Consider the following 103,818-nt stretch of genomic DNA (forward strand, 5'->3'; position numbering starts at 1 on the left):
GAAAGTTGAAGAGCTTAGAAGGAAATGGAGGCAAAAAACAGGCACTGGGAATTTTTATTGTAGAGCCTGAGAAAAGGAAAAGACAACAGCTAACAGCGTCAGGATGGCAACTCCAGGATGGGTTTATAATAAAGTAGAGAAAACAGATTTTATTTGGGTGTGTTTTGTGTAGGCTTGCTACAAGTGTGTGAAGGATATAGTGGAAAAGGTCACTTCAACAGGGGTGAGAAAGACCTAGTGCATGGGCAGCGCTTCTTAGCAGCGAGGATGAATTGGGAAGGAGACTGCCTTTGAAAAGATTAAAGTGGCTTGGGGGTGAGTGGCTGAGCAGGTGGGAGTCTTACCAGAGAATTGCAGGTGTTTGCACGTGTATCTGAGAGGAAGATAATACTCATGGTGCTGGAGAACGGCATGAGGGGCCTGTGAAAGAAAGGAGGGGTGATTCATCACTGTGGCTGGGTGCATGCAGAAGGCTGTGGGGGCACAGAGCAGCGAGCAACATGAGAATTTCCCAGGAGCTACTTGTTACAGTTCATCACTAGAGCAATTCCAAAGTTATTCTGTAGGAAATGTAATTGTTTGAGGGGTGCCTGGTTTTCTCCCATTAAAGAAAAGGTAGAATTTCTCAAGGGTGGGTGTTTTGATGCATCTGGTTTCATCTAAGGTCAGACAGCTAAAAGCTGAAAGTAAATTGTGCATCTGTATTTTTGGGGCCACTACCCCAGAGAAAATTCTTCTGGAATGTTGGCTGCCTTGGGATAGCAGACTCTCACCTTTCAGGAAGAAAAATAGGTGTAATGGCAGATTTTATTTCCAGGAAACACGTAGTAGGAGATAGTAGTGAAGGGAGAATGAATATTAATAAGGCTAAGGGCTGTTGTTAGAAGAGAATTTGTCAAGAAAATAAATGTTTCAGTAGAAATGGTTCCCTGAGTTACCTCAGAGGTTAACACAAATATTCATAAGACTTTTTTTCTTCAAATGTTTAGCAGCCATGGCTGATGAACATATTCCTTCCAGGTTATAACATGAAAGAAAATTAAAGCAAATCTATTTTACTTTTTTGATAGCCACTTGATGCTCAAAGCATTAACAGATTCATGTGTACTTGGTTTATTTGCCTTAATACTTGTACGTGCCCAGTGTGAAAATAAGGCCGCAGATAACCAAGTAGTTTAATCCCCCATCAGAACTTCCTCTCATGGAAGACTACTCTCAGGGTTGTCAGTGCAATAAATTTATTTGCTGCAATTTCACCAGTTCCCATGTAACTCATCGTAAATAGCTTAGTTGATTTCTGGTGGGGAAAAAACAAGCTACAGGCAGAAACCAATCCATAATTTCTTGTGAATTGTTAGCCAATGCTTGTAACCTATTAGTCTAGGCCAACCTGAAAATACTATGAAATAATAGAATTTCAAGTAATAAGATAGCAGTTGTTTCTTTGTTTGTACTTTTGTGTTCTGTGCAAAACTTCCAGGTTTCCATTCCAGGAATGCTTTTTTTTTTTTTTTCACCAAAGTAGTCAAGATAATGAGTCTCTTTGATAAGCTTGGAGATAAATGTACTGTGGTTCCTTTTGAATTAAAGCTGTTCCTAAAATAAAACACATTTTCCAATGCACTGTGCTGTGTGGATGACCAATATGTGAGAGAGAGGGGAAAAACCTAAGTTATGCATACTGATGTGTCTGTTCAGGCCACTTACTCCTCGGCTGTGTGGTTCAAGAGCAGGCTTATATCGCAGCAGTCATTGGTGTGGTGGGCAGTGCTGTGGAACTTGGTTGAAATCCAGATTAAACCAGGACTTATTAGTGAATGACTGATTGCTTGTGTATTGATACTACAATTGTAATTTTAGTAGAGAAGGATGCAGGAAGTAGGCATGCGATTTCTGTGAACACCAACAGCACAAGCGTATGTGACCCTAGGAATCCACAGGAAAACCTTTGATCTAGCCTACTGGTCTCATAGTGGCTTCCCAAAGGATGAGACTGGTATCTGCTCGCCACAGCAGGATCCAACAGTTACGCAGGCCAGGTAAGACTTTATACAAAGAACCCACTAAAAGCAGTTTTAGCTAACATACAGTTGTAGACTGGTCAGTTAATTTCTCTCCCATTATTAATGTTCATGTAAGTGTAATGCAGGTGACTGGCATTTATCAGTTTACTTGTTTGAAGCATTATCTAGATTTTGTCTACATTTCTGTCATTCTGGAACTCGTTACTTTCAAGTCTGCTTGTAAATCTTGATTCATAATTTAAACTATTAGTGGGGGTGCTCCTACTGGACAGTAGTGCTTATGTATGCTTTTGCTTGCTCACCAATGAAGAGGGTGCACTTTATCCTTTTATAGAGCTATTCAATGATGGGATACAGTGCAAACAGGCCTGGTGCCCGTCACATGTGAAGAGCTCTTCAAAGCCACCTGGAATAGGGAAAAGAGCAAGCAGGGCCAGGTGGGATTAGGGCAATGTGTCATTTATTTCCAAGATGTTTCCAGGCTGTCCTTTAAGAGAATCAGTTAATTTCAAATTAGCAAAAATAGGCACTGTGATTATATGGAGCAACTTCCAGTACAAGCCCTAGTGGATCCTATAAAATAGTGTTGGAAAAAAAAGTTGATGTAGTACAGCTAGATGTACAGATAAACCCTAAAATGGTAATTTGTCACAGGTGTAATTTAATTGATCCCTAACATGAGAAAGAAAAATGTTAGGTTTTAGTAAATCTTTTTTTTTAACAGCTTTTCAAACACTGATCATCTTTTACCTATCATAAAGTGAGCTGATCTTTAATAGCTGTTACGCTTCCTAACTTCAGTCCTGCACAGAGTATTGATGAGAAAGTCTTTCCAGTACCTCAGTAAAGAAAATTAATGCTCTCTTTTGTACACCTTTATAGTGTACAGAAGCTTTATAGTGCCATACATCTCCTATACAGCAGGAGTGATGTTTTCAGCCTTGCAGCACAGCTTGTAGTCCAGTGGATTCTAGCACTGCTGTAAGCAGCAAGCTTCCCTCCCGTGCAGTAGTGCCTTCTGGCTATAGAAATACCACCCTGATTACTGAAGGCTGTTTGTGATCTACTCCTGTGTTGTTTCCCTTAAGAAAGAGCACTTTGTTTTCCCTAACCAGCCGCCCCAGCTCTGCCGACAGAAATGACGCAGGAATGCCATTTGTGAATGTTTCTGTTGGACATTATCCACTGTGTGCCCCTGCAATAAACACAACAGTGAAAACTCGTTCCTCTCCATCTTGCTTGCCCTGTCTGTGTGGAAACGCAAAACCCTAGCTGAAGTCGAGTTACTCCTATTATAGGTAGTTCTTGGGCAGAGGAAAAAAAAAAAAAAAAAGACATGTCCTGGATCTTTATTTTTACTTTTAACCTGTTAGAAAACAGGTTTCTTTTTGAAGTTAGTGGGTTTATTATTGTGAAGCTTAGCGTTTGATACTAGTGCCTGCCACGTAGCAAAGGGACGTTACAAATCTGCTCATCCAGGGCTTCTACCTTCCGGGCTGCAGGCGCCCAGCCTGACGCCCCCCAGCCGTGGGGTGTCTCTGTCCCAGACCTGCGGACGTGGCTGCTGCTTTCCCGGCTGCAGGCTCAGCCAGTACTGACGCTGAGCATGCACTACGCATGCGCACGACAACACGACGGCTGCCTGCGCAGGCAGCCAGAGACCGGCCCCTGCCGTTAACAGCCGCCGTCTGGCGCGATGGCAGCTCACCGGAAGCCTCCTCCGGCTTGTTGCAACTGAAGCTCACGTGTGACACCAGAGGCATGCTGTCACTGTTGGTTGCCACGCACACCCGCGCTTACAGAGCCTCAGCAGATCAGCACAGCTGCAAGCCCAGCTGTGGTCTCCGCCCCCACCCTGGGCTCCCTTGCTTGCCTCCAGCTGAGACAAGACGGGTTTTCCTCCTCCTTGCCCTGAAGTCTGCTAGCAATGCACGCGTGCACTTATGGCTGGGGAAAATACACCCACCTGCTCCCTCCCCTTGCCAGCACCTTGGACACACACACCCCAGGCCTGTGGTCCCCAGCCCAGCTGCTGGCACTGAGACCCTCACTGCCCTGCTTCCTGACACATGGGCCTCTGTCACCTGTGACCTGACTTTGGTTGCTGATGGTTAACTCACCCCCTGACCTGTGCTCCCACCCGTTGCTGGCACTGGGACCCTCACATGATCTGATCCCCATAATGTAGCAAATGCTGTCATGTTACATGTACCCTGTGGCAGGTAATATATATGGCCACAGCTGTTCCTGCAGCAATCAGAAATACAGGCTTTGTCTTATTTTAAAATAGCCTTGAAAATAAATACTGGTTGAACCACCATGCCCAGCTATCAAATATTAACATTTGTTAACTTCTTGAATTTCCTACAATGCTGCCTAGGTGCTTAATATAACTTAATATTTAACTAAAATGACTAATTGAAACATAGCTTATGAGGGAGTCTACCTAGACAGCAGTAAAAGTTATGCACATGAGGGTAGAAGAAACACTGGGGAAGAAAGTTGTGATGGAACAGTGTGGATCTGACAGCTAACTGCATGAATTAAGCTTATGTAATGGTTTGTGACGAAGGGAAGTTTTGATCCCTGTACCCTGTGTTATTTTTACAGCGGGATAATGATCCATTAACTTTGTGAGGGGGTTTTTTCAAACACACTTTACCCTTTCGTTACTACTTGTCTTTACAGATTATTTCCAGTATACTGGAAATTTAGAACGAACAGGTAATGAACTTGCTTTGTTTCAGTATTAACAAATCTTAGTTTTTCTATGTAGATTTTTGGTTTGTTTGTTTAGTGCAATTTGAAAATCATCCTTTATGCTCTCTTAACATGACCCTTCTGGGCACATTGGCTGAAGCATGGGAGTGCTATGTGGACCTAACAGCATGTCTTTACTGCTTGAGCTACCTGGCTGCTCTGCCATTACCCCTGACCAAGCCGTTCCATCTCTTGTACTTTTCTTCTTTCTGTATTCTGCTCCTTTTTGAAAAAAAAAAAAAAAAAAAGGGACAAGAAGAAAGTTAGCATTTTCATTTACTTTTTTTTTTTTCCCCCTCCTATGCTCCTCTTGTGGGCTGTCTCTTATATTGGCAGACACGGGACTCATTACTAAGTGAAAATGGGTAATCTCTTGAGTTGGGAGGGAATTTTGAAGGTGGTATGTCTCAGGATTGAATTTTTACCTTTCCCTCTAAAGTTTATATAATTTGCCACTTGTTCGTGAACTACATCCCCCTGTACCTTCCTCTTCATTAGTTTTGAGCCAATGTGGCCGATTTCAGACAAATTTGATGCAATGGGCAGGGGAGGTAGGAAAAAAATGGATACACAGGGAAACAAACATCATTAGTTTTAGCAGTTCCTGGAATAAGGTTGTCTAAACTCATCTAATAATGATAACAAGCAGAGGGAAACAATGCCTTTATTCTGAATTTTGCAAACATCTTAAGTCTATAGATGTGAGCTCTCATTGTAGATTAAATTTACCTGGAAAGTAGAACTCTCTGGGAACATGGTAAAGCCAGAATAACTATGCTGTGCTCGGCTCTAGTCTGTCTTAATTTTTGTTCTATCTTTACTAAGTGTAACAATCTTTTTGCTTATTTTAGTAACAAATTTTGACTAACTCTCTCTCCTCAGCCAATAGACTTACTACCTAAAACCAGGAAGCCTGGTGAGCTCAACATTAGAGAAGACCCACAGCAAGGTTTTTAAGTGGATGGTTTGAAGCTGGTGCCCATGATATTTATGCACAGAGTGAGAGGTTAATGGAACAAGGGAATGAGAACATCAACTCCGCCTACGATGCATGCCACCAGCAGTTGGTCTCACAGTCACCTTTTCAAAGAGGTGTGGTGTCCAGGCACCATTTCCCCTGCCCAGGACCGCTGTTTAGCACCCTTCATGAGCTGCATCACCCACCTTGTACAGCAGCACACCAGCCTCTGCCCCAAGCTTCACCTTCGCGGTGCACTGCAGACTGCCCTCACCAACACCGCCCGCCCATGAGTGCATCTCCCCTCTCCCTGGGCCAAGCTGCCAACATGCTGGCACAGACTTGACACCCACCGGCCAGTGCCGTCCCCAGACAAGAGCGCTGCACCACAGGGCCCTCAGCCATGGCCAGTACCCAGCCTCTCGGCCACCCCCTCCAGCGCTGCCCACAGCCTCTCCCCACCGCCCACACCACCACAAACTGGCCAGTGAAGCCCAAGGCTCTGAACACCACCAGCTCGCAGGGCCACTCAGATGCCCAGGCCCCATGGGGAGAGGAACCACTGTGCTGCTGGCTGTGGCCATATTGCCAAACCCTACTCTTGGTGCTTTCTCCTCTCACCTTTTCTAGCACAGCTCACTCCAGGCAAGTGAGTAAGGATGGAAGTCAACATACCTTAAGGCAACAGTACAGAGTCAGCTGATCTTTATTATAGCCCAGGGAAAAAAAAAAAAAGGACAAAAATATTCCTTAAACTCTGAGAAACAACAACTACTCTTCTATTTTGCTATGGGCACTATGGCTTTGAGAGTGAGAACACCACAAAGTAATAGCATGTATCCCAAACCGCACTGGTTTCACCTGCTAAGGCACTTGTTATCCAGGGCCTGCCTGCTTTTAGCAGTTATGGAATGGGGCAAAGCAAGAAGGCTGTGGTTAATTGTGAAGCAGATGCTATAGTGGTTCCACTAAGCAGTTAACTTCAAAATTAGATGAAATAGATTAAACAAACCTCAGAAGTAGTACCCAGTAAGTCACCGATTTAATATGCTTGTGAGTTATAACTCAATATCCTTTATGGGTATCTCACTATAGCAAACAGTATTGTAATTTTTAACTCAATTTTTCTTCTGTTTCTGCTGTAAACGATAGCACAGTGAAACTATTTTATGATTAGGCTTTTACAGCCAAAGGAGTTTTATTGGAATTAGACCCAGGAAAGGTGTTAGTTCATACAGTTACATTTGACTTCAGACTTCAGGCTTGCTAATAACAGAGAACTCAACACCACATTTGCTCAGGCGATCAATCAGTTTTGTTTTGGAGAAGGCAGCTCCTGGAGAATAGACACCACCTCTGTTAATGAAAATCAAAAGAGAAAAGCATTAGTGCTACAGTGATTGAGTGACATCTTTTTTTGAAGTCAAAGATGCATTTCCCTGCCCAAGGAAGAAAAAGCCACTCTGTCCCACAGGAGAGCAGATGAGGAATCTGGCAAGCTGGTTATATTCATAGGTTCATTTCAGCATCCAGTGAACTCAATAGAAACCATTCCATTAACTGAAAATATAGACACTGATGCAATAGATGTTGCAAAAGCATTACTGACTACATCCTTTCAAATTGAAAGGCAGATGGAGAACAAGTGGCTTTGTCAGCTTGTGGTGAAGGATGTCCCTTGCACAGCCATTTGAGTAACACAGAGATCCACAAGGTTACAAGAGCTGTATTTTCAAAGAGAAACTTGCACACAGTAGCTTGAAGGGAGGTCAAGCTGTTCCACATGGGAAAGTACTTACTGTTTAGGCAGACAAGCTGCATCTTCCAGAAGAGAGACAGCTGCTTGAACCATTGCAATTGGTGTAGCAACATAGCCAGGCTCTGACAAAAAAAAAAACAATCAAACGAATGATGTACAGTGTGTTGAACTGCAGAACATAATCTTGCCCTTACCTACAGCATGCTGAAGAATAATCTCTTTGGCAATGCAACAGCCTTCCCCATTTGAGAACTGCTTTTTTTACCTGTTAATCATCCCCAGTAGCTGGTGAAGTCCTTGAGATCTAATCTGGACAAATACTGCTTCAAATACAATAACCACAGAACAACAATAACCTTACGGTGACAGCGGGCTCTCTATTACAGAAGAGCCTTCCCCACCCTGTGCTTAAATTCAGACTTTTGCAGTGAGGCTATTGCATTCAGCTGCCTCTCTAGTTATTTAAAGAAGCTATGCTTCACCAACTCCTTTCTGAATATATATTCTTGCTGTCTCCAAACTTTACTTCAGGTGTCATCTCTCCTCAAGGAATGATCCAAACACAAGTATGTTGTAGCTAGAAATGACACCATGCCAGATCTGTTTAAGTTCACTCACAGAGGACTGGAAATAAACAAGTAGTAAGTCCAGGCTGGAACAACTGAAAGCTACCCTTAAAGCACGCTCCGTTTAACTCAACTTCAAAATGAAAATTGTCTCTGGGACAGTCAGAAGGAAAGAGGATGGACAAGAACACAAATGAACTGGCTGTTTCAAAAAAACAGGTCACAACAAATGCTAGTATCCAAGGCAATACTCTGTAAAGGCTGTTGGCTTTGTCTCTGTGGGAAGAGCTCCTTGAGGGTGAAAGGAACAGCAGTGGAACCATAAACCTATTTCAGAGTAGGGAGTGTGAGGCAAAAGCAGTTACCTGCTCCTAACGTACATACCTGGCCCCTTCACTTCGGTGCAGATCTTTACATTTGGTTTGCCATTCTGCGGATCTTGCCCCTCACTGTAACCCTCACCAAAAAAAGTCATTGTGAAAGAGGTTCCATCCAACTGTAGTGGACAAGACAAGCAGTCACCAAAACAGTAACTCACATCAGGCAAGCACAAGTAGTAAATGTAGGTATCTATTATGCCACATACTATGATCCATCAAAACATGAGAGTAGTTATTCTGAGTTACTGCTGAAAAGGTATGATCTCATCTAAATTTTTAATCATTTCCACTTTGTGAGAACTGTTATTATTCTAAAGTCCATTTATTCTCTTTGTGCTTTCAGTCCTGGGTTTTTGCTACACAGTCGCCCTCTGCCAGTGCTGTGAGCCATCCGTGTAACTATGTCAGATCCAGCAACATGGTCCATTTTTTCCTCATGAGTTCCACATACTTTGATGTCTAATAGCAGAAGGCACGATTATTTAAATATTCAAAGCTATGAACAGGCACATACAATGTGCATTTAGAAATTATTTTGCTGAGACTAAGCAGTTGACTCTAGATTACTATTCCACCATTACTATAACAAATTTATTCAATAACTGTGATGGAAAACAGCCAGTTACCTGTTTCTGGGTTGGTCCTTTCTTTGTGAAGCGTCCAGCAGAGAAAAATTCTGGGTACTATATAAAAAGAGAGGAGGAAAAAAAAAACACAAAAAAGACAAAACAACAACAACAACAAAAAAAACCCAGTAAACGGGGGGGGGGCGTGTGTGGGAAATCTCCAAACACTTAATTATTTTGTGTTTTGAACACTTACTTTTGTCAGAAGGTTTCTTCCAAAGCTAAACTTCACAAGAAGAAGAAATAAAATGCCAGCAAACATGAGCTTGATAACAGAGCCAAGACCACCTATGTTCACGTAAGCGCCATACTGCACCTGAGGCAAAACCATATTTTCATCAATTAATTTGTAAAAATAAATCTACCCCCAAATTAGAATGCAATTTGTTTGATACAATAGGTAGCTGTTTAAATAAGGCCTTAAACAATTGTCTTAACAACTCTTGAATAATGCTTCACTTTATAATTCATTAAGAGAAGACAACATTAACTACTGAATGGCGAGGGAGCAAGCATGGTAATCAAGAGTGTTTAAAGAAAGATTTCAGGCTTCTTTCCCAAGCCTCCATCTTTATGGCAGCAAGAGCATATCACAGTTCACGACTTTACCTAACTACAGAAACCCTGCTACACAGATCTGCACTGAGAACAGTTATGACATAAAGGAAAGATTTGTTGAAAATGGCAATACGGACATAGTATACTAGTAACAGTAACTTACAGGTGTTTCCTGCAACTCTGTGTGCAAGTAACGCTGAGACCGTTTCACAACAGAAACATCAGATCCCATGAATGGAATGGCATACCCTTTGAATTCCTGAGTGTAAAACACAAGTCCTCTGCAAATGGGGAAGAAAAAAAAAAAAGTTTAAATGTTCACGCAAGCTGAAAGAAACTGATCATAACAGCCCTACCAATACTGGCTTTTTCTCAGGCATTTTTATGACATTGTCTCTTTTCACTGAAAAGAAAACATCCAATTTTATCCCTCACTCAACTCAAAATTGCATGCACTACAGCAAGGATGAATTTAATAAGCAAAATAATATTCTCCTCACATTTCTTTTTTCCATTCTGAAATCAAACTCAGAAAGTTTGCCACATCACTACAAGTCTCTTAGAATGAGTTAACTTTGAGACCCAGTAAATGCTGGAACGTTATTTTTTCAGTGAAATATGAACAAATCAGTAAAACTGAACTTATCTTCAATTCTACTAGATAAGCATCTATGTGTTCATATTATACTAAAGTCCTAAATGCATCTTTATAGCCTTTAATAATAGGTTAACAATCTATACAATAAATATTGGAACTGTTAGAAGACAGTATATTTTACATCTTACGCTTCTTATACCTTCTTTTAAGTTTTGCACCAACTACTGGAACAGGGGCATATCCTATCTTTTTTCGAATCTTCTTCAGGTTGTCTTGATCCGCAAGGCCATAAACAGCTGACTTCCAAGTCCCATCATGTATACAAGAACCCTGACATACCATGAAACAGTAATTAATTCAGTATTTAAAGGTTTCATGTATTATTTTAATAATGACCTTACAACTACTACAAACATTACACATTATGACAATTCTTACACATACGTATCATGATCATATGCATTAAAATATATTGAAATATATTTTTTTATATTTTGCGAGGTGCCCACCAAGCCACTCTATCACTCCCCTCCTCTCTACAACAGGGAAGTGAGAAAATAAGATGGAAAAAACCCCCTCATGGGTCGAGATAAAGGCAGTTTAATAAAGCAAAAACAAAGGCCACACGTGGAAGCAAAGGAAAACAAGACTTATTCTTTACTTCCCATCAGCAGGAGACGTCCAGCCACTTCCTGGGAAGCAGAGCTTCAGCACACACAGCAGTTGCTCCAGAACACAAACATCCTAATAACGAATGCCCCCCCCCCCCCCCCACTCTGGCTTTCTCTTCCCTTTTATTGCTGAGCAGACATCATATGGTATGGAACAGCCCTTTGGTCAGTTTGGGTCAACTGTCCTAGCTGTGTCCGCTCCTAGGACCTTGTCCGCCCCCAGCTCACTGGCTGAGGTGGGGGGATGCTGGAGAGACAGCCCTGATGCTGTGTGAGCCCTGCTCGGCAGCAGCCAAAACACTGGTGTGTTATCAGCACCTTTCTAGCTACCATTACAAAGCATAGCATTAGAGCGCTGCCATGGGAAAAATTAACTCCACCTCAGCCAGACCCAATACAAGCCCCACCCCTTATTCCATGCCATTTGCATTGTGCTCAGGTCCCACATAATTTAATCCATCCATCCATACACCCTAACCATCCCATTGTATTTAATTCTCATTACTGAAATGCATTCTTACCAACACTTACAACTGGTACTACATACTTAAACCATCTTTATACCCAACACATAGATACATACATTCTCATTAACTACTATCCCCTGTCCTTTAACAGACAGATACTACTGGCCCATTCCATAGGCCTCCTCCACTCCTCTGTATGTTCGTAACAACAGGCTATGACTTGGGCCCCATCTGTCAACGTGGGTGCTCAGGACAGGAAAAGCAGTATGTTCTATTGTTGGGCACCAACACTGGCTCAGTTTGAGTCATCATTGCATTATTTTAACAACGACCTTAGCATTATTACATATTTTACACATTATTACAATTATTACATACATGTATTATGATTACATGCATGGAAGTCCACTGAAACATCCCTCCAAACAAAAAAAAAAAAACCAAACAGCCAAACATTAGGATTACTAGCAGCACACTAGGTACCCGTTACAATTTACTTGTGTATTAATCGTTCCCACATCTTTGCAAAAACTGTATTTCTTGAAAGAGCTTAACACAACAAACTGTAGGCAGTCAGCCTATGCAAATTAATCTTACAAAAGGGTGTTGGCTTGCGATACTTTTACTAGCTCCTAGAGAACCCATTTCTTAGACTCAAAGAACCACCAGCTTGTTCCTTGGTCTGAACTAATGCAACGACAGTTATTCTAACAGGCTGCGGTGAGGTTATCACAAATATCTCTGAGTTTCCAAGAAGGTATAAACCAACTAACCTCAGGCCCAGTTTTCACCGTCAGGAAACTTTCAACAGCAGTTAAGGTACCTTTAAGGGAGGAGAAAACATTACTTCGCATATAAACTCATTATTTCAGAAATCCAGAGTATGCTCTGGCAGACACAAATAGCAGGCCACTGACACTACTAGTTGAAAAGGCAGTCACATCTTTATCTCAAAGTAAAATAAACTAAGATTAAGTTTCACAGCTATTTTAGTTAGCATATATCAAATTTCTTATGTGAAGTACTGCAATAAGGGTCACTGCTATCTTTGTTCATTAGATTTTTCATTTGTCTTCTCTAGTTAATGAGATAATATAAGTAATCAATGAAAAAGAGGAAAAGAATATTAAAAGCCATATTTAGTTCTCCTCCAAGCTTCAAAATAAAAGATGACATAGGCTGTGAAAACTGAGATGGACTCATGGATTTTGGTAGATGTGAACTACAAAAAAAAACAACCCACCAACCAAAAACCAAACCAAACCCATAAAATATCCAAAACCATTTAATTTTAGCACAGCCTGTGTTTTGCAAAGAATACTTAGTTGTGATGAACAGCAAAACAACTCTTCCAAGTTCTGCTTGGTTTTGCTTTACTCAGTTTCTTCTGAGATTGCAAAACTGTACTTGTATGGACAAATTTAAATATAGCGAGCAACCGGATAGACAACCGGTAATACCATGAAGTCAATACAGGAAGAGATAAAAGACAGCTTTATTCAAAGCAAGGATCAGACATCAAATTATAAGACCATGAACAACCAGTTACTCCTTTCCATGCATCTCCTCTCCCTCCAATCAGATTCAGGTTGAGTTTTCTTCAACTGAAAGTTGATGCTACACTCCAATGTAAAGCAATCCTACTTAATAGCAGTTTTAATAGTACATAAAAGCAAAAACATTTGGATGCTTTTATCGGCCCTTGCAATTGGAAGTCAGACCTGATGAACAAAGTATTCTCATTTGAGATTAGGATCAAGTACTGTTTGCACAGAATTAAATCCTCTCCAATCTTTTCTCAAATACATTTATCCTCTTGCAGTTACTGTCCAGATGCTCTCAAAGAAAAATGCATTCTATGGCACTGCCTAACTACTTACACTCATACAACAGCTTCTCAGTGCTTGTGGTAGACAAAGAAAACTCCAGACACCTGATTAACCACTACGTTGAGCTCCCTTTCCCGCAGCCTTCCTGCCCCCACTGTCTCTTCCCTACAAGGCTCTCACTGCACAAGAGGCAGCTGCTGAGGCTTGCCTAGAGGCGTCCACACGCTGGCTCAACACCCTGCTGCTGACAACTGAAGGTTCTGTTCTCTCGGTGAGCAACATTACCTTGAATCCCTCCTCAACCTAACGACCCATTTTCTCCAACCTAATGGGAATATGATTCACTTTAAAATTTTTACCTGCCAGATTTGGCTGAAACTGGTCAGCTGGTAAAGGCGGGCAAAAAGAGAGACTGAAAGAGTTTCCACATAAGCATTAATGCTTTGGGAAACTAAGTGAAAGCATAATCTGCATTTCTTTTTCAGTATAAGGTCATACTTGAATAAGTCACCTTTCAACTTGTCTCTGGTGTACAGTACTCCCATATCGGCTGGTATCGAGTCAAAGCCACAGCTTCCAATGACATATACTCCCTTTTCTGCAGCTTTTTTGTTGTATTTCAGGTACATTCCTTCCAGGAACTAAAACACAGTCAGAACAAATATTTTAAGGAGAACTCTGTATTTGGCCATACTCAATATGAGCCATCAGCACTTTACTGTCATATCATAGCCGCCTACATACTTCAAACCACTTACAAGCATTTTTAAGGCAGATACATATTATTCTTTATTTATGGTACGGAAGTGTCACAGCAGTGCAAAGAAATATGATCTACACAAAATTCCTATGCAGAATCACAACTGAGACTTGAAGCAAAATTCAAAAAATTCAGAATTCCCAGACAGAACCTAAGAGGCTCTCGTCTAAAAGTGAAAAAACTATACAGCTAATACACATTAATGCACTTTAAAATAATCAATACATCTTAAAATTGTAGATCAGGAGGCAGAATTTGTCTTCAAGTTGAAAAACATTAGTGGAAACGTGAAACAAACATTCTTTTAACAGATCCTGAATATAAGGTAGCATTTTTCTACAGTCACATACCTGGGGCTCTCCACTGATGTCAATGTAGCTTGCACCATTTTCAACACAAGCTTCTACCACAGGCTCTCCAAAGAATCTATACTGCAGAAGGAAAGAACACCACACATAGAATAAAACCCACACACCACAACTCACCTAACGTACTTTATCTATATGAATCTACAATAAAAGTAAACGCCCGGTGACTAGCGATTTTGCTAAGTGGAGCAAAAATGTAATAGTAGCTGTATTTTTTTTGAAGTGGGGAGAAGGAAACAGCATAACAAACTTCATCACTGGTAACAGTTTGCTGCACAGACTACGACACCCTACTTCTCTCGTAAGATAAGATCACCAAGGCCAATTTAACATATCTAATCTCAATTTATGCTTTTTGAACTCATCAGCATATTTACTTAATTTCAAAGACGTTGTCATGACCCAGCTTCTAGCTCTCATCCTTTGACCCCCTCTGAATGCGCTGGAAATATTGCCACTGGCAGTTTTAAAGGCGCCAAGAACTTAAACCAGCAAGACTGCGGACTTCTTTTCCAGCTCTATTTTCAACCCTAGCACCACTTAAAACCTTTTGGCCCAACCCAAAACTCCTCCCCACTTTACAATCAGTTTCTTCTACTGCCTGTGAAAGGCTTAAATAAAACCCAAACCAACAGAGAACGCTGCTGTATTTCAGTGAGAACTGGCCATGAGTTACACCACCAGAAATCGTGGTGGGAAATCTTCAGCCGACTATAGTACACGGCTGTACTTTTGGTTCAATTTCAAAAAGTTACGTTTCATCTGGACGGCTGCCTACATTCCGGAGCCCAGAGGCAGGTCTCCCTGTGCCGCCGCGGCTCCCCCGGCCCCGCGGAGCAGAAGCCCAGCCGCAGGCAGCCCAGCAGCGCCGGCGGACCGGCAGTACTCCGGCTCAGGCTCTGCCGGGAGCCGCGCCCGGCGGACGCCGCGAGAGCCCCGCCCGCATCACGACACTCACCGGGCCCACGCAGCTCAGCACCAGCCGGGTCTGCCTCGCCATGGCGGCCAGCGAGGCCGCGTCACCCACATCGCACAGGAGCACGCCGACCTCCTCCCCGAGCTTCGCCTTCCCTGCGCACCGGACATCGCCATCACCGCACCGCCCAGCCGCGCCCACCGCCGCGCCTCCTCCCTCCCCGGGCCAAGCCGCCACGGCCCCTCTTCGCCCCTCAGCCTTTCCCCTCACGCCCGCCCCTGGGCGGCTCCCACCAGCCAGCGCCGTCCTCGGACAAGGGCGCTGCGCCACAAGGCCCCCAGCCGCTGCCGGTACCCAGCCTCTCGGCCGCCCGCTCCAGCGCCGCCCGCAGCTTCTCCCGGCTCCGCCCGGCCACGGCCCAGCGCAGGGGGCCGCTCAGCTCCCCGCCGGCCGCCGCGCGCGCCACCTCCTCCACCACGAACTGGCCGGTGAAGCCCGAAGCCCCGAACACCACCAGCTCATAAGGCCGCTCGGCCCCGCCGCCGCCCGCCATGGGGAGAATCACCGCCGCACTGCCGGGCGGCGCCAGGCACTCGCCGGTAACCCGCGGCCCCGCCCAGGCCCCGCCCCTCGCCGGCGGGGGCGGTGCGCGAGGCCCGCCCGCGGGGCGGCCGTTGGCGGCGCGCGGCGCTGTGGGCCTGCCGGGCGGTAGCCGTGCCCCGCCCCAGGCACCCCTACGCGGGGCCTGAGGCCCGGGGGACCCGGAACCGCCCGTGCCCTCGTTCCGGCGTCTGGAGGGCGGGAGGGGTCGCTCTCGGGGAATTTTCGGCATTCCGTGAACACATGGAACGAACCAGGATACGGCCAAGAGGCGTTGGAGCCCAGGAGTTGGAGCAACAGCATTTGTAGGTAGAGGCCATCACTGTTGGCCCCACAGTGGGTATCATTAGTGTGAGTTGTTGCCATCAGCATTTCAGCACAGGTAACATAGATGAACTGAGGACTGTTACTAATCAAAAATCAAAAATCAAATTACCTAGAAGTAAAATTAATACTGGTTCCCCCACAACTACAGCAAATGCTTACATTACGCTCAACAACAAAAGCAGAACAAAGCAAAATTTGAAGTTCCCGTTGCCGTGGGGAGCAGCAGTGAGCTTGAAAAGCCACAACAGTAAGAAGCGTTCACGACCGCACAGCGCAGTGAGGTACGGTCGTGTTTTCTGGGCTTTTCATGGCCAGGCTGCTCACCTGGGTTCCAGAGGCTCACAGCAAGTCAAAGCAGTGTCATCCTGCTCGCTGGCCCTTTCTCTCAGGGAGCATCTGCCATATTGAAACCGCTCCTGACAGATGCCTAACCTGTTTTAAAACCTCAAGTGACAGATGCTTTCACACTGTTCCCCCAGACAATCTCCTCCTGCACTTTGTTACACATACAGCTGGAGACAAGAAGCTAGCTCTCCATATCTTGCAGTTTCAGGCCCATACTGTTTCTCCTGTTTCTAGAGGACATTGGCAAAAGATGTAATGCTTGAGGAGCATACAAAAAAAAATGCTGCAAAGCTGAAACTTCCGTGCATCTCCTCAGTCCTCCCTATATTAAAAAGCACTAATTCTTTTGATCTTTCCACACAGGCCACTTCGTACATACATTTTTCCTGTTTTGTTCTGAACTCTCCAGGTGGTTTACATTTTTCTTGAAATATGGTGTCCACTGCTAGGCCCCACATGCACATTGTCAGTGCTAAATCAATTGGGAAGGTTCTGTGATGAGCCAGAATTTACCCCTGCTTCTACATGCCCCAAACATTTGCCCTTTTTTTTTTTTTTCTGCAAGTGTCACATTGTTGATGTACCTGCAGCTCATGATCTGTTCCACCTCAGAGGCTTTTGCAGGTCACTGCTGTCTTTCCCCATCTCAAGTTTGTACTGAAGACTGATGGCCTTCCTGAATACATTCTAAACATCTCATCTCCAAGGCAGTAGGAGAGCCTCACTTCTAAGCATCAGCATGAACTCCTTCAGCAGCGCTGATGCAGCTGTTGTAGGCCTACGCTATCAGCTGGATCAGTGCAACAACTCAGTCTAACAAAAAACAAAGAGTGGGGGAGGGAAGGACAAAGATGGGTTTTGTGTTCTTTTTTAATCCAGATCATTTTGTTGATCTGATTTACAGAGCAACCCTACAAAACCAGTTTCTTGCGTTTGAGGTCACCGAAAATCACATTAGTCAAGCTCGTCTCTTACTACCTTCCTACACACTGGGATAAATCCCAGCTGTGCTCATAGTACTGTTGAACTCCTCTGAGCTACCTTCCTCTTACACTCGGTTTTTCTCTTCTGCCACCAATTCTTAAAGTCTTTTCTTTGAGGCCACTGTCTGGTCTTCCACTCTCCTTTCTGCTTTGCAAAAACTTTGAAACCCCCCCCCATTGCAATAAGCAATAGATATTTTCCCCTCAATTTGAAGTTAACAAAGATCATTGTTTCTTCAGCCTTGGCATTAACATTTAAAAATGTTCAGTGACAGGAGACAGTAAGGAGCCTGCAAATTGCAGAGGGATTCTGATATAACTTGCAGGGCTGGCTGGGTTCCTCAGCCTGCTTTCTTCATCCTTTTGCTCCAGAAGCTTGCCTCTCTTACCTTCTCACTCTTCCATATTGTCCCCTTTTCACATCTAATCCCCTGTCGCTCCCAGAGAACAAGGCAATTTATAAACCTGTGACTGTGACTCAACCATCAGGACTGCAGAAGCTTTCTTGGGCCATATGTATTTGGCAAGCCTTGCATTGTGGTATTGGGCAGTGGCTTGGCAAGGACAAGCTTGTATGCGGTGCTGAGAACCCTGTTTCCTCTCAGTGACTGAAAGTGTACACCAAATTGGGCAGACTTATCCTGTTTGTCAATCCACAGCTCTCAAGATTTCATCTACTCTTTCAGTGTCAGCTATATTTCTTTAAAACACACATACTGGAGCAAGATAATCCATGTAAATTGCAGCACAGGCAAGAAATCAGGCTTTCAGAGCTGCAGAGGGACAGCTGAAAACCAGCTAGAGGGGCATCAAAACACATGGCAAACCTGTTTGGGTTTTTTTCCACTTACATGAAATATCATTATGGTAGTTCCAACTCATTTTTTCTTGAGAGACCTGTGATTGGAACGATTCTGTTTGCAGACATTCCAGTTTCACTCCAGCTCACTGGGTTAAAAAAAAAAAGAACAAAAAAAAAAAAAATCAAAGTCTCTCAGTCAGTTTACATTCCTGCCTGTGAAACTAACACGTAGACAGGTAGGTTTCAAAATAGCAAACATGGAGGCAATGCCAAGGCTCTGATTTTAAACGGAAGGCTTGCAGTGCTCTTCACTAAAGGCAAAGGTTAACCTGCCTCCTTAGTTAGTGTCGCCAACGCAGGATTGTTCTGTGGGAAAGCAGTAGGATGATTTACAATTTTTCCTTGTCCAGTAAGAAGACAAGAAATGCCAGATCTGCTGCCAAGTGCGGTTCTGCAAAGAAGGTTCCTGCCTAAATCATCTTTAGAAGCTCACAAAAAAAGATATTGCTGTTTCTGTCAAAATCTTGTTTTTCAGATTTGAAGGCACTTATTTTTTTCTGTGTATATCAGCATACAGATACTTAAAGGTTTCCGTACTTCGGTTAAACCCTCATTTATTTTAGACTGAGGCAGTCTGGCTAACTGCAGTTACTAGAAATCTGTGCCAATTTCTTTGGGACAGAGAAGCACAAAAGCACATGTGTGCACCCACACATGCTGTATCTTTTCAAATTCCTTATATAAAGGGGTGTGCCTCCCTTCACTAGCTTCTTCTGTTCCACCTGGAGCCTCTGGCAGGATCTGAGGAATCTGTGTAAGCATTTATAAAAGCACTTATATGTCCCTTCATTTCATACAGTAGGAGTTCTGATAAAATCATTCCTATCAATTTTTATACATTTCTTGGACACCAGTCTTTGCAGTCAAGGTTTTTATACTCATCTATAACTTCAGGGTACCTTTTGTTTATTAGAGTGGAAATGCAGATATTGTTCCATGACTACTTTTAATTAAGATAATAATAAGGTAGCAGAAAGAGTGCAATGTGATATCAATTGCACAATGCTGTATGAAGGCAATTTTTTTTTTTTTTTTTTAAACACATGGTAATTGTCTTGTACCCCAAAGGATGATATAAGATCACTGGCTTGCATCATTGCAAACATTACTATAGAGCACAAGAAAAATCGAGCATAAGAGTAGGCAGAGGTGTTGGGAAGTAAGGTTGATGAACAATGCATGGATAATTCACTGCAGGGTATGAAGAATTATGTGGGTGAATACATAAGGGATAAAAAAAAAAACGCAGGCACCTATGTACCTGCTACAGTTACTCAGTACTGTAAGACCGTGAGAACAAACATTTCTGGAACAAAGCCCACAGTTCTCAGTGCCATGGTGTATCTTATCCTTAATTTATGCAGAATATTACTTTATAGTCAAGAGGCAACAGGCTCCAAAAAGCCACCCCATACAGAACTTAAGAAATTGTAATAAACCAAACCATTTGGACTGGGACAAACAAGAGGAGCTTGAAATTAAAAACTGCAGAGAATCCAACAGAGTTGCTTGAGACATGTGGCTGTTCATTAATGCTTCATCTTATTTTTATTTTAAAATTAAAATATCACCTAACCTTTCTGAAAAAAAAATTAAATCATAGAATTGTTTGGGTTGGAAAAGACCTTTAAGATCATCTGAGTCCAACCATTAACCTAGCACTGCCAAGTCCACCACTAAACTGCATCCCTGAGGACCACATCTACACGTGCTTTAAATACCTCCAGGGATGGGGACTCCACCACTTCCCTGGGCAGCCTGTTCCAGTGCTTGACAACATTTTCAGTGAAGAAATTATTCGTAACAGCCAATCTAAACCTCCCCTGGTGCAACTTGAGGCCCTTTCCTCTTGTCCTATCACTTGTTACTTGGGAGAAGAGACCAACACCCACCTCACTACAACCTCCTTTCAGGTAGTTGTAGAGCGCGACAAGGTCTCCCCTCAGCCTCCTCTTCTCCAGCTAAACAACCACAGTTCCCTCAGCCGCTCCTCACAAGACCTGTTTTTCAGACCCTTCACCAGCTTCTTTGCCCTTCTCTGGACACGCTCCAGCACCTCAATGTCTTTCTTGCAGTGAGGGGCCCAGAACTGCCCACAGTATTCGAGGGGCAGCCTCACCAGTGCCGAGTACAGGGGCATGATCACCTCCCTGCTCCTGCTGGCCACACTAGTTCTGACACAGGCCAGGATGCTGTTGGCCTTCTTGGCCACCTGGGCACACGGCTGGCTCATGTTCAGCCAGCTGTTGACCAGCACCCCCAGGTCCTTTTCCGCCGGGCAGCTTTCCAGCCGCTCTTCCCCCAACCTGTAGCGCTGCATGGGGTTGTTGTGACCTAAAGTGGAGGATCATCTTAATATGTATGTATACATACATATATGTAATGTGTGTATTGTAATGTGGCGGATTAAGGCGCACGGACTCTGATTGGGGATAAACCGAAGAACTTTATTGTTTGTTACGGCGTCATTATATACTTTTCTCTACTAGTACATGCGCCACTAAGTAAGCTATGATTGGTGTACAGGCATTGTCCACAAGCCACTACCGCTAACCCCATTGGCTGCTGTCCTGCAGGCTTGCATTCTTCTCGTGTCTAACAGTCTGCACCTGTTTACTTCCCTGTTATCTTCCTTTACTCTTGTTCAAGGCTCAGGGCAGGAGCTGCCTCAATCCTGTTAATTCTTTCCATCCCTTCTCTCCTTGTTCCTCCTCATTGTAAACATATATATACACTCAGCCGAATAAAAATAATAAGTGAACAAAGTTATTTCCATTTATTTTGCTTATTTCTAAATTGGGAGATTACAAAACAACAAATGGTAGCCTATGACACCTGCAGATCCCACCCTTTTATTATTTAATAAGCTATATACACATTCCCATTCATACACAACTGTAAGTGATCTCTTAAAAGAAGAAATGGAGGCACCACTGGCCCGCAGAAGTACAGCAGAGGTCAGTGATTGCCCCCGGAGTTCAGGCTCTTCATTCAATATTTACTGCAGTTGTCACTTTTCACACTGAACTTGAAACACAGTTATGAAGGGACTGATAGATGGACAATTTTTTCAGTAGATGGAGACCAAACAAGAGAATGTAGGGGAAGAGCACATTTTTCTGATGACACTAAATAATAACCAGTGTAACATTCTAATAGAAGTGGGGACACAGTAAATTAAGACTTAAGGAGTTAAATGCCAGAATGCTTTTTCTGGGTACTGCAGGGCTCTGCCCTACCTCACAGCTCATTTTGATGACAACAATTAAAAATTTGAAACTTTCTCCTGTAATTGCAGAGAAATAATTTAAAGGCAGCTAAGAAGTTAAAACTGAAAGGATTCAGAAAATGCAAACTGATTTATACTGGAGAAGTTAAAACTTGGAACACAGCTATGCTAAAAGAAATGGGGATACATGTTTTGCCCAGTGGATGGCAAGTGTGGGAGGTATTAGCTATGTAGAAGCACCAGATTGCATAGAAGGAAATAAAAATCTGTCTCCAGTTTAAAGTCTCATTTAAAACATTGCAATCCAGCTCAGTCACTCCAGTACAATGACTAGACTGACAAATTGCATACGGTTTCAAGAAAATCATCCAGGATATAATGAATTATCCATGAGAAGGAATGAAGACACCTTCCAGGAAGAATCCAGAGTTCAAGTTACACATTATGAAGCTAAAAATAGCTAGAGGCACGATAATGCTTTGCAAGTATCTGAGGAAGTAACTTCTAGGGATGGAAGGTGAAGGACTTGGAATACAAAAAGACGTGCACACCTGAGCAAACGTGGCTGACAGGGCGACCAGTACAACCAACTCCTCACGGCAAGGGAGCTGTCAACAGGTGAATGATGCCAGTGATTTGATGAGCGCCAATGGGCAGGACATCTGAAACAGAGCATGTAAGTAGGTGAGACAAAGCACCAGAACGTTAACTGTGAGGAAACCATATAATGCAGCAAGAGTAAGCTGATGCCTAGATAGATCACCTGTTCTTTACTGTCTGCAGTCTTCAGTATTAGATTGAACTGTAAAGTTCTCTAGCTACCTTTCCCTCAGTTACATTGTGTCTATATTTAGTCTAATAGTTCTTAAAATATTCGTTGTATGTTATTTAAGCAAGCTCATTATAAAGGGAAAATACCTGTATGCTTTAATTAGCAAGAACTGCATGCACGCAAAGACACATAGTTTCTGTGTTATTCTCTATGCTCTGCTGACTTTACTTGCCTACAGAACTTCTTGGGGGCCAGTCAAGGCCTGGCCCCACACCCAGGTGCATTTGAATGCTCTGTCAGTATTCATGCAGAGTATCCTCAAGTACTTTCCAGGCTGTATACTGTCTGTTAACGCACAAAGGACTCTCAGGTTGTCCAGGTCTACACATTGGCAAAATCACAACCACTCAATTTTGTCATATTTATAAATCACAGCAGAACTGGACAGGTATTACTGTTCTCAAAGGCAACATAGCTGTCTTTGAGTTAATAATATATTCCATCTTTTGACCTCCAAAGACTTCTTTTTCCCAGTACTGTCTTGAACAGCTCCTGTGTGAGGCCATCTATCCACAGTGGCCGTTTCCTCTGCATTATGGGTTAGTGTCTGTATTTAGCTCGTACCCAGAGCTAAACTGTAGCAGTTGCTCTACTACCCAACAACCCCTCACCAGCAAGGGAGGGGAATCGGGATAAGAGGAGCAGGCCTGTGGGCAGAAGTGAAACAGATTTAATGAAACACCACTAATACCAACAGAGATACACAGAGTTACACTCAGCCAAACAGAATATCCAGTTGTCACAATCAACCAGAGAGCAGTCCTCAGGAGAAGCCAGAGGAGGAGTAGAAGGAACCCCAGCAGAAACCCCACAGGAGGTCCCTTTCCTCAGCAAACCTTCCCCCTTTATAATGACCATGACACTATAGGATGGGCTACACCTCTAGCTAACTCAGGTCAGCTGCCCTGGTTGGCTTGAGCCTGCCCAGCATGGTTGGGCTGTGATTCTGTCCCAGCCAAACCAGGACAGTTAGGAAGGATGGTCCTTCACAAAACTCTGATCTTCACCCCAGGAACTATAGCAGCTCAGTGCAAAACTCTCTCTCCCTCATTCTGCAAGCAGAGCACATAGCTATTCCCTGTAACCCTGTGGCAGCTTTAATACCTTTGTGCCATCCTAACTTCCCTTGAAGCCACTCTCTCTCACTCATGCTACATCCTCATGAACTGTCGAAGACCGAAGGGAAGGGAATTCCTGACAATGGGAGAAGAAGTGTTGCAGTGATGGAGCTTTTCTCCCTCTTGCTCCTGTGAAAGGAAGTGAAAGCAGAGAGAACACCATTTAGTTTTGTGCAGCTGCTCTTGCTCTGTGTGGATGTTTTGTGCAGGAGAATTGCTGCAGAGTTTTGGGGGTGAGAGCAGAACGCCAAACGCCCTGTGCTCTCAGCCACCATACCCTGTGGAGGCATTTCTATGCTGAAATACGGGTGAGAAGCAATACCTCAAAGCTGCTGCTTCTGTGTCTCCCATGCAGCTGCTATTCAATAGCCCCTTATAGCTTCTCGCAGGATAGCTGCCATGGAATTTTGATCTGTCTGTAGTACGGACAAAGGCAAGGTGTCTTCCAGCTTCCTCACAGGAAAGATCCTAACAGATCTCTAGTGTCTGTAATGTTGGAACATGGCACATTTTGCAAAATCTGCTGCTCACCAGTACATCTTACCAAGGAAGCTTTCTGAGAATTGCCACAAGTATAAGCAACTATATCCTTTTGTTCATTCTGTAGAAAGCAGAAGTTTAGCTTTAAGAACACTGTCTTGCCTTAGAACTGTGTTTAGGGCTGAGCAGTCAGCACATGTAGCATTTACCAAGGATGGAAAGAACAAAACCACAATGTAATGCAGAGACAGCAAATTCCCCTCGTTTTATAGCGCTGTCCGGCTCAGCAGTATGCAGTCCTGGTAACTGAGAAATGCTAAAGAACGAAGTGGTCCTACAACTTGGGGAATATCTGCAGTGCAGAATATTTTGCCAAGTTCTTGACATAGCTCCTACACCTCAGGCGACTCTTTGCAAGGCCTGTGTAGAGCCCTGCATCTCTTTGTGTCAGGGCAGAGCCTCACTTAGAGATAATTCTCTCCCACTTTTCTGAATTTCTGGGATAGCATCAATGTGTCTAACCTGGACTGAGAATCAGTTATTTAAGGTTTTACTTTAGTAACACCATCTTATATGTCACCTACCAAAGCTTGCTCTACTCATAAGAAATAATGAAGTGACCTTATCAACCGTTTTCACTATGTCACTGAACATGTGCAGGGTGATAGGGGTAAAAGGCCCCAATCTGATCTCCTCTGAACTCCCTCGGTGGCTTCTCCTCTTTAGCAGAGTGCCTAAGACTGTCCTAAGTGGTTTGGATGATTTTTCTAACTCATGCTGGTATTCTCCAGCAAAAAGGCTCCTGAAGTGTGGCACATGAACTTTTTTACAAGTGTTTTTTAACAGAAGAATCAGGTTATGTTGCAGCAGTAGTGGATTCCAAGTGGATTCCGTGCACTGACTCTTGCTTAACAAAAGCAAATACCTCCATGTGAACAGCAACTGCGTGATGTGGGGAGGACTGCCTGATGGCAGGTAACTGCCTGACCACAGGGCAAGCACGTTTATAAAGGTCTTTACTCATTAATTACTTCCTGAACATTAAACACTGTCACAACAGCAATGACAGCTAGTCAACAGAACCTCACCGCTGTACGGAGTGCATTCAGCTGCTGCTCTCCAAGTGCCTCCAGCAGTAACCCAGGTGGTGCCTGAACCTGCACTTACACCTCAGGATGGTGGAATGAGGAAAGATGATGGGAAAGAACATATGAGGGCATTGTGCTCTAGGCAGGTGAGTGGATCAGGTGGGGGCATGCAGTAGATGGGCAGAGGTGAAAGGTGAGGATCTGAGTTAGACAGGAAAGTAGAGCGTCTGAGGTAGATACACTGGTTTGTAGAAGCAAGATGTGCAGCAGAGGATGTCGGTGCAGGGATCTGAAGATCTAATAAAGGGAAGGGAATGCACTAGGAGGTGCAAACGTCTTCTGACCCATTTTTATCTTCTTGAAGAAAGTATTCTGGTAATATTTACCAGTGCTGACAAATTAAAGTTTGAGAGCTCCCTGGACCCGGTTCAGTACTGATTTGCAAATCATCTGCAATCGAAAGCTCAGTGTACTTTTCATAATGTAGGCGGTGTAGCTGCCCACGCAGAAACTGCGAGTTAATCAACGGCAGAGATCTACCGACCAAACACAGAGCGAGGAACAGGGTGAGGTGTAGTAGCTCCTTGCCAGGCTCAGCTGTGTCTGAGCTCCCTCTAGTGAGCTGCGTTGGTTTTCTGTGCTCAGAGATAGTTACCAGCTACCGTGTACCTATGGGTTGAATAGCTAAATTCAAACCTGAATACTTTTGAAACAAATAAACAGCCAAAGGATCTTTGTACCTGTCCTGTAACAGTTCACATCAATTCTGCTTCAGAAAGCTAAGTTCTTCTTTTCAAAGTTTCCAGAAAAGTAAAAAAGAACAAATGCATTTTTAATGGTTTTAGAGGCAAATTGAAACAAGACTATTTATGTTCAACAAAAATATTTTCTAAAACACAGAAGGGAGTGTGCTGGAGGGCTTTTGCCATCCTGAATGCAAAACAACTGTCAGAAATAAGGCTGGCATGTAGATCAGGTCGCTTGATATCTTATGGAATAAGGAAATAGGTGAATCACAAACTTAAAAAATTCAGACTGCTCAGTTTTCTACATGGCATATGAACTCTCAGACATGGCCACTGTAAGCCTACAAAGGACATTGTACAATTAATTTAAGTGTCAGGATTTGGGGTCCTTCACCCCCAAACATCCCCTTTGCAAACTTAAAAAACGTGTTTAAAATTGTTCATTTTTTAAAGTATTTTTTTTTAAAAACTAAAATAGACATAAAAAACCCCTTCTCATGGAACATGTAGCTTGAGATGTGTGTGTTCGTCATGGTGGCATTTCTCTGCCTGCCAGTCTGATAATTGCCTCCTAGAGTGAGGAATCATAGAACTGTAGAATGGTTTGGGTTGGAAGGAACCTTAAAGATCACCTAGTTCCAACCCCCCGGCTGCAGGCAGGGGGATGGAAGGGACTGCTGTGTGTGCAGTGAGCTCTAGCTGCAGAGGCTACGAATTGCTGCCCAGCTTCTTCACACAGGCACACACACCTCCCTGTGTTTCTCCCCACAATGGGAGGGAAAAAGGAATGCTTTTTTTAAAACCACACTCAGCAGTCTTGTGGTCAGCAGAAGTGTGTCCTCCAGCTCTACTGGTGATTTGCTGTGAGTTTACCTCACCTGTCTCTGCAGCATACGGGACCCCTTGCCTTGGTGTGACTTCTTGTCCAGGCACCACTGCTACAGCGAGCTGTGGGCATCTGCATCACTGGTCCCTGCTGCTGCCGTTCTCGAGCTTGTAACCCTTTCTGCTACGCTCATGGGACTGCGTTTTACTGCATCGTTCAGCTACAACCCCAAATTATCTTCTGTTCATATAGTCATCGTTTTTCAAGATTCCTGTGCCACCAAAAAAAAAAATCCCTGTCTCATAGATATATGCCACTAACAACCTTTTACAGCCCTAACCCCTTCTGGGTGCAGCAGAGGAGTAGTTCCCTGATTGTTCCTGTCCTCACACTGCCCTGCCTCACTGAGAACTCATTTCCAGAGTTTTCGAATCCAGGTGTGCATTTAGGAGTGGGCACGACAGCAGCCGTAAAGTTGATCAGAGGAGGGTGAGATGTTGTTATCTCGTCAGCCAACAGTGAGTGAAAGCTGTAGAGGAAGTTAATTTGCCTAAATGAGGAAGAGAATGAAGAACTGGAGCTTTGCAGTTGACACGACCAGGCAGCAGCACTTCCTTGCCCACCACATCAGGCTCCTCATAGGCTCAGCAATAGGAGGTTTGTTCACTCATTGTTGCAAACGGTCTTGGAATGAGTGGAAGCTCCCAAAGGCTGTGGCAGCAGAAACCGCTGTGCTGCCTCTCCACCTCCCAGGCTAGTTCATGATGTGAGCACGCAGTAAGCATTTGAATGGAATTTTTCAAAGCAGTTGCTCTATCCTGTCCTGCAAATCCAGTGGTAACTGAGGCATCCAAAGAGCATAACAGCCCTACTGACATCCATGCTCAGTCACCAGCTCTACATGCTGCCTACAACACGCGAAGGTTTCTAGGTTTGGTGGTATCTGGAACTACTGATGCTGAATGCAGCACGATGCGCAACAAGAAATACAGTGTGCGGGATGGAAGGCCCCCCACAAGTGCTGTGGAGCACTGTGGTCAGGTGCCGTATCGGAGGAAGCACAGAATGCTGCAACCCCCTGGCCTGAGGCTGTGGAGCCATAAGAGGCATAAACCCGAGCTAGCGGCAGCGTGGCAGGGTTTGCTCAAAACCAACACGTCACTAAGTGACCGCTGACGTAGCACCAGCAGCGGCTCTTTGATGGGGTGGGGGCAGAGCGCCCTTACGCTGCACTGCATACCTAACAGCGACGCCTGCCCCACGGGGGAAAGGTCAGCCCTGATGATCGCTCCCTGACATCATGTAATGGCTCTGTACCCACGGTAAATGCTGAGAGCTCTGGTTGTCCTTCTTGGCCTTTCGGTTTTTTATACAACACACTGGAACTGGATTTTTTATGAAAAATGATCGATCTTTGCAGGAGTAGATAACAAGATCCAGCAGGTGAAGCTGAAGCTGAAACTAGGATGTTTTAGCTCAAAAATAACTCGTTAGGATTTAAGCATGAAGTCACCTGAAAACAGGCTGGAGGTGCTCATCGGAATTACTGGTAGAAGCAGACGCTGATCCTGTACATGTGCGCCAGAGAACTTCACAGATAGCCTGAAATTTACTCCCCAGCACTGAGGAGATGACACGGGTGTGCGCTGGATCCGCCGGGGCAGGGACATCGCGACGCAGTGGTTGGGTCGGGGAGCGCTCTCGCGCTGTCACCAGCTACAGTAGCCGCGCGGCCCGGGAGCCTTTCCCGCCCCTCGACGCTTCGCCTCGCCCCGTGTCAGGGTGTGACCGGCCGGCACCAGGCGCGGGGAGCCCAGGCAGCCGTCGCGGCAGACAGCCCCGCCCCGGCCCCGGCCCCGGCCCCGGCCGTCCCGCCGCGGACGGGCCCGCGGCGGTCCGGGGCTGAGCCCGCGGCCGCGGCCGCGGAGCCAGCAGGGGGCGCCGGTCGCCCGCGCGACCCGGCCGGTGACCGGCGCTGCGGCCCGCGGGCCGTGGCCCGCGCGCTGCTCCGTCCCGGCCGGGCCCGCCGCGCTCCCGCATTTCCTGCGGGGCGAGCGGGAGTGGGGGGGAAGGCCGGCAGCAGAGGGGCAGGGCGCGCCCCAGGGCCCGTGTTTGAGGCGGCCGTCTGGAGAGCGCACGCCGCTCTTCTGAAATAAGCACCGGGCCGCCCGGTTGGGTGTGGGCTGTCTGCTTAAAGCCGGGTGCTTCGCCCCTCAGCGGCGTCCGCAGAGCCTGCGGCTGACTCTCCTTTTGTCGGAGTTCCCGATACTCTCGGCTCTCAAATCACTCACGGCCCGTTTTCTTTCCCTTGAAGGGGCAGCAGAGAAGAGGGAAGGAATGAAGGCGAAAAGAATAATTTCTGCCCCAAATAAGACTGAAGATGTACACACAACTAGACTAAACACAATGAGAAGGCACTGTTGTATCTGGCCTCCTGCTTAAATAAGATCGTCTCTAGCTTTTCCCTATGTCTCTCTCCAGTTCCTGGAAGCCATCGAGCTGTGTCCGGTGCTCACTCCGTGCCTCCATCCTCCACGTGTGTCCTCTTTCTAATCTGCTTCCTCTTTGCGTTCTCGCTGGTGCGCCTGAAAGCGCCGCGTTTGCAGACAGAACAGGGACTGCGCGACCTCACAGAGTTACCCACATTTTACTGATGGACGAGGAGGGAGAGGACATCTCTCTCCGTTTGACGTGGCAAGGTATCATCAAGAATTCATTTGGATTCTGCACAAGTGTCTTTCAAAAATCGGAAGCACAGATTTTTACTTGCAAGTAACTAAAAAGTCCTTATATGTGCATGGCATTTGTCTTCCTCAGATAACACGTGGAAGATCTCCCAAGGACCTTGGGGTTAGGGTTTAATGCAAGACATCTTAATAACCTCTTAATGTTATCTGTTTTGCTGGCTAAAAGCGATTGATTTAACACTATTTTATGGTTATAAACGTCTGTGTACACTGTAATGGACAATAAATAGTGACTCTGAAATATTCAAATACAATGAATAGGTAGTAAAACCAATAAAATCTAGTGAAGATGAGGCTTTTTATATTTAACTTGTAATTTCTGAGTCTTCAAGCTTCTTAAAGTATTTGTTTCTCCATGGGCACAAGGGACAGAAATTTTTGTATTAAAAATTCAGGCTCTAGTAAGAATATACACCCATTAGTTGAGACTACAAAAAAACTGTTGGACCTGGGATAGAACACAAAGAGCTGGAAATACAATGCACACAGGAGGCCTTCGGCTCTGATTGCCAGTCTCCTAGAAGCAACTGATTGCATAAAATGCCTGAAATCTCAACCAACGTATTGTGTAATCACTCAGCAGCAGATAAGGATTCTGGGCTGCAAAAAGCATATCCCTAAATGACCCTTACACATAAAGCCCACGAGGAGTTTCTCTCTCATTCAAATCGAAAAGCCAGAGCTGCAATGTTTTCAATTTTATTCCCTGCCATTCCCCTGGGCCCTTTTGCTTTCTCCCGGGCTGATCTGGCTTCACTGTTAAATACAGCTGCTGATCTCACACTCACATAGTGCCCTATGGCAGCCAAACAGAACGGCAAAGGACTCGGTGGGTAGGGGTGGCACAAAGGTCTCCATGGACTGTTTCTAAACACATGCTTAGAAGTGGAAACAGCAGAAGAATTTATAGTGAGCGTGTTATTACAGACTTCATCGTTAATCACTGAGCAGCTCCAGGAATGTTGCTCTGCAGATCTTGCCACCCTAGAAACTGCCTGGAGGTACTTTGGGAATTTGTCCAAGATTCTACCAAACTTCTGGCCAAGCAGTAATACCTTGGACCTGCATCCAAACCTGAAGCGTAGTCCAAAACAGCTGAACTTACCTCAAGTGCACTGGAAAGTATAACTAGTAACAGTTAGGTCTTCCTTACCTACACCAGAGGTTTACGCTGGCTCAGCTGTCCAGCAAATTAGTCACACGTTGATGGAACTGGGGCAAATTCCCATTATAGGTGGAACCAAAAAAGTCACAAGCCATCACCTCACAGCTGCAACCTCTTGTTCAAGGTCAATTGGATCAAGCTCCTCCCCAACACTTGTTAGAAATGGACAAATTGCCAAGAAGCTTTGGGAGAACTGATTGCTCCTCCCAGGACTGCCAAAGTGAGAGCAAGGAAGCAAGAATCGTTCACCCAGAGGGGATGGCAGGACAGGCAGGGAGCTTGCAAGCATCACTCGGATAACCTGTTTTTCTGTCATCTTCCTCTTTTTAAAAGGGATACTTGTTCTGCGCAGTGTAGCAGAGCCAATTACACAGCACAGGTTTCAAACATCTAATTACACTGGGTGCTTCTGCCTCAATACCGCTGGAGGGAAACATTTGTTCAATGAAGCCATGGTATCTGTGACAACAACATCATGTGCTATCCTGATCAAATACTAGTTCATGGTGGTAATTGCACCTTACAATTAAAACAGAATCATCATCAAGGCTATGTACAAACAAAATGTTTTCATATGAAACAAGAAACTCAACAAGCAAAATATTGTAACGTTTATTAATAATCTATAGCATATATTTTCAAGAAGTCTAATTATTTTGAGGGCCAAAGGATGAAACTTCTATGATAATTAATAGTCTAATTGTTCATAACTGGAACTAGGTCAACAACAAATTAAATTTCCCAGCCAGCATGAAAAAGGTGAATTGCAGGAAAATTAAAAACTGCTATTAAAATAGATTTCCAACCTCTCTTGCTAACCCACCTGGAAGACAAAACTGAGTGATATCAGGATGTCAGTGTCATGAAAAGGAATCAGGCAGTGTCATGTTGCTTTCCGGTTTCTGAACTGCAGTGTTACGAGAATCAAGGAGACAAAATTTACACCAAGACAGTAAGATATAGAAACAACAGGAAAGTTACAGCAGCCAGTTATGGAATACCTTCAGTATGTCTTTTATTGAAAAAATATGAGATAGCTTGAAATTCATTCATGTTGGTGTCAAATCGTAACAAGACTTTTTTCTCTTTTCTAGTAACTTTTTTTTCTTTTTTTCTTTTTTTTTTTTTTTTTAAAGCCAAGACTGTCTCAAAGCATTTTACTAGATTTAGGTAGGTGTCAAATGCATTGGAAATGAAATTCCTCTGCAGGGCTGCACTGCAATTGTGGAAGGGAAGTTATTCACCTTTATGCCCCAGCCATGTCCTGTCAAAATATGGGTCAGGAATGTGGTGTGTGTGGAGCAGGGCTGCAAGACTATCAAAAGGCTTTTTCCCACATTGCTATCATTTTGTTTTGGAAGAAAACAGCCCAGTTCTCTGTGTTCTGATTTTGATGGAGCTGCATATTTTAAAGTAATGCAGCTCTGTATCTGCTCCTCTGAAGAGAGCTAGTCATTAAGATTGTGAGGTCAGTGCCTCAAATCCCAGAAATAAGGCTGCTTGTACTTTGTGATTTGGGCTTTGATACCTGTGCGTTATGGTGTTGTCTTTAATTATATTAACATACCTGGTTGTCTCCAACGATTCCCGTTCATGCAGTCACTGGGAAGCTAGTCAGTATTCTTTTTTCCTTCCTTAGTCAATGAGTGGATTCAGGTCTTCGTTAAAATGCCTCCTCCATGTCAGGTTCTGCTTATGAAACTATTCACTTGAAGTGACGGATTAGCAGTAATTTAACTATAGTGTTTGAAGGCTTTCTTGTAAATATTGAGGTATTGCCTAAAAAAGATAGGAGACTTGATCTCTGCCAACAAGTTTGCATAATTTGAGAGAAAGCTTCTGCACAATACACATTAAACTAGTGCAAGTTGGGCCAAGTACAGATATCATGCATGGGCCATTTATTGGTTTGAGGATGATTTTGAAATTCAAACATAGTTACAGTGGAAACTTGCAGTATACCTAAATAAAATTATTCTTTCTAAGGAGAAAAACTCAAAAGGAAGCAAATAACTTCTCTTAATGATAATATGAGGTCCTGGTGCCATTTCAAGCCTAGCCTATCAGTAATTTACTTCAAAAAGCAATGCTTCTCACAGTAACAGAAGCAGCAGCAGCAGGAGTCTGTGACTTTTTTGTAGAATGAGATATTTGAGGTCAAGAGACAATGAGAAACAAGGAATAGCCTGAAGAAAGGACAATGCAGTTACATCCCTTCCTGCTCTCTCCCTCCACAATTTGAATAAATTGGCAGCGATAAGTATTTCCTCACGACGAAAATCCCAGTCATATGACCTATTTTCATCTAATTACACGACCTACCCTTCCCCTCCCCCTACTAAAGGGTTTTTTGCCGTTTACGCACAGGTGCCTTAGAAATCATGACACGTGCTGAAAAGCAGTACCTCAGCTCATGAAGATCTGACACTAAATTTTAATAAGGGCTGGTATGTTTATTCATCTAACATCCATTTCTGGAGTTCCTATGTGGCATAGGAGTAGGTGGCATTAAATGGTGGCTTCTCTGTATTTAATACTCCCAGCATCAACCGAAAAGGACAGGACATGCATGGGTCCAAAAAATGGGTGCACAGAAATGTAACAATAGCACCGAAAAATGGGTGGTACCTGCTGTGACCATGTTCTTTTTCTATTTCAGTAAGAGATTATGACGGCATTGCTCTTCTCTGCCACCACCTGGGTACATGTTTGGAAAGAAATGGACAAAAGCTATAACCTCTACCTTCTGCGCAAAACCCCACAAGGAAGTCACTTATAAAAAGGGAAAAAACACAGAACCAGCAGGCAAGATGCCCAAATCTTTTCGCAGTTAAGGGCAGTTTCCACAGCTAATATCTGTGACAGAAGGGTGCTTCTGGAGGCAGCTGCACTAGGGAATTCCTAGGTTGTTTGGACCAGAAGCTGCACCTTTATTTGTCTCATTTTTTCCTTTATGTCAGCCTCCCCACATTGTTTTCAAGATTTCCAGTGAATAGCTTATGATGGGCAATTTCTCAGTGAACCTGAGAATCTAAATCACTAAATATATCTAAATCACTAAATCCCCACTAATCCTGCCACTACATCGAGTCTCACAGTAGCAAAAAGCATAGTTGCTGTAAATGCTAATAGTATAGGGGACAGACTTTCAGATTCTCTCTCAAAGCTTCCAGTATGATCACTTTAAAAACCAACCTAGTCCTATTTTCCACAGTCTGTTCCTGCTGCTCCCCTGCCCTTGCAGGTAACTACTGGTAATATTAAGACCATCAGAAGCTCTGCTCCATTGCAGATAGTATAAAGTGGGAAGGACTAACAAAGCTATGTACTGCAGATACCAGATGCTGAAATCCATGAAGCAACTGGTTTTACCCCTCAATCCCATAGGGAAATGCTAAGATGCAAAAGCAGTTTATCGTTCTATAGGTAGCTTAAAAAAGCTGTAAAATCTCACAGCACAGTCATTAGGATGCTAAAAAAACTCACAAAGAAATAAAACCAGATGCAGTTTCTTCACTTGATGGCACAGCACAAAACCTGGCAGGAATACTGGAGCATATCTTCCTGTTTTTTCAATACTTCTTTCCTGCAGCGCCTCTGAAACAGCTATAATATTAATAGAAAGCTCAAAAAAATAAAGTGACAACCAAGAAGGGTTTATTCCCTTCTTTTTTTCAGAGGTAGGGTTCATTGCAATTTCTTGTGACAGTGCAGGGTAACTATTTCAGACAAGGTGTGACCAGCAAGTTGCTGATACAGCTTAAAATGTTTTCCTTCTGAGATTACCATGACCCCACTCACTATAAGGAACATCAGAATGTGTATTGCTGTATCGCCACAGGCAGCATCAAAGGATTGTCCCCATTGCATAGGCAGGTGCTGAAACACATGAGAATCAAGTGATGTGCTTAAGACTAATCTGTGGGAGAGCAGGCAACTAAATCAAACCCTCCCAATTTCCAGTATTGTGTTCTTATCACTTAATCAACTCTCTCTCCCAGTTAACTTCAAACCATGTCACAGCACAGCCTTTTCCAGCCACAGCAAATTTTTTTCTGACCATATCAAAAAAAGCACTGAGCCAATTGCTTAAAAGGGATGTCATTCAGAGGCAGGAATGAAGGTCTGAAGAAAATGAAACAGAAAAGAATATGAGGACAGAATGGAGAAGCAAGTGCAGCTCAGAACAATAGCAAGAAAAAAAAAAAAAACCAACAACTTGCCCCGTCTGTGTCCTAGTTTAACCTGTTAAGCCATATTTGAATTCATGATTGTGATGCTAAGTGCTCTGTGGTGATAAGTGCCACAGAGTGTAGCCTTTTTTCCCCGAAGAAAGTATTTGAAGTCTGCCCTTCCCGTTCATAGTTGAATGATCTTGAAATCCTGAGGCAGCCTCAGCAGCACTGCTTCCATTCAAAACTTTCTGCAAGTATTTTTGTGGTTTCCACGATGCCTTTGTTGTGGGATCCTAAAGCCTTTGGTCCCTCATACTACATACTTCTATTTAAAGAACATCAGCAGGTTTAGATTCTTAAAACATTTTTGGGAGTGCTATCCTGAGCACTGAAATACTTCTGAAAGGACCACAGGACATACTGAGCAGTCTCTTCTATGCTGGACTGTAGGCAATACGGTCTTAGGCTCAGTCCAGAAGGACACTGCTTGGTCTCCTGCTAGCAGAGCAGCTGACTCGCAGTCATGGCTGCTGCTCTCCTACAGAGGTAATTGTGTGGCAAAGAGCGTCTCCTCCAGGCTTGCATCGATACGGACCCGTTACAGGCACCTTCTGCCTACTTCCTCTGTACCTGTGGGTGTGTATGAAAAGGCTGCTCTGGAGTTTCACGACTGAAACTCTAGAGGTCTTTATAGACAACTCATGGCTCTTCCGTCTGGTTTTGAGAGACCTGCAGCTGCTGGTCATCTCAGTGGTCAAAGGAGCAAAGGGGAAAATACGTGACTCCCTGGCTGCTCTGTACTGGGAAATTGTAGCTGTGAAAGGTCCCAGTACAAAGACAAAGAAAGTGCCAGACGGAGCTGGCAGTGTGGGTGGGCTGTGCAAGGCTTGCTCCGCATTGCAAAATTCAGCCAGTTCACTGGAAATATTGTTTCATCATCCTGCTGCATGATTCGATAGAGATGGTTCCTTTTAATGGGGCTGTTTTATAATACATGAATGTCGCTTATTGCTAATGGCCATCTATTTTGCCTTTGTAGGTAAACCAGGAGCTATTACCCAGCAGTGAATTGGCTCAGAAAAGCAATGCCCTATTTATAGAAAAATGTAAGAGATAGTACGTGCCAAATTAAAAAAAAAAAATTTAAAAATTACCCTTGCTTAGTTTTCCTCTTTGCCTTCAACTAAGGGAAAGCTTTCAATAATACAAGAATTGAAAGGAAAAAAGGTTATTAAAAGCATTTTGAGGGACGCCATGAACATTTGAAATTAATTTCATCTTTCACATTTGCAGACAGTGATGACAACATCCACTTTATGGTCAAAACATTTCTGTGCCTCACAAGAACTTCATATCTGCTGGAAGGCAGAATCGGGTGACAGCTACTTCTTTCCACATCACTCTGTTTCCTCACTCTTGGCACAGCAATAGGTATTGTGTGAAGCCCAGCAAGGCTGTGAGATTGTGGCTTGATTTTCTAAATAGGATTCTCAGTAGGGCCGGCTCTGCTGAGCATTGTTACTTTCCTGGTAGTTAACAGAGGATGAGTAGTAAGGGCTAGACGGCAAAACGCAAAGTGAATACAGACAGCTTGAGCCTCATTTTCTGGTGACAGGAATTGCCGTTGCACTATGTGTTCCCGTGTGGTCTGTTGATACAATTTGCTTCAATACCTGTAAATAGCAATCAGTTACCGTGGGTATGATGATATCAAGTACTAAAAATACGATAAAATGGCATTTGGACTTAATGCTGCATACTAGAAAGGAAATTAATCTCTTGAATCAATTTTATTCCTTAAGAGAACCACAACATTTATGAGAATATAAAAATATTCTATAAAATATATATAAGTCTATAAAATATAAAAGTCTTCAAAGCTGCATGAAGTCAAAGATAATGTGAACAACAGGCTACTCATTTATCTTCCCTAATCTGTGTTGTCTTGGTGGGAACCAGGACCAGACAAAAGATCGGAAGATAGGATGTATAAACTCTGGTCCTGCTTGCTTCTTCCTGCTACATGACCTTGTACAAACCACTGAAATTCCTCCTAAGGTATCCTACAAAGAATTCAGCAATATTTTAACCATTATTCCCTCTCCTCCCTGATATCATTAAACTCTTGTGTGGATTTTATTCCTGTTTCTGTAAAATCTGATTGGAAAAAACCCAATACCATCACTAATAGATACCATTATCAGAAATATTTTTCAACCCTTACCAATAAATTTTTTAATCATCTTTGATCAAAGGTCTTTATTACATTCTTTCTGCAGCCCTTTTGCCTATAATACACTCAGTCATTAACTTTGTACAACCTTGAGAAGTTGTTTCCTCTTATTTCATTCCATAATTTCTACATAAATCTTCAGATCTTTGAATAGTCACTAAGAAACCTCAGTATATAATGTTTTTCTTTGTAATTTTTCAAATACACTCTTGTCTATTCCTTATGGTGGGCCTTTCTGGAGCAACATTGTTGGTCTCTATGATTGCAGATACTGACATTCTGTCTTGCTGAAATTGACTGTATAGATCCTTAGTGATTCAAACCTTCCACTCTCTTCTTTTTTGCGAGTCCTTTCTATACTGCACTGAGTTCGGCTAGCTCAGGAAAAGTAGCATGAAAATATTCTTGCTACTCTCATAGCCTCAGAGACTACCAATTTCGTTAGAAATTCTGGCGGAAAGGCCAGAAGTATTAATCTGTACAAGCATGAGAATTCTCAGTATCACATATGAGTGGCAAGATTCATGTTATCTCTGGCAAAAAGCATCAATTCCAGTTCCTAGAGAAGAAGTGGAGGAATTGGCTTAATGCTCTCTCTCTCTCTGTAATAAAAAGATGTCAAGGAGAACTGACAAATGGCTCCTAAATGAAAGTAAAAAAAAAAAAAAAAAAAGTAGATTTTTAGGGGTAAGGTTTATGCACAAGTAACAATATCCTCACGTTGCTCAACTTCCAGCGCATATGTGCTTTCACTGCCACTTCTGATGCAACCATTACCTTCCCATGTGAGGCTGCCAGTTCAGAACAGAACGAACACTGAGCAGCTAAAGGGGTGTGCTGTAGGAAACACGGCGTTGGCACTGCTTCCATGCATCGCAAGCAGCAGTTGTGGAACCTGGTCATGTTTTGGCAAAACTCTGACAACCAGTAACGTTTTCTCATTGCTGTATTGGCACATAGCACTTTCTGCAAAAAACCCTATAGCTCTCACTCTGAAAGTTGTTTTTGGTAGCAGCTTTCAGGTTGATCAGTCTTTAAAAGCACAATAGTGGGGCTTAAACTGGTTTTCAATGCCAGGCAATGAAATGGGACACCATCATTAACTGTCATTTGGCAGGAGTGCTACTGGAAACTTCCCCAACAGCCTAACAAATGGGTCCTACATCAGGGGCCCATCTTGGCTAAAAGATGACACTCTGCCAGACAGTTTCTTGGCAAAAAGCATGAGGAGAGAGCTGACTGATTTATTGTCATGTGAAGCTGGATTCAAACTTGTTTTCAAGAAAGAGCAGCTCAACAATTTTAGATTAAAGGAGGACTTTGGTCTGGTATTAGCCATGCCTTTGAAATTCTGAGTGTGCTCTCAATTTTTTATTTTAGCCTGTTTGCCATTAAAAACAAGCTCTGGATGAACTCAAGTGCAGAATCAGACCTTTGGTTGAAATTCACTGGTGCCAATTCTGTAACATCTTAGCTGTCACAGAGCACCTTTGTAAAACAGCACACACCCTCTCCCCATCATCATTCTCTTTGACCACAGTTTTTGGATATTACTGAATGCAATACACCCTAGGGTCATGTTATGCCAAAGGAGAATTACCATGACATTTAATTCAGAGTAATACAAATCATAAATGATATAAAGGGGCCTCAAAGAAGCAATGTCTAAAAAAAAATTCATTTTTAAAAAAAGGACTTTATAGTTAAATACTTTAGGCTTCCTGTTAGTAGCTGTTGTAGAGAAAAATACTTAGATTATTTCATTAAGGCACATGGAAGTCAGCATGTGACCCTTCAAACACCAGCTGTTTAGGAGTAGTACAAGAATCAGTGTAAGTTTTGGAATCACTGCTACACACTAACAAATCAGTGGGTGTCATTGATCGTTTTTAAGGTAATAGTAGCTGTCATTGCTATTTCAGTTTTGCCTGGGGCCTCATCGCTGATTTTAAATTTAATATTGAATTTGAGAGTGTAAGGTGGAAGAGGAAAGAGAGAAGCATGTAAGATTCCTGTTCTAATAGGAGAATGTTGGATCCCTATCAGGAAGGAAGATGTGGACAAGAAAGTGAGGACAGAAGGACACACCTAGCAAACACGGTGTTTAGCCTGGGGAAGAAATGACTTTGGGGGACCTAGTAGCAGCCTTCCAGCAACCATGAGGAGGTTGCTAAGGAGTTTTTCACGGCAGTGCACATCAGGAGGATGAGAGATCTCAGACTGAACCAGACGTTCAGACCGGGTAGAAAGCAGCAATTTTTCCACCCTGGGGACAGCCAAGCAGTGGAATATGCCCAGAGAGGTCATGCAGTCTCCATCCTTGGAGGGTTTCCAGAGCTGACTGGTTAAAGCCCTGAGCAATTGGGTCTGATCTCAGTTGACCCTGCCTTGAGCAGAAGGTGGGACTAGAGACTTTCTGAGGTCCCTTCCTAACTCAATTACCTTATGATACTATCAATGATAGAACAAGTGCTATTTCATACTGGGAAAGAAATGGTGAAGGGGGAGTGAGACAGTAAGAACAGAATGGGACTCTGAAGACATGGATAGAGACTGCAGCAGCTCCTCATACAGGCAGAGGCAGAAGACTGTTCATGAGAAGGTTGTTGAGGAGAACCAAGGAATGAAAGCAGTTACTGACAGATTCAGTGAACTCAGTCTGTAGTAGTACTGAATCAGCACAGCTGCGTCTACAAAGCCCAGGCCTAAGGCAAAGCCTGTCTTTTGGACAGAAGAGTTCACTGACCAGTTCTGGAAGCCCATCCAGGTTCCTCAAGATTACCAGTGCTTCTGGGTCAGGAGTCAGATCAAGACTCTGAAGTGGAAAATCAGCTGCTTGTCTTCCTGCAACCAGATGTCAGTCTTTACAGAAGAACTGTTTACAACAACAGTTTACTTCTACACATAAAGGTGACTGTTACACAGCACCTCCAGGTTTCCAGATACTACGTTATGATCTAGTTTGGTGCTGTGAGATGTTACCAATGAAGTTATATGAAAATCTCTTACTTTTTCTCCTTTCTCAGTGTAGTTCTCACTTTTTCTAACTGTGAACAACAAATTGAAAACAACACAAAGATAACAAAGCCAAAACAAAACGTATAAAACTGCTTAATTTTCTCTTAGGATTACACTACTTTTTTAGCAGTCTGAAAATCTGCTTGGCTTTATTGTGTGGCTTTTAGGGGAAAAAACAAGTGATGGTGTGGGATGTTGCAAAATGTAGTGTGGGCATGCTCCTGTTGAAATTAGAGGCTGCGGTGTTGGGTTGAGTTGGAATTGGTTTGTGGTTTGGTTTTTTTTTTGTCCTTCCCCCCCCCCCCCCCCCCCCTTTATTTAATCGAACTCAAAGAGCAGACTGGCCTGTAACCACTATCCAGGTCACCCACAAAGTTACTAGGAATTCTGAAACTTACTGCCTGTCAATTTGTTTTCAGAACAATGCAGTAAGGCAACATTTTAGTACTTTAAACCCTCCTGTCTAGAGGAACTGGGCTCTGTGAGGAAGCTGGATTTTCATTTAGCTACTGGACCAAAGACAAACCAACTACCCTGGAAAACTACATTACACCAAAACCCAAACCAAACCTTAGGCGTTTTATCCTCATTTTCCATTCTGGTTTTGGTTTGACCATGAAATACTTAGTGGAGGTACTGCTCATTTACTTGAACTTCACAGAAAAACTTCCCAGTCTTTTTACACATTTAGAAATCACAGTACCCAAAAAGTTTTATATATTTTCTTTGGGATAGCTTTTATTTTTTTTTGCTACAGTATTTAAATTACAAGCTCGGGTGATGGTTTCAAACACAATTATTTACTCCTTTTGCTAAAGGAAGCTTAAGTTCACTTTGTTACAAATAGTTATTCCTTTCAGATGGTCTTGGTTTTACATTACAGTACAAAGTAGGCAAACACATTTTCTTAGGAGGGTAACATCCCTTTAGGTTATTGAGTGGAATAGTACCCGGTCACACAAGAATCTGGACTTCCAATCTACTCTGCCTATTTGATAGTTCAAGCTTGCCCTTTACTCCTGAAAACCCTAAACAACAGTTTCCCTTTTCATTAGACTACTCCATACTGCTTGTCACCAGGGCTATGCATTTTCCAAGTATGAAAGCAAAGATATTGGAAAAAATTGTAAAACATGGGCTATTTTTGTCTAGATTACAAACTTCTGCTGGGATATCTGGGCTGTGAAATATCTGCTTCCTTACTGACACCATCTTGAAAACAAGCCTGTAGTATAGTGTGGCTACGCTACAGCACGGTGCTTTTCTCAGTGTAGTCTATGTGCTTTGGGGTGAGGGTGTTAATTTCTGTCATCAGAAAGCTCTTTTTGGCAGCGTATGCTGAATCTGCTTCAAAAGTCTTGTTGGTTTTGCTCTATTGTGAGAATCTCTTCAAAATAATTATGCTTAAAGAATAAACTGAAGGTGGGGGTTTCTAGTAATGCTGCAGGTGATTAAGGGGCCGCATCTTCTTTGAAAGTACACTAGCAGCCTGAAATCCAGTCATATTTTAAGAAATTACTTTCAACTACTGTCAAGTACCAAACGATTCTCTGAATTTTCCTACGAACTGGCGCAGTAAGTTTCCCCTACTGCCAAGCAGAACTGCCATAAAGACAGTGGCAAGAAAGGAAACAGAATAAATAAAAACTTATACACAAAGGGCTTTAAAATGCACAAAGGTATGTGTGTGTGAAAGCTTTTTTCCTCTGTCTTCTTCCTACTTATAACAATCTTATCTGATGCTCAGTATTATTTTACCTTAAAATACAACAGTAACTGTTCAAATCAACTACTTCTCTCAGCTTGAAGGATTTACCTGACTATAAGATCCTAACCCTGCAGGTCACCCAGGTGGAAGCAACGTCACCAGCCATCTAAAGAGAACAGAGCACATAGGAAGGCCAATATCAGGCCTACCCACACACTCTTTGGAGTTCAGTGCAAAGCAAATCTTGTTACGTTGGTAGCTGCAAGTTTGATAATGTACTACAGACCGTGCAAACTATTTGTGCTAACAGAATGGTCACCCGGAGAAGCATCAGCTCTTTATAAAGGACTGTCAACAGAAATCAGATTCAGATTCAACCACTTGGTTACAACTGAGGAGTGAACAGCTGAGATCAGGAGTTGGGCAGCCTGTGTGTATGCACCCCTTCCGCCCCCTCAAATCCCGAGAGACTTTGTAGGTGTAGTACCTTGGCATAGGCTGTGAAGGCTGGAGAGATGCTCCAAGTCAGAACACAAGTGTAAGGCAGCTGAGTTACGCAGAACGCCTGGCTGCTCGTTTTTCATTGGGTACTTGTCGGTGAAGTGGTGCTCAACCTCTTCATGATCTTCTTGTAGGCAGTCTGCTGATACTAGTGAGTCTTTGCACCGGGAATATAGCACAAAGTGGATACCAGGGTTTGGACCACTGATTTTAAACTGAACTGCTTATTTAAAATTGCTTTGACTTTAAATAGCTTTACAGTTTTAAATAAAATAGTTATTTTAAAATAGTTTTAATTAAATGAACCTAGAAGTAGAGGATCTTTGATCTCAATACCTGATATATTTTTAAATAAATAGTTCTATATATACCTCTTGATCTTTTTGGTGATGAAGTGCACAAAAACTTAATAGATTTTTTTTTTTTTAAGCTGAAACCAACAGTTGCCTCTTTAGGAATAAACGTAACATCCTGAAACACTCAATGCAAAGTTACATAAACCCAAAATATGTTCTAACTACATAGTCATTATAATTACATATTTTAACTGAATGCATGCTTTTTAATTACTTTGTGAGTAAATCACCAAAACCGAAAACTAAGATTCTCTTAAAAAAACCCCTAAATAAATAAACAAACAAACTCAGACTTGAAGTAATAAACTGAACCAGTCAGTAACATTTTAAAATATAGAAGTGTCTTTCCCTTTCTCCTTTAGATTAGTCCCAGCATTATAATACTCTGAGGACAAACAACAAAAATTATACCAAACTACCGTACTCAAGTTTCAGTCTGAAAGCAAAGGTTTTCATTAATTTGGGCATTTTACATTTGCTACTTTAATATAAAGCTGCACAGGAGGCTCCCTAATGTATAAATAAACTAAGCCTCAGCAGTGAAAACAAAAAGAGAAACCATACATACAATTTATTCTGGAAAAAAACGTGATTTTAACTTTCACTTTAAAAACTCGTTAAGTAGAACAGTGCGTTAGGAACAATCAAGCTCACTAGAGGGACAATTCGCTTGCAAATGTCAGAAAGCATGATCATTTAATGCTATAATTCTAAGCAATATCTTGATGATTTCATTTCATAGTATTTTACGAAATAATATTCTAAACCTGAACACATTGCATCATACAACGTTAGCAAGCAGGAAATCATGGAGTGGAGTGAAGTGGACCCCTCAAAAATGCTGTTTCCTGAGGTGTAAAGGAATCCCTCCGCACGAACACCTTCAGCAGGGCTAGGCTGTTACACTCTGCACAAGAACAGTTGCCCTGTTTTGACCAGAGTGTGGGCCAAAGGCCTGTGTGTCTAATTCTCACCTTCACAGTCACGTCAGTGTTCCTCTCACATACCACAAAGGGAGGGCTGAGCACCAAGTGATAGAAATACCCATTTAAAATGACTCTTTGTACCGATTTAAATTTGTTTGTATAGCTGATAGAAAAAGAATAGATTTTACAATACAGGTCTTGGAACCACAGGGCAAACAGATGCAAATGTGCTTCATCTGCTGGAATGAGCACCCTGGACTACTAAAATGCCGCGGACCTGCAGCGAGCCTCTGAATCTCTTCTGTTGGATCAGTCCCACTTTACACAAGCATTCACTCACCAAGAGAGGCTGCAGCCACACAGTTCAGTGATCCTGTGCACTCATCTGGGAAGAACCAGACATGAGCCCTAATTGCAATAAATATTCACAGACAAAGGCAAGGATCATTATTCCCCATTTATGGAGGAGAAACCGAGGCACAAAGTGATTACTGCAAGTCAGTGACATAGCTGGACAGAAAACCCAGTTAGCCCCACACCTGCTACCAGGTGCTTTAAAATTGGCCAAAGCCACTTTACTATTTAACACAAATAATTTACTAAACATCTTATTTTTGTTTCTGTGTTTAAGTGAGACCAATGATTTCTTTTTTAAACTTCCATTTCTAAAACAGCCCCCACAATACTAGAAGTAAAGTTCCAGGAAATTTAGTGAAATCTGCCAGCAGATTTATCCCACTCGTGATATTCACCGTAAGCTAAGAGATACAGGGTCAGCCTGTTAATCACAAATGAGGGCTCCGTGAATGCTGCTGCATGCTTCTCACTCCACCCAAATTATTACATGGCTCACCAGGAGAATTAAAATGGAGAAAAATAGTAAGACTTAGAAGAAAAATAATGTTTCCATAAAACACAGACTTATTGCATGATAGCTGGAGGCAACACCTTTGCACAAACAGCTGTAAATTAAAGCTGTCCTTTAACTAAGCTTCCAGATTGCTTACACAGTGTGTGGCAATGAGAGAGCATACAGAAGACAGTTAATTTTCTTCTTTCTTCTTCACTTGCCCAAGCTGTTGAAAAGCTACTCGCTTGCTCTCAAAAGGGTGAGGAGAATAACTTTATTCTCAAATACCACACTGCTACAGCTTAAGATGTGAACAGTTTGCCACCTGATTGCTAAACTAGAATTTTCTTGATTTCTAAGTAAACGTGTAAGTACGTCATCAAATACACATCAACTGCAGGTGGCAAGCGTCAGAGAACTTGAAATCACAATTTTTTTCTACACTCTCCAGTAACCATTGGCGAGTTCTCAATGTGCTGTCTCCGTTCATGTCAGCTATGAGAAGGCTATCCAGTGTTTAAGTTCTTCCATACGCCGCAGTATCTGGGTATAATAGAAATCCATGTTGGCTGCAAAATCAGTGCACACGGGGGATTCCATGTCACCAAAGGTGCAGTACAATGCAGTTCCTCCAATGCTAAGGAAAACAGTTGCTATGCACAGCAGGATCAGCAAAATACAGGAGCCACCAGCTACTTCATCTGTGAATGTAAGAGCAGAAAGGGTGACAAAGGATGATATACAAAGCAGTATGAATGCGTGTGAGAAAATCTGAGATAGGTTTTTACCATGAATGGGTCGGGAGGTAAACACACTTAATAATGCTCACCGTGTCAAAGCGACCGCAATGCATACCAGGAACTGTACGTTTCTCCACCCATTTTTTTCAGAAACCTAAATAATTATATATAGCCTCATTTCTGCAACCTGTGTACCTCTCCTGGCTGGTATCCCTTGCGGAGTTGTTCCGCACTGAAGCAAAATACGCTTAACTATGAGAAAGTCACAAAACCAAAGTCCTCCTTCATGGAAATAGCTGATATGAGATGAAAGCTTTGAAACTAAACCAAAAGGAAACATTCTTGCTTCATTTGTACCAACGCTGACTGCGCTACCATGAACTGTTTGTGTTTACTCTCACATTTTGACTGTACGGCTAGAGACAAAACCTTCGGGGTAGGCTGATGTGAAGGGTTATTTACATCTGTTCTTCTGTGGTAACTCTGCACAATTATTTATTCCAGAGTAAAAGCAATAAAGAGGTTGCAGAGGTGCTGCTACATCCTCACAAACTTGCTTGTCCTTGGTAACTTGTACGCATGAACACCTGCATCTTCTGCCAGATTGAACAGGCTCTAAGAAAATTTCTGAACTCCCTTCACTCTATATCAGGGAGAAGAAACAAGGGAAAGAAAGAAAAAAAGAAGCAGCATTCAAGCACTTCTTCATGTGTTTGAAATCAAATGTGATAACAACAACAACAACTACCCCAACTTTCCTTTTGAATCACTAAATCCTTGCAAAAACATCATAGAAGAAACTCTAATTTAAGTTTTATTTAAAACATAAGTTGTTTTAAAATAATTTCAAGAAAAAGATGAGATAAGCTCCCTTTTGGGCAGTGAATGGATTTTCTTTTCAGAGTATGAGACACACTTAATACACTTTTAAGCACTAAAGACCTCCATTAATACCATTTAGTGTCTGGCACACATGATAGATATAGAAAGTACTATCATTACTAACCAAAAGTATTTTTCTTAACATCTCTTTAGATTGAATAACAGAGATTTTAAACTCCAAGAAAAGCACAACAACATAATATATTGTATTTCTTATGAGGCTATTTAGCCCATCAAAAAGGCAGTAAGGTGCTTAGCCAAATTTAATGACAGCTAGCAAATACATATGAATGTTTAATTACGAAGCAAGGTCAAAATCTGACACCCTCCAACCCCATGGTCTACTAGAAAGGGTTGGAAAGCTAGCCGTGGACAAAGCGCAACAGACTTGTTTCTTTTGTATCCCTCTTTACCTACATGGATTAGATTCAGGGAGAAAGCCTACACCTCCCACCCCAAAGCTCTAAACATTAACAAAAAGACATCCGTCAGCTGTCACTTGCAAATATTTCAGCCAGAGGAAAAATCCTGTGGCTTCAGTCTCAACCAGGCTTTAAAACAGAAGTGTACTTACTGTATCCTTCTGCTGTAGCCTTGTTGCCCAAACCTGGTGTAGATCAATCACCTTCACTTATTACCTGATGAAGACTTTGTACATTCTGTACAATGAATGTCCACTTTGCTCTTATGAACAAAAAGATCAACATCGTTTGCACCCCAAGAGTGCAACCCAGGAATTAACAGCTTTAGATTACCTTGATCCAACGTGTCTTCCATTTCTTGGAATCGCACTCTTCTCTTTGTTTGCCTTTGCTGGACTTGAGCAATTGTTTTTCCTTCCCTGTCATCTCTCTTCTTTAGTATAGACACCAATCCTTCTGCTGGGGCAATCTATCAGGAAAGACAGTGAATGGCAGAAAAGATGTGAGAAATCCAAGCATGAGATCTATTTAACAATGGCTTTAAGAGGAAATGAGCCAAACAGTTAAAAAATAGTGTCCACTCTACTCTTCATAAACATTGCAGCACTTGTGAAACCTCCTTCTGGAATATGTCAACTCCTTAACATGCAGGGCAGCTGCAGTATCATTCTGCTGCCTGCTTACACTATTTGCCCTTAATTGCTATCAAAGGTAAACACACACACATTTACTGCTTGGATCACACTTTGTATTCACTCAACAGCTCCTCTGTAAATTCATGTTATTCAATCACATGGGTTGGGGCAGTGGTGAGGAGGGTTCGCATCAGGAACACCACCATCAGAGGACAGTAAGAAGTCAAGGGCATGCTGCTGCTGCCTCTCCAAAGATATAATCCTGCAGAGACTATCAAGTATTTGTTGTGAGACTAATTTTCCAGTATTGCATTTGGTTCCCCAGGGTGGACAACAAGCTACAGTGGGGCCACAAAACCAAAGACAAATAACAAAAAAAGAAAAAGAAAGGGAAAAAGAAAGCTTCAGTGCTCTGGATAGATTCCAGCTCCACATTATAATAAGCTCTCTGGATATAGCAGCAGTTCAAAAATCCTTCCCTACAGGGCTGGTCACTCAAACAGCTTGCACAAACGGTGATACAGTCAACAAGTCAATAAACAGTAACTTCTCTTTCCTTTGCTACAGCATTTGACTTAGCTGCAAGAGTATATGCTAAGCCATGCTAGGGTGTTACAGCAGCCTGAGCCGTCTGTTATTTCTTACTTATTAGAGAAATTAAAGTAGGGGAAGTATCAGGAGAAAAATGCTTTCCTAAGGAAGTAGTTCCCAGTGTGCTACATATAAACAAATTAAAATAGGAAGCATATTTAGATGTGCCCTTCTTTAGCTTGAGATCACCTTTACCTGAAAAAAAGTCTTAGTCATCTCTTCATAAATCTGAGTAGCACTTTCTAAAACTTATTCTGTAGATCAGCAATACCATTTATTAAACTGAAAAGTAATCTGTATACATTTGTGCTACAGATAAGAAAAACACATCACATTTGCAACTGAGATTGCAACTCATCTATGTAGGAGATGACCCCAAATGCCTGTAATTTTCATAAAAACTCAAAGTGGAAAAAAAGCAACTTTCGGGATAATACTGTAGTTGCAGAAAACCGACTGCTTAACTCTCCCCACGATCTAATCAAGTTAGAAGACCATATGTAAAAACTCATCTGCATTGCAATTACAAGAGCTGTAGAATAACAGAAAACAAGCGACTTCATAACTTTTGCCCCTAAACTCGCTTCATGCTACAAGCTTACATAATGCATCGATAAATGCTGTAATTAGAGAGATGGTGCATTGAACACAGCAAAACGCAGAGCACAATCCAATAAGCACTGTACCAACCACGGCATTGGTGTTTGTGACATTTTAACTGGCAAATGTGGCAATTACATTTGCAGGTCTCCCGTCTGGCAGCATCTTATAGCCCTCAACTGGACAAATAACGTTGCCCTGAACAACTCACATAGATCGTCACTGTGGGTATATGCCTAATGATTTTTCCCTGAATTACAACTGAGAGGATAAGATTGATCTCTGCCATAATTCCTCTTGATATTCACTTTCCCTTTTCATTATCTGCTCAAGAGCTTGAATGGATTATTTAATGGAACAATGCAATGAAGTACTTGCAAAGTAGTGAAAGTGTTGTGGTAGAAAGAAATTGTTTAAGCCAACATACGGAGTCAACTATTTGTCACAAATGAACCAGAAATAATAGCCCACAAGTGTCTCATCACAACAGACAAGTGCACTGGGGTGAAGCTTCTACTGGTAATGTTAAATTAGCCTTGTAGAACTGCCATGAAACTTTATCAGGCCAGACAGAAAATCAGCACTTTGCTTCCTTGTTGTGACAAGGACGGGGCATCACATAGGAGTGCATTAATTTGACTTATTTATTTGGGTGGGTGGAGATGAAATTATGTCCTTTAAAAAAGTAGATTATTTTAAGCTTCTGTGTACGACATTGCTTTCATAAAGAGGATCAATGGCTCCTCCTGTACCACCCACGCAGCAGGCTAGCTGCTGCCTGGCACGCGTGTTCGCCAGTGGCTTGGACTGCACTTGGCGGGAATGTTACCCAAGGACAGCGGGGCGTTCTTACTCGTCTGCCCTAAGATGAGTATGTGGTGGTCTGTTCTGCAAGCAGTCATTTCAAAACGAGACACTCCATTCTGTCTGTTGGCTCCTGATAATTTTTGAATGACTGTGCCACAAGCTCTGTCTTCCCCAAGCTTAAAACCAGAGGGCTATCTGTGACAGGATTAGGTGGAAATGTGTTTCAGTGATTAGAGTTACGTAAAAGGCTTGCAAAGGAAAGTCTTGCTACAATGAGGTTCACTTACTTTCCCCGTCAGCCTACATGGCCATGTTTCAGGGTTTACTTCTAAATATTTAAAGAACTAATCAACACAGCACAGGTTTCTGTACTCTGAACATCACCCTTTGCTTGAAAAAAGGGAGCAAGTGCTTTTTATTTTGCAATAAAATCCTGTGGCTAGTGTTATTTTCCTGTCCCAACAAAAACCACAGACGGTATTTTTAAGAATGACCCTTTACATGATAGGTAATTCATACGTAGAATATTTCATCTGCCTTTGAATTTCATGAGTCACATAATTTAAGTTATTTGTTTTGTTCTGCAAAGGACCTACAAAGCTATGCCTCCTAATCAGGATACAGTTTATTGTTAAAATACAAATCCAGATATATGGAATTCTGCATAAAGCAATATTTACACCTTCTTTTCTACCATATTTTCAACTGCAGCTCAAAAGTATTTAATGCCGACATCACCACATTTTATTTTTCTTATTTTCAGTCATAAAAACATCCTTACTGTAAGTAAGATTGTCATGTCAGAATAGGGTCCATCTTGCTACAAATAAAATCTCATTCAATTAAAACACTTGTATTTTTCTACCATACCTTTCATTTAGAAAGATTTCAAAGCAATATACAAACTGATTGTGTTAGATAGATCTCCCATAAATTAAACATCCAAGGAGAGGGACTTAACTGCCATGCAAGACTTGAAGTTTTCCATCCCAGTCTGTAGGAGGCAGGGGGAATTTAAAAAGGCAGAATACATGATTTAAATTGGAAGTTAATGAGGGAACTGTGGTTAATTCTGTTGACCACAAATCAAGCAGAGGCTTGACTAGAACCACAGAAGGGAAAATGTTGGCCTGCACCAGGCTGCGCTGCAAACAGCTCTGTGTTACATAAAAGCTGCATAAAGGACCCTATGGAGGCATCCAACATTTTCTTAATTCTAAGCTAGATAATTAACGAAAGATGCTCTTGGAACACCTGCGTAACTCAGCTTACTCATGCAGCTCTGCTGGCCTTCCCAAAATCTTTTATAATTCCTCTAACAGGAACTGAAAATGGTATACAGGTATGCGGTGGCATTTTGACACACAGTTAAAAAGGAAAGCAGCAATGACTGCTGGTTCAGTGAAACTCTGTTAAATATTTTAGCTTTCATCTTTTTACCACTATTAATACAAAGTGATTCCGCTTTACAAAGTGATTCCGCTTCACAGAAGTGTTTTACATTTTTTTGGATAAAGTTTAATATCCTGGCTGCAAAATAAGAAAAAATTAGCTCTAATTAAACTACCTGTCTCTTCTCTGTTTAAAACAGCATTTGCTAATAAAATACTAAAAAAATTTCTTACATTATGCATATTTTCACCAAATATGATGTATATATATATTATAAACATATTAGACAAAAACTATGAAAATAAGGTCCTGTACTTCAAGCTCTTAGAGAAAATAGGTTAAACTTGACTACTGGAATAATTCGTATCATACAGAAGTAAATAAAACCCCCAAAACCAGGGGCCCTGCAAATTGGGATTTAGCAAGAAAAGTTCATTGTATAAGTATTTTGGTCTGAATGCAGAGAACTACTCAAGGAGGGGTTTTGTTTGTGTATTCTTCTGTGGGCTGTATTCCTGATTCAGTTACTTGGCAAAGGCCTACAATTTTATTTCTAGCAATACCAGATTTTTTTAAAGTGAGAATCCGTAACTATGACAAACGGACAAAAAGCAAGACTGCCCCGGGTTAAGCTACAAGCCGCAAACCCCTTCTCTAATAAAATAAGTTTTGAATACTTTGACTTTGAACAGGAGCTAACTTAGCAGATCCAGTGCTCACACCAGAGCATCAGCCTCTATAACTGTTTTTCTGCTGATACGCTTGCTCTGCGAGTACTGGGGCTCCTTTATACAGCCACAAATAGCTCAGACTCTGTAAGCACCTCATACAGAAGCATAATTCTTGCAAACTCGGAACTACAGGACCCAAGCCACACAAAAGAACAGAGGATCTCAACAAGGCATTGTCTCCTGACCTAGTACAGATACGTGGGGACTTCATTTCTGCAATCAAATCAGCTGCTAGTCAGCACATACTCAGTACTTTTTAAAAGTCCTGGTGTACAAACAGTGCCAACCAAACATTATTACCTTATGTTGTGGTAGAATCTCACTATCTTTGCTGAAAGAAATTTCAGATTATAATTTTCAAATAAGGAAAAACATTAAGATTTTACTTGTTTCCCTAATTGTCACTCAGATTAAAAGCTTATGCTATAAACTTTTATTTCATATGGCAAAATGCAACTTACGTTATTGAGGTTACAATTTGTTTGACTGTTGGCGTGTCATTTCATTCTCACAGAAATGACAGCAAAGAGAGCTAAGAGAAGGTTATACACTTATGATATCTGTTGCTGCCAACAGCTGACTGTGCTTCAAAGCTCTTTGTTAGCTGTATGAATCTAGTTTCTATAAAATTACAGAGATTTTCCATCATTTGCATGGTCATGCACGGTTTGTACTAGTGAAGAAACATCCAGTATAAGGGACTGTGCAATATGTAAAGTACTACTGTTTTGCAATTATTTAAAGCCAGAGTCCGAATTTAGTGGACTTTCACTCTTGTAATTAGTTATTGTAAATGGTAGACTAAAAGTAAGTGACATAAAGGATCTAAGTTAGAGAACTACATGAGATGATTCTTTGATCTTAATATGGGGTCAAAAAAACCTTACTAACTGTAAATACACACACAAGTACTTGACCTTCCCCATTTTCAATAAATTAATATTACACCTCCATTGAAGAATATTAATGGAAGTTTGTCCTACCATACGGTTTTTGTACCTAGGTTATGTCAAAATAATCTTTACTTTTGCCTTCCATTCTAACTTATTTGTGGCAATTTTGGAAATACTCACTTCGTGACAAGTTTTATCACAGTCAAATTGATTTTTTTTTTTTTTATGGTCACACTGGTACATTTCATGTAATTAATTTAATTTCATTCATGTCACTACCAATGCATTTGCTAGATATTTCTCTCACAACTACTGTATGAAAACACTGTTGTCTTATTAGAGGGCCACAGCCTGAACAACGCAACTTCAAAGGCATCAGTAAAGGAAGAAATGTTATGGCTGGGTGCAAAGATCAGTCTGCTTGTCAAAACATCAGTGGAGTCTTATTTTAGGACTGAAACAAAATCAGTGAAAGCAAGCTAACAGTGCTGCTTTCTCAGGGGTGCCAAACCCTTTGAATTCTTGGTGTCTTCCAGGGAAGCTGTAGGTGCTCACCACTTCTGAAAAGCAACCACTAGGCTAGCGATAGGTGGTAAGATTGGAAAAACAAAATATAAGTGTATAACGAAACAATACAAGCTGCTGTGCTGTCCTTAACTCACCCTGCTGCACCTAGAAATTTCAGGTATTGCAAAACAGCCACAGATGCTGCATATTACAAATTTTAATTGGTACTGAGATTAATTCTGTTCTCCCTGATTCAAACTTCCTGCCTCACACACAACTCGGGCCTCTCACTAAGAGTGACTCAAAAAGACTCCCACCAGTGCCAGCCAACATTATGCCCTATATGGCCAGAAAAAGTACTACAGAAAGACTCAAGGCACTTTTTCCTCTCCAGAGACTCAACTGGCCATCAGCATACTGGCAGTCCCACGATTCGGACAGCAAACTAGAAATGAAAATAAATTCCCTGTAAAGCATCATCATCGGTCACTGGGCCAATCAATGCAAGCATAATTTTTCTAACAGTATCAATAGCCTCTCAAATTCAAATGGCGCAAACATAGCAAGTTAAAAACAGTTGCAATAGGATTAATTTAGGATTTTTCTACATGAAATAGAACAGTCTCTCCTGTAGCTTAAAATGCTGAACTTTAAGTGTGCTCAAAAGAATTCTGATCCTGAGGGATGATATTTAAATTACTCTTCTGTTATACATGTACATGGGCTTAGCACAGACTGTCAACAAAATGCTCTTTTTCAAAAGCATCCTTTAAGTGAACATAAACCAATGGATTTAGTGCAAAAGTTTGACTGCATATATGAACATGTATGTGGGCTTCCACATCTGCGTGTTGTCAAGAGCTTGTGTACAAGGCCCTTGGTCCTGGTATGTGGCATGCTTCCTGACATCCCACAGAAAGACAAGGTGTTTTAGGGAGAGGTCAGGATGAATGATCTTGGAAAGGAGGTAAGAAGCGCTCTAGGTGGGAAGAAAACCCAAAATGATGTCTCCAGCTCTGGGGATTTTGTCAAACACGTAATAACATCAGCATGGATCCCCAGTATTTAGCTTCTGCTTGGCTACTGTCCTTGAGTGATCGTGGGTTCTTGGCCTCTGTGCATTAGCTTCTGATCTATAGAGAAGTACCGTTACTTTATTGCCAAAGGACGTTGCGTTGTAAAATGCATTAAAATTAGAGATGAACTATGAAGATACCTTTTTTACAAGTCTTCTCCCTCCAGCATCTAGAATCACATCACTTCACAATAATCTCATTTTGTCATTTAAAGAAAAAGCTTTTAAGGTCCCATGGTTGCAAATACACCAAACCCAGAAGCCAAATAAAGCAAAGATGTCATCATACGCTCTCCAAAATACTCCCAAAGCAATAAATCTGTATTTTCAGAAGAGCAATTCAGCTTACGAAGCACTCATCCTTCTTGTGGCCTATCAGCAGTGCTTCAGAAAGGTGGTTTCAGGTTTAGAAGTTCTTTCTTAGTTTCCGTTGAATAAGAAAACTGCCTAAACTGAGCAAAATTAGAAGCCCGTACATTCAAATACAGAGTTTATTACCTGTGTAGTTCTCACCTATACAGAATAGGCACAGAAAGGCAAATTCTATTCTATGAATAGAAATGAACCACATGTTATATCATAGGCATTATGTAGATCTCTGATGTGAAAATGTGATTTAAAAGGAATTGTCAGGCCATCTCCTAACAGCCTCTGTAAGGATAAAAAACCCCAAACTGTTCACGTTTATATGTAAAAATCAATCTAATTTTTAGAAACACAGAGCACTGCTGATCAAGAAGGAGGCAAACAGGCAAAAAGAAACTTTTTTCTGAATTAAATCAGAACAATTAATTAAGTATGGATTTCTTTTCAGATTAAAAAGAGTGACATATGAAGGAATATTTAACAAATTTCGAAGCTGGCAATATCTAAAATATTTTGAGATAAACATGGAAGATTTTATAGGATTCATGGTATTTACCTCAGCAATCTCTATCCTTCTTGCAAGTTCATCGAGAGAAGAAAAGCTGTCATCTAGTGATAAAGCTTCCAGTGAGTTGCAAGATGCTCGTTCAGGTGAAATATCTGGAACAGTGTCAAGGTCCTCTTGGTTTGCTAAGTTTGCAAATGATTCTTCAGTGTCTATTATGTTACCATTTAAAAATCTGATAAATAAATCTTCTTCTTCTTCATTATTTACTTTCTCCTCCTGTCCTGCTGTTCTCTGTATTTCCTTGCACACTTGTGAATGGGCAGTACCCTCATGCTCAGACATGTTATTACACCCAGAGTATGCATTTGACGCAGTTCTGTCCCACGAAGATTTTTCATCGTCATCATCATCAGGCTGTTTCTGTTGCTGCTTTAAATCACTACTCCCAAGCTGGCCACTAGGAATTTCTGAAGAGCCAGCAGCATGTTTTGATCTGAGCAGATTTCTATCAGCTTGCACATCTTTATCAGTGGGAACCAAATCAGCAGGCATATAATCAGCATCTGTTAAAACCAAAGCATCTACCATTTGCTCAACAGGGAGCTTCACTCCAGGCTCCCCAGCTGCACATGCTATTTTTTCTGCATCCTTAGAGAGCTGTCTGTCTCTCTGCTGCAAACTGTTATCTGTACCGGCATCCCCAGATGATAAACAGCCCGAAGAAGGCCTGCCCACTGTCCCTGTGGAGTGGGTGTGTGGCTCCAATGTTGATTCAGCACTGCAGTGCTGCTCCTCCATGTGGTCCTTTCCCGCAGCTACCCAAAGGCTTGCTGCCTCTGTCTGTGTCTCAGTTTTGTTTTCACCTGGAGAACCAGTGCTCAGCTGCTTATCCTCTTTCTTTGGTCCACTGCCAGGACAAGTTTCAGTACCTAAGTGCAACAGGAAAAACAGTTCCAGTGTTTTTAAATGATTCAAAGCATCAGCCCAGCGGGGAAAGAGTATACTGTGATTTGATAACGTTGTAACCTAATGCTTTAAAATGCACTCCCATAACGGGTAGGTATTTTATGCCCCAGTCAGAATGAAAGTTTTGTTAGTAGTCTGAAAACCTGACTCCTGACTCAGTAAAGTATTTGCACACATTCTTACAGGCAAAGCACATGCTCTAGTGCCCTCCTGAAAAGAGTTACTCCCATACTTCAAGCACAATATGTATGTAAGTATCTTTCCTAACAGCCACATTTCTTCTAAAGCATATTTTATATGAGTGCATCTCTCATGGAGGCCTGGAGTTCAGACAAATGCACTTAACTACAGAAAACTGTATTTTGATGCTAGTGTATCTATCACAAAGGGAACTATCTGCATTTCCTTTAAAGAAGTTGAAATACTAATTTAATAGATTTTAAATTCAATTATTTAAGTGGGTAACTAGCTCCTTTGGTTAATGCTAAGTTAAATATCCAATTACAATATTTTACATAATGGGCTGCATGAAAAGATGTTGCTTTTTGGATACGTAAGTTAGTTTACATATTAAAAAAGCAACTAGATGCAGCTTATTTCTGTATTCACATTTTCAATACAAATGAAAACTGATTCTTCTTATCTGAAATTTCAGAGAGAAACAAAGGGAATTCTTACATACTGTGAATTCACCTACTATTGGCATGATCTGCTGATGAAGGGGTAGATGGTTAACCCAAGCTGTCAATAAAATTATTAGACATTATAAGAAGCTCAAAGCCAAATCTCCCCTTTTAGGCTTCCAAAGAGAGAAAGGGGGTGTTTAGAATTAGAATACCAAAGCAAGCTAGCTATGACAGAAACTGTCTTTTATTCCATACTTTAATAAAAACCAAAGTTAAGACTATGTCATAGTAGGACTACTGTTACAGTAATAACCTCAAACAACAAATTAATACATCTAGAAAAGACTCGTTTGCATTTTTTGGTCATACAAAAAGCTGAAAGGTCTTATGAATAGACTAATGAAGAGATCAAACAATGCCCTTACTAATTGTATATGTTCTCACAAGAATGACTGAAGATCTCTATGCCAATCTTATCCTCCCTCACCTGTTAAAACCTCACTTAAAATCTGAGCAATTTCCTGAACTTGTTACATGAAACAGGGTCACATTCGTTACTCTTTAAAGAAATGTTTGCATTAATTCATTGTATTGAATGAGTGTATTAAATTCTAAACTATCCTCATTTTAAAGGATAATGAAATACAAAGTAGCACAGAAAAGACAGGACTGGAAATTGAAAAAGAGAATATTCAACCATCTTAAAATGCAGAAAAAAAAAATCTGAACAACATTAAAAGATAGAAAGGGTATAGGGAAACTAACTTCTGTAAAACACTGAGGGAAGAAATGAGTACGAGACAGGGACTTTTTGAAAATTAGACACAGATGAGTAGATAGCTCAAGGGATTTGTAACGGGATACTGAGCCCTTCACATATAGGTCATGAGTTCAAACACAGCCTGGATTATTGGTACAAGATTTTGTTACCATCTGTCAATTTTTCCTAGTGGATACATCCACATTACCACAGGCAGCTGCAATTGCAAGAATAATTAAATGGAATCAGAAATTAAACCAAATTCTTTACTGTGAAAGGTGGCCCTTGAGCTCAGCCCTCTGTTCCTAAGAAAGTAACAAATTATCCTAGCATTGTTGTCTAAACACAGGTGTACAGGAACTGAGATGTAATGATCATTGTTACATTCCACATCAAATTTTCAGCAGCTTTCAGTATTTTCTTTTCACCTTCTTTAAAACACCTGCTTTAGACAATCCATGCCCGCTATGGACTTAAGAGAAGACAAATACTTGAACACTTAATTAGGAAAGATGCTTTTTCCTACCAAGTTAAATGAAGACGTACCCATCAATGTGGCAGTAATTCCTTTCTGCCAGAAGTAGAACGAAGTGTCTACTGAAAATTTTCTAGCAACAAAAGCACTTATGGTAATTTAAGAAACCTTCTTCCCCCCAGAGTTACTTTAAAATTGACACTCGCTTTGTTCATCACAGAAACCAGTAGCCAGCACTGTCTTATCCTGTTAATTTAAGACAGCCTAGCAGAGAGACCTACAGCATTCTATCAGTGGAGAATTCACACTTCTCCACCTTTGTCCCTCTTCCCATTTAAAAACAAATCCCATATGACCTAAAAGAAAAGGGTTTTAATAAATTGATCATTTAATTAGAAAAGGTTTCATGAAACACATTAATTTGATTATCTTTAGTTAACACCACAGCTATTAAGGCCTTCAGTCAGAAACTGAGGAAATTAATGGATCTGGGATGTATCAATTCTCATCTTTTAACATACAAACATAGCTCTGAGAGCCCAGTTCTCTCTGTTGCTAGACTCAAAAGAGAAAGTCTGCCAGAAAGGAAGATGCAGCAGAATAGACCATGCATAACCCTTGCTCAGAAGGGCAGAAAACTAATCCAGCAATTCTCCCAGGAATCTTGACTAGCCAACTTCTTATAAAGCTGTTTCTTGGTCACTGTATCCCCAGGAGAGAGGAACTGTGAATTCTTTGGATTGACTGCTACATAGGCTCAAACTATGTTCCCAAATACCTGCAATAAGTCAGTGGAATAATTTTTGCTTTAGATTAGTAAGGAAGTGTGATTTTACTTCAAAGATGCTACCATAGTACAGTGTGCAACAATCTCTACAATGTAATATATATAATTCTACGTATAAGCTAATACTTCTTATTGATAACTGCTAGATAAATTCTTATTTCTGGCATATGAATTCACATGAAGGACAGTCTTCAAGCCACTTGAGAATTTCCTTTTCCTGTCTTACTGTAAGTCAGACTTCTACTACGAGCAGCTAAGCGAGTTAAGTAGTTCTTGCAGATTGACAGATACATGTCTAAGAGAAGAAGAAAAAGTTTACACATTTGCTTCTAATTTTTCATGATGTATAGGAAAAAAATCCCACCCAAAAAGCAGAAGCAAGCACTCTATGTTTCCAATGAGAAGGCCCATGCGTTTAGCTAATACTGAACGTGTTAGTTTAAATATTAGGAACCGTATGGTTGTTGTAGTACAGGATTCTGCTGGGGTTCAGGCAAAAATCAAATGGCCATATTGTTTCTAGTCCTGAGCTAGATCACTCAGCCACAGCTCGAATATTTTTTGCACAGCACTGAGCAGTGTAATCTAATTCAGAGCTATGGATCACCTTTGTCCAAATTCTATATTAATTCCTACCGATGCCTTCCCTACCCAAAACTTTCCAACTGCAACAAAAACACTCAGCCCTGTGCCGCCGACGCATGGACTCTGAGTGGCAGTGGTAGCAGCAGCAGCTAATTGACCACGCGCTGCCTTAACAGATGAAGACACCTGTCAGGGTGAGAAGTCATTGCTTCCTCAAGAACGTGCTAATCCTGTGAAAAGCATCTTTTGCAAATCTTAAGCATTTAAACTTGAGTTAGGCTTGAAATATTCGTATCTTTGTACTGAAAAAGTATTTAGCACTGCTGGAAAACTCTCAGCAGAACTGCTTTCTATTGGATGACATAGCTTTATTAAGTTACAAATTTTTCACAGGAGCCCAAAGATTTTGATGACATTTTGACAAGAGCTACACTAAGAGAAAAGCATGAAAAAAAATCCATTTATGCCATTAATTACTTCCACATTAAATTTAACATGTCTAGATGTTGTACTACAGTATTTTAACATGGGCACAAAATGCTCCTTAATGCAGAAGTTTCAAATGTTCAGAAATTCTGCTCTCCAGAAAGCTTTTGTTCCCACTTGGAATAAAAACAATGGAAAAATTAAAAGTGCCTAATTTTTTCCATGGGAATTTCAACCATCCAAAAATAAAAAGCATTTGGTTCTTTTGATCTGCTTTCTGAGCTGTAGAACATGTTTGTTTTGTGTTTTCAATGTTTTGTGCTTAGTTAGGTTACAGGAACAAAGCAGAGAAAAAGCAGTACAGGGATCACAGTAAAAGAGGACAAAGATGAGAAGGATTCACACAAGTAGAGAGCTGTGACTCTGTATCTTTGTTAATTCTCCTGAACATCCTGGCTTGGATACCCACTCATAGGACAGTTTAGGTTGAAAGAGACCTGCTGAGGTCCTTAGGCCAACCCTGATCTTGTAAGAAATCCTAGCTAATCTTGAGGAAAGGTACTCAGTTTAGGACAATTTTGGCTACTGGAACGTGGCAAAAAGAACCTTTTTGCTCAAAGAAGAGAGAAAGCACAGCCTGGTAGTCTACTGATGCTCTTTCTCCCTCTGTCTTCATTTTAACAATTCATTGATTTGTAGATGTTTCATAAGAACCCAATGATTCTAACAAATTAAACAAAGCAGCCACTGCCCCAAGGCAGAAGGGAAATAAAGCTGACATAAAAGTGTGTCCTGAAAAAAATTAACTGAAGAACATTTTCCTCTTCAAGATCCCCCAAAAGTTTCCTAATTTTCTGTGCTGTTACAGAAAAAATGTGATTCAAAAATCAGTATATTGTGTGTAATTTAAAATAGTTATTAATACTGTTGCTATACCGAACTGCCACAACTCAGAATATAAGGCAAACTGTGTGATGACAAATATTTTATACATACGAACTATATACCTTAGGTGCAGTTTTACGCAATTTTTAGCTTAGGCAGGCCGCTCTAAATGCATGCACATCTAAAAGACTTTTTTTGATGGAGGCTAGAATTACTTTAATTACAATTCTCAATATCAGTGAGTAATTAAAATTGCATAGTACCTCCATGGTGCAGTTGTGAAAAAAAATAAAATCTGCACAAATGGATGAACCTGTGGGAATCCAACAAATGCTGCAGCTTCAAATGAAATAACTTCATAGTATTTATAGGAATATGTCATTACTGTATAATATTTAAAACAAACATACGCACATGTACACCCACCCACACATACCTGATTTAAAAGCAGCAGCTTCTCTTTCCTTTACATTTTTTGATTCCATCAACTGAAGCGAAAAACCGCTTTCCCATGTATTTTCTGCAGCTACTAGCTGTAAAATATGATAGTATTTCCTGTAATTTTCAGAATTAAACAGGAACACTGTGACTTTTTGAGACATCCAAACTTCAAACTGTTTCTATACTAAACTGGAAAGATTATATCAAATAATATTAAAAATATAGTTATTAGCAATCTGAGACAAAGCCAAATTCAATTAAAAAGCTGCTTACCTTATTTTTGGATGTCTGTGGCCTGCATCAATAAAAAGAAGAACAAGTTACACAACTTAGTAGCAACATTCTTCGTGACAAATGCCATTATAATCTTACAAGCCTTTGCTCTGCTCTATTAGCACAGAACTTTTCTCACACTGAAACAGTGTCAGCATGCCAGCATACTTTCAAGCCCAGATCTGTACCATATGTGAATATCATCAGAAGACCAACTAGCCCAAACATTGTTCCACCTAATTGAGAAAGCAGTCAAAAGAAAATGTACTGCAAAGTATCAAGCTATCTAAATTCCTGTAAAACTTTATGCTTAGAAGGAACTCGACCAACTTTAAAAATCATGTAAGGCCTCTATTATTACTAGTATTAAAAATACTGATCACTATAACAGAGATAGAGGAATGTAAAAAACCCCACAAAACGTATTTCACTCTCCACAGGCTGTTTACACTGGGACACGTTTTCTGGGTATTGTAAGATACAGGAGCTCCCACTGATTCCACTGGGATCCACAGGTGCGACTCAGCACTGCTAACAGCCAGCAGAGATTCATGCACAATGTGTTTTATCATGCACAATCTGTCTCGCAGCCTTCATACAGCAATTAAGATAAAATGCTGAGCATTTTGTTTAAAACAACTGAAAAAAACAGTAGGAGAGACAAGAGGGAAAAGTACTGATGTTCATACTCCAACAAAAACTTTAAAAAATTGCATTGACTTTTGAATTTTACCTATTAAACTTCAAACAAGGGACCCTCACAACTATCTTTAAAGAATAAACGTCCAGTATGTAGCTGTAGACCTTGAGTATCAGAAAAAGTTATATTACTTTCAATTACAAAAGAAAAATGCTCACAGTTTCCAAGACCTGCATGTTATTAATTAAAACTTAAAGTATAATTCTAATTACAAAATAAATTGAGATTTAAAGCTTAGGGAAAAAAAATACATATATGAAACAATAAAAGCAAATAGGCTTTTGACTAGGGAGTTTGGAAGAGTAATATTAAACACAGAGAACTAATCATGGGAAATTACCACAAGCCTTAATTTTTATCAAATTGCAGCATTTCTCAGAACTGGGAGTGATGTTATGTAACTGAAATTTTGCCTTTTAAACTGAGGCTGTATAGAAGAATTAGAAGGAGAAAGCAGAGTTATTCTCAACAAGGTGGTGATCAAGGTGACAATAGGGAGGTGCTGCTAGTTGTAGCATATAAATCACAATAGACTTGAATCTCAATCTTTCTGTGGGCTTGCAAGGTCATGCGCAAGGCAACACAGGCTGAGGAGCCCTGCAGGCGCTCCGAGTGCAATTTCTCAGCAGCAGCAGGCTGTGGGTGTACACGCGCCATGACGGTGCTAGAGCTGCCGCCTCCTCCTGCAAAAGTGCAGGAGTACTCTTTCCAGGGGCTCCCTCCCAGATACATTCAGACTACAAATAAACAATCCCTGCTGGGGTTCTGGCAGCCAGCCTGGGTGTTTTCAAACTCCTGCATGGTCACCCAGAAGAAAAAAACGTGGAAGCCAAATCATACTCTCTATGGACAACAGGAGCATTTTTGCTTTTGTTAACCCACCGGAAGCCAATGCAAAGTATTAAAAAAAGTTCTCTCTCCCCATCTGATTGAGAGCACCTCCCCTGTCACAGTTTGGTCTTTTCACGGCCTTTGAATATGGTTAGTTCCCTTATTATCGTTGGCTGATCAGTTTTCAGTGGCAGCTGGTATAGGTTTTTCCAGCTGTCCCTTAAACTCAACGTCTAGTAGGTGGGACATCTACCCATGAAATAGCAGATCTTCTTCCTGATGGGTACAACCCCGTACGTGTTACTTCCCAGAACTGCACCCTCGGCACTGTGATATACTGATTCAGGAGGCTGATAGATCAGGCAAAGCAGGTACAAACTAAGATTCTGGATCTTTTCAGAATACCGTAGGGACCTACAGAATCACTGCTTCATAATGTTTACATGACCTATATGAAATCAACAGAAGATAACGAGAATGACTAAAAGCATTAGGGAATTGTCCTAAAATGCAGAAAATTTGGGAATAAAATCCTATAGGGTAGATGCGAGTGCTGGAGTCTGAGATGTTGGACAATTGCATTTAAAAACAACAATTAAAACAGGAAGTATTGGACACAAGCACCATCATCCGTTCTACAGTCCCTCTCCTCCTACATTAACACTACTCAGCTTTTACTTTGGCTGAAAAATACTAAAACTCAAAACTCCATTAAAACATTGTGAAAACTGATGGTAATGGAAATGTTTTAGTCACACATGAAAGAGCCACCACCTTATAATCACATTTACTGAAGTTAATGGGATGCAACTTTTATTTTGACATTAATTTGACATATTTTAAACCACCTATACTGGCAAGTAGGCAACAGCTGTGCGAACATATTAGTCTGGAATAGTAATAGTATTTTCTTATGCTTACTGTTGATGCGAAGAGCAAACTCGAGTGAGCTTTTCCAGCTCTTCATCGCTCAGTTCCTTAGCTGAATTCCTCAGTGTTGTAACTGGACTAGGAACTGTCGTTTTCCATTTTCTTTCTAAATTAAATCAAAATAATTTTTACCCAAAGTATTAAACAAGTAGCATCTGCTTAACATAAAACATATACATGAAACTAATTAATGGAGAAATACTGACAACTCTCCTGTGTATGCTCTGCAATTTTGTTTCAGACTATGCGAAAAAGCTCTGTATCTTTTTCACAACACACTTTATTTTTATCACATCAGATTCACCAACTCTGAACCAAAACTAAGGTCAAAACAACTGCAGATGAATCAAAGTCTCAATTAATAGAACACAGAATGACAAACTCCTTGAACCTGTTGCATGAAATGTGAGAGAAAAAATCCAAAGCAGGAATACTTTTCTCTTACCAAGCTGAGAGAAATTCTAATATAAATGATGCTTTTGCTATGTAACATTTTTAAGCTGGCAAAAGGTATACTCTATTATTTAGAAATACAAAACAAATTAACTCTTTCTGCTACCCTATCAGTTTAGCCTGTACGCACCCCACTGCTCCTGTATGGAAGAAAGATTTGCAAGCAGCTGCTCATGATACAGTCGTTCAAGCTGAATGAACTTCATCGCCTTCTCATCTGAATGGAAGGTTAAAGAAAAATGCACAATAGACAGACGTGTTATGATTTATTTATATTTGGTACCATATTTGGAAGTGCAATCATTATGTACCTGAAATTTGACATAACCCAATCAAAATGAATAATGGCTAGCATATAGATTTCTGTGCAAGGAAGAAAATAATAGCAGACATGAAAACAGCAAGTAAGAAGTAAAATAAGTTGAGAAAAGTTCCAAAAATGAAAATCCTATTCCCTTCAGCAGTTACATCTTCCTGCATGCCTTAAGTCCAACAAGTTTTTCTTGAAAAAAAACGAGCAAAATGTTACTATTCTGGCAACTCTTATCGGAAAATGAAATCTTTCGGAAATGAAAAGCAAATCAATGATACAAATATCAGCATATATCTCAAGAAATACATTATATGCCACTAACCATAACTAACTGAAAATACGGCTCCTTTCCACTGACCAGCTCCCCATTGTATACAACACTGTCGAACAGCTGATTCACCTTTATCTTCTTTCTGAAGATTCTGCTTCTTTCCCTTTGGGTTATCAATATATTCACAAGGGTATACTGATAGTTACATATTTTGTAATAGCCAGGATGATTCTATTTCCATCAAGGTGAGTTGTTAGTCGTTCTGTTTAAAGCCATATTTTGACAGCTATTTGAAATTTAATTCTACAGTACAATGAGAACAGAAGTATAGTGAATGAGGTTCTTAGTAATATTGAAAAATTAGTCATGCTAGTTAAAATACTCGAGTAATTACTACAAAAACACAACCAGTACTTGTTATTCTTGTTAGCCTCATGCAACATGCACATAGCATGGCTTATGAACAACAAAATTAATGGAAAGAATATTCCCTGCCTTCAAGAAAACTGTTATTAGAATTACAGATCAGAGACATAGCCTTAGAGGATTGCAGCAACAAACCCTGAATTATTGTTAATATGAAGTTCAACACTGGATAAATTAAAATGCCTGTCATGGATAATTAATACAGTGCAACATGATCAAGTAAGTTCTTCATTAACCTTAGGAAACCAACAGTTGCAAGTACGGAGGAGATACCCTTCATAAATATGTATTATATAGTGGTGTTGAATTCCATACATCAGGTGCACATTGCATAAAAAATACTCCCTTTGATCAGCTTTAAATACAGTGCCCTTCAATTAAAGCAACTCCTATGAAAGAGAAACTGTCTTTCTATCATAGTGTTGAATGCATTTTAAATTTACTGTATTTCCCCTTGCAGAGCCATAATTTACTACAGAATTTCCCATGCCTCTAATTTGTGCTGCATATTTTGGATTTTCTGATGGATGCTTTCGAATTAGGATGACCAAGTCAGAAGTAAAGCCCAGTAATGGGTATTTTCTTTTATATATTGTTTTCATAGTATTGTGACACTATTTCTCTCGTTTTGTACTACAGACTAATACAATTTGGCTAGGCATCAAGGATACCTTTTCCAGGTGTCTTATGCTTTGTTACTTAACCGTTACAATTGCCTATTTGCTATATTTTGTTTGTAACAAATTACATAATAAAGAAATAATCTGTATGCACAGATTCTGTAATTTATGACGCATCTTAGTGAATCACATATACCTTAAGGGCTTACTGCTCTTGCCTCTTCTTTTTATAGTCTGGTCATTTTCCCTTAAAAGCAAACAGAGGAAAACCCAGTCCACCTTATCTAAAGAAACAAATTCTCTTTAAGGTTTAAGATGATCATTCTCTCCCACAACTACTGAAATGTATTAGAGTAATTGACAGCAGTTCAACTGTCACAACTTTTGGACCAAACTTATTTGTATTATCTAGGAACAAATCAAAATAAACTGGACCACTGAACTAGCTGTTCCCAGAAGCAATTACCCATATTTTCCTACAACAGTTTCTCAAACTACCTTGATATGATTTTGACTCGTTAGCATTTGCCAAACAACATGTTGCTATTGTTTGCAGGTTGCTGATCTCCCTTAGCTCAGTGTGTTTAGTATTTTCATTCTCAGCTAGACGCTTGCAGTACATACTCTAATCAAGTGTTGTGGTAATTTTCTTACTATAGCAGTGCCCTATTTGATACAACAGAAGAGACACCCTATCTAGATTGGACACATTCCCAGTTACTAACACTTAGAACAGAACCTACCCTATAAAAACAGAAGTTCTTTGAAAATATTTCCTTACTTCCTTGTTTGTGCACAACTACTAATGACTGTATCAGTACAGCTTTTGGAAATGGATTTATTACTTAACTCATATTCCAGCTGTCTGACTAAGAAGGACTTGCTAACATAGCGTATATTCACTCATGAGTAAATTATGGCTGTTCTCTTCTTCCTAACCCTGAGCCACAACCTGTAAAGCATTTCTCTTTTATGTTTTGTCATGCCAGTTTATTTTAATATCACATAACAACTTCTACAAGTAAAAGGATACATTCCTCCTCTTGAAAATAGGTCTCAGCTATCTGCAAAAGTAAGAAAAGAAAAATCAGGATTCTATCATTTTCATGAGAGTGCTAAGGATATAATATGAACTTTTAATCATAGTTTTAAACATCTGTTTTGCAGGTTCCTATTTAGTTTGGTAAAATACGAATGTTCACACTAAAGATGCTTAAAAAGAATATCAAACAACAAAGAAATACTAAGTCCTCTCACACAAATAGATTTGCACAAACGTTAGTAGGGTTTTATCTTGTTACAACCATAAAAAAATATTTCACAAACTTTTTAAACGATTGTATTAGGAAGTTTTACAATGACTTAGAACAGAAGTTGCTGAGTTTGAATTCTGTTAGTGACCATTGTTTCCTGATCTTTGACCAAATTAAGGTCACTGCTGAACTCTCCCAAACATTACAGTGCAATGTGATAAAATGGAGAAATGGAGGTTTCCTGACTGATGAGAAAAAAACAATCTTTGGAGAAAAGATACTAAAAATACTGCCTATCACAGCACCAGAGACATACCAATGACATTCCTGTTTATATCGTAGTCACAATAAATATTTCAAATACATAGATTTTGAAATATTTACAATACGAATACTTGAAATTCATGAGATAAACATAAAAGGACTCAAGCTCTCAATTTTTTTCTGTATTACTCCTAGTCCACCTCCAGAATCCAGACAATGCTACCGCAGCAGCCTTCTGCCACTTCCTTTCCTGAAGCCACTCTGCTGTGTTAAAAAGATTTAAAGATCTACCTCACGTGTCAGACCACTAAGCCTAACATCTTGGTATCTGAAGCTCTTCAACAATAGAGCAAGTCATGGAGTTAAGCCAGATGGCAGATCTTTGATTTGCACTGTGGATGTTATGACATGGAATACATCTGCAGCTCTTCTTCCTTAGGTTGACATTTCTATAACAGAACAATTAAAACTGGATTTGTAACAAGACAGCTCAGCCAAGGATGACCATTGAAAAAAACCCCTATAAATCACAACGATTCTTCAAGACTTGTTCTTTCAGATGGATGTTGAGTTAACACAGGCATGTCAAAGCAAAGAAATACCAGGGAGTTGACACAAGAAAAAAACAAACTTCCCTGTTACATTAAGAGCTCAGAGAGCTAAGGAGGTTTATAGAGAACTAAAATCATTCCAAAGCAGTTACTGAGGACCAGTAAAATCAAACATAAGACAGACTACATATAAAATACTTGAACACCTAAGTCAATCCCCAGCACTTCTAGCTTAACAAAATGTGTAAGCAGACAGTAAATGCTGTTGTAACAGCTGTAACAGCTGCTATCTTAGCCAAGGGGATCTCTAGGCCTAAGCATTCAAGATGTCTAGCTGCAACATCGTAAAAACCAACTTCGCCCTGGCTGGGTAATTTTATAATGCATTTAACAGATCACTGCAAAAAGGAACAGTAAATATATGCTCACCAAGGGTTTATACACTGAGAAGCTGTGTATAAACCGAGGGCACAGGCATGCAAATATAAGAGAAACTTATGTTCTGGTATACCAAGTTATTGCTATATCAAAGCTACATATTTTAACTGCAGATCTACTGAAATAGCTTTACTATCCTCTTCCTAGTGATGCTTTTGCTTTCAACCAGCTATTTCAAAGCCAAAATTACAAGCATGGAAGTGGCAGAATTTCCAGAAGAAAACTCGAGATGCCCGTTAGAGAAAATACTTTTTCTGTTAATCAAGTTTTCCTCAGAATTGGCATAAAGGATTACTTCTTGGGCAAAGGGCAAAACCACCATTGTACTAGAGACCATGCAACCAACTCCGAGAAAGCAACTATCCAAAGACAGTCAGAAAATGAGCATGTTTCTAATCAGAATCAGAATTTCATTTTGCCTCTGAGTTGGTGATGGGGACTATTATAGAAAAAGTAGAGCTGCTACCTGGAAAGGAAAAGGTATAACACTATACAGAAAAGCTAATGTAGTAACTTGAAACATTTTTCTTCCCATTCCTCCCTGTAGACAAATAATCTTTGAGATTTGCAACAAGAACAACAACATATTTGTGACTGCTAGAAAGCTGGGCAGGCTTTCCTAGAAAGCGGAGGAATATTGATGGCTTTGTTTGTAAACACAGTAAAATATAAAAAATATAAACCTCAGAAGTAAATACAGAACTCGACAGCATCAATGACCTTTACAAGGATTAACTAATCAGTCTTCAGGGACAGTGAATGTTGGCAGTCTTCCTATTTGCCGTGCATGGTGTGGCAAGGGCCATGCTTGCAAAATGTGTCCAGCAATTGCAGGTACCCTGATACCTGAACATTCAGGCTGAGACACCTCATAGCTGATACTCCAATTACTTCTGTGGGAGGACACAAACACTCAGTCTCAAAATCTTCAGGGCATATCAGTTTAGGCACTCAATTTGAAGGGCTTAATGAGTGAGCACTTTTGTAAAAGTCGAAAGATGCTTGTTTAAAAAAGACAACAACTCGATAGAGGAGTCTAGATTACAATTTGTGTATTCCTGGCACTCAGCCTTATTACTAACCACTAGACCATTCTGAGCTCAGTACCTCCAAAAGAGAATTGGTAAGTCCTTCTAAGGGTCTTTATTTGCACATTTTGTCTGCTATCCACAGTAGTCTCCTAAGGATTTCTGGAGCTGCCGAAGCTCTGTATCTATGTATCTATGTTTTATACATAAGTGCTTCTTAGATTCTGTAACAAAGTCTAAACAAACCACCTGAATCCCATCCAAGACAGGAAAAAAATTACATCCTATTTTAATTAGAAGTTAACCCTTAGAACAGCCCCTAATATCCTACAGCCTTTACATATTTAATACAGGCTTCCCACTAACAATATGGATTGTTAATACTCTAGAACATCTGACACAGCTCTTTACATTGAATTTTGTCATACAGAATAAAAAGAGAATGTGATAGAAGAATATTTGCTAGACTTGACACAAAAGACAGTTACTGGCAGGTTGTACTAGCAATCTGAAAAAAAGACTGAAGTTGACAGGTTAATTTGCTGGAAAAGGAAAAAAAATTCTCAATAGATTCACTTTACATGAAAACATGAATGATATCTTTAAAATCTTTTATTTTTTCCTCAGATTAAAAAGTGTGTTATGATCCTTGTAAGTTCTGTTAGCTCTCTTTCAAACACTCCATTCAAAACACTTGATATTTCTTAGGAAAAAAGAGATGGTGTTTGATTACATGTTTGAATTTGGAAATGCAGATTCTGTTCTCAGTTCTGCCACAGTTCCTGCATGACTTTCAAAAAGTTGTTACCCTTGGGGTTTGGCTTCCTTATCTAAAAAGCAGCAAACAGATTTCACCTCCATCATGTTCAATGACACTCCTTAACGTTTGTAAAGTGTTTGGATGTTTTTGCCCTAACTATGTTGTTTTCCAAAACAGACCTTTGTACTGACTCATGAACTACCACCAAATTTGGCATGGCTAAAAGTACAAATGGTTAACCCTAATGCTAAGTTCCAAATAAATCAAGTATCAAACATCTTCACTCAAATATGGATTAAAAAATGAATTTAAAATTCTATGTCAAATGTAAATTATCTATAACTGGCAATACTAAAAAGAAACTTTTTTCTCAAATAGAAACACTTATTTATATCAAAGAGAAGAATAATGCAGGAGTGTCATCACCATTTAGAAGTTTAAAATATCACAATCATTCAGTTTTCCACAATAAAGATAATGCAACTAAGTCAAACCAGACATTGCACAGTATCTATATATAGAGCCAACATTAGACACTACAGCCAAACAAAAGGTCTTCTAGTCCACTGTTAGTTTAACACAACTAAACTATAAACTAATACTGTGTCAAGTCCTATCTACATACTTGTCTTGCATCATAATCTTAGAAAGAAAAACATACTGGCCAGTTAGTAAAAAAGATTGCGTTTCAAACACACAGTATTTCTTTTGGTCTTGTAGGTATGGCAACTGTGCTACAAAATGTAGACACTAAAAACCCTTGAATCCTAGCATTCATGCATAAAATTCATGCTAGAAAGAAGTCTGCAACAGTAAAAATAATTCAAGATTTACGACGTTATTTAGACATCAGCTGTCTTGTATACTATACCAGAGTCTTACAAATTGTATTTAAGGCATGTTAAAGAGTAATGTTCCTGTATCTTCCTGCCAAACTAGAATTTAATCATTTGGGGAACTAGAAAACCCATCCTTAGGAGTTTCCTTTAACCATATACCTTCAAGCATATACCTTCAAGGCAATTTATAATTTAACATATATCAGAAGACCTTAGAGGAGACATTTGCCTTGATGACCTGTTATACATGAAAATACCCTGTTCAGGTATGAATGTTGGCATATGTTGAATTAATGCATTTTTTCCTAATGAATAAAGGTCTCAAATAAAAACAAAATTGTGTGCAACACTCCAGAACCATAGGAAGTACCTGATGGAGACACAGGGGCAGTATCTTTGAATCCATCTGCTCAACCTCTTCACGGAGCAAAGAGAAAAGAGACTGCAATGTTTGTTTTTGTTCTTTTTGGTGAAAGTTTTCATTTGCTTCAACAGCACCTTCAGCACGCACAGAATCTGTATCTGTGATAAGAGTATTTTCCTCCTTGATTGCTGTAGTTCCCACTGTAGGGACTCCTTTAAAAAGAACAAGTACTTAGATTAGGATTCAAAAAATACATCAAGTTGCTTTTTCTGGGAAATTTCAATAAGAAAGCTATGAATAAAACCCTAGTATCGTAAATAATATCCCTGCAAGTGAATAAAATACTGGTCTTGTCAACATTACTTGTGATATGTCTGTCTCAGTGTCAGCTCACCTGCCTGAAAAAACACAGTAACATACATCAGGTACTTCTGTACACTTCTAATTGGGACCTGACTTTAACTTGGGGCAAAAAAACCCCACCTAGCCTAAACTGTTCTACAGAGTTATTAATAAGAGACCACGATAACCTAGAACAAAAAATGTTGTAACTGGTGTTACAGTTTCATCTAAAAAATCAATGCTTAGCTCCAAGTGGACAACTTTCTATGTTAAAACTGAATCGTAATACAGAAAAGACAGAAAGCAGGCTTGTTTGCAACAGAGTTTTGCTCAAAAAGGGCAAAAAGAAGGTAGGTGAGGAGAGACTGAACGAGGTTCTTAGATTGCCTCTTCACTCCTGCCAAGGACCTTGTTCTAGGGAGATGTCTTGGGGAAGGAATGAAGGAAGGCAGGACGGAAAGTTTGACTTGTGCTTCAAACGGTAACACAGTGGCTCCTCACAGCGACGACGAGATCTTAAAGGACAGAAAGAAGCAGATGATGACAGTAGTGGATTCAGTTGTGGGGGACAGATAGCCAGGGGGACTATCCTGAGGAGTGAAAAGGAAGACCCCCTAAATAGCTGGACAGTTTATTTGAGAGTCTAGGGAAGAAGCCAGTAGTGGTGATCTATATAAGTAACAATGACACAAGGATGTGTAAACTGAATTTAGCCTCCAGAACTCTTGCTAGGCAGAAAACTAGGTTCTCCATGGTACATCCCCTGGCAGTCCACTACTGCTTCTCTCCAATTTTATAGAAGTCAAAAAAGTCAGAAGGCAGGTGGAGGACTGGCAACATGTGAAGGATAACATAAAGCATAACAGTATAAAAATATTACAGGAAAAACTTTCTGGATGCAAATCCCACATTTTATTGTTAGAAATGCAGTATCTGTAGTATATTGCTGATCATTAATATGACAGCTATCAGGAAATGTTAAATGAGATTAGGGAAGAAGCGTAGAGCAGGCAGTAGTAGTTGCAGAAATCAACTACCCATATACGGACTGGACCAGTTTCTCACAAAGATCAGAGAATAAAAGCAATAAATAACAGCTTCCTATAACACACAGTCTTAGGAGTAATGAGAAAACTACAGCTCATTCCACCAATTAACAAGCACTTTTTCCATAAAACAATATTGAATTTGATACATTTACATAGGACTGAACTTTAAAAAAAAATCCGATTTTTTTAAAAACAATTTAGAGAACTTGGCCACTGAAATGTGCACAATAAACTTTCATAAACTCAAGTTATGATGAGTATGTTATTATTCCCCAGCTACACCCATTTTCTGAAAATCATGTTACCATTTAAAAGCAGGACAGGTGGGAGCACTGTTTCAAGTAACCATTGCACTCTGACTGTTTCTAAAGCTTGGACACAGCGTATTTCAGACTCCTTTGTGTTCATTGCAACGAAAACCCTATAGTGATGATTCAGGTTTAAGATTTAGGGATTAAGAAAGGCATTAGCTTGTCCACTGGAGGCTCCACCACTCTATTTTTGGTTATTTTCAACTTTTTATTAAGTAAACTACTCAGGTCAGGAGTACTAATCATCTCTGTGGGTGGCTATTTTCATAGGGCTTACTGCCAAGACAAAATATGGGTGTAACTTAACATTGCTTTTTCAATACTAATGCGTGTCTCTGCTTTTCCAGTATTTATTTGGGCTTGCTGTGGGCCAAAACCAACAAGAGACATAACTGTATGCAAGACACAAACTAGAAAGTTACTTTCAGAAATGGAATTAAGTCTGTCTTTAAAAATACAGCTTTCTGTTCAGCACATGATCATGAAAACAGAAAAGAGGAATCACTTGTTCTGGCAAACCTTTTCTCTCAGAAAAAAACCTCCGAACCAAAACATTACTTCAAACTGCACTTCATTAAGCAGTTAATAATCACCTGTCATATCAAAAAATGAATGTTGAGTGAAACATGCTTAGTAGCAACTATCATGAAAAACCACCATTTTAACGTTATCGGGGTACTGTTGCTAACACATAGTTTATAAACTGCATATTATTCCTATGTCTAGTTGAGCTGTCACTCACTTGGAATTGAATTCTGCCCTCAAATTACTCCCGATTCTGAAGCAAGGCCTTACAGCCATTCAGGTTAATTCTGCCTTGTTCTATTTTAAACACAAGACAACATTTGTGCCTTAGTAGCACCATAACCAAGAATTATTTAATGATAAAGGTGTTATGGGCTAAGAACTCTATTTTTTTTTTCCTCCATATTCTTGAAAACAGCACACAACACTGCTTTCTCTGCTTTCTCCTGGAATCAATCAATCTTACTGTCTTTTTTTTTTTTTTTTTTTTACTAAAGATTAATACCTTACAGGTATTTCTGATAGCTTAAGAAGCAAGGGTTAAGTTTTTTCACTTTTCAAAGCATTGATATTTACTCCATGCATTGATCTTTGGTTCCATACTAGAACGGAACCAAAGCCTTTATGAAAATAAATGTGAAAACCCACAGAAGATACCAGCTCTCCAATGGCCAGATCACTCACTAGGAATGTGGCGGAGAGACGGGTTCAAGTTTCTGCTGTGCCAGACTCACAGAGGTTTCAACTGACATCTTGTACGCCTAGCTGGGTGTGCCAATGTTTCCTAAGGGGAGAAGCAAACTTTCTCAAAATTGCCTTAAGTTCACAGAAGCAGCCCTATGTTTGCAAAAAGATCCAATTTTGACAGACCCTGTGAATAAAAACGACAAATGCATTTTTCACTATGTCTCACCTTTTTTTTGTTTTGTCAGTACTGCAAGTCTATGAAATTAAGATGCTCTTGCCACCTGCATGAGACTGAGTCAGAGGTGCAAGTATGAGGTATTTGCTAGCAAAATAAAATTATGGATATTCTCCTCTGTTTTTTAATTGAATTTTAATTTTCACATTCAGTAGCATTAGCTTAAGTCACCAGTAACAGAAGTTTCTAGTACAGAAAACATATGGTAATCTTTTTTAAACATTCTTTGGTACTCAATAGGAGAAAGCTGGGTCAGACTGATTCATTCAAGAACTATTGGTGGAAGAAAAAAAAAAAAAAAAAAAAAGACCAGTAACTGTTAAAAAAATATTTCCGTTTTAAGAGAAGAGATTTTAAGACAGAAGTGTTGGTGGTAAAGACATAACCCTAACTAAGTAAGCTCAAAATCTTGTTTAGTGCACCACAGAACCCTAAATAAAACAACATTGCTTGAGTTTTCATATAATTTGATTAGTTTATATTCATATATTTCATTTGCTGCAACACCAAATCCATCCCAACCACTCCACTTTCTTTTCCCGGCTCCAAGCTGCTTCAAGAAATAAGCTGAATAATTTACAGGAAAAGTGTATGTTGCAGAATTTAACCTGGGGAAAAATGATTAGGTGCAAGTTACCGTGCTATACTATGGTAAGGAATGACAGACTGTGATTTTACAATATTAAGTTACTAGTTATGCCAGGACTGATCCATGGAAAAAGATTAAATTATTTTCAGAGAAAAGGGATAATTTGAAGTCCACATTTACAAAAATACATTGAAGCAGATGACACTTCATGAGTCACTATCTTTACTGCACTAAAGTTAGTACAATTCATTACAAGGAATCCAAGTATGAATAATCGCCAAAGTTTAAATTTGTCAATTTAAATTTACATCACTTCTTTGATCACCAGTGTCCTCCTTAAACAGATATAAGCCTAGTCTATTCAAAACTATTATTAGCGTACAAAAAGAACGTGAGAGGAGTTTACGATCTGGAAGCTATAGACTTGTCAATTCCTTCCAACAAGTCTACTGCAGCATCCAGACAGCTAAAGGAGATGCTTCTTCAAACAGTGCATAGGTGAAATCTTGGAACTACCTACTCCAAGACACCGAAATGGACTCAAAACCCAACTGCAAGTCAGGGGACAAATTCACCGTAATTATTATTACAGTCTATCAATTTCCACTTGGGGAAGTCCTGCATGGATAATTGCTGATGGCAAGGAGAATACATGAACAATTCGCTACCTTTTTGCCTTGTCCTTACATTCTTATCTATCCATCCTCTATTGGCCACTGAGAACTAGGTGAATCTTCAACAAGATACAGTGATTCTTAATCTTGCATTCCAGCCTACCGGTTGTAGGAGCTAGGATAGTTCTAGCTCCAACACATTCCAAGCATATACAGAACCATAACAACCAAATACCCGTAACTGTTTATGCTCTATAAGCAAATATTTAGAGGGTTTCAAACACATTACAAGTGTGAGTGCTTGCTCTTTCTTCTGAAGCAAAAATGTATGTCCAGAGCATAAGATCGGCTCTCCAGCAATCACCAATCTCCTGTTGAGTGAGTCCCAAACAAATAAAAAGAAGGAAAATGTAGTTTTCCATACTCCAGGTCCATTGCTTTAGTCACTAGCAAGAGAAGGAATATGAACAACACGTTTTTTAAGTCAAATGTCATCTTTTCCAGAATGGCAACATTTAACAGTGACCCTAACAGGTTTGCTTATAGGGGCAGAGAAGAAGAAATCCATAAATCTCTTCTTTAGCTATGAGTCAAAGTAACTCATCCATGATTTCTCAATAGTTAAAATAAAAGTTAAAAATATCACCATAATACATGCTGTACAAGTATTTAGTTTGTGATTCCACCTTGGTTGTGTGGTTCTCTGCTGTCATACACTCATGGATCTTCCACTCTGCTTTGATTATTCTCTCCTTTAACTCTGAGTTGGTATAAAGACAAGAAAGCTAGTTTGGTTCTTTCATGTAGAGACATGCTCAGGAATTGTTTAAAATAGCTGATGTTAAAAATTAAATGAAAGATTTTCACTAAAATTAAGACATTTGCAACATCAAGAAATTGTGACACAGTCACTGCATTGTGTGAAAACAGGAGAACCATCACATGAGAATATCAAAAAAGCTAAACGCAAATTAGCCCATAATCAATGGGAGATAAAATTTTGTATTTTGATCTTTCTTCTATAGCAGTCAAATTTCTTTATTAATAAAGTACCAAGAACTTGTTCATAGGAATCCAACAAAACCCTTATGAGATCTGCAGGCAGGACATTCTCTGTTGTGGTATTTTACATCTCTAGATTTTTCCCATGAAATGTTCTATATTTCAGATTTCTGCTTTATGCCTTAAAATTACCATCTACTGCACATGGCTTGTTTTGTGGTACTTCATCAGTTGATTGCATGTATCAACAAGAATACAAACTAACAGAGAGACAAAACAAGCAAAGTTTGACTTTCAGCACTTGGGTGAATTTCTCCTTCTCTTCCTCTCATCCTGCTTCAGACATCCGTGTCCACACAACTGTATCACATTTCACCAACTTGTTTTTTCTTATTCCCATCCTACAGATGTTTTTTTTCTCAATTACTTCTGCCAATCTTTTGTTTTAATTAAGTATTTTCTTCCATTTTTAAACACTAAATCTACAGTTGAAATACACACTTAATGACCCTTCTGCATCATTTAATGAGAACTCATTCTCCCTATAATGACATATTTCAGGATCCTCTTTTCTCTACTAGAAATTATAATTTTTTCTCTTCTAGATTTTGCCTGTATGTACAAGAAACAGAATGCAAGGCTTCTTTTTTTCCCCTTCTTTATCTATTTTATAATCTTTTAAGATCTCCATCAGTTTTCAGATTAGTCCATAAAAGACCTGCCATTTAGCAGGAAAACTGTATTTTAAAATTATCTATTTTAAGTAGCCAAATTCCCCATCTTCTCAGTCTCTAGATGAAAAAAAATGCACAGGGAAAAAAAAACAGCAGGCATGATTCATTTGTTAGAAGTAACTTTCAAAGATACCTATAAAATGAAACACACTGATTTTAATTAATATATTTGCAGCACTATGACACATAAGCTTTCGTATTTATGGCAAAAACCTAATATAACAACACATCGTGTTGATACAGACAAATCCTACTTATTCAAAAAGGCAACAAGCATTTCAAATAAGAACATGTAATAAGAACCTGCAATAAACATTTACATTTTCCTTGTCCAATTCATATCTAAAAGATCTAAAGGAAAAGTAATGTCAAAAATTGAGAGAAATAAATTTTTCCGCTGCCCATTACCCAAAATACACATCCTAGGACTATGTACTAAGCTTTGAAAAATCTAAGTACGTTTTGACAGCAGCAGGCCAAGATCAAGCGATTTGGTACTCGTACCAAGATTTCAAATCTTGATACCAGATCAAGAGACGAAAATCTTGCACTCAAGCACGATGTTCAAACGAACAAAACCACATTGCCTGAAGTTCTGGCTATTCTGATTTGGAAGTCCGCCCAATTTCCATACTGAAACTCTGCACCTCCCTCTGCTCAGGCTGCCTAGATATGTTCCATTTGCTGCACAGCCAATGTTTAAAGACAGAAGGTGAAGACACCTAGAGTTGATACTGATTTAGGACTATAAACAGTTCTGAAAAAAACCCCCAACAAACCAACAATAAACGCTTTAGTGAAATTTTAAAAATAATTAGAATGAAAACTAAAATACATCTTATTAGTTTACAGATTAGAACTACAGTGTTACTATTTTAAGCAAACACAACAAAATAATTTTTTTCATAAAGTACCTTTAGATTTTTTACTGGAGCTTCTTTTGCTTCTTGGACTTCTTTTTCCACCTGTCTGTTTTTCTGTAATAGGCTTTTCCTCCAGCTGGGGGTCCATATGGACATTTACAGATCTCCTCTCAGTTTCACTTTCCTTACAGCTTGGGGTACAGTCTCCACTGTCCATATTCTCATTATTATTGATGCTGTCCTGCTCACCTTTATCCTGTCGTCCCATAGCAATGCTACGACTGGTCAGAACCTCATTCCCATCATTGTCAAGTTGATTTTCATTTTCATCAGCTGAAGAAACCAAATGAGATGCCAAACTTTCCACTCTATAGTCAGCAGAAAGGCTGTCCTTTGAGTCTATTTGTAGATCATTTGGTGGAAATGCTCTGTCATCCATTAGAGCGCTACTTGTTGAGCCACTTAATTTCCCTCCAAATATTTTTAGACCTAAAATATAAAACCAGAAGAAGTATTTATAACATATATATTATAATGGCTAAATAACCTCGTACTTAATGCCAGCCAATAAAGAATCACATTAGCCAAGTGACACACTTTAAAAGCATGGAAAATTTTTTTCAAACAGTAATCCATTGCCCCATTGTAAGTCTTACAGCAAAGCATATTGACATACAAAACACTATCTATGAACTTGTATTTTTATCCAGTTAGAATTGGTTCCGGTTACCTGACCAATAGCACAGCTGATCTTTACAGCAGTGCTCAGTGTTACAGGTCAGGTAACGAGAAAAACAAAAAGATAAACAGAAACCACTCCTACCACCCGCCTCTAAATCCATGGCTAAAACAAAAGCATTCTTGTCACATAAGATCATAGTTTGCCTGAAATGAAAATAAACCAGAGAGGAATAAAAGCAGAACAACTTTTAATTCTGTCAGTGATGGTATCACATCAAATACGCAGATAGATTAACTGTAACAAAAACTAGATGCAAGCAGACCTGTTTATTGACTCATATTGTCACTTTATTTTCAAGAAAACTTTCAACATGTCTTCAGTATACAGAGAAGCAGATGGCTTGTGAATAAAAAAACCTAATCCTCCACCTACTCTCAGCAGGGGTCAATTTTCCCTTTTTGTGAACATGCAGCTCTAATCAATGCTGCAATTAGATGCGTATTTGCAGGGGAAAAAAAAAGGTAACTCTTAGCAGCAGTTACACAATACTTATACGGGACTGTTACTGTATCAGTTCCCATCTTTAGCTTTTAGAACCGTGGCAATAGTGCTGGTTTAACTTAGCAGCTATACAGATGAAACAGAGCTCCATTATGTGCATCTTATTAGATTTAGCTCACATATTTTAAACAGCGAAGCCAAAAATCAGCAAGCACTCTTGTATTACAGAAGAGCTTAGACAAGCCTCCTACAGCAGCTTCCTATGCTTTCCTTTAAATGAAAAGGCATTTTGGGAAACCTGTCTTCACCAGGCTTTCTTCAGTCTTATGTCCTGGTATATACAACTGAAACAACTGAAATACAGGCTTGCTAAATATGCAAGATAATGTTTCATTTTGCTTGCTAAAAGAATTCAAATTGCAGAAAAATTTTAAAAAATGCCTTAGAAAATAAGTAGGTTTTCCTTCATACATGGAAACATATTTCTGTTAGAGATTACTAAAAAGATTTTCCCAAAATCATTCCTCCACAACTTTTGCAGTTTCTAAAAGGACTGGAAAAATGAAAACATCACTCCTATCTTAGAGAAGGGCTGCTCAGCCTCACCTCAGTCCCTGGAAGGTGATACAGTAAGTAATCCTAGAAACCATTTTCAAACATACGAAGGACAAGAAGGTCATCAAGAGTAGTCAGCATGGATTTATGATGGCTAAATAGTGCTTAAACAACTTGATAGGCCTCTACAAAGGAGTGTCTGGCTCAGCAGAGGAGGGGAGAGCAATGGATGCCGTTTACCTTGACTTTGGTAAGACTTTTGACACTGGCTCCAATAACATCCTCACAGACAAGCATATAAAGTACAGGCTACATAAACAGACAGTAGGGAGTTCCAGGGAAGCACACAGAGGGCGACATGCCACCACCAGCTGGGCAACACAAAAACCAAAGTCAGCACCAGCTAGGACAACACCATCTTTCCTTCCAACCTGAAGAACTTGTTAAACATTTCCAGCCATACCAGTCTCACAAAAAAATACTACCTGTCCTGTTACATATAAGCTGTGCCAGGGGAGGTTTAGATGGGACATTGCGAAGCCTTTCTTTACCAAGAGGTAGTCAAACACTGGAACAGGCTTCCTAGAGAGGTAGTTGATGTCCCAAAGCCTGTCAGTGTTTCAGAGGCATTTGGACAGTGTCCTTAACAACATGCTTTAACTTGGTCAGCCCTGAAGTGCTCAGGCAGTTAGACTAGATGATCATTGTAAGTCCCTTACAACTGAAATAGTATATTCTATTCTAAAAGAATAATGAATCATACACTAGACAAAAGTTGTATTTTCCTTTGGCAATCTGATAAGAGAATTGGCTTTCCTTGAGCAGCAGAAAGACAAGAAAGGGAACTCTGGAGATGATACATATCTGGAGAATGCATCTCTCCATTAGAAGGATGCTCCTTAATCAAGCCCTTTTCTCTCAAAGAGAGTTAAACACGAAATGAAAGGTTAAAAGGACAGATAGTTAATCAGACCAGCACGAATCAGAACTAGAAGACATTCTTTACAGACACCCACACTATAGTTATGTTGATTTATTGATGACATTGGTGATAACTGTCTAAAGCATTAAAAAACCCCAATCCCAAACACCATGTTAAACTGAAAAGGTTAACTTCTTCCTCTTCCTGGCATACGGAATAATGACTACTGCTGCCCTCCCCAGCTCATACATTAAATGATACATCAAACAAACGAGGTTGAAAAAAATTGCCCGAAGCCAACGAGGAATTAGTTTTAACAGCAATAATTAAAGATCAGGATGTCCTACCACCACTCTTGCTTCTATCAGTAGACAACAGTTTATCCTTTCAACAGCTGCCACAGGGAAACAGAAACATGAATGCATTTGAACAAGGTGTTTCCTATTAGATTGTGCAAAATGAGGAACAGATGCTTTTGACAAGTGACATTTTCTACAGAGGAAGCTAACATTTTGATAGAAAATATTAACTCATTTCCTTTTAACATGTGGCTAAAATGATAGCGCCTCTCTAGCCGAGGGGCTGGAGAGCTTCTGCAGCTAGCACAGATCAACATTTCTTGGTTTATGGTTTGAAACTCAGTATTTCTCCAAATAGAAATAGCCCTGAAAATCTATTCCTTTCTACAACCCTTATGACTCCTTAAAGAATGAAAATCCAGAAAGAGCTAGTTCAAAGAATTTAGAACAGTCTTGGCCTTGATCTTGTAAAGGGATCTCCCCCCCCCCCCCGGCCACAATATGAAAGTTTGTTTCCTTCCTGGTTGTCAATGTTGCTATCTGCTACTCCTTTTGACTTTACCAAGGCACCAGGCAGGTACCAAAGTGAAGATAAATCCTGTGAGAATGAACTTTAGCCCCGTCTAAAAACACAAACAGAAACACTCACTTATAAACAAAAATGGAATTAAAATCACTAGTGATTTGAACTATATTTATCAGACCATTGACATGCAGTTACTGTATTCTCTGTTTTGCCATCAAAATGAATTGTACATGCAAACAACATGTTATAAAAAAAAGGTTTGTTTCTTCCTAGGCACATCTTTCCTTCATTCACTGCTTGCCCAAAATTGAAATAAAAGCTAACACTGAGCAGAACCGTGCTGACCTCTGTTAAAAGGTGCTGAAGAATGAAAGGGCTTCAGTTCCAGTTGCCACACAAATTCATGCAACTGGTATATATAATCACGGCAATTATATCATAAATGAAAAATTAGATGGAAAATACTTGCCAAGTGGCTAAAAGACAAAGTCTGTAGTGAAGGAATTAGCTGTATGTTTGTTTACTTTAGGACAAGCAGTATGTACATTACAGAAATATCATGGTACTCACTTCTATTTTAGTTCAATTTCAATTTTAAAAAGCCCATGCTCTTCAGTGTTCTCTTTCAGGTACTTCATATAACTTCAACAACTTTTTTAGTTGACCATTTTTGTGTGTATACAGAGCCCTTCTTCCATCTATCCTTACTAAGGAATCATAACCTTAAATACAGTTGTTTGGACTGTATTCTGAAGAAAAAAAAAAAAAAAAAAGAAAGAACTGGGATCTTTCCTGACCAGGCACAGCCAAAATTTGAAGAGTGCATTTAAAAAAAACAAGCCAAAACCACAAACAAACAATCCTCCCACAACCCCTCATACTAACACAGCTCCTCCATCCTGGAAAGTTGGTGGGTTTTCTGAATGTTTACTGATCATACAGCACAGTATTTCATTTACTAATCTCAGAAGTATCGTACCTAAAAGATCAAGATCATAACACCGTATCTGCTGGCAAAGGGCTAAAAAGGTTTTAATATTCAAAAAGTTTATGGGAAATAATTTATTTATTCCATTTGATTGCCTTGATATAGCTTCTCTGGACACTGTTTTCCTGCCTCTCATTCTCATGCTACGTAATTATTCTGTGTTAATTAGGGAGATTTAAGTCTTTTAATTCTTCAAAAATCAGTTTTGCCATTATATCACCTATATTGCTCTATTAATATTGAATGGGCATTTCGGATTGGTTCCCAGTGTTGCTTCTACTCAACCTTCTCATTAACTTTGATGATAAGCTCAATAGCCACATAAAATCTGCAGTTAGAAGCAGTCCTAAGTATTTCTGAGGATTTAATTCAAAATTACTTGTAGCAATAAGTGCTCCAAAAGGAGTAACATGAAATTCACTAAGACAAACAGAACACACACTATCTTTTAGAATAAATGAAGCACATCCATATGAAATAGGGATTAACCAGTCATTCTGTTCTGAGGAAAAGCATTTCATAGATACCAAACAGAAAACTGACTGCGAGTCCAAGCGTTTTTTTTTTCTCTTGAGATACAGTAACAGCGTTACGGGCACAAGAGAATTCATTATGTCCTATCAGCCACTAATCAGTTACAGCTGTGTATTTTTGTTTTGTGCACAATATACACAAAACCAGATGTACACAAAAAAGAGAACCTAGACCATGGTGAGGCAAGCACTTTAAGAGAGGAAGGGACAGCACTACATGTGGTACCAGTTATTCAGCCTAGAAAAGGTTGCTGTATAAACAACCCACCAGGCTGCCTAGAGATGTTGTGGAATCTGCATCCTTTTAAAGAAGAAATTAAGCAAGTCTCAGGTTTAAAGACAAGTAAAAAATAGATAGTGCTTTGGATCAAGGAATTTAATTTTCTTTATTGTTGCAGGGGTTTTGTCTTTTTTTTTTTTTTTCCCACAAGTCCTAGAGAAAAAAAATTCACACTGATTCTGTGAAAAGGAAACAGGATTTTTTTTAAACCATTACCTTTACAGAGTTGGTGCTTCCACCACTAGAACAAAAAAGAAAACCTGTAGAAACATGGAAATTTAAAGAATGACTAAACCTAACCCATATATTTCTTTAAAAGAACAAATCTGTTGATCTTTATGATAGCTGGTGTAAAGATAATAACATTTAAATGTGGTCTTGTAATGCATCTCATTTCATATTGATAAATAATCTTCTACAAATTAATATAAACCAATATGAAAAATATCATGGCCATGCAAAACCAAAACATGTACTGCAAACTCTTATTATTGCACACTGATTTCCACACACAAGGAAGAACGTTGATCTCATTTTATGAATGATTACATTTACTACCAAAATGAAGATGCAGCAATGGAGAGGAAACTCTAGGTGATAGAGTAGCTATGTGGCACTATCTATAAACTACATACAACATATCATTACATGTTCATTAGCTTGCAAGGAAATGGACAATGCCTACTAGGTAAAAAGCCCATTTCTTTTGAGAAAGTGCCAGTGCAATTTCTCTACAACTGCTTGCTGCTTCTGCTGGTATGGAAGCCAAGATACATCTACAGAAATCTGGAATACTATCACCAGATCACTTCAAAATGCCCTTGTCTCACCACAGCCAATACAAATAAAAAAAAAAAAACAAACAAGAAAAGCACTAATTGTTGAAGACATACTTGACCATCACACAGTTTGCTGCAGAAGGAATGAGACAGCAGATAAAGCAGGTAGGCAATTAATTCAGCTACAACCATCTCACAAAGCCAGACCACTTCCAGCTAGCAGAATTCTGCTCTGCATTGTGTTTTATGTGCAACACTTAATGGTTGCAATGCTGCTCTTTCTAAAGAAAGGAAAATAAAAATATTTATCTGTATGCTTCCATTATCCGACCTGACAACTCTGCAGAAAAAAATTACCATGCTGTTGTGCTGTCTTACAGCATGGACTCATCAGTAGTTTATCACTTCACAAGATAGCCTTATGTACAATCCCATTACTGGATAGCCTTGCTATGAGAGAATCTCATTACCATCCTCCTGACTGTTCAGTTTGCCCTATGTTCGACTTTGAAATAATGTGCTAGGGGTAAAAATATCTTTATAGGTGTTTTCTGCTTCTGTGTCAGACACATGGTTTAGGAGGTCTATCTGTTTAAATATGTTAAGTCCGCTGTCCACCAAGAAGTGTTCAGATGCAGGAGTGGTTTATTTAATTTCACTGAATTTACAAACATGTCTGAGCATCAACACTTTGGTGGTTTGGCACTTTGACATTGAAGCGAAATTTCTCAAGTGGCAGTTAAAGGCATAATGATCTTTACAGCTATATAGAGCAGGAACAGCGAGGTTTTGAGAGGAAGTTCCACATGCTATTCTCAACTTCTAAGCTTCCTAGTCACACTGCTTATTCACAGCCTTAATAAACAATCATAAACATATACTGTGAGGCATAATCTGCTCTTCCATATTTAACATTACTCTAAAAATATGTTTCAGTCAGCAGCCAAATACAAGAGGTTTATCTGGGAACAAATAGTATCTTTTGTTAGAACATATGACAGAGTTCAGATGAAAATTTCACACAAACAAGCCTCTTTTTCAGCACTCAAAATACACGATGATCAGTCCCCAAGTGTCTGAAAAGTTTTGGGTTTCAAGCTTCACTAGGACAAGTTTCACTGAATGGGATAAGAATAAAAGGGAACCTCACCATTTGATGTGTTCATTTTTTGTCCTTGTCTGCAGCAAAACACCAGAACATACCTCAGGTAGGGGTAGAAAGGCAGTAGAATGGACTGTTTTAGGAGGATGGAGAACTCCCATCAGTGCAATACTTTTAGAAACAGTCTAGACAAACATTGGTCAGAATAACCTATGAGTAACTGGTCCTGCCTTCAGATGCACAAATCTCCTTTCAAGTCTTAGGAGAAGTTTTTCATTTTTATATTTTCCTTCTAATTTAACAACTCCCAGATTGTTGTTACACTTCTGAACATGTGCACAAGTTAATTACAAAGTATAACAAAAATTAAAAACCTCCTACTAGACAAATTTATGCATCTTTTCTAGGATGGGTACTTTGTTCTTACCGGGGGGGGGGGGGAAGTCCTGTAGATCAGTACAGACTATTTTTATGAGAACTAATGAGCTCAGCTCACTCTTATCCAAATCTTTTCTTTACTAGGACCTGAGAAAGCTGACACATCCTACCACCTCATAAGAGACAGCTAAAAAATGCACAATGATCTAAAATCCCTCATGATCCCAGGTAACAACTTTAAACATATATGGAAAGGCAGAAATGACAGCATACAGTCCCTTGAAATGGAGATGTAAGAACGAGTCAATTATCTAAAAATTGCCCATCTGCAGAAACAAGAATGTTCAAGACTTTCTGACAGTTGAATTTTATAGTGAGATTGAATTCCATAATTTACACCTGAGGGATGAGCAAGTTTTATAGCCTTCATCAATACAAAGAAAATTAGCATGGTCAAAGTATTCAGTTAGGTCCTAAATCATACCAAGGCCAGCAGCAACCACAAAGAGAATGAAAATCTGTCCATAACATTTACGAAACAATCCTTGTCCCTTTGTTATCAAACCTGAAGGTCCAACTGGAAGGTTAATTAAGAACAGAGCTAATTGTTAGAACTTCAATAATTGTCATCATTAGAAAATTAGAATATCCAGCAGCTCTACCAAAATGCTGCATCAGTTAGTTTTATATTTCAGAAGGGAAGGATGGTCTAGTTTCTACATTATTCAGTGTCAGATACAAATGACTGAGATCAAATCCTGTCTTTGCTCTGAACCTCTTCTATGAAGTCGGTCAAGCTGTTACATCATCTTTAATGCATTGCTTAACCACAAATTACTGCTTTATTTCACAGGGATGTAACAAAGATGAACACATTAAAAGCACTGTGAAACAGACATTTTGGTAAAGGGGACCATACCAGTGCTGTAAAGAGGTACAAATCAGACACTTAAATTTGGTCAAAATTTTTTTGGCCCTTAAATGCACGAGCGAAAACTCAATGACCTATAAACCAGAAGAGGTCTATGTTAAATCCCAATTCCCCGTAAATTAATTACTGGTGTAACTTCATTGAAGTTAATGAAGCTGCGACCACTTAAACCCAGTGGCAAATTTAGTCCTGAGTGCTGTTTCAACTCTCCTCTTTCCAACAGGAAGTTATTAAGGTAATTCATTTCAGCTCTAATTGTGCAAATAGATGCTGGCTATATAAGCTGTCTCTAATAATTTACACATACTTTTGATTAATAGATCTCTGCGAGGTTTTTTGAAGCACACAGTTACCAGTTTTTCTATTAGAATTTGAATGTATGTTTGTAATACCTGAGCCTGCAGAGATCTACCTGGGTTTAGACCAGTTTTTCAGAAAACTCTTACTACCAAGGCCACTTTAAGTAGTAGTTTCCATTAAAAAAAGAATCTTTCCATTAAAAAGTCCCAAATGTCACAAACATTAATAAAACCTGGTATCAGTACTGTAAGAGGGTAAAAATGAATTTCACTTAAACCCCAAACTGAGATAGTTTAAATGATACCAAGACAGGAGGAGATTTATAGCCTATAGACACCTTGAATGATTACTGTTTCTCCTGGTACCAATGATGTCATACTTAAGTGCTAAAATAGTAGACTTTAATAGTCTTCCATGAGAAAAAAAGAGAAACCCAGATAAGAAACTAAGCAGCTACCAAAACAACATTGGATAAAGGGTAATTTTATATGCCAGCTGTCATAAAATCTTACTGGGATTGAATGTCTAAGCTCTGCGCTGTGAATGTCAGTTTATTTTAAAGACATGAATAAAGGAAGATGCCAAAATACTACTGAACAAGTTACAAACTTGTAAGTATCAGGACACATGGCCTCAATTTGTTTATTTTACCATTACTCAACTGTAACACTGTAACAACAGAATGAACAACACGGAAACTGTGATGCAGGTCCAGCTGAAATGTTGGTATAAATTGGCAAGATCATCGTGCCCTTTCTTTGAGGGTAAATGCACACAAGACTCCAAGTTTTACTCATTAGGAAAGAACCTCCAAAATGTACACTACAAATTTCTGTATTATTTCAATGACATATTCATCAAGTAAACCTAAAAATATTCCTAACACGCTCCTATTACAAAGATAAAACAAATACCAGGATTAGCTTTTGGGTTGTTTTTTTGAGTTTTCTTGGTGTTTTTTTTTTGTTTTTTTTTTGTTTTTTTTTTGTTTTTTTAATCCCAAAGTTATTTTCAATTAATCTCAATTTGCCCTGCAGCGTAATATTATTTTTCCAAACAAAATAAAACAAGAAAATTAAATTAATCACATGGACAGATAAAAGCAGCGCTAAAGCTCACATTATAAGGCCACATACTAGCAATTCAGTTTGGACAGATGGAGCAGTGTATTGGAACAACAGTAGAAAAAACTTCACACCCCTAAGCAACTCTATTCTTAAAAAGCAAGTGTGCAACACACCAAAATTTGTCTACAGAAATATTTGACATTATTTCTCCCCTACGCTTTCCTTGTAAGTTAGCAACACATTTTCAGAGACATCAGTTATACGGTAAGTAGATAAATAAACAAAAAAAGAGTAAAAAAATCTTTAGTGTGACAAGCTCTTGAGCAAGTCAGCATTGCCGAAGTGTTCAAAATGAAGACTTTTGACAAGACATACACACACACATGGGTCGAGTGAATTTGAGTCAGCAGAATGCACTCATCAGAATTCAACGAAGAGGAATTCCAAGAGAAGTAAACAGAAGATGCACCTATTTGAATGTTTTTACTCCCGACCACAAAGGTTTAATAGTGCTTTTTTTGCGTGCACACAAAAAAATATTTGCAGTAAATTTAATGCTGATGAAAGATGTCAGATTGATAGCCCTAGGGACTGAATTTCTCTGTATACACAGAACAGATATAGCACAGAGTGAGAAAGTTTGTACCCCTGCCAAAATATCATACAATACACAGCTTACATAACAGTCTTCACACTACAGAACCCTTTGCCTCTCCACTGAAAACGTCAAAAATATCGCTGCTTAGTGTTCATTATAAGGGAAAATAAGATGTGGACACTGTTATTAGCACCAGTAGGGACAGAATTCAAGGCATCGGCTCATTTAAAAATGTTTATTTTTGTGCTGAACGGCTCTTCTGTCAGCTGTGAACTCTGCTGCTGTGTTTGTAAGGCTGCAAAGTCCATCTACACCTGGTGCAAAACTGCTTTCCTATTAAACACATGTTATTGTAACATAAAAATAGCAAAGGAGGAGTGGTTTCATGTTTTCAAATAAGCTTATACTAACATACATCACCATACACCTAGTGCTCAGGAACGATCTCAAAGGAAAACTAACTCGATAGTTTCACTTGTTTGGTGTCCGAGCACTCACTCTCCAGTGATCTGCACCACTTTTGACCTAGCCCACTTTTAATGGACAGTAACTCCCTATTAGTCAGGTTTTCAGTGCTAGGCTGGAAGCTACGCTGTCACATGGAACAGGCAGGCTTCCACGGAACCTTGGATTCTTATTTCCCTTACTACTAATAGCTTGGCCAAACAGCAAAAAAACTCCACCCAACCCCCCAATCCAAGTGCCCAGCCATTTTTCATTGTCAACAGATTACACACAGAAAAGCAGTAAGTTAAGTTTTAGCGTAGTGGCTCCAAATACAAAATTGCTGCCCTCATTGTAAAGTCCAATTTTCACTTTGAAGGAAGATGTCCAATACAACACACAGGTTGCAAACTTACTGGATCTCAAACCAGATTGTGGCAGAGGATGAAATGCTACTTCAGTCCTCAGCATGTCTCGTTTGTGCATGTATGGGCTTAGAGTGGGGGACAGCAATGACAAGGGAATAGCAGACAAGAATGAGGCTACTCTCTGATTGACTTTTAAAAAAGAGTTATTCCTAGGGACTATTTTCTGAGTGCTCAGTGCTTACAGCACTTTTGAAGAAATCTCTTACCACTCCTTCTACTATTTTCCTTGGTCACCATTCAAAGTATTACAACAAGATTATTGACGTATGCTGAACAAAATAAGTGAAAATGCTAAAAGCATAGCAGTTAAACCTTTCAACATATACATAATTAAAAAAAAAGGACCATCAATATTAAGAATAAGTCTTAAGACTGCATTTCACAATGAGTTAATGATAAATAGGATATGGTGAATAGAATAGAAAGGCAAAGAGTTTCTGAATCAATTATATGCTAACAAACTTAATCTGTATTCTGAGCCAAACAGGAGAGACTAATGATAAGTAACACTAACAGGACAAGAAAAATTATGATCCTGCAAATTTCCATTCACGTACCTCTTGGGGGTTTTTGTGCAAGATGGGAATTCTACTGAATTTGTATTTAAAATGAAGTAAGGGCATAGGAGTTTGAAAAACTGGGGTCAAGACATACGTACTACTGCAATTTTCCCCCTTACTTAGAAATGCTTGTCAATATTTACTACAGCCAAGAGGTTAATACATATCAAAATAATACTAAAAGACTAACATTTTGATGTTAACTTAAAAAACAAACTTTAAATGAAGCCAAATAAAAGTAAATGTGAACCATTGAGAAGAAAAATATCTCTTCACTAATCTTTTTGACCCATACAACTGATGAACTCTTTTGGTTCAAGCATAGACTGGAATCCACTCAAACAGGGAATCCTTTTGATGCCTTCTCTGATTTATTTAGAAAAAGAATTAGGAGGAAACTATAATTCCAGAGCACCCAACAATGCACTTAAATTAGAAAGACATAAGTCTCTCTGAGGCAAGACTGTAAATTCAAATATTTGCATGTTGCAATCGCTGGATTAAACTAGAAAATACATGCCACAATCAGCCATTAACTTAATAAGAACTGTTCAGACATCCTTGGGATACACTTTAATGTATCAAAACAACGTTCTGCACTGTAACTTCTAACCAAAAAAAAAATATGCAAGACTTACCATTTTCCTAAGGTTCCAACAGTTTCTCAAGGATAATGACCAAGTCAGAAAGAGGTAGTCCTTTATGAATGAAGATTCAGCATATATCTGGCAGTTCTAGGGGGGGAAAACAAATAAAAATTAATAAATTTATCCTATAGAGATCTATGGTTCAATGCAGGCAAGTGCTAAGCTAAAGTAAATAAAAATATGAAGTGTATGATTTCTAGTGTATGAAGAATGTCAGGGCATTTTGGCTTTGCTTAGCAAACAATCCTCTGAATGATCTCCATTACTCTGAACAGCCCATTCAAAGATGACCCCAGCACTCCCAAGTGCTCTGACTGGCAACAGAAATCTCCAAAATCCTTTAATTAATCTTAAAATATATGGAATACAACAAGGTAATATACTAACTATACCTAACCACATAACCTTTCTGTGGCCATAGCTATCAATAAACTTCCATAAGGAATGCTGAATTAGGACATTACTAAACACTTGCTCTAAGAAAACCAAGTTCTGCTTGATGTTCTAAAAGCCCTATGAATTACTGAATTACCAGGCTAATTAGTGAGAGAGGAGAAAAGCTATTAAAAACATAAAGTCCAGTTTAAAAATGGATTGAGGTCTATCCCATCATCCAGCTGAACAGTTTGTCCGTCTCCCTTAAGGCACAGGGAAGACTATTACAGCACTCGGTGTAAAAGAGCAGAGTATTTAAAAATAAATGGCAGATACGAAGCACTGCTGCATTTGACAAGGCATTTGCAATCTTTCCTAAATTCAGCCTAGCCCCTCTTCATGTCACATGCAGATCTGCCAAACAGAAAACAGCAAAGCCACAACTTTCTGTCCCGAGCTGTGTTTAATGTAGATATGTCAAACAAAATTACTTTGTTTAGTAAGTAGGCACACGTTTATTTCTCACTTTACAGAGAAACGAGATATAAGAAAACAAAATATTGCACAAAATCATACAGAAAGTCTACTTTTGAGCCATTAGTTTGAAGACCAGTCAACTCTGCAATTGCCACACCACTCTTGCCTTCTGCACAAACTAGGGAGGGAGCAGGGAAACACGTTTGGGAGGATTCTCTCTCCCCTTCCCCAGAACCCCATCACACTGCAGCCACTCACCTGCCACCGCCAGGTTTTTAGCACAATATCCCTGAAGGATGAACTCCCAGTTTTGCAGAACGTTTTGCAGATGGTCCTGAAGTTATTTGCCGTTAAGGCGTTAGGGAAACCGTTGAAAGAACAACGTCCCTGCTGTTGAATTACTGGTTTTACCTAAAGACGGCACCGGGCAGAAAGAAGCCAACAAGGAGCGATGTCGGCGATCTGCCGGAGCAGGATCCTGCACCTGCTGAGGGCAGCGGGGCGATACAAAGAACCGAGTCCCCAAGTGACTATTCAGCTGCAGACGCGGAAGATCAAAGACTCCCGGGCAAACCTCAAACTAAATACGTAGCTCCTGGGACTTCCACCAACCAACTGAGCAGACATCATCGCTCCACCGGCAGAGGATTCCTTACCGGTCCCCCTCTCTCAACACCCAACCGCCGCCACACCTCTTATCCCTCCGGTTTGGCTCCGGGGCGGGGGGAAGCACCGCTCCAGCTGAAGGTACCTGCCAACCCGGCTGAGGCGGGCAGCGAGCTCAGCGCCCCCACAGCTCCTCCCGCCCGCCCGGTACCGGCCTCCCCATGCCGCGCGCCGCGGCCGTTTAACCGCCGCCCGCGCGCGCTCGCTGGCCTCACGGCGGGGCTTCGCCGCCGCCGGACGGGCGGCGGGAAGGTGCCGTCCCCACCGCCCGCCCAGCGGCCCTCACCCTCCCCTCCCCGTAGTCCCCTGTCGTGGCAGCGGGGAAAACATCTCCCCTTCCCCTCGTGCGGATAAGCCCCTGTCAGCTCACCTCAACTCTGCTGCGGCTCGGGGGGCCGGGACCCACCAGCCGGCATGGCGTGGAGGTGAGGGGGATGGTCCTGCCGCGCCGCCGCTGCCGCAGGCTCCCGGCAGTGCAGGGCTGGCACCATAGAGAGGATCGGCGGGACGACAGACCTCCGACGATAGAGCGGAAGAGCGCTAGAGAGGCCGGGGGAGAGGCGGAAGTGACGCTCTCGTTGCCGCGGCGATCGCGCACCCGGTGCTGGCTAGCGTGGGGCCGGTGGCGGCGGCGGCGCGGTGATGTTTGCAGGCCGGGCCCCGCCGGGCGCTATGAGCCGCTGCCACCGCTTCCTGGAGGCCATGCTGGCGGCGGGGCTGCGGCCGCTGCTTTGCGGGCTGTCGCCGTGCTGGGTGACGGCGAGGCGGGCGGCGGGGCAGTGGCCGAGCCCGGGCCTGCGGGTGCCGGAGGCAGCGGAGGCGGAGCGGCTGGTACAGCAAGTGCAGCGGTCCGGGGTGCCGCTCCGCCGCTTCATTGCCTGCCCGCGGCTGGCGCGCACGGTGCAGCGCTGCCTGCTGGGCCAAGCCAGCCCCGGCCCGCAGCCCGTCCTGATCGAGTGCGGCCCCGGTAAGCTGCCCCGAGGCTCCGGCCGTCCTCCATCCGCCTTCCCCCCGCCCTCCGACGGTGGGCGCCTCCAGGCCTTCGCTGGCCCTGAGGCCGCTGGGACGCGGCGCTGCTTCGCGTGCCCCAGTGACCTTGCGGGGTCAGTGTGAGCTGCCGCTCTCGCCACCGGCGGTAACGGGCCCCGGGGCCGCGGAGAGGTGGTGGTACTGAGGGAAGGGGACGGGGCCCTGCCTCTCTCGGGATTTCCGGCGGGGGTGGCGGCTCCGTTGCGTGTCGGTGCTGCCCGGGCCCTCCGGGACGGGATCCGTACTGGGGGTTGCCCCGGTCCGCCGGCCGCCGCCCTCGTGTCCTCTCAGGGCGGGCGTTGGCGACCGGCGGGGCCGTCTGGGTGTCGCGGCACTGCGGTATGCCTGGGGCGGGTGGTGGGGGGGGTCCATTTATACAGAGCTTTGTGGGGAATGAGTGAGTGCTCAGTCTGGAGACTTGAGTCACTGATGTTAAAATTTTGCTATAGAGTAAGTATAGATGTAAATTTCTGTCCAGGTAATGTTTTTGGTTTTGTAGGCAAACTTCATCTCTGCCAGTAAAAGCACGCCTAAGACTTTGGGCCATTACACAGCTAGCCCTTTGCATTCTGCAGGGTGTTTTACCTGTAGAGATAATATGGGCAAGGTTTTGAAGTATATTTCAGTTGGCAGGAATAAAAGTAGTAGAAATATTTGAAACATTATATCTAATTCTTGTGCTGTACTTAAATGTAATTCAGTGACCAATCTCAGGCAGGCTGCCTGTAAATCTTTTTTATAACTCTTGTTTTGAAGTGTTTGTTTAAACAAACAGAAGTTATCTCCTGTTGAAGGTGCTGTGTCCCAAGTGTTGTGTTGCGAAAATCACTAAAGGAAATGACTTGGAAAAAACACACTAAAAAATAATTTTTTTTTTTTTTTTTTCATTTTCCACCTTCAGGTCCTGGAATCTTGACCCGAACTCTGCTCAATGCAGGTGTTAGAGTGGTAGCTCTAGAAAATAACTCAGCTTTTCTTCCGAACTTACAGGTACACTTTTGATTTGGTAGCACATTTTTAAAACTTAATTAAAGGGAGAATAAGAAAATAACTTACAATTGTGTAATAACTGTTGGATCAAAAAGGAATTAGCCAGTGGTTGTTACTTGTAACATCTGAAATAAGTCTTAATAATAGCAAATATTGTTTGGGTTTATCTTGAGTGTTCAGCAACAGACTATTTTCTCATCAACTGATTTGACATTTTGTGTATGTGGGAATTCAAGTTCATAGTCTTCCTCTGTATAGTTTCATGTATAAATTCGAGGCTGATACATGATCAGAGTCATGGTAGTTGTGTGTGTTTAAGCAACACGTCTGTATGCAGCTTTAAGAAATCTGTAAAAATAGTCTTGGTTATTCTGACTGTTTCATGGTATTATTTAATCTATTGTCCTGCAATTGACCGGTAATACTAAGACAGTTATGTGTGTTGTCCTCTCCTGTGCCTCTTGGCTTTGCATACATTCAGAGATGGTCAGACACTGAGCTGCAGGAGTTGCACTGGAAGGATTGTGTTACAGTGCTGTAAACTAGAGGTTTGGAACCAAAGACTCCCACCTGACTGGATATGTGTATAAAAGGCATTCTCTCTGCATACATGAAGAATTCCAGATGTAAATTATTAAATTCATTCATTTGCTTAGTTGAGTATAGCTGTATCTGCAAAACGTTGCAGAACGTCTTACCAATTTACAAATGTGTTTTAAAGCTCCAGTTGAACAGCACAAAAATGTCAAAATGCCCTGCATGATGAAGGAAGCTGCTCTTTTTATCAGCTGTAAGAAGCAGCTCTGAGATTTGACTCTTGTTGACTGGGTAACAATTTTAGGTGGTGCTTGAACATTTTCTTGTTTGGGTTGGATGTTTTGCAAGACAGGTTACTACATCTTCAACTGAAGCTAATTTTATTCAGTCCCTAGAGAATAGCCTGGATGGACAATTAAAGGTAATTTACGGTGACTTCTTCAGACTGGATCCTTTGGCGGTCGGAACGGTGAAACCACCTGCTCTGTGTTCCGACAAACTTTTTGAAACCATGGGTGTAGCAGCAGTTCCTTGGAGTGCAGGTATATGTATATGATCACACATGTTACAAATGCATTTGAAGGTGCATAGGCAGTTTGGCAAAATTGCTTGAGGTACATGTTCCATTTAATATATGCTGGATTAATGGATACTGTTTCCTACATTTCAGCTTTATTTAGGTTCTTGATAGTTTCAAAAAACCCTTGTGGCAATATGAAATGTCAGGTGTTTGCTTGTCTTTATTAAAGGTTTAGTCCAATGCAAACTGGGCTTAGCTTTGACCAGAGCTTGAATGTATTCATTCTTGAACAACACGAGTTGAGACTTTCTTTTCTTAATTGTTTGTAGTTTAGACATTAGCATTAATGAGATTGTCTAGTACATATTGCAAAAATTTAAAGATACTTTCACACACTATTGAAACAGATGTACCTGTGAAAATTTTTGGAATCTTGCCGCAAAAAAACGAAAGGAGCACACTTTGGAGGCTTCTCTTTGCCCTGTATGAATGCAATTCCATATACAGATACGGAAGAGTAGAACTCAACATCTTTATGAGTGAAAAAGAGTACAAGGTATGTGAAAGAGATTTTACAGGTAATAAGGAATAAGTGGTGCTTCACAGAACACAAAAACATTTATACTGAATAGTTAATGTTTTTACTAGTGAATTTCTTTTCCTGATAGAGTTTTTGTCTTGTCTGTTTCCTCTTTATGCAGTAATAGCACTGTCAAGAAACATTCTGTTGTCACATAACCACAAATCTTACAAATGTTAAGACTGCTGCTTGAGAAGGATATGCAGCAGCAGACAAGCTGCTTTCCATTGTAATTTGTGAGGTGCTTAAATTCTGTAACATGGTTTTGCAACAAAATTGCTTACTAGTTGCAGGTAATGTTCAATGAAGACTGAACTTAAAATGCCTCGTGAAGAGGATTCAGAGTTACTAAATACCATACTCAGTGAGATGCACTTGTCCTGTTGAGCCACTTTTGTATGCAGTACTGAAAAAAACTGAGGCAAAACATGGGTGATTTATGCACCTTTTTATTAAGGTTCTGTACACTAAGGTGCACAGCAGCTTTCTGGGTTATGCGTTCTTAAGTTATGCTGTCCCAAATCTCTAGAACTGTACTTACAGTTCAAGGGTGCCTTGTCTTTCTGTGAAACTGTAAGGTTCATACAGAGCCACAAACCTTTAATTACGTGAAGTAAGCAAAGTCTTCCAGGTGTGCCTACACAACCAGTGTTGTGTCTAACACCCCACTGAAAAAAAATTAAAAGCCTTAGGTATATCCTTCCTTAAACTGACAGGTTGGACACCACTGAAATTTTAATTTAAATGGTATGTTTTTAATGGCCATATTTTTGAACAAACAAGTGGCAGCCTATTCATTTAGTGCAGTCACTGTGGGTTTATTGTTAGGTTTTCTGGTTTTATTGTGAACCTTGTTAAATGAGAATTGTGTACCTAAGTAACAGCAATCGGAACCTTCTTTTAGTGGGCACTGCTGGTTCCTTTTTGGGTTGATCCTTTTGGTTGATCATATGACAAGGCTCTTTAAACCTATTATGCAAAGTTAACTCTCCCTGATACTCTGTTTGCCCTGTTTGAGAATAACCACAAGTTTTTTTCTTGCCCTAAGAGTTGTCTGATCTGTAATATTGATCACGATGATGACTCTGCAAGCTGCTTAATGTTCAGTGAGGTCACCTGATGCTTGGCTTCCTCTGCTTGTGTGTCTTAATGGGAATATTATCTTATCAGTGCAAGCTGATAACTTTGCCCATGCTACGGTTTTTATGCAAAATATGATCCCTGTTTCTCTTCTGTGAGGAAAAAAAGGACAGGAAAGTGTAAGCTGGAAATTCCTACACAGTTCAGTTATCCAAACAACTGCTGCAAAGAAACTGAGGCTGCTGTAGTGTCTTCTAATCATGTGTTCTGACAAGATGTACTAAAATAGCACCAAGTATGTATTTGAGGCCTAATGCAACTTTACTGTGGAATTTTAGACTTAACTATGAATTTCTTACCACTTGTGATACGTATAAGGATTTTCCTTAGATAAAGAAGCAATCTTAGTTTTTGCAACAAAAATGCTCTTTCTTTGCCATTGTGTTAGGTATTAACAGGAAAGCCTGGGGATGCAAGGGCTTACCAAGCACTTACTGTACTTTGGCAAGTAGGATGTGAAATTCAGCTACTGCACATGGTAAGTTTTTTTTGTACCAGTTGACACGGTCTAGTGCTATGGACATGTTTTTAGAAAAGGGTTTATACTGTTTTACTATTGTAAACCAATTGGAAGCTAATTTGACATTTAAATTAGTTGGAGAACTATTGAAAACTTTTGGATGTATAAACCTGAAACATGTTCTGTGTAAAACTTCCAATTAAGCAGCGTCATTAACAACAATGATGTCAGTATTTTCGTTACAAGCCACTGTACTGCAAAACATTTGCTCTCAGAAGCTGGTAGATAAGAGAGAGGTGTTTGTGCAACAGACAAGTCTTTTTCTATCTTGCTAAGGATTGTGTGAGACTAGAAGACTGCTCTTCCAATCCATCATAGTCTGCTCTTTGTTATGTCCTCTGCATTTTGCTGTCAAGTATGCTTTCAGCGTCCTGAGCTCAGTTCAGTAGAAGTATTTTTTTGAATCTTGATGCCTTCGTGTTCCAAGCAGGCCTGCTTCTCCTGCTAGGCAATGGCTATCTTGCCTTGTCAAATACGCTATTGTTTAGCTTAAAAAGTTTTTGATGTTGTCCCTCCACCTCCATGTGAGCACATGGTCATCAACTTTCACTTACTTTATGCTTTTCAGATTTATCTTTGTGCTCTGTTTTTCTAGGAACCTACCTTCTTAGTTTAAATGTTTGGCTAATCTAAAGTGAAAAGTTTCAAATACCTTATACTACGATGTATATATTAAGGTAAATGTTAATGAGTTGAAGAATAAGATGATACTTTTTGAAGAGAGTCATCTGACTAATAGGGATGAAGAAAAAGTGTAGGCATTCAATGCATTTTTTTGCCTCAGTCTTTAATAATACTGATAGATCTTGGGCTGCCCGGTCTCCTGGGTCAGAGGACCACGAGCGTGGGAACAGTGACTTTCCATTTGTGGACACTGAAATTGTATCAGCTGAATGTTCACAAGTCCATGGGGCTGATGGAATTCACCCCAGAGAACTGAAGGATGTTATGGCAGGAGCCCTCTCGTTCATCTGCCAAAGGTCTTGGGAGTCTGGGGAGGTCCCTGCTGGCTGGAAGGCAGCCAGTGTTATTCCAATCTGCAAAAAGGGTGTGAGGGAAGACCCAGGAAACTACAGACCTGTTAGTCTAACTCAGTTCTGGGAAAAATTATGGAGAAGGTTACACGGGTACTACTGAAAGGCATTTAAAGAATAATGCAGTCATCAGGCACAGTCAACACAGGTCCACAAGGGAAAGTCCTGTTTAACTAATTTGGTATCCTTCTATGATCAGGTCACTGGCCTGGTGGGTGAAGGGGAGGCAGTGGACGCAATTTTTCTGGATTTCAGTAAGGCTTTTGATACTGTCCCTCACAGCACCCTTCTGGACAAGTTGTCCAACTGTGGGATGAGCGGGTTCACAGCGCACTGGGCAAAGAACTGGCTGAAGGGCAGAGCTCAAAGGGTTGTAGTGAATGGGGCTACGCCTGACTGGTGACTGACCAGGAGCGGCGTTCCTCAGGGCTCAGTTCTAGAGCCAGTCCTGTACAATAGATTTAGCAGTGACCTGGATGCAGGAGTCGAATGTACCCTTCCCAAGTTTGTTGATGATACCATACTGGGAAGTGCTGTTGACTCTCTGGAGGGACAGGGTGCCTTGCAGAGGGATCTAGACAGATTGGAGCATTGGGCAATGATTAATGGGATGAAATTTAACAAGTCCAAATGCCGAGTTCTGTACCTAGGATGGAGTAATACTGGGCACAAGTAAAAATTGGGAGAGGAGTGGCTGGAGAGCAGCCCTGCAGAAAGGGATCCAGGGGTGCTGGTCAACAGCAGGCTCAAGACGAGTCAGCAGTGTGCCCTAGCAGCCCAGAGGGCAACCCACACCACGGGGTGCATCACACACAGTGTAACCAGCCCGTCAAAAGAGGCGATTGTCCCACTGTACTCGGCGTTGGTGCCGCTCACCCTGAATACTGTGTGCAGTGCTGGGCCCCACAATTTAACAATGATGTGAAGGTCCTTGAATGCGTCCGGAGGAGGGCAACAAAGCTGGTGAAAGGGTTGGAAGGAATGTCCTGTGAGGAGTGGCTGAGGACTTTGGGCTTGTCTAGTTTGGAGCAAAGAAGGCTGAGGGGTGACTCATTGCTCTCTACAGCTTCCTGAGGGAGGGGAAGTGGAGAGGGAGGTGCTGAGCTCTTCTCACAGTGGTAGGATGTGTGGGAATGGTTCAGAGCTTACCAGGGGAGGTTTAGATGGGACATTGGGAAGCATTTCTTTACCGAGAGGGTGGTCAAACACTGGAACAGGCTTCCTGGAGAGGTGGTTGATGTCCCAAAGCCTTTCAGTGTTCAACAGCCATTTGGACAGTGTCCTTAACAACATGCTTTAACTTGGTCAGCCCTGAATTGCTCAGGCAGTTGGACTAGACGGATCATTGTAAGTCCCTTACAACTGAAATAGTCTAGTCTATTCTGTTCTATTCTATTCTATTCTAACAAAGCACTTTAATTCTGTAATATATTTGCTCCCTCCCATAGGAACCTTGGTCATCATTTGTAACTAATTTGAAAAATGGGGGACTGGCAGTGCCAAAAAGCATGGTAAGATCGTTGTGTGCACTTTTCTCCTTCTGGAGATGCAACTAAACCACTTTAATTAAGGTTAAAATATCTTTGTAACAACATTTACACATGTATTTTTTAAAGAAGTGTTCTTCTGATTAGAACTTACTGGCAGCATGTAGATGTGTCAGTAGTGGGGTGAAAAATTGCTAGTAGCTTAGAAACTGAAATAAATTAGTATCTTTATTGTCTATGCTGGAAAAAATACAGTGAAAAAACAGCATAAAGGGATGTGAACAGGTAAAGTCTTTTTCAAAAGAAGTTACTGACAGGGTCACATCTACCTGCTTGAACAAAACAAGCGTTACCACAGTTAATAGTGCAATCAGTACGCTGCTGGTTTTGATTTAAATGGTTATTCACATGTCTAGTATAGATTCCATGTGCTAGTTAATTGCTGAAAAGCGTGTCTCAAAGCTTAAATTTGAGAAGTGGAAAAATACCTTGTGTAAAGTTCTTTACTTTTCTGTTTTAGAGAAGTGCTGATGTTCCTTTGTATAATACAAGAATATTTCTATTTAATACCAGTGATGTAAAAGCATGTTACTCCTCAGAAAACTGCTATGGTAGTATATTGAGTGTTGTTTGAATTGTTACTGTACAATATAAGTGACTATAAGTGAAGGTAAGTGACTGGGTGTGCCTTACACACTTAGGTGTGTTGCTGTAAAGCCTTGTAGAGAGGCATATCAGGTGGATTATGTGAGATGCATTGTGACAGCCTTAGGAGAAGTACAGATGTGAGATCTGTTGGACAATATATCCATTGCTGCCAATACAGAAGTACATTTATTTCAACTGAGGACTCCACTCCCTCCCAATTTCATAAAATCCTTAGATTGTGATATTGTCTTTGTGTTACACTCAAGTAATTCAGTCTTTATATACAAAAGGCAGGTAGTTGAAGTGATCTCTGATGCTTGGCATAGTATAGAAATACTATAGGCCATACAATCTCTTGAAAACTCACATCAAGCCTGTATTGTCTATTTCAACTAAGAAAGTTCAGTCTTAAAAAATAAAACCAAAGTGATAATATGTCTGTTCCTATTTCCTTTCCTGTTCGAAGGGCAAGGAAGGTAAAGCATCTTTGTTCTGGAACAAAATTTTAAAGCCTCAGCTTCCAATGAAATCATCTTGCTGAGAGTTCTAAAACTCTTTAAGAAATGTTCCTGGTGGCACAGATGAAACACTTACTTTTAGCTAAAGACAGACACTGTCTAAAAAATGTGTGATTTCAGTGACTTGTTTTGTTTTTCTTGCAGTGGCTGCCAAATGACCATTTATGTCTGGTACGACTGACTCCTCACCAAAATCTGTTTACAGGAAGCTTGAAGCCCACAAATTCAGCTACCTTTATTTTCATGGTGAAACAGTCTTTTGCTAAACCCAAGTCTAGACTTATTGATAGATTAAAGTAAGTAAGAAAGAATTACAGGTTTTATACTTTTTCTTCAGAGAAATATAGGAAAATATTAAAATATGTTCTCAAAGCAGTATTTATTTGCAGCTGAAGTACGGCTTTTTAAAAATTAATTATCTACAGGTAGAACAGAACATTTTATTTTTGCAACCCACAGTGCAATATTGTCGGGACTGTTCCTGGCCTGTATTCACAGATGATAAAAATTTGAGGTCTGACAGGATGGTCAACAAGTATTTAGAGTGTAGATGTGCAGTAATTGTCTGGACCTCCAATGGAGGTGAGGTCATGTATCTGCAAGAAGTTTTCACTCTGCAGACATACTAGTAAAGTCACCAGGAGTTTTGCGGGTATAGAAATTAAAAGCTGGAAGAGAGTTTCAGTTTATAACAGACATCAAAGTAATGCTATAATGAAAACAGCTGAAGGTTATTCAGTGGGATTTCCTGAAATGGCTTTCTGTTATCTAATTAACAGATTAGGTTTTAGACTTATTTACCAAATATGCAACTCTCTTTAACTATTCTTTTTGGTATTATGTTGGAGCAATTCACTTTGCTTTATGATCAGTAGATTTCTGTTTCCCATAAATGGGAAGTGTTTGCAGTCTGGAAAGCACTGACTTCAACTTGTTAATGAAAATAATGAATATATTTCTCATTTGCTGGTAGTAGTTTGTGGAAGTTAATTCCCAGAAAGGAAAAAAACCCAAACAGTAAAAAGCTAGTAAATTCCAGTGACTCATTTAGCAAAGACAGGGGCAAAGACCCTTAATAGATTTCTTTTTTGAAGCTCAATGGTGTACCTAATCTCCACTGGATCCTTTGGCCAGGAAGTGGAGCTAACCTTGAAGGCTTCTAATGTGCATCTCCTGTGTATTTATACACCCTTTTCTTGTCTGGGAAATAGTTAATGTATTTGCACATTTATAAAAGGTCTAGTTTTCATAGCAGTAATGTAGATGGGGAGACAGTGGATGCATCTGTTTATACATAGAAGAAAATACCTGGGTGGTGTAAGTCACACTAACTTGTGCAATACTGAATCGTCTTCTTGAAGATGACCTTGGCTTTCATTTCCCCGGCATTGAATAACAGCCCCTTTTTATGCTGTCATGCCTGTTACTGACTGACGCAGTTGGGGTGAAGGAGGGAGGGAGGGCACCCACCCTCTAATGAGGAGGATTATGTGGTTTGGAATTGTCTATGTCTGCTGGGGGTTTTATCTGGTGTATTATCATAGAATAGGTTGGGCTGGAAGGGACCTTTAGAGGCCATCTAGTCCAAGCCCCTGCAGTGAGCAGAGACATCTTTAGCTAGAGCAGGTTGCTCAGAGCCCCATCCAAGGGATGTTTCCAGGTATGGGGCTTCTATCACCTCTCTAGGCAACCTGTTCCAGTGTTTCACAGCCCTTATTGTAAAAAAGCATCTTCCTTATATCCAGCAGAGATTTATTCCTGATTCCAGTTTGGATTGAAAATAACTTGTGTTGTCAGGAAGATGTTAACTTCTAGAAGCTGCAGATGGGTGAAAGGAACATTTAGATACTGTTTCTTGCTCTTTAATTTTTCACACAAATGCTCTGTTGTGATTTTTTTGTTTGTTTGTCTGTTTCAGTTCATGGAGCTTGGACAATAGTGGCAAATTGCTGAGACAGCTAGAAATACCAAAAAATGCTGCAACCCGTAACTTATACCCAGAAGACTATAGGCGTCTTTTTGAGGCTTTGCAAAACTCTAATATGTTTACTGAAACTTGGTTCCATGACAACGTCTTGGAAAGTATAAGGAACATAAACTTATAAATCTAAAGCTGCTTTCTTTTGGAAGATCACCTTTGCTTCTGGAAGATTACTTTGATAAGAAATGATTTAAATAAAATCAGAGATACTGTTAGCTAGATGATTTCCTGTCCAAACAGGAAAATAAATTTAGCAAGTAACAAGAGCCTAACCTGTGACATGGATTCATAGTTATTTGATCACAATCCTATCTAGAATGGACAAACTTTGCATCTTTTCCAGGAGCACATTAGTGACCTGCTGCTTTTGGATGTACCACTTAAATGGAACTTTTTGTTACACTGCTGTATATTTACAGCATTTGAAAAAAAAAAACCCAACAGACCAAATATTGTTGTTTGTGTGGTTTGTATTTTAGTGCTCAGTGATTTGAATGCGCTTTCACAGATTCCCAAAATACACAGCTCTTTACAGCCCCTGCATCTGTAATGTTGTCTCCTGATGTAAAAATCTTGCAGTCTAAAGTCAACGTAATATTAATAAATCAATAGTGGTGGGTTAATAAAAGACAAGGTGATGACAGCATTATAAAACATCAACTCAGAGTTGTTTTTGTTTTTTTTTTTTAACTAAGATTGTTATATCTGTGGGGAAAGAAGTTGTAACAATTCTTTCTTTTGAACATTTGAAGAGAACACTGGGCAGCCTGTTGCAGTTTACAATACACCAACACCTATATCTGTATAGGCTTTATCTTATTTTAGGTCTAAAAACAAAGTCACCAGAACTTTCAGTGCTGTATAAACAGTTTGGGGGGAAAAAAAAAAATTATCTTACCTGAAACCTTTGTCAATATGTATTTGTTTAATGTGTATTGTATGTACAAAATAACTTACTTAAAAAAATATGCTATTAAAATTCTCCTTTTAGCCATAGTACTCCATAATGCAACCTGTTCCGAGTTTCTCTTCCTGTCTTACCATGTAACTGTTGTGTTGTTGTCCATTAGTGCTGG

General features: G+C 40.4%; 3 protein-coding genes across 4 annotated transcripts; 1 reads left to right on the forward strand and 2 right to left on the reverse strand.

Annotated features, from left to right (window-relative positions):
• Positions 1 to 6,430: 6,430 nt before the first annotated feature.
• SCCPDH (saccharopine dehydrogenase (putative)) lies at positions 6,431 to 15,793 on the reverse strand. The gene is made up of 12 exons (XM_086460932.1): positions 15,595 to 15,793; positions 15,283 to 15,395; positions 14,307 to 14,387; positions 13,708 to 13,837; positions 12,141 to 12,190; positions 10,429 to 10,559; positions 9,795 to 9,912; positions 9,270 to 9,389; positions 9,074 to 9,130; positions 8,452 to 8,563; positions 7,542 to 7,623; positions 6,431 to 7,098 (listed from the first exon to the last, which is right to left on the reverse strand). Exons 1-12 carry the CDS (start codon positions 15,791 to 15,793, stop codon positions 6,993 to 6,995), a joined length of 1,299 nt encoding a protein of 432 aa, XP_086317058.1. The 3' UTR covers positions 6,431 to 6,992.
• Positions 15,794 to 43,135: 27,342 nt separating this feature from the next.
• CNST (consortin, connexin sorting protein) lies at positions 43,136 to 78,166 on the reverse strand. Of its 2 annotated transcripts, XM_086482333.1 has the most exons (11): positions 77,772 to 78,166; positions 70,776 to 70,969; positions 66,306 to 66,336; positions 63,773 to 63,859; positions 63,181 to 63,295; positions 60,729 to 60,750; positions 60,451 to 60,547; positions 54,553 to 55,433; positions 46,733 to 46,868; positions 45,342 to 45,416; positions 43,136 to 45,050 (listed from the first exon to the last, which is right to left on the reverse strand). In XM_086482333.1, exons 1-11 carry the CDS (start codon positions 78,157 to 78,159, stop codon positions 44,851 to 44,853), a joined length of 2,226 nt encoding a protein of 741 aa, XP_086338459.1. In that variant the 5' UTR covers positions 78,160 to 78,166; the 3' UTR covers positions 43,136 to 44,850. The 2 variants fall into 2 exon arrangements, with proteins under 2 accessions (XP_086338459.1, XP_009948543.1); XM_009950241.2 differs by lacking the exon at positions 45,342 to 45,416 and having other exon boundaries at positions 43,136 to 45,056; positions 70,776 to 70,981.
• A 14,234-nt stretch (positions 78,167 to 92,400) lies between these two features.
• TFB2M (transcription factor B2, mitochondrial) lies at positions 92,401 to 103,402 on the forward strand. Its single transcript, XM_086460933.1, has 8 exons — positions 92,401 to 92,725; positions 93,689 to 93,777; positions 94,703 to 94,856; positions 95,242 to 95,390; positions 96,943 to 97,032; positions 99,557 to 99,619; positions 100,906 to 101,057; positions 102,680 to 103,402. The coding sequence occupies exons 1-8, from the start codon at positions 92,401 to 92,403 to the stop codon at positions 102,864 to 102,866; spliced, it is 1,209 nt and encodes a 402-aa protein (XP_086317059.1). The 3' UTR covers positions 102,867 to 103,402.
• Positions 103,403 to 103,818: the final 416 nt, after the last annotated feature.

The sequence above is a fragment of the Leptosomus discolor genome, chromosome 2, assembly GCF_034619465.1.
Source record: "Leptosomus discolor isolate bLepDis1 chromosome 2, bLepDis1.hap2, whole genome shotgun sequence".
In the NCBI taxonomy this organism is placed as follows: domain Eukaryota; kingdom Metazoa; phylum Chordata; class Aves; order Leptosomiformes; family Leptosomidae; genus Leptosomus; species Leptosomus discolor.

Bases quoted from the DNA above. Each gene is read 5' to 3' on its own strand.
- SCCPDH (XM_086460932.1), bottom strand. From the start codon at position 15,793: ATGGCGGGCGGCGGCGGGGCCGAGCGGCCTTATGAGCTGGTGGTGTTC. The intron at 12,191-13,707 runs GTGACTTATTCA...CCTCCCTTAAAG, and splicing joins CACCAGAGACAAGTTGAAAG to GTACCTTAACTGCTGTTGAA. The intron at 9,390-9,794 runs GTAAGTTACTGT...GTTTTGCCTCAG, and splicing joins CAGAGTTGCAGGAAACACCT to GTGCAGTATGGCGCTTACGT.
- CNST (XM_086482333.1), bottom strand. From the start codon at position 78,159: ATGGATGACAGAGCATTTCCACCAAATGATCTACAAATAGACTCAAAG. The intron at 60,751-63,180 runs GTAAGCATAAGA...TTATTGATGCAG, and splicing joins GTTTGCTCTTCGCATCAACA to GCCACAGACATCCAAAAATA. The intron at 46,869-54,552 runs GTAAATACCATG...CTTTCCTGATAG, and splicing joins GAAGGATAGAGATTGCTGAG to ATTGCCCCAGCAGAAGGATT.
- TFB2M (XM_086460933.1), top strand. From the start codon at position 92,401: ATGTTTGCAGGCCGGGCCCCGCCGGGCGCTATGAGCCGCTGCCACCGC. The intron at 94,857-95,241 runs GTATATGTATAT...CTATTGAAACAG, and splicing joins AGCAGTTCCTTGGAGTGCAG to ATGTACCTGTGAAAATTTTT. The intron at 99,620-100,905 runs GTAAGATCGTTG...TTTTTCTTGCAG, and splicing joins TGGCAGTGCCAAAAAGCATG to TGGCTGCCAAATGACCATTT.